The sequence below is a fragment of the Lagenorhynchus albirostris genome, chromosome 19 (assembly GCF_949774975.1).
Source record: "Lagenorhynchus albirostris chromosome 19, mLagAlb1.1, whole genome shotgun sequence".
In the NCBI taxonomy this organism is placed as follows: Eukaryota; Metazoa; Chordata; class Mammalia; order Artiodactyla; family Delphinidae; genus Lagenorhynchus; species Lagenorhynchus albirostris.
In genome coordinates, this window is record NC_083113.1 from 12,504,587 (window position 1) to 12,626,482 (window position 121,896).

The window sequence follows — 121,896 nt, forward strand, 5'->3', positions numbered from 1 at the left end:
CCGGGAAAAGATTCTAGAACTCAACAGGAGCTGGTATTGAGAGAGGGAGCTGGAGCCCAGGTAGGACCTGGACCCCAAAATGGACCACCTGCCCAGACAAAACTGAGGTCCCAAGAGAGACGGAGACAGTCAGACCCTACAGCTCAGCACGCAGCTCCAGCCCAGGGAGCCAAATCCCAAGAGGGATCTTTGGCCGAGTGGCAATTTCTGTCAAAACCAAACGAACCATCCATGCAGCAACCGGCCTCAGAACATAAGACATTTCTTGAACGGGTAGTAGATTCTGGTGCAGATTCGGATTTAGGGTTTACGTTAGAGACCAATTCGCCAGCCAAGAGGGGTGGAACAGTGGCCCAGGGAATGAAGCCGGTCTTCAAGGGGAAACCTGGTTATGAAGTGATGTCGGGATTTGGTGGGACGTCATTACCCAGTAAGAAAACCAGCAGCCAGAACCCCAGACGCTACCGGAACCCAGGTAAGTTGAGCTTGGAGGAAGGGGGCCTCCCAGGGATGGTCATTCATTTGCTCAGGAAGAACTTAGGCCTGCCAGAATGTCAGGTGAGCTCAGGTGACCCTGCAACAGTCCTGCAGACACAGATCAACAGCCCCATTTGACGGAGGAGGAAGCTGAGCCCTAGAGAAGAGAGGGATCCTGCAGGAGGCTGGGCAGTTAGGGGCTGGCCAAGCCAGGACCCCCAGCGAGCCTCTGACTCCTTCCCCTGCTCCAGGCTGCCTCCCGGCGGGGATCTGGGGGAAATCAAACAGAAACTAAAGAAGGCCCTGGGCGAGGGGCCCGTACTCATCCCTTGGGTCCCCAACCCTGAGCACCGCTCCGGGGCGGGCACCAAGTGGGCCACCGCGGCACCCTGCTGAACGTGGACCCTTACCTTCGGCGAGTGTCCACGCAGGCCAGGCCGAAAACCGGGCAGGAGCGACCCTTGAGCTCTCTGGGTTGTCCAGTGGGCAGGAGGACACTTGTCCCCAGGGAGTCCCAGTCCCGCCGGGCCCATGGCCTCGTGGGTTGTGATCTCAGGAAGGGGGCGCCTGGGAGGGGCGCTGGGGCTCCGCCCAAGTCCCAGGCAAGGTCGGCGCTGACGGGAGGGAGAGCTGGGGGAGCGGTGTGGGCGGGTCGTGGGCACAAGACTCCACTGGCGGCAGCATCCCTGCCCCTCCTCCGAAGCCGGCCATGGTGCCCCCGGGGAGCAGGCTCGGGCCCTGAGCTCCTTCTCTGCGCTCAGAAGCCCTGCCCTGCACAAGGTGGGGCGCAAGTTCTCTCCGGGGAACGTGGGAGACTCGGTGAGCTAGCCAGAGGGGGGGAAACAAGGCGGCCGCACTCCGGAAGCTGAGGGCGCTGTGAGGACGGTTAGTCCGAAGGCTGGTAATGGGGGTCTCAGCCCAGAGGCCTGTGTCCCCCGGAAGGGCTGGGCCGCCTCTCTCAGGACTGAGGAGAAGAGGGTCATCCGGGTCTCTCAGTGCCACGGCTGCTCGTGTGCTTTGGGAGGGTGGGGAGGAGGGGAGCGATGGTGCTTCTGGTGCTAAAGATAAACAGCGGTTTCCCTGGGCCTCCCGAACCCAGTCTCAAGGGACACCTTCACCACAGCGCCGCCACAGCCAAAGCCGCCTCTCTGGGACCGTCGGAAAGAGTTGATTTGTGCGCATGCGCGAGCCTCGAGCCTCCTCCGTTTCCCGCCTTTTCCGAGGCTGGCGCCACGCCCTCTCTCCCTCCAGCGAGGCGATGCGCAGCTCGGGACCAATGCGCAGTCATTGATCACTCTGAGGTCCACCATCCACTCACTTCCATTCTCGCCAGAAAGGAGAGGGCGACGGTAATGAGGAAAAGGTTTAGAAACTGTTGTCCAAAAAGGAAGTTTAGGGGTGAGTCAGGGAAAGGAAGGAGGAAGGGGTGCCCCATAGTGGGGAATGCCTGGAGGAGGGGTGCAGTACAGCTCCAAACAGCCCTGTCCCACCATCCTTCATTCAATCCGCTCATCCATTTGTTGTCAGTCCACCTGCCTCAGCCTGACTGCCCTAGGACCTAACTTCTTGACTCCTACTCCTAGGACTAAGGGGCCCTGGGTTGGCTTTGGACAGCCTAACCTTCACTTGGGAGAAGGAAGTGCTGTCACCTGGGTTCCCTAGGGGGTCACATTATTTACAAATCTTATCAGGCTGGAGAAACACTGACAGACCAACAGAGATGCTACAAGCCTCAGGCAGAGGCACACATGCAGTTCTTTCTGGATTAGGAGTATGTGTCAATCCAAGTGAGGACCTTTGGGAATTTCCTGTGCAGAAAAGAAACTGACATAGCCCCCAGGCCCAGAGACCCCCAAACTCATCATCTTCTCTGCCATAGACATCATCATTAGCCAAGGTTAGAACTGGAGTTGGCTCCAGACACACACAGGAAGGCTCAGACAGGCTCAGAGCTCAGACTGGGCCCAAGGCCATTCCCTGTCACATGGCAAGACACAGCCTCACCAACAGGACAGTGTGCCCAGAGGCAGCACACACCATGCTCAAGAACGGGCCTTGGAGGGCTTCCCTGGTGGCGCAGTGGTTGAGAGTCCGCCTGCCGATGCAGGGGACACGGGTTCGTGCCCCTGTCCGGGAAGATCCCACATGCCGCGGAGCGGCTGGGCCCACGAGCCATGGCCGCTGAACCTGCGCGTCCGGAGCCTGTGCTCTGCAACGGGAGAGGCCACAACAGTGAGAAGCCCGCATACCACAAAAAAAAAAAAAAAAGTTGAACTCATAGAAACAGAGATTCAAAAAATGGTTGCCAGGGGCTACGGTTGGGGGAAAATAGGGAAAAGTTGGTAAAAGAGTACAAACTTTCAGTTATAAGATGAATAGGGTCTGAGGATCTAATGTATAACATGTTGACTATAGTTGATAATACTGTATTATATAACTGCAATTTGCTAAGAGAATAGAACTTGTGTTCTCATCAGAAGAAAGAAAAGGGTACGTATGTGAGGTGATGAATGTGTTAGCTAACTCAGTGGTAGGAATCCTTTTACGATGTATACATATATCACATCATCATGCTGTACACTTTAACTATATTGCAATTTTGTCAATTATACCTCAGTAAAGTTGGAAAAAAAGTGGCCTTGCAACCTTGAGTCTGGCTGGCTCAGAACATGTCTCACTCACGTACCACATGCCCTTTGTATCCACGTCCATTTTCATTTAATAAATTTTTTGCACCAAAAGCAAAACACAACAAACAAAAAAACCCTAGCCAGATACTACCACAGTATCTGGCTCATACCAATGAGCCACGCTTCTAATTCATAAGGCCTTCATTTTATTTTTTTTAATGGAAACAAGTCTTCATTAAGTAACTTTTAATATCAGAAAAATAAAACTCTCATAATTCTCTTTACAGCAAATATATCATATCAGTGTCAGTGCTCTGGCCATCTTAAGTTAAAGGTGCTTTATCATAAAATATATGGTTTTAAACTTCACTCAAATTGAATTTATAATCCCTATGACTTCCCTACAAGGCCTTCATGTTAAAGGGGAGGAAATGGAAGCCCAAAAAGGGAGAAGGTTTGGCCAGGATCTCCAAGTCAATGGCTGAACCCAGGCTAGAACTCACGTCCTCAGGAGGCGGCGGCGAAGGGGAGTGTTTAGGTTTCTCCTGCTTGCTGGGCATGATTCTGTCACTTTGCCAATGATCCTCCTCCCCAAGCCCCCTGCGCACTTCACAGCGAGCACTGCCCATTACCTGCCCCTCCCCTCCGCCTCCCTGGACACGTCTGGCCCTCCTCAGACCTTTCACGCCTCCACAACCCTCATGGACCACAGGACAAGGCAGAAAGGCAACTCCGTAACTTTATTTCACTATGTGAAGGGGTAGGGGTGTTTGGTCCAGCTAGATCGTCAGTCCCTGAAGGCAAACAGAAGGCCTAAGAGGATGCCCCAAGCAGGTCTCCCACTAGAGGGCTCTGCACCAGCAAACTGGGCCTTCTCTAAGATGTTGATGGCCTCAGTCACTCTGATGCTGCCAATATGGTGAAAGTGGGATAAAATATCGGTGTTTTCACGAGCACAGCCCATGAGGAGGAAGGTGGTATTGAGATACCCTGTAAGGAAGAGAGCAAGGAGTCAGAGACACTTTCAAGACTCAAACGTCCTACCCCTCCTTCCAGACACCCCTCACAAACCAGGACCCCTGCTCTCCCACCAAACACTCAGGTACCAGGCACCTTCTCCCCTCCTCCTTGGAATTATGTGCCACAACCCCCATCCCCCAGGACCCAGACACAGGACCATGGGACCTCAGTCCCACCCACCTCCCTCAGAGACGGGAACGCAGCAGGCCTAGAGCAGGCATCTGAGAAAGAAAGTTTCTCTTCTCTCACCTGCCTGAAATTTTAAGGTGGAACTGTAACACTCAGTAGCATTGTTGGGGCAAGCCTCGGTGGTGACAAAATTTGGGAGGCAGTCCTTGGAGTGCTCGCCCACACAGGTTGGGCAACTATGGGAAGAAGATGCTAAAGTCTTAGGAGCCTTGGCCTTGAGTTTCACAAAAGGATCCATGTTGGTGAGGTTATTGCAGAGGTATGTCCGGCAGACACGGCTATAGGAGGCAATGGACAATCCGGGCGGCGAAACGAGGTAGGAGACTTGCGGGGGGTAAGATGAAGCTGGGCTGCAGCCTTTAAAACCCACAATTCCCCTTCTGGTCCCTGTGGGGCAGAAGATTGGAGAGCTCTGATCAGTGTCGCTGGCCACACCCAGTTCAAGCTCCCAGCCCACGCCCTGCTCTTCCTGCTGCCCCATCACCAACTTTGCCCCTCCCCCACTGTCCTCTCACCACTCAGATTTCCCACGTCTCATCTGCCTCTCCTCACACTTCTCCCCACAGGAGCCCGTCTGCGCCTCTCTCCCTTGTATCCCAAACTTGTCTTCTCTCCCAGAGTCCCCCTCTCCTCCTGGGATCTGTCCACCTCCATTGTGTCCTCTTATCCAGCCCACACCACAACTAGCTGGGTCCTGCCCCTCTCCTGCCGATGTCTGGATGCTGTTCCCAAACATATAATGGGGTAGATATCTGGAACTCAAGTCCAGAGTCCCTGGGTGCTAGGAATGGAGGTGGGGTCAGAAGACCAAGCAAACAAAATGTTGCAAAGTCACCCCTGTTCCGTTCACCTGTCTCGATGAACACCAGCGTCTCCTCACAGCCCTCATTCAGTTTACACACCATGCTCCTCATCAGAAGCCATTGCCAGTTATGGAGATCAACAGCTCTGAAGAGGGAAGATGTTGCTTCATAACACAAAAGAGCTCCAGCCCCTAAAGAGAGAATGTTCTTCCAGTCACCTGCCCCTCACATTGCCTTCTCAGCCCCGAACCGCCAATCAAGAGCTCAGCCTCCACAGACCCTGTCTCCCGAGGGACCCAGATATGCAGCTTTCCTTCCCCCAGTGACATGAATCCAGCCCTCCCATCCCAGCCAAGAGGGTCCCTAAGGGTCCAGCCACAAAGGACATACAAGGCAGAGTGGAAATGGCCCCTAGGAGACAGAGCAGCTGCACGGGGCTCAAATGCTGAGGTCCCATGGTCCTGTGTCTGGGTCCTGGATGCTGGGCCTCGGTCTGGAACCAATTTCAATCTAGGTCTCAAGCTCAGTTCTTGTCAGCCTCTGGGTCACTGTTTCTGGAGCAGAAAGTTGATTATCATTTTCATTAACATAGGCTCCCTGAGCCCTTCAGGGACACAGGTCTTCCCATCTCCATAGTCTCTCTTCCAACCTAACCCGAACCCACATTAGCTTCTCAAATCCTGACTCTTCACTCTCCTGCTTAGGTTCTGCCACTGGACATGGTGCTGAGCAGAGGACGCTGGCTTATTCAAAGGATCACTATCATACAGGCTATTCTCCATCCAGAGACAATGAGGTCAGAACAACAAATGTGTGTGTAGGAGTTAACCAACATATTACTAAATAACCCTTGACTCGAAAAAGAAATTAAAAAGTATTTAGAACTGAATAATAGCAAACATACTACATGTCACACACACACACGTGCATGTAAAATCTGATGAAAACTGAATAAGGCCTGTAAGTTAGTTAAGAGTAATATACCAATGTCAATTTCCTGCTCATATACTACAGTTATACAGAATGTCCCTATGGGGAACTGGAAGAAGGGTTTAAGGGACTCTAAAATTTTTGCAACTTCTTGTAAGCCAATAATCATTTCAACATCAAAAGTTTTTTAAAATACACATCAAAATTTGGGACTCTGATTTCTAAATCAATATTCAGAAGTAAATTTATAATTTAAATACATTTATCAGGAAACAAGAAGAATTACAATATGTTTATGAATTAACTCAAGAAGTTATATGAGACCACAAAGCATCCCCCAAAAAGGGATAGAAATAAAAATGATGACAGAAATCAATGGAATAGAAAACAACAAAAAAGTATTACAAAAGACTAATATTCATTCTTTGACAATATTACTAAGATAATTCTCTGGCAACTCTAATCAAGAAAAAAATGCAAATAAAATACAGAATGAAAAATAAAAATTAACAGACATCACATGTTCTAAGAATAATAAAAGTGTCATTAACAACTCTACATTTATAAATTTGAAAACCCAGATGAAGTGGATAAGTTTCTAAAATAATATGAAGTGCCAAAATTGGCATAAGAGCGCATACAAAGTCTTAAAACGAGAATGGTCAAGGATCTCAGGCAAATTGACAAGAAAAAGAGAGCAACCCCAGCAGGGGAATGGACCAAGCATATGAAGAAGTAATCTCAAAAACAAACCAGGGGGCTTCCCTGGTGGCACAGTGGTTGAGAGTCCGCCTGCCGATGCAGGGGACACGGGTTCGTGCCCCGGTCCGGGAAGATCCCACATACCGCGGAGCGGCTAGGCCCGTGAGCCATGGCTGCTGAGCCTGTGCGTCCGGAGCCTGTGCTTCGCAACAGGAGAGGCCACAACAGTGAGAGGCCTGCGTACCGCAAAACAAAACAAAACAAACAACAACAAAAAAAAACCAAAGTCTAACAAGCATATGAAGAAACACCCCAGCTCAACAATAATCAGAGAAATACAATGTATCCAAATGTGCATCTATCAGACTGGCGAGGGATCAGAAAGCTGGAAAACTATGAGCATTGGTAGGACTGTGGGGCTACAGAGACCCTTGTGCACTGCTGCTCATGGGGTAGTTGGGGCCAGGGATAGGGTCCTCTTGTGGACCCTGAGGAAGGGAGGAGTTCTGAACAGTGTCTCAGACCCAAAGCATCATTCATTGTGGGGAGGAGTCTGGCAATACTTAGTCAAATTAGGCTTACAAAGAGCCATCTCTGGTATATCCTAGGTACACATAACAGAGATTTCCACCTTCAACTACAAAGGAACACATGAGAATGTAGCATTATTATGGTGACAGTGAGCTGAACGCAATGTGGGCGTCCCTCCCTGAGACCTAGTGAACATGCGACACGCAGGGGATGCACACCATGGAATAGCATGCAGCAGTTAGAAGCAACTGGTTAGATGTACGCATCACATGCACTGGATGGATCATAAAAACAGTGCTGATTATTTTAAATAGTAAATAATGTCATTCACATAAATTGAAGCATCATGCACATAAAACACCGCACATCTTGCAAGAACACACACAAACTAAAAGATATGCATTAACCACCTGAAATGAGTGCCTATGCAACAGTTAGAGAATAAAAGTGGGGAACTGGGGATTACTGGAAATAACTAAAACACTGTAGGTTGTACAAAGTTGATAGACTTTGGACTCGAAGACAGACCAACGCTGGAATCTTTACCTCTCCATTGTCTAGCTGTGTAATCTTGTGCATCTTATTGAACTCATTTATAAAATATATTAGTAATATATCCCATAGAGTCATTGTTGAAAATTAATAAGATTATTAGTATAAAGTGCCAGGCAAGAGCTAAGCTCTCCAAAAATGTTGGTCCCCCTATCTCTCTCTCCACTACCTAAAGGTTTAATGTCAATTGCTTCAGCTGGCATTAAAGCATTCCACACATCCTCACCCTTCCTCCCCCAGACTGGCCCCCAACAACCTTTCCAACTTCGTCTAGTACTGCCCCCCTGCACAGCAGTCCAGCTAGAGGTCACTTCTGCCACACTTCTCTGTCCAGAATACCTGACACAGGATCCGTAATCCAGAAATCTGCGGCAAACTAAGAGGCCAAGACCAGCAGAAAAGATGGGACACAGGAAGGGGAAATGAAGGCTGACAAAGGATCAAACAAAGGAGTTGGACCAAGCAGAGAAGATGGCACACACCTGCCTGGGAACGCAAAACAACGGGACCCAGCAATCTGAGAACAAGCACGGACACAACCAGAAAAGAGTGGAATGAAATTCTCAAGGAAAAAGGGATGGAGTGGTGGTCAGAGGCGATGCTATCCCTACAAAAGAGAAACCACACAGACAAGGAGGAGCAAACTGTTGGAATGGAACCTTGCAGGGAGCAGAGAAAGCACAATCGGGAGCGGCAGAAAAATGAGGAGTGGGGCACAAGGACCGGGTTCTCAGGGGAGAGAGGAGACAATCTTAGAGGCTCAAAGAGAGAAAAGGAGACAGGGCAGAATGCATAGAGAAAAGGGGACACCACAGAGAATGGGGAGGGAAACCGTGAGATGGGTCTAGTAGAGATGCACAGAGAAGGCTACAATTAGAGAGTGGAGCACCGAGAATGGGGTGCAATCCGGGAGGAAGATGAACACAGACGGTGGAAAAGGCTAAAAAGACAGAAAAACCACAGAAGCGTCTCGGGAAGCGAAGAGGAGGATGGGAGGGGCAGGGGTCCAGGCTATGAGGGAATGAGGCACGTGGAGAAAGAGGTTCCGAAAATCAGCAGGATGAACAGGCAGAGAGAGAGAGGCTCTCAGAGACGGAAAATGTCAGAGTTAGGAAAATCAGCACCAGCGCGGACGATAAGAGACACAAGGAATGGGGCTCAGCGTGAGAAGGTGGGACCCAGGAAGGAAACAGGGATATCACAGCACAGGGAACATAAAAGGAGAAAGGTAGATCGGGAGTTGGGCAGCGGGAGAGAAGTGCGAAAGCACAGGCATCCACACAGCAAAGAGTAACCGCCCGCGCAGAGTCGAAGACAAACGCTCAAGAGGCGCCGTCCCTGCAGTGCTGGCCGGAGGGCGAGACTGCGCGTGCGCGGGAGGGCGGGCCGGGCAGCCGTTCCTGGGGGGGCAGGGCCAGCCTCGTCCTGGAAGCGTTACTCGACGCCCCATTGGCCACCTCCCCAAAAAGGGAAAGAACAGTCTGGGAAGGCAAATCTCACAAGGAGGGAGAAGTGTCGCGAGACTCAACTCGACGCTCTATTGGCTGGCCTGATAGTCTGGCGCGAGGAGAAGCGGGCCGGAGGTAAAGGGGCGGGCCGTCAGTGAAGGATCTTGAAGCGCACTGGTCGCTCGCCTCGGCGGCAGAAGGCGCCGCTTGAAGCTCATTGGTCCTTGTAAGAAGGGGCGGGAAAAGTGGCGCGAGCGAGGCCATTCCTCACCCGACTGCCCCACCACCTTCTTTCGCCTCATCCTGAGTCTGACTTCGCTCGAGGCTGTGGTAACCGCGGCTGACGACGCGAACGCGACCCCGCCCCTCCCGTCTCTTCCCCTCCCTGTCTTGCGCTGGACTCCGTGCCCCAGACAACGGTCGCCTCCCCACTAACGGTCCTCGCGGCCCCTTCGCCCATCCCCCACCGAGGCCCCTGGGCGCGCTCCCCGAGCCCCGAGCCCTCCCTGGGACCCTGGAGCAGGGCGAGGCCGCGGGGACAGCTGCAGAAGGGGGTGCACGCGAGGAACAGATGCATGGGGAGGTGTGGCGGGCGCGGTTCGAGGCTGCTTGTTGGGAATGGGCGAAGGCGCGTAAAGGCCGGGCGCAGCGACAGCGCGGGATTGCCTTAGTTTGGAAGGCGTGTGGGTGCAAGAGAGGAATTTGGGCCGTGGGGAGGGGGCTTTGGGCCTCGATCAGGGCCTGGCACATGGAAGGGGCTTAGTAAACCTTTGCTGAAGGAATGAAAATAATTCTTGAAAGTGAGGCAAGGGATCCATGAGAAAGATGTAGTTACTGAGGTGCAAGGGAGTGGTCTGATTAAAAGGGCTGCGGGGGAGAAATTGAATTGCAGGGCATACGTGAGGCTAAGAATTGAAAGGGGAGCATAAACGTTATGTGTGGGAATTGGATAAATGCGGGAGGGAGGGATGATAATTGTTGAAGCGAATGCCGGGGAAACTGTGGGAATGGGGTGTTGGTGGAAGAAGGCGGGTGTAAGAACTGCTGCAGAGGGCGTGAGAGTGCGCGAGTATGCCCCAAACTGGGATTTCTGCCTGGAAAGGAACATGTGAGCGGAGAATAATGTTTGGATCGAAAGATACACAAGAAAGGAAAGAGAGAGGTTCTTGGGAAAGATGATGCCTGAGGAAAGTGAAGAAGGGGAAAGCCAGGGGAGACTCAAGGGTGACAGCTGAGTCCAGGAGTGGGCGAAATGGAAAAATCCTTCAGGCGTGGCCTCCCGGAGGCAAGAGGGCTGGTCAGGAGAGGGCCCACGTGTCCACCCTGACCCCCCACTCCTGCCCCTAGATACATGGAACCCAATGAAATGCCTGCTGTCCACCACTGCCCCTCAGACTCTGCCACAGGGGGTGAGACTAGAGCCCCCCAGGGCGGGGAGCTTGTCCCCAGGAGAGTTGTCAGTCGCTCTCCAACGTGCGCCCGCTGCCGCAGTCACGGTGTCACTGCCCACCTCAAGGGCCACAAGCGCCTCTGCCTCTTTCAGGCTTGCAAGTGTCACAAATGTGTCCTCGTCTTGTGAGTATGAGATCCAGGGAAGGGAGAGGATGGGCCTCATCCGAAAGGCGGCTGACCTGCCTTCTGACTCGCCACCCCCTCTTTAGGGAGCGCCGAAGAGTCATGGCTGCCCAGGTGGCCCAGCGTAGGCAGGAGGAGGCGCAGCTGAAGCGGCACCTGGCTCGGGGGCAGATGAGGAAAGGGGCGGCTCCTCCCAAAGCTCCCAGCAGTGTCAAGAAGGGAGTCACTCAACCAAGGCTCCACCGTGAGTGTCTCTGGCCAGGGCCAGGGCAGGAATGTGGGCAGGGAAAGCCTAAGTAGGAAAAAGAGTCCCAGTCCTGCCACTGAATTGGTGCGCGACCTGGGGCAAGGTGTTTCTATTCTCTGGACCTCACCCTCCCCAACTATAAAATGTGATTAAGTGTTGGGAGGGTGCGGTGAGGTCTGTGGGTAGAAATGGGACCGAGAGAGATAATTCAGTTTGGGGTTGGAGTGGGATGGCCCTCGGGAGAAAGAGCTCACCAAAGCTCTCCCTGGTCTCTCACAGCTGCAAAGGAGAACATAGCACCCCAGCCTCAGACTCCCCATAGGGCAGTCCCACTGGCACTGACACCCCCTGAGAAGGTAAGGAAAAACTGGGCCCTGAGGGGACCCCTGTCTTAGCCCCTGCCCAGATCCCTTCCTGTATGCCTTCAGCACCTGGGTTCTAGGTCCAGCCCTGAATTGCTGTGTCATCTTGGGCAAATCACTTCTATTCCATGGACAAAATGAAGCGGTGGGATTTTATGGCCCTTCAAGCTCTAAAGTTTTGGGGTCCTACCTACATCCTGGAACATACCCATTCCTTCTCCAGCCTTGTACCTGACTCCAACCTATGCCCCCTGCAGGAGAACTCCCAGGGGCCTCTGCTGCTCAGCTGTCCCCCAGAAGCCTTGCCTTTGCCCCGGACTCCAGTGCCTCCAGGCCCTTTGGCCACTGGACACTGGCTGCCTCCAGGCCTTTCCGTACCAACCCCAGTGGTGTGCCGCTTGCTATGCCAAGAACCTGCTGTCCCTCTGCATCCTTTCCCTGGTAAGATGAATTCAACGTTAATTCAAGAGATATGTGAATGACTAGGTACCACTGTATCAGAAAGACAAGAGGAAAAAGATACAGGGTAGGAAGAGGGAAGACAAGCCATGACCTCTGCATACGCTCTGCATTCTCTTACCCTCGTTAGGCTTTGACCGTGGCACTGCCCTCTGGCTGCCCACTCATGGGCCCCTCCCAGCCTGCTCAGGATCTCGCCCAATACTGATGGCTCCTCTTTCTGGAGAATCCCAAGGGCCCTCTACTCTGCCCCACACGTGAGTAGGGAGAAAAAGATATGTGTTTATGATGTGCCTAACCCTGTGCTGGATACCATAGTAGATAAAGAAGAAGAAAAGGTCACAGACTAATGGGTGAGGCAGAGGTCTCCTAGGTCTGCCATTGCCTAGCTGTGAACCTTTGTACAAGTATCTTTACCTCTCTAAGCCTTTTTTTCTGTCAGTAAATCAGAGACACTACTACTTCTTGGTAATAATGAGAATTAGCAATAATATATGGAATACACCTAGCACAAGCCCTGGCCTTAAACAAGTAGTGGCTATTAAATCCACTTAAACAGATAAGATAGGGTTGAACTGCCTGCTGAAGTGGGGGTGGGGTGGGGGGGCGGGGGGGGGGGACGACATGCTGCTAAGAGCCTCAGAGGCCTAGAAGAGAGGCCAAAGGCCCTTAGAGAAAGCTTCCTAAAGGTGAGCCAAGCTGCTCCTCAAGTTCCATAGCGATTGGGGAACTAGGAGGGAAGGAAACCAGACTCTGGTAGGGCAGAAACAGTCACCTCAATCCCTCTAGATGTTTTGTCAGGTTTTTTTTTTTAGCGGACACCAATTATTTCCCATAATCCTCACAGTAGCCCTGGTAGGAAGAAGCTGACAGATATTTTCATTTTACAGAAAACAAAGCAGGCCATAACAGAGGAAGGGACTTGCCCAAGGCCACAAAGCCTAATGACCCAGCAGGCACTCAGATTCCCAGATCAGAACATAGCAAAATCCTGCCCCTGTTTCCATGTGTACCTGTCTTTCCATGTTTGGTCCCCCTGGCATCTTTTCTCCTTATTTCCAGATGCTCGACTCTGAAACTTCAGCCCTGTGGCACCCCAGACCCGCTTCTGCTGCAGCCACAGGTCCTGGGGAAGAATTGGGACCCAGGACCCTGGGAGGAAGTTGAGCTTGGGGAAGGGAAGAGTAGGGGATAATGAAGTAACCAGGGGCAGAGGGAGCACCTGGAGGGTGGGCAGAAGTGGGGATTCCCAGTCTGCTCCTCTCTCTTTCCTTTGCAGGCCCCCAGAGCCTCTCGCCTGGACTGGACCTCTGACCCCTCAGAGTGGCAGCTGCAGTGGGAGGCAGCCGAGGCTCTTATGGGACTGAAAGATTCGTTTCAGGCTCCCCGCCTGACCCCTTCTGGTCCTTCCAACCATGCCTGGATTTCCCTGCGCCACCCCTGTGGCCCACCAGGTAACCTGTTCCTTAAAAGGAGGGGATGGGATAGGCATGACTGAGAAATGGAGGTACTGGAGTAAGCAGGGACTAACCAAATAGATCAGGAAGTTCAAGATCCCAGGCCCAGGCCCCAAGCTTTTCAACCTAGCCCCTGGGATTACAGTTGAGAGTTATTCAGTGAATCTGTTTTATCCTTTTTGTACTCAAAAGCAAATGTCCAGTGCCCTGATGTCAAGGAAAGTGAGGCCCTGAGAGAGGCAGGGACTTGCCTGAGTGCATATAGCAAGACAGTGGCAAAGCCTGTTCTCCTGACTCCAGCCAAGGTTTTTTCTCTGGACCCAAACTGCCTGCTGAAGTCTGGAGAGGGACTGAAGAGGTAACAAGGGTCTGGCCTGGAAGGAGATTTGATAACTGCCTTCAAGGAGCTTCCATTCTATTTGGGAAACCTGGATGCCTTCAGAAAGCTCAGTGACAAACCTGGAGAGAACTAGAGGAATCTTGAGGCATGAGAAACACCTATGGGGACAGAGAGGGAAGGCTGAGATTTCTCTTGTCCAAAATGGTGGATTGGACATGCTGTGTGGGACTGGAGGGACCGCTGGAACAGAAGCAGATGAGTATGGAGGGGCTTCTGATCATGGAGGTCTGGCATGCCAGGCTTGGGCATCTAGACAAGCACCTGTACATGAAGGGGAGCAAGGGAATGTTTCTGAGTAAGGGACATATTCTGAATCCCTGAGCTTTAGAAAGACACGTATGGTGGCTGTGATGGAGGGATTGGATGAGGCAAGACTAGAAGTGGGAAAATCAGTGAGGAGGAAGTGTTTGCTATAATCCAGGTGAAGAAAGATGGGCCTGGATTAGATGGGGTAAAACGAGAGGGTTTGCTGGGAGGGGAAATAGATGTGACCTGGTCCTGCCCCCTTCCTTCCTGTCTGTAGCTCCTGCTGAAGAAGGAGGATTCCAGCCTGTTGTCCCCTCTCTCTGACCCAGTCCAGCCCCCTCCGTGGCTCTACATATTGGGCATCTGGGATCCATCTCCCTCCTGAGCTAGAAGCCCAGAGGTGGAGGCCTCACTGGGGTAGGGGGGCAACAGCCTGCAGGCATTGCATATTTGGTATTTTACTTACAGATTTATGCATGGAATTTAATGTAGCACAAGCTTCAGGCTTGTTTTAAAGCTTTCAGGTGCTTTGTTAGCTTTTGGCTCCTTTTGTAGCATGGCCATTTCCTTGGCTGAAGGGGGATATTCTTTTACCTTCCTCGGATCCTGGGACCTTTTAAAATCCCCAACAAAGAGAAAGTTGTGCAGTTTAAGTTAACCAGTATCTAAATAGATTTTTGCATGAGTTCATGTTCCAGGGTATTTATTTGACGTGTGATTCTGTATATACCTGTGCACTCATGTCTGTCTCCATGCATGTGAAAACAGGAGAGAATTTTCATTTTGTGTCTAGGTTTGTGTGAGTAAGCAAAAAATAAACCTGTATTGTTTTAAGCCACTGAGATGTGGGGATTGTTTGCTACCGCAGCCTAACCTAGTTTATTCTGACTGACAGAAAGGACTTGTTCAATTCACTTCCCAAAGTGAAAATCAGATATTCAGTAACTACCACAAATAACTACAAACTTGGATTTCTTTTTATGGCCAGATAAGAAAGAGTGGTAGGCAGACACGGTAGGTGATTCACTGACTCAATAATTAAGTGACTGCTCTGTGCCAAGCATGGACAGTTTCCAGCTGCCCAGAGGGGCACAAGTGGAAATACCTACAGGGCCAAGCAGATCATATAAATGAGTAAAGAAGGCCAGAGGAGCCCTAGAAAACTGAGAATGCATGCCCTACCTAAGAAGGTAGCTTCCTTTTGGCCCTAGTGGATTGTTGCCAGGCAGGAACGTGGGCTCCGGATTGCCATATCTTCTGATTTTTCAAGAGAAGCTGGAAAACTAGATTTCTTTTTAAAACATCTTAATTTTCAAATGTTGGCTCAGTTTTCTTCTTTAAATCCTATGTAGGTCAAACAAGACATATCTTTAGGCCAGCTTTAGTCAATGGAATGTCAACTTAATGCTAATCTAACGTAACATTTTTCAAACGGAGAGACTGAGACCAATCAGTACAGGAAGAATCAAGTTAAGTCTTTATCAAGGGTTTTTCCTGAACTAGAGAGATTCATGTATCTAAGTTCTGAAGGACCTATAAAACGTTAGTGACAGTTATTATCATTTATTGAGTACACACTCTATGCAATTCACATATATCCTCACAGCAACTCTGTAAGCTATGCACGATTACTCCAATTTTACAAACAAAGGAACACCTTAGATAAAGTGACTTGCCCAAGTATTTTAGTGAAAATTTGTAGGCAAATATTGGAGAAAGGTTCCTTCCTTGCCAGGCCCCAAATCAATAGGTAATTTTTATAATACATAGAGTGAAAAATTCAGGACTCCAGGAGACAGACACAAGTCCCGAGGGTTTTTCAAAAAGTCTTTATTTTTCTACTCAAGATAGCAGTAAGTAATAATGTCTTACTCACGTTTGTTTCTTAGTCCTCTGCTGTCAAGTCCTTCTCCTTGAACTGTTCCAAGCACGTGAAGACCTGGTGAGCTATTCCAAAGATATGAAGACTCGGAGACCCCCATCCCCATTTCTACTCTTAGAAGGGCCAAACAGAAAGTTCAAGGGATGTGCCTGATCACTGATTCTTTTTCCTAATGTTACCTACACCTCTTTTTATTCAAGATAATTGATGGTGATGGCATCCAATTACAACTTGCTCTTTTCTAGTTTGGGGCCTTGAGAAGGTGAGCTGCTTCTAATTCTAACATTACAGAGCAACAAATCTCCAACACTTCCCAGGACTCAGTGCAAGATAACCAAAGCCCAAAGTCTGCTTCACACCTTCCTTCCCTGACCTTGTTTTAACTTAGATGTGTGATTGACCCTTAATAGACCTGCCTAAACCTTGCTGTGCCATGCTCTCCCAGTGACAGAAAACCAAGCCCACATAGTCAAGGGGGGAGGGAAGCGTTGCAACATGCAACGTGGCTAAGACCCTGCTACTCAGGGCTGACCAAAGGTCCCCAGTACACCAAGCTCACACAGCTGGGAAGAGTAAAAGAGAAAGTATAATTTGAGGTTAAAGGATGACATGAGAAAAGGGAGGGGAAAAAAAGTGATGGAGACTGGAGGAAGGAGCTGGGGCAGGCCACTCTTCACAGACCATTTCTCTGCAGCCCATCTCCCCTTCTTGTCAGATCTGGCAGGGCTTTTTACACTACTGGCTAGGCCTACTTTGTCTATCAGATTGTCAGGGCTTCCCCATTGGTGCCTGAGGGAGAAGGGTGGAGGCTCTGCAGAGGTCAGCTGTGGGGAAAAGGGCACATTTACAAATTGCTCATGCTCCTCTGGCTGCAGCATCCTTCACCTGTGGTTGTGGGGAGCCAGCGGGCCCTTGGCCTCTGACCAGCCTTTGGAGATTAAAGCCAATAGACTGTGAGCACTGTTTCATGTGTCACTTCCTTTCCCATTACCCACTGCCAGGTGAGGAAAGGTGTTGCCCAGGTCCAATAGGGTACTGAGTAAATCATCCCTCTTCTAAGCTTCCTTCATGTACCATCCTGATGTTCTGCAGAAATAACCAGTGAGGTTCCAAATGTGAAGCACCATCCTGCTCCTCTCTCCAAACAAGTCTCCCCCACAGACACCCATGTTTCACATCAGGAGCTCATTTTACATTCTGCCCTTTGGGAATCCATGCTTCCTTTCATGTCAGCCCTATGTGAACCTGTTCCACTCCAGACCACACTCCTTGAGCAATGTAGAATCAACATCATACCACCCATGGCCATCCAGTTTCTCTACTCAGACCCTCATTGCCTGGGCCATGTAGACCTCATTCTGTATCCCCGTCCCATTGTGTAGCTGGCTCTGCAGCCGCCAATATAGACACATGGACAGTCCTATAACCCATGCCCTGCATAGACCCCCATCCTTTTCATCTGACAATGTCTCTGATAAGCCCCTTAGGTAGACTTCCTTACATTCCTTAGGGGCCCTTGGCCCGCAGTTTGCAGGCCTGATCACCCTGAGCTGTGCCCATCTCTGTCCAACTATGTCTTCCCTTCCAAGAATAAGTACTCTCAGAGGGCAGGGCCTGCGTGCAACTCCTCTGTGGGTTCTCAGAATAGATGACTAAGTGAACCACGCTGTCTTGATTCCTTAGGAATTTCTTTTTCCTACAGAGTTAATGTACTCTAACGTGGCCTCTCCCCTCATCACAACATAAACAACTTCCTACCCTCGAACCACTTTTTAAGAGGTGGGGTTTTTTTCTTTTGAGTAGTTTTTAAGTTCACAGCAAAATTAAGCAGAAAGTAAGAGTTCTCATAGTCCCCCGGCCCTCCCACAGCCTCCCCCACTACCAGCATCCTACACCAGAGTGGTTCATTTGTTACACCGGCTGAATCTACACTGACACAGTATGGTTTACATTAGGATTCACATTAAATGCTTGCTCCTTGGGCTTCCCTGGTGGCGCAGTGGTTGAGAGTCCGCCTGCCGATGCAGGGGATACGGGTTCTGTGCCCCAGTCCGGGAAGATCCTACATGCCGCGGAGCGGCTGGGCCCGTGAGCCATGGCCGCTGAGCTTGTGCGTCCGGAGCCTGTGCTCCACAACGGGAGAGGCCACAATAGTGAGAGGCCCGCGCACAGCAAAAAAAAAAAAAAAATGTTTTCTCCTTGCAGCAAGTTAGCAACTTTATCAAACCACAGGTGTGTTCTTTGTGTTCTTGGGTGTTGGACCTTAGAAGGATTAAACTAGATAATGCACGTAATACTACATAATGTTTACCTGTGCCTTGCACAGAGTAGGCACACAAAAAGTATTTGTTGATAGAATTAATATGTGTGCACTAACTGCGAAGAGACTCAGGCGCTAGGAGGCAGAGCTGAGCTTCTCGGAAGGTCCCGCCTCTGTCCCTTTGCCCCTGACCTTATCTGCTCCCCGCCTCCACTACCTCATTCCCACTCCGCTCTCCTGGGCTGTGGTGAAGCAATTTCCGCCCTAAGAAGGGTGCGGCTTCCGTCCCCTTCCGCTCTCGCGAGTACTGCTGGTTGAGGAAGGGTAGGTGGTGGCCACATTTCTTCGCTGCCCTTCCCCTGCTCTCCCGGTCACAGTTCCGCCCTTACTAGCCCCACTTCCGGCCAGAAAAGCCACTTCCACCCGGAAAAGTGGTCGTCCCGCTGGTGGCGCCAGGAGTAGCCAGGTCTCTTTATTTCCTGCCCACCCATAACTTCCGCCAGGAGATACAGTCTCCGCCGCTGTTTGTTCCATGCATGATCAACGCAAACGAAGCTAGATTCCCTCCAACTCAAGACGAGAGCTCCTCAAGCTGCAGGAGAAGGAAGGGCGGGGAGGAAACAAGCCTCCGCCCTCACGCCACACCCTCCCACGTTCACGGAGGGGAAGCCACATTTGCCCTGAGAGAGGCGCGGCCGCTTTTTTCCTAACCCCGTTCTCGCGAGTTCTCGGAACTCTCGCGATAACCAACGCCCGACTTGTGCGCCCGGGAAACCCCGTTGCTCCCTTTTCCCTGGCTGGCAGCTTGGAGGCCGCACGGTAAGCTGAGTGCTCCGGTCCGAACCGGGTGCGGGGTGTCGGGGCCCGATTCTCGATCCCGGAGCGTGTGCCTGGGAGCTCCGGGGTACCCGCGCGGGGCCGCCCCGCCCCCTGGAGTTGAGGCCACGTGCGAGCTGCAGGCCCGGGCATGTCTGGTTCGCGCTCTCCGGGAACCGAGGCTGGGCTTGGTGGGCAGCGGGGAGTGCGGGGGACCCCAGAATCAGGGGTTGGGGTCATACAGCGTCTTCACAAACGGGGGCAGGTAGTGTTCGTGCGACCCGGAGAGACCATGGGCGTCAGTGAGTTCTGTAGGACCCACAGGCGCAGGGGTCTTTAAAGCGGGGAATTGAAGTAGGGCCTTCGGAAGTAAGGAGAGTGCGACGGTTTAGATCGCGTTGGGACTGGCCCCCGATCCTTGTCAGTCGTTTCCATCAATCCTGTGTTCACATGCTCGATTTTTCCCGCAGATGCCTGGAGTTACTGTAAAGGACGTGAACCAGCAGGAGTTCGTCAGAGCTCTGGCAGCCTTCCTCAAAAAGTGAGTGTGGGGATTGCGGTCCGAGTGGGTGGAGGCTGTCGCCTTTGCCTGATCCCTCAGCGCCCGCAGGCTTTCAGTCTGGGGAGGCTTGTTGGAGGTCTTTGTGGGATCCATCCTTTCTACATGAGGCCTGAGTTGTGTTTGAGTTTCAGTCTCTTTGTATTTTGGGACACATTGGGCTCTTCTTGATCTACAGTTGTGTTGAGGGGAGCGAATTGGGATGGAGTTTGTGGAGACTCCTGAATTGTGCCTTTCTCGCTGTCTTGGTCCCAGGTCCGGGAAGCTGAAAGTCCCTGAATGGGTGGACACTGTCAAGCTGGCCAAGCATAAAGAGCTCGCTCCCTATGATGAGAATTGGTTCTACACACGAGCTGGTGAGGAACTGGGGCCTTTGGCTGGGGCGTGGGGGGCTGGGTGTCCCCTTTGTGAGCTCTTACTTGCCCCCAGAAATAACAAGAGAGAAATCTTTGACTTTATCACTGCATGTTTTTTGTGACATTCAATTATTTTGTACGCTGAATCTGTTTCTTCATTTGTAAGAGATTCACGTGAGGACCTGTGCTTTCCTCTGAGTCTTGTGGGGGACCCAGGGACAAATGAGTAGGGTGTTCGTATTTTGCCTGGAGGTGGTTCATTTTAGAGAGAGGCATTGTCCTTTTAATGCCTATGGGTCTGTTTTATTGTTCAGATCGTCACACTAGACTGTCTTGTTAAATGAGTTGTTCGTAACTAAGGGGCTGGAGATCTGATCAGGTCACTCGTTGCTCTAGATCTTGGCAAGCCTCAAGTGTCCTGAAGAAAACCTTATGGTCACCCTGTACTGGTCCCTTTTTTTATCTTCTTATTAATCCTTTAGTAATGACTTTGAAGGACTGATTTTTTTTTTTGCGGTACGGGGGCCTCTCACTGCCGTGGCCTCTCGTGTTGCGGAGCACGGGCTCAGGACGCGCAGGCTCAGCGGCCATGGCTCACGGGCCTAGCTGCTCCGCGGCATGTGGGATCTTTCCAGACCGGGGCACGAACCCATGTCCCCTGCATCGGCAGGCAAACTCCCAACCACTGCGCCACCAGGGAAGCCCCTGAAGGGCTGATTTTAAGTGTAGCCCCTGATTGCATAGTGCTAGTGCTAGTGTTGCCTCATCTGTCTTTAATGTTTCAAGTTTCTCCAGTCACCCCCATGGAGGCTTACCTTGGGAGTAGGGGATGGGGTTCAAGGCTGGATTGTGCCAAGGTGGCAGCCTCCGCACAGGGCCTTCACTAAAGGCTCTCGGCCTCTCTTGTCTTCAGCCATCCTGTGTGAAGTGGGGGCTCTGTCATGACCAGAGCTTGTCTGTAGGTGGGAAGCAGAGTTTGCACAAAACTCCAGAATGACCTTGAGAAGAGTTGGCGTTGGTATAAAGTGCCCAGCACCTCGGAGCATAAAGTATTTTGTAGATGGTGGGCCAATCTTTCAGGCCCTAGACTGGGCATAGGGGCCAGCATGCTCAGCTACAGTCTCTGACCCCTGAGGACTAAAAGGTCAAGTCTGTGAGATGAGTGGGATGGGTAGCATATCTGGGCAGAAAAATGGGTCTGGTGAAGGGGAGCCGACTTGACCTCCCGGGCACACAATCAATGGTGGCGGGGCCTGGACGAGACCACCACTACCTCTGTCATCCACCCATCTTGGGAAGCAAGGCATGCCTGGTCCTGACTGCTCTTTGGTGATGCCTCAAGAGCCGATAGGTCAAGCAAGGCAACTTTGGATCTAAGATGAGGAGAAAGAATCTCATAGCTTTTCCCATTTGATCAGGTGAATACCCATATTTTGTATAACCTGTACCTAACAAAAACTTCCCAAGTAGGTCTGGTGGCTGCCGATTTGCAGTTGATGTCAGGGAGGTTAACATGCTTGTGGTCTGCCAGCTGCTGATGCCACAGTCTACCCGACTCTTGTCGTGATTGGAGGTGGGGGCAGCTCTGTCCCCTTGGCAGCGTTTTGTACTTTATTTTTCTAGGTGGGGAGAGATTAAGGGGAAATGGGGAAAGGACCCTGGGTAACACAGACCGAGTTGAGCCTGCTGGCCATCTCTACAGTTGCTGTGGCCCCTTTCTGCCCACTGCGCGCCTTCCCCAACACATCACGCTGGGTGTGCGTCCTCTGCCTGCCCTGCTGCTCTCCCTTGGCATTTCCAACGCTCGCTTTTGACTTCAGTTCCCCGGCTGCCCTAGTGGCACAGTGTAAGGGTTCTAGACCAGGGTGTGTTGTGTGCGCGTTGTTGGGGCACAGCCATGCCTGTTTGTATAAAATCATGACAGGCAAGGGTTGTAGATGCCACAGGCTACATGGTCTACTCTCTGACCCTTTACAGGGAAAGTCTGCCGACCTCTGTTGGAGGCTAGAGTGCTCCCACTTAGTTTGGTCAGTGCGTACTCTGGACAAGTGGAGTCATAGGAGATAGTCATTTACCCAGGAGGAAAGTGAGATACAGACCGGTGACGGCCGTGGGAGGGTGTGGCAGGCTGACTCCAAAACCACAGTCTGCCGTATTTGCTTTTCCTCCTCTGGATCGTGGGCCCCCTCAGGGGTTTGGAGCTGAAGCACAGTGGGATAGCGACCTGTCCTGGGAGGCTGAGCTGGCAGTGAGGGCAACAGGGCAGTGGGGGTCAAATGCTGGAGACATATGAGAGCCAGCACGGTGTGGGCAGCTATTGACCTCAGGTATGGGGGATACAGAGGGCAGAGGTAGATGGCAGGGCCTTCTTGAGGGTGGTCCGCAAGAGCTGCAGAGCTATAGGGGAGAGCACTCACCAGGCAGTGGTGTAGGGGGCAGTGTGTGTGAGGGGTGAGGTGTAGAGATAGAGCGAGCCTGTTTCAGGGGAGTGGGGAGAGTGCTCTAAGGGGAGGAGCAGTGTCAAGGGGGGACCACTGCAGGGCTTTGAAAGGGAGTGGTGCAGTGTGGCCCTAGACAGGCTTCTTGATCTCAGTTCTCAGAAGGGTCTGCTTGGGGGGGAGGTAAGAATAAAAACACTGTGTGTTTCGGTAGGTGTCCAGCAGTGAGTGAGCAGCTGTTGGACTGGGGCGCCTGAGTGGTGTGTGTGTGTGCGTGTGTGTGTGTGTGTGTGTGTGTGTCGTGCTGCTCAGCTTGCAAGATCTTAGTTCCCCAACCAAGGATTGAACCCAGGCCCCTGCAGTGAAAGGGTAGAGTCCTAACCACTGGACCACCAGGGAATTCTCCTGCACCAGATAATTTTATGCGTCATTAAGAAAGACGTGAAGCTCCCCCTGGGAGAAACTAAGGTTGAGCTTTATTGGAGTTTGTTCCTTGCCAGTCACTGCTCAGGGTTGAAGTAAGTTGTTCCCCTCAGTACCATGGCGCAGACCACTTGAAGGGGGTGGATTCTGTCGCAGCTCACAGGGGGCAGTGTTGGGGTTCAGACCCCATGTACCAGACAGCCCGCCCCTTTCCATGCTGAGATTGGGCTGAGCGCTGGTCCTGGTTCAGCAAGACTCATTTCTAGTGTGCAGCCTCTCCCAGGCGTTCATGAAGTTAGGAGTGTTCATCTCAGCCCCTTCGTAAGGCTCTTACACCTTCCACAGCCCAAGTGGGAGAGCAGATCTCCACCTAGAGCCAGGGCGTGAGCAGACAGGTGCAGGGGGGTGGCCGTAGCCGTTGGGCATTTGCACTGGTCTTCAAGGCGAGTTTTCCATGAGGTCGCTTCTGGCAGAAAGATTGTGGGGGGTGGCTTGTAACAGGTGACTCTTGATCCTGGCAGTGGGTGGGCTGCCTGGTGCCTGGAAGAGGGTCAGATCCCTGATCTGGGGGGTGGGGTGAGGACAAAAAGAACCAAGGAGAGGTTCTAAAGTGAGCGAAGGACAAAGGCAGTGGTATCAGGGAGAGGCTGCACAGTGGTCCTGGAGAAGTGGCCATGATTTGTGCTGCACTGTTGGCCCCTGAAGCCTGTGGCTGCATCCGGAGACAGTCTTAGAGGGCAGGAGAGAGGCTGAGAACAAGTTGTGCGCAGGAACTGCTCTGGGAGGGGCAGCTGGAGGGAAGGAGGAGCCTACCTCACCTGGCCACTTCCCCCTCCCCCCACCTCAGGACACTGGAGGGTCATGGAGGTGGCCCAGCGCCCCGGGACTCTTGGCGCAAGTCATTATTGAAGGAATGAGTCCTCGGCTCCCCCGTTCGTTTTCAGGACTAAGGGGAACCTAACGTGCTGGTCTCTGCGGTGACCTGAATCCCTACCTTTGAGCTTTCAGCCAGGCAGGGCTGTGTGATGGCCAGCATCTGGGCCCCAGTTCTTCAAACCTCAGTGGCCCCCTGAGGTAGAAGAGCAGAACCTTCTGGAGGGGCTGTCCCTACGGAGCTTGTGGCGTGAGCCCAGGAGTACTCTGTGGAGTTTAACCTTTTCCATACAGGAAAGTAGCACCTAACGCGTTCATGGCATCTTCACAGTAGCGCTCAATGAGGTACTTTTTGTCCCGGTTCTCAGGTGAGGAGGGTAGGTGACTTGCCAAGGCCACAGTATCAGGCGGGCTGCTAAGGCCATGTTACCGCCTTATAGGAGAGAGTGAAAAGCAGATGGCATAGGGCCTGGCAGGCAAGTGTTCCAGTTGAACAGAAGAGGATTTCCAAGGAGGCTGGCCAGGGTGGGTGAGGGACTTGCCCAAGCCCGTCAAGGGACCAGAATCCCAGTCCACAGAGTGGGTGACGCACCTTCCGGGTTGGGAACATCCGCTGCATAGGATGTCAGCTCTGCTACCACTGTCACCTAAGCTCTCCAGCGCTGGGGATCAGTAGGTCTCTTCTCCAGCTCTGCTGCCCTTCAGAGCTCCCAGGCAGATGAAGGGGGACAGTCACGGCTTAAACATTTGCTAGACTCTCCCCACAGAACCTCAGGTCCACCTCGCAGCGCAGCTGGGCACTAACAGCTAAGCAAGTCCCGGGGTGGGGGGGCGGGTTGCCTGCCTGGTCACGTGGCTACGGCAGTCCCTCCACTACCTGTGCACGCCAGTCTCCTGAACTGGGGGGTGGTCAGGTATGGGGGCTTGGCGTGCATTCTCACGTTCTCAGTTTCCCTGACCATAAAACGGTGAGGTGAGAATCTGCTGCCGCACACAACTAGATTTGTGACCTTGAGCAAGGCCCTTTCCTAAGGCTGCCTCAGCTGTGGAGAAGCGTCTTCTCTGCCTGAGAAGGGTTCTCAAGTCTCCCTTGCCTCCCACCCAGCTTCCACAGCAAGGCACCTGTACCTCCGGGGCGGCGCTGGGGTTGGTTCCATGACCAAGATCTACGGGGGGCGTCAGAGGAATGGCGTCATGCCCAGCCACTTCAGCAGAGGCTCCAAGAGCGTGGCCCGGCGGGTCCTCCAGGCCCTGGAGGGGCTGAAAATGGTGGAAAAGGACCAAGATGGGTAAGTGGGGGGGGGTGCACCTGCCCCCCAGCCAGGCAGGGGGTTCTTCAGAATAGTGCACAGCGCGGGGCCTCCCCCCGACCTCTCTGGCTAACTACTCCAGGCTCCAGGAAGGTAATTTAGCGACTGTCCGCTTTCATTAGCCTGCTCGTTAGCTTTTCCCAATTGATTTTTCGGGGCTTTTGATCTAATGCTTGCACAAACGGCACCCCATCAGCTCCCAGGGGAGCTCCCACTCCAGCCTCCAGCTTGTTGGAATGCAGCCGACTAGGGACCTCAGTGGGACTTGGCTGGTGTCATGTGGTCCTGTGGCCAGGTGCCTTCTTGGAAAGCCTGGCTCGTGTCCAGGAGAGGCCTGGCAGGGATCAGGGACGCTGGTGGGAGCCTGCACTCACCTGGGGCTACATGACCCTTCTCTCCCACAGGGGCCGCAAACTAACACCTCAGGGACAGAGAGATCTGGACAGAATCGCTGGACAGGTGAGGGCTGGGTACCTCAGTCACCGCCTGGGTGTTTCTGGAGCCTGGGTTTTGTCAGGTGGGAGTTTCCTCCCCTGGAGGGCACAGCCCAGGGGAGGAGGGTGCAGGAGAAAGAACGTTTCTGACAGACTTCCTGTGGGGGCTGGTTGAAAATGCAGGTGCCTGGGTGAAGGGAGGCCCAGGGTGCGGCTCGCCGGGCTGGCTTCTGCAGGGCACGCTCCCGCACACGCGACTCCCTCTTCCTGGTCAGCCTTCTGATCCCGGCTGCAGTGTTTTCTTCCTTAGTCTTCATGCTTACTGAGTGTTGGGATGCCTGAGAACCCAGGTCTCCATCCAGATGCTGACTGACTGTAGACACCCTGGGCCAGAGTCCCTTCACCTCGAGCCAGGCTCCCCGTCTGTAGAGAGATCTGCTTTTGCCTACCTCGGAGGGAGGTGGTGCGGATTCCATGAGCTACGGCAACAGAGGCCCCCGGGGTCTGGCATGACCTCTTGACTCAGGCCTCCTGGGAGTCTTGGGCTGTTGAGTCACTTAAGTGTCAGAAGAGAATGGAGGTGTCAGCCCTCTGGGGATTGGGAGTGGCCTGGAGTGAGAAGGTGGCTCTTCAGGGCAGAGCAGGGCCTGGCACAAACAGCAGTGTGGAGTAATGGGCAGATGTTGGAAACACACGACAACGCTCTCTTTCCTTGAGAGTCCCAGTTCTATCCTTCTGTAAAATGGGGAGGTACCCAAGATTGTGAGGATCGGATGAGATGAATATATGTAAACCACGAATCAGGGTGCCTGGCATCCCATAGCTACTGGGGAGCTACTGTGACGTGCTTGAACACAGACCCCACAGCTGATCTTAACTGTTTGTCCATCTTTCCCACAGGTGGCAGCTGCCAACAAGAAGCATTAGAACAAACGATGCTGGGTTAATAAACTGCCTCGTTCGTAGTCCTGGTCTGGGTCTCTTGATTGGGGGGTGGCCGGGCAAGAGGAAGGAGCGCTGCACTGCACTTCCCTTCCCTTGAGAAAGAGGGGGGCCGGGGCCTTTCCTGGATGGCTGTGGTACTCAACAGCCTCGGAAACCTGAGGCCTGGCCTTCCAGTTTCACACGGTTCTGCCCCAAGTGGGTGAGACGGTGGTGCAAGACCCAGGGGGCCCTTGCTCCTCTCCCACACCTTGCCTTTGCGGGTCTCAGAAAAAGAAACGGAAAGTTCAAGCAGTGGCCCCACGTGGAGCCTTGGACCCTGCTGGAACAAAACAGGAGGGCCCTGGGGCTCAGGTGCTGCTCCTCTGGAAGGAAGTGGACAAGGAAAGCCGTCACTCGGGGCGGTCCTTCGTGTGCTTCCAGCCCAAGGTGACCTGCCTAGTATACACGTCCTTCTCCTGACCTACACGGGAGCCTTCACTTTGGGGATCTCTGGCCTGGGCCCTGCTGTAAGATGGAGCTAGCTGTACCTGCCCCAAGAATTGGGATGCAGTGCTGAAGCTGCAGCAGGGACCCAGCCGGCAGGGGGCTGCTACTTCCCTCCCAGAGGGAGGGGCATGGCCCCTGCATAGAGGCCAAGTTCCCAGGGCCCTCGTGGTGTCACCCCCCACCACAGTTCTGCATGGTGATTGGCTCTTTGCACTAATGGGACGGGAGCCCCACCTGTGATTGGTCTCCTGGCCCAGGTGGGAGGTGCAAAGGGCTTCCAGTAGGCAGGTGCTAAGCTTTGGAAGGGTCCCTTTACCACGCTTTGAGACCTGGCCCACCTCCCATTTGGGGAAAACTAGGATGCTGGGCCTGAGCTGGCTAGGCCAAGACCCCTGAGGTTCCCCCATCCCAAGTTACTCCTCAGATCAAACCCATTTCCTTCCAGTGCCAAGCCTGGCTTTGAACTCCCAATGACTTGGGTTCAAATTCCAACACTGCCCAAAATTCTGTGTGACCTTGAGCAAACTTACCCTCAGCCTTGTGCTCCTGCCCGTAAAGCTGCTTACTCCTACCTGAGGGATTCGGGGAGATGCCGAGTCTTGGCTCAAAGGCACACCTGATGCACTGAGATGTCCAAAATGGAAAGTATCAAACCAGAGAGTCCCCTGCACCCAGTGGGGGATGGAGGTGTCATTTCCCCCAGCCTGGAAGTTGTCAGGACTGGAAGATTTGATCTGAATAAACACTGGACTAGAGCCTGCCACGTGCAAGGTGCTTTATAAATATATCACTTAATACTCTGTGAAATAGGTACCAAAAGGCGCAGTTTGGAGATGGGGAAGATCAGTCACGGGTTGGGTAATTTGCCTGATGCCCCACAGCCAGGAGGTGGCAAAGCCAGCATTTGGACCCAGGCTCTAGTCACTACAGGGCACTGTCCCTTAGAAGTGGGGAAAATGAGGCCCAAAGGCTTACACTCCTGGGCATGGCCTTCAGCCAGTCCTTGTTTGGGGCCTAAGTTTCCTCTTTTGCTGATTGAGGATGAAGATATTTCCCAGAGTCGTCCTGGGAATGCAATGCCAAGCGTCTGGTTTGCTCACACAGTGCCAGATACCAGGGTGCTGGGTAAGCGGGAGGTGGAGGTGCCCAGACAGGCCAGCGAGCCTGAGAGGGCCTACAATGAGGCGGCTTCAGCCACTGGGAGGCAGTCGAGGGCCTGGAAACCGGCTCAGCCAGGAAGGATGCTGAAGGAGGTGAATTCCTAAGGGCTGCAGCGTCTGGATCCAGACTTCTTCCTACATGGGGGTTATAGGAAGAACTTTAGTACAGAGGGGCTAATGACCTCTGTACAGAGAGGGACCCAACAGAACACCTGGGTCCCTGGAGGGAAGGAGGGAAGGCCCGAGGGCCAGAGAAGAGGAACTGTGTCCTAGGAACTGTGCTAAGCACATTGATATTCTTAAAGCCTCACAGGTAGGGAGGTTATGCCCAGATTACAGGAAGAGAAACTGAGGCTCAGATTACCAGAGCTGAGATTCAAACCCAGGAGGTGTGAACTCTTGAGGCCCATGTTCTTCTGTGTGGGTGACAGTTGCACCTTTTTTTTAAAAAACAAAATACTTCAAGCATGCAAAACAGTATATATACATAATAGTGTAACAAAGACCCATGGGACTTCCCTGGTGGCGCAGTGGTTAAGAATCCACCTGCCAATGCAGGGGACACGGGTTCGAGCCCTGGTCCGGGAAGATCCCACGTGCCATGGAGCAACTAAGCCCATGCACCACAACTACTGAGCCTGTGCTCTAGAGCCCACGAGCCACAACTACTGAAGCCCGCGTGCCTAGAGCCCGTGCTCCGCAACAAGAGAAGCCACCGCAATGAGAAGCCCATGCGCCGCAACGAAGAGTAGCCCCTGCTCGCCGCAACTAGAGAAAGCCTGTGCGCAGCAACGAAGACCCCACGCAGCCAAAAATAAATAAATAAATAAGACCCATGAACCCACCACCCAGCTTAAAAAGTAAAGCAAGGCATAAAACTAAGACAGACAAAGCCCTCTGTGTACCCTTCCCAGTCGCAACCTCCTTGCTTCCCCCAGAGGTAACCCCTCTCAGGAGTGGGGTATCACTCCCCTGCATGCGTTTACACCTTTACTGTAGACACATGTGTCCCTAACAGCACACGCTGTTGTTTTGCCTTTTGAAAACAAGCCAGCCGGATCCTGTCATAGTACATTTCTTCTCATTTTCTTGTTGTTTCTGAGATGCAGCCATGTTGACAAGCAAAGCTCGGCCTCTTCTGCTGTGTGCTACGCCATTGACTGACTATACCTCAATTTATGCATCCCTTCTCCTGTAAATGGGCTTTTCGTCTGTTCCCAGTTTTTGCTACCAAAAATCTCCCTGCCGTGAATTTTTTCATGGTGTCTCCTTATGTGTGTGTGTGCGCGCGCGCATGTATGAGATGGTCCCCTAACTGCTCACAAACATCTAAACAACCTCATGTCATTCCCCCACCCCCCCCACCCCTCAGGCCTCATTTTCCTCCCACTTGACCTACAATAATGCTCAAAGGAAGCTGGTCACACATAAGTGACTTGGAATCCCTGCTCCACCACCAGACTGTACAAACTGGGCAAGTAACAGTGATGGTGTTCCCTCTCTGTGATGGCCTCAGCTTCCTCCACTGTAAAATGGGGGGTGGCCTACCTTGCCCACTTGTGGAGAGGCTGAAAGAACACCAAGAAAGAGCCCATCGTGGCCCTTTGGGTGTTGGGAACATCAACTTATGTCACAACATCAGGGAGATATTTTTATCCTTATCTCTTGAATTAAAAATGCCAAATCTTGGAAAGGGAAGCCACCACCTAGCCGCGGAGCTGGTGGGCCTGCCTCATGTATTCCTCATGAGCATTAACAGTAACTAACATTTACTGAGCACCTACTACGTGCCAGGTCCTGTGTTCAGTGCTGTGCATGCACAACCTCTTTAAATCCTCTTTTCCAACCCCAAGGAGGGAGGACACGGAGGCTCAGAGAGGGGACACGTTTTGCCCAAGGCCAGTGAGAGGAAAGACCAGGCTCGGAGCCACCCACGTCCCCTGACCACCTGTGCACAGCAGGCACCCTGAACTCTGGCTCCCTCGGGCTTCCTTTGCAGTGACGAGCCAGGCCTTAAACCAACCTCTTCCCCCACCCAAGCAGCCTCCTCTCGGGGGAGTTGTGGCGGCCACAGGTGCAGGGAGCAGTTCCTCCCCACTCACGGCCTGAAGCCTCCCGGCAGGGGCTGCCCCCAACCTGACAACCAAAGGACCCAGCAGCGGGGCCAGTGGAGCCCATCTCCGAAGGGCTGGGCAGGAAGTGGGGCGGGGTTTGGGGCTCGGCCGAGGTGGGATCTGGTACCCCAGGGCCGCTGCTACCCAGACAAAACAACCCACTGGGAGAAGATGCCTGGGGGTCCCCGAGCCCGCCAAACCCCGCATGCCACCATCTTTCTCCTCTTGATCTTCGCTGCTAGCATGGGTACGTGGTCAACAGGCAGGTGCTGGGGGCAGGTGGGGGGGGGAACTGGGAGACTGTTGAGAGGGCCCAGGCAGTGGGGACGGGAGAGGAGCTGGCAGGAGGGGTCTAGAAAAGACCCCGTAGAAACTGCATCTGCTTGACCGTCCCAAGCAGGCCAACGGGAGGCTGGAGGGGGGCTCAGCGAAATTGAAGGGGCATCCCCCGTGGGGGAGGCAGGGCGAGAGACACCTTCCGCACCCCCTCGTCCCCCCAGATCAAAATAAGGAAATAAGGCTGCCCTTGACTGAGCTCCAGAGCTGGGGGCAGGGAGGGGACTGTGGGTAGTGCTCAGTTTCAGGGGAGAAAATGCTTTTCTCCTTCTCTGCCTTGAATCCCGGTTACCATCCCCTAGGTAGGGAACCCCTTCTCAGTGCTGGGGGAGCCGGTGACCTTCCCCCTTCCTCTCTCACGCAAGGCCAGCTGGCAGGGCTGTGAGCACCCCGTTTGATGGAGTTTAGAGAGGTGGCCAGTCACCCCAAATTTCCACTGGGAGCTGAGTTTGGAGTCCGTGACCCTCAGGTTGCTGCCTCTGCCACCACCTCTCTCCTCCTCCCGCCACAGACAGCCATGTGGACTGGCCCGAGGGCAGCGAGGGGGCGGAGGGGGGGGATAGTGGCACAAGAACTGGGGCTTCCCCAGCCTGGGCCACCCAGCCCCCTCCCGCCAACCACCTAGCTGAGGCCCTCCCCTAACGCCCAGCCCAGCCCAAACACTGAACTCACCCCTGGCACCCAGCTTGACACACACAAAGTTACGCAAACGGAGGACAAGGGGCAGGCCCAGGGTCACAGGGCAGGACAGACTCACAAACTGGCAGGAAGCGGCCCAGGGCCAGGGGGCCTGGGTTCGAACCCCTGAGCCACTCCTGCCGCCCTGGGCCTCAGCTGTCACACTTGTAAAATGGGATAATGAGAGAACCGACGTCTAAGGGTTCTGTGACAGTTATACACAATATATAAAGCGCCAGGTGTGTGGCCAGGCTGGGGCTGGGGTGAGAAAATAATCTAGGAAGGCCTGCAGGAGGAGGTGATGCCCAAACTGATTCTAGAAGGAGCTGCCTGGGGGGCACTGCTAGCACTGGGGACCCGACTATCCAAGTGCCAGTGAGCTCAGTGGGGCCGAAGCTCGGAGCAGGTACGGAGAGGGTGGCAGGAGGTGGCTCTGGAGAGGCGAGTGGGGACCCCCCAGCAGTGTGTCACTCACACTCTTCTGCACACACCCCCGCCACTCACACATGCACACACACAGCCAGGAGCGCTGTAGAAGCAGGGGCCGGGCTGGGCCTGTGTCTCCATTCACGGTCCCTCACGCATTTGCCTCTCCGCAGGCCCCAGGTGCCAGGCCCTGTGGGTGGACTGGGGCCCACCATCGGTGACGGTGAGCATTGGGGACGAGGTCCACCTCCTGTGCAGACACAACGGCAGCAACCCCAACATCACATGGTGGCGCATCCTCCAGGGCAACTCCACGTGGCCCCCGATGATGGAGCTCTCAAGCCCGGGCCCCAAGGGCGAGCTGGTCATCCAGCAGGTGACCAAGAGCCACAGGGGCATGTACAGGTGCCAGGTCAAGGAAGGCCAGAAGGTCCAGCGCTCCTGTGGGACCTACCTCCGCGTGCGTGGTGAGTGCACAGCTCCCCACAGCTGGGGCCATACCTCCGCGTGCGTGCGCGTGTGTGGTGAGCGCACACCACTCCACCGCTAGGGCCGCTGGCTTCCTCACCTGTGACAGGGGCGGGGGGGGGGGGTGGGTGGGGGGGGTGGAGCCAGTGCCTGAGCTCCTGCATCTCGGGCATCCTCACTCCCCGGCTCACACACGGTGGCTGATTGATTTTCTCACCTGCAAGGTGGGGACTTCAGTGGTCTTGGGCCTCGATGCGAGTGTGGCCGGGAGGCGAGGGGAGGACTCGAGGCGCTGGGCTCTGAGCGGCACTCCCTCCTCACAGAGCCACTCCCCAGGCCCTTCCTGGACATGGGCGAGGGCACCAAGAACAACATTATCACAGCCGAGGGCATCATCCTACTCATCTGCGCCGTGGTGCCTGGGACGCTGCTGCTGTTCAGGGTGAGCCGCGCCGGGGACCAGGGTCCCGCCTAAAACTTGACAGAATGGCAGCCCCCCCCCATAGGGGCTGTGAGGGGGTCAGGAATTTAATATAAGGAAAGCATTTTACATGGCGCTGGGCCCGGAGGGGCGTCCTGGCTCAGTCTCCCCCCAGGGGTGTCCTCACATTCCCCGCCCCCCACAGAGACGTCCAACTCTCCCCGTCTACCCAGGAGTGCTGTCGCCTCCAGATGTAGCCAAGGCCAGGGAAGATGGGGGCTGGTGTCCTCCCAGAGTCTCTGGCCAGCACCAGTCTCTCTTTAGGGCGCGGGGCAACTACAGCCATTTACTATTATTGTTGTTGTTATTCGTGGAGAAGAACAGGCAGTGGCGACAGCCCAAAGGGCACTGGCTTGGACCCAGAGAGACCTGCCATTTACAGGACATGTGGCTCTGGGCATGTCCCTTACCCTTTCTGGTAAAGCACCTTCTGGCCTCCATGAGGGTCTGAAAACACATTCTCTCCCCCATTCACGGAGGCTCCCAATTCCCCAACAGAAACGGTGGCAGAACATGAAATTCGGGGCAGATGTCCAGGATGACTATGAAGATGAAAATCTTTATGAGGTGAGTGGAAGGTGGGGACAGGTGCGTGTCTGTGGGCGGGGCTCTTACGGGGTTCCTCCCTGAGGTTGGCCGGGGAGCAGGGACCCAGGCGTCCGGGCCCTGAGGCTCACCACCCCGTTTCCACCCCAGGGCCTGAACCTCGATGACTGCTCCATGTACGAGGACATCTCCCGGGGCCTCCAGGGCACCTACCAGGATGTGGGTAGCCTCCACATCGGAGACGTTCAGCTAGAGAAGCCGTGACCCAGCCGGGCTGCCCCCCCAGCTGGGCACCCAAACCGTGTCTCACCCCACTTCCTTGGGACCCGCTCTCTTTTCACAATCTTTCCTGGGAGTATCCTGACTCAACTTCCCCCTTGGGAGTGGCCACTCTTCTTCCCTCTAGACCGTCCTCATCCCCTCCCCACACCCTAACTCAATCCTCCCCTTACTGCCTTTCCCAGGCTCCCCCCCATCCAGCGGGTAATGAGCCCTTAGTCGCTGCTTCTAGGGGAGCTGATTGTAGCAGCCTCATTAGTGTCACCTCCCCCCTCCCTGCTCTGTCATGGCCACTTAGTGATAATAAATCCTTCCCAACTGCAGACCTTCGCAGGAGTCACGGATCTCATGGGGACCACTCCCCCTCCTCCTCTGGGACCCAGAGGTCCAGGACCTCAGCCCCCTCCTCCCCCAGCTCCTGACCACTCCCCACACCTGGGACCAGGTAGCCAGTCTTGGCTGTCCCCTGGAAGAACCAGGAAGTGTCTTGGGAAGGTCCCCAACCCAGGCCATGTGCCTGAGCAGAGGGGGACACAGAGGGGACCCAGGTAACCATAGTCATTTATGCGTATTTAAGTCCCAAAGACACAGTGGACTGTCTGGTGAGACTGGTACCAAATTCTGACCATGGCCACACCTGTTCTCTGGGAGTGGACTTGTAGAAGCGGGATTTGGACAGTCTGTGGCTCTAAACTGGGGATGGTGGGGAAATCCGGAGGCGGCTGACAGAGAGGGACAGAGATAGAGTTTCTGAGCTAGACAGGGGAGGGAAATCGAGACAAGGATAATGATGGAGAGACAGAGCAAGTGAATTGAAAGACACTGAGGAGAAAGGGCATCAGAGAGAGACAGAGAGACAGCAGGAAGAGACGGGAAGGAAAGAAGGGTCCATAGAAAAATGGACATCGAGAGGCTGACCCTTGAGACTCTAGGGAAAGCAACAGTTGGGGAAATGACTGATGGCGATGCAGAAAGATCCAGACCCAGAGATGGGGAGAGAAGGCTCTGAGGAAGAAAGTGACAAAGAGTTGAAAAGACAACGGGGAGAAGCAGGGGCCTGGGAGAGGGAGGGAAAGACCTCAACGGAAAAAGAGAGACAGACACAAAGAGAGGAACACGGACAGACACACACAGAGGCAAAAAAAAAGAGAGGAAGACCAAGAGACACACAGAGACGGAAAGCAGGGGCGGCTGCTGCGCAGACTGAGGCGGACGCAGGGCCCCCCGCCTCGCCAGGGAGGTGATGGCCGACGCCAGACATATATGAGATAGGTGAAACCCGCGCCCCGCGGACGGGCAGGCGGACTAAGCCGGCAGAGGTCGGGCGGGTCCCGGGCGGAGCGGGGAAAGGAGGGGCGGGGCTGGCGGCAAGAAGGGGAAGGAGGCGGAGGTGCCGGGCGGGCCCGGGGCGCGGGCAGGAAGCGGGGAGGGGCGGCGGGGCGGGGGCCTCCGGAAAAACGCCCCAACTTCCTGCCCCGCCAGAGCCAGGAAGCGGGAGCCGGGACACCGGGACCGGGATCGCCGAGCCCGACCTCGGGCGCCCCGCCGGTCACCTCCCCGCGCGGACACCAGGTACACCGTCCCTGGCCCCGCCCGGCCTCTCTCCCCTCGGCTGCTAGGGGAAGTGGGGAGGAGGAGGGAGGGGGCTGGGCGCTGCCGGCAGTGAAGGGGCCTCCTCCCGGCCCCGCTGAGCCAGCAGGCGCCCCTCCCTGGGCCTCAGTTTTTCCATCTGTCAAAGGGGACAAAGAGAGGAGAACTAATACTTGTTCAGTGCCCAGTAGGTGAGATGAGGGCTGCGAGCCGGGGGTCAAGGCTTCCCAACTGTCTGGCGGAGGACGGATGATCACTCCCATTGCACAGGTGGGGAAACTGAGGCCCAGGGAGTAAAACCGACTTGTCCCAGGTCACATACATCGTGAGACCGAGTGGAGTTGGGATTTGAACTCGCAGGTGCTTTCAGCTAAGCGCCGTCCTCCAACCCCGCATGCTTTAGAGCCACCCAAAAGGAAAAACGACAATAACAGGGTCATAGGCCGTTGTGAAGCTGAAAGTTGCAGAACGCGTTTGAAAGCATTTTTTGGAAAGGTCTTTTTCTGGGTCATGAGTTATACCCTGGGAGATGGGTTGCAGGGGCACAGAACTGGGGATTTTTCCCATTGTACAGATGGGAAGACTGAGGCCCAGGGAGAGTTAATTACTTTTTCCAGGTTCCACTGCACGTCAGATGGGAAGGTATGCTCAAACCCAGGATTTTTGCTTTGCGGCCCCAGCGGAAAGTGTGAGGCGGGGTGGGGGGCAGTGCGGGGAGAATTAATGTACCAGCGTTGGGAATTCAAACGGTCCCAAGTTAGGGCGGAAAGATAGGGTAGGGATCCCAGTCTAGGGGCGAAGGGCCGGGGCGACTCGGTGTTCTCGTATTGAGCACTGGTCTGGGGGCTGGAACCATCCCCACCTCTGGCCTGGGGGCGGGGGGTAGGGGGTAGGGGGCGGGGCCCAGGAGAGTGACGGGGGCAGTCGAGATACGGAAACGCCAGCCCTCCAAGGCAGGCCAGAGCGGACCTATCTGGCCAGCGTGGCTCAGTGGAGAGCTAGAGCGGCCGACAGGAGGAGTAGAGTCTCCTGGGCTGGAGCCTGGCAGGAGCGGGCTAGAGCGGCTGGCGGGAGGAGTGGAGCTGGAAGCAAAGGTGGACTCTGGGGTGGCTAGAGCGACTCGGAGGCGGGGGTGGGGGAGCCCAGAGCCGGCGCGCGGAGGCTTCGGTTCTGGCAGCAGCGGTGCTTCTCCTCCGACCCGGAGCAGGTGAGGGACGCGGCCCCCGGCGGGCGTCACACCCTGACTCCACACGTCCTCCCCAGCATCCCTGACCATGCACATTGCCACGTTCCCTGTAGGATTTGGGGCCGTGTACACCCGCCACGTCCTACATATGATTTGGGGCTCGTGTAGACCCGCCACGCTCCATGTAAATTACAAGGTCCTACAGACCCTCCAGGTTCCTGCTGCCCCCCCCCCCGCCCCATGGAGGTCCGGCTCCTTACAGAATGTGGGGTTTCCATGGATCAATAGCATCCGCTAGAATCCGGAGCCCTGTAGATCCTGGGTCTCGGGGACCACCACACTCCCCTATAGAATTCTGGTCCCCTTTTAAGTCTCCAGAGATCCCGTAAACTGGCTTCTTCCCCTTAAGGACTTATGATCCTGTGTGATCGAAGGATCCTTGTAGATCCATCATATGTCAGATAGAATCTGGGTCCGTATGCATTCCAAGGGCTCACCTTGACTACTCAGTGTTTTAGGTTCTTTAAGGCTCCTAGAGGTTCATCCACTCAATATCTTATAGGTTGGAGACCAGGCTCATCCACTCAATATCTTATAGACCCCGAGCCCTGCAGAGAACCCAGGCACCCATGTAGTCCTCACACATGCCCGCTTTGCTCTAGGACCCCCACCCTTAAGGACCTTCTGAACCTGCCCTCATCTCCACAGCCCCATGCACATAGCACCCCCTCTGCTGGACCCCAGGGCTTGTCAGTTGCCTTTAGATCCATCTGACCCATCATTCTCTAGCCTTTGTGGGACCACGCCCCATCTTCTAAGCAACCACCCCCCTCCCCAATCCTCTCTGAGCCCCAGGCCTCTGTGGGGCAGCTGAGTCCAATCTGTACTCCTGCCCAGACCACAGTGCCCACATACCCCTGACTCCCAGACACCATAGGGAAACCTGATGTGTTTCAGCTTTGGTTCAGATTTCAGTTTCCTAAGGTCGGGGTGGGGATTCCCCATGCTCCAAAGCCGCACATTCTGGGAGTTAAATGCATAAATTCTGGAGCCAGACTGCCTGGGTCGGAATCCTGGCTCTGCCTCTTATGAGCTGTGCTGCAGTTTCCTCCTCTGTAAGATGGGGATAATAATAAGAAGAAGACTGATTTCACAGGGTCACTGAAAGGACTGAGTTAATATCTGTCAAGCATTAATACTGTTCCTGGCACGTATTTAATGGCACTTAGTGTACATTAACTGTTAACTATTATTTCCTATCATTGTGATGAGAAATAAAAAGAGATAATACACATCAAATGCATGTTCTGGGGCACGTAAGCATTTGCTCAGATAACGTGTGTGTCCTCACCTTTGCCCTTTTGGAATCTTCCCTGCCTCTGTCAAACTTTTCCACCCCTGAGTGGGATGAGCAGGGACCCTCCATGTCCATGGTCATGCTTTCCAGCCCAGAAGTTGCAGCTGATGGCCTGGTGAAGGTTTTCTTTTTCTTTCTTTCTTTCTTTTTTTTAAAAATATTTATTTATTTGGCTGTGCCAGGTCTTAGTTGCAGCATGCGGGATCTAGTTCCCTGACCAGGGATCGAACCCAGGCCCCCTGCATTGGGAGCACGGAGTCTTAACTGCTGGACCACCAGGGAAGTCCCCAGTGAAGGTTTTCTATCTCGGATGGGAGTAATAATAGCATGGGGGTGCTTGCGGTTTTGAGGGTTCAGTGATTTACTCTGTGAGAAGCACTTAGGGCAGTGCCTAGCACACTGAGTGTGATGTAAGTTCAGCTCTCATAATAAATTACTATTATTTTTCTGCCTTGTTTTGCAAATTTATTTATGTGAACGTTTAACAATGCTCAGATCTTAAGTCACCCAAGCTTGGATGTTGAACAAATACACTTTATGGAAAAGAATAAAAATGAGGCCTGCTTGGGTGAACCCATAGGATGGCATTTGGACACTCCAGAAAGCATCATTGTTTAAGGATCATAATCAGAATCCCAGTGCTAGGGAGGAGGCCTGTGGAAGAGGGAGAAGGGTGGGTCTCCAGCGACTAGGGATATAAATAGCTTTGGGCTGTGGGGAGAACCCCCCCCGCACTGGTCCACCCCACCCCTGTTTCCACAGCGCCTTCCCACCTGACACGGGCTCGAGTGGCATTAGTCAGACTAATTAAGGACACAGAAGACGTCAGTGGGAAGACGCGGGGAGAAGTGGAGCTTCTAAGGGAGACAAGATGGGAGAGACAGCGAGAGATGGGAGGGAGAGAGACGAGAGACAGCAAATGAGACAGTGACGCAGACAGGTGCGGGGACAGTGGCTGCAGGAACCAGATGTGGGGAGACAGGCAGAGGCTGAGGGGAAAGACAGGTAGCAAGAGAAGCAGGGGTGGGGCCTAGCGGAGGGGAGGCAGGGACAGTGGGAAAATGAGACAGGTCTGAAGGAAAGGTGAGAGAAAATGAAGACACAGGGAGAAGAGAGTCAAAGGCATGAGGCAGATTCAGTGGAGAGGCAGCTGGGGAGAGGTGAGCCGGCAGACACACAGACAGACCGGACAGGTGGACATAGGGTGAGAGAGATGGACACCCCTTGGGATGAGCTCTCTGAGGACCATCCCTTGTTTTCTGGGATGGAAGCCGGAAAGATGCCAGGTCCCTGAGGGGAAGAAGTGGGGTCGAGGACTCTTGGTCCTGAGGGAGGAGGGTTCACAGTTTGGTTTTCTCGAGTGGAGGGAGTTGGGGGTTGGGGGATTTGCCATTGTGACTTCCTGTCACAGGAAGCAGGGCTGGTGGGTTCCGAGGCAGCACCCTGCCCCAAGCCTGTCACAGGGCAGAGCAGAGCCCCCAGGCCCCAGTTACCTCCCTCCCAGCCCCCCTTTAGCCTTTCCACCTCTGCCCGCCCGCCGGCCCTGCCTCCTCAGGACCCAGCCCCCAGCCCCGCGTCCATCGGGAACCCAAAATCGCAGGCTCTCACGGACCCAGGCTCCTGGCCTCCAGCTTCCCCCCCGCCCACAAGGCTCCCTGTCCTTGGGCTCCCTGCCCTGGCTGGCCTCTGAAGGGCTCTTTGTCGCCACACAGAGGCCCCATTGAGCTGTGGAGGCCGCGATGGGGGTGGAAGCTGTTTACTCACCTTGGCACCTGGGCCAGGAATCTGTGAGTAACCGCCCTGGGCCGCCCTCTGCCACCCCTCTAACCGCGGCCCCTCCTCTTCCCCCAGCCCTGCAGAGCCCATGGAGGCCGAAGACGTCGCCCGAGGGGCGGTGAGTGGAGAGAGCGGAGAGAGCCGGGGGGTGAGGGGACTGGGGGGCTGTGCGGTGGGGAGCACTGTGGGCTGAAGCCATCCCTCCCCTTCCGCAGGCCCCAGGGCCCCCCCGGCCTGGCCTGGTGCCCATCAGCATCATCGGGGCTGAGGACGAGGATTTTGAGAATGAGCTGAAGACGGTGAGAGGGAGGGGGGGGTGGGAAAACTTCTGTCCCAGGCTCCCTGGGGCCCCAGCCCTCAAGTCCCAACCTCAGTGTCCCCTCTCCCACCTTGGGTCCTGTTCTCTGTCTTCAGATGCTGTCACTCGGCCTCCTCTCACTGCCCATCTCTCTTTCTTTAATCTTCCTGGTACCTCCTTCCTCATCCCCTCACCCCATCCTCAATGCCCCCCCATTACAGCACAGTCTCTCACCCTGTTTAACCCCAGTTTTTATCACTGCCCCCGCCCCCTAATTACAGCACAGATCCTCATTCCATCTCTCCTGATTTCTGTCCTCTTCACCCACCATTGTAACATTAAAACTCATCCATTCTCCCCAACCCCTGACTTGCCACCATCAGCCCCCCACCTGCCAGCTTGGATCCATCGGGAAGTACCAGGGAAGAGGGAGGGTCAAGCCCCAAGCCCCTCCTCTGCTCCCCACTGTCTCACTCCCATCCCCACCCCCAGAACCCCGAGGAGCAAAACAACCAGTACCAGAGCCTGGATCAGGTGAAGCGGCGCCCGGCCCACCTCATGGCCCTCCTGCAGCACGTGGCCATGCAGTTCGAGCCAGGACCCCTGGTGAGGGCGGGGCTGGGCAGGCACGGGGCGGGGCGGGGCGGGGCGGGGACCCGCCGCAGTGCTCAGTGCGTTAGACCAGCGAGGAAGAGCCAGGCGGGATCCAGAGAGCACAGCTTGAGAGCCAAGAAGCCCACCACGGGATGCAGACAAGGTTGCAGGTGCCCCGTGTAAATTTCTGAGCAGTGGGCGCAGCCCGGGAGAGTAGGCACGGCAGAGTCTCGGAGAGCAACGGAGAATCCAGCAGCCTGGCGGAAACCATGCCCCCGGCCGCCTTCCGTGCCCACGGCAGCATCACCCATCAGTGACAGCGCCTTTTCACAGACTCTGGAAATCAAATTCTCTGCACGTGCCACCAGTCAGTCCTTCAGAGCTGGTGGTTGGGAGAAAACCGTTAGCCTCCTCGGGTCTAGGCGGCACAGTAGGCTCTGGTCCAGAAACAAGGAAACTGCTACAAGCAGCCCGCGAAGCAGAGGGAATGTAACGGATGACCCGGAAAACTTGTTATAGGGCAGAAAATACCGGGGAGGTTTGCATGCAGAGCCATGCCATCTGGGAGACACCTGCAGAGTCTAGAGAACCCAGCAGGTGGCTTGGGGAGGGAGAAGCCACAACACTGGCTGGAGGGGGCTCTGTGGACCAGGGTCCCGTCCCAAGAAGACCCCGTGCAGCCCAGCGCAGGCTGGGAGCTGGGCTTAGCCTAGGGCACTGCTCTGTACTGGAAATGCGTGGTAGATCCCTCCAGAAAACAAGGAGACTGATGGAAGTGGCAGGGAGGGAGGCCTGGGGGGTGCAGAGAGAAGAGCGTATCGACTGACACCAAAGCTTCAGAAGCTGGCAGGCCATCAGGAAATTGCCAGAAAAGTGGCTGCCCCCCCCCCCCGCCCCGGTGCATGGAGGCTCTGGCCCTCTGGCAAGGGAGTCCCCCTGCCGAGCCTGAGGGTTTCTAGAACTTGAACTCCTGGAATTTAGCCCAGGGATTGTGCTGACTGCTCTGTCCCTTTTTTTTTTAAAAAAAGAAGATGTTGGGGGTAGGAGTTTAGTAAGCTATTTATTTATTTTTGCTGTGTTGGGTCTTCGTTTCTGCACGAGGGCTTTCTCTAGTTGTGGCAAGCGGGGGCCGCTCTTCATCGCCGTGCGCGGGCCTCTCACTATAGCGGCCTCTCTTGCTGCGGAGCACAGGCTCCAGACGCGCAGGCTCAGTAGTTGTGGCTCATGGGCCTAGTTGCTCCGCGGCATGTGGGATCCTCCCAGACCTGGGCTCGAACCCGTGTCCCCTGCATGAGCAGGCAGATTCTCAACCACTGCGCCACCAGGGAAGCCCTGCCGTGTCCCTTTACAGATGTGGAAACTGAGGCCTGGCCAGGGCCAGAGGTTCGGCTCAGGTGACCCAGATGGCCTTCGGCACATTGAGATTTGTCCTCACGCTGTTTCCTCACCTGCTTGGCTGGGGGAGGGGCCGGGAGATAGTCGTGGTCCCTTGGGCTGCTTCCTGTGGGCCTCTGATGGAGTTTTGCCTTATGGGGGTGTGGGGAGGGGGTAGGCATAGATTACTGGGGCGAGTCCTTAGCACACTGAGACCATGTCCCTTACCTGATGACAGTCCCCCAGGAGCCAGGACAGGTTGGAGGCCCCACAGCATTGCCAGTGTCACCCAGCATAGGGCTGCCACGTAGGCGACCTCAAGGCGTGCTTGATGAGTGAGTGAATGAGTGAGTGCCCTTGTCCTCCTGTTTATGTGCTCAGTGCCGCTGTGTACTAGGCCCTGTCTGGGACACAGATGAATCAGAACGTCCCCCCCTGCCACAGACACACACACACACACACACACACACACACACACACACACGCCCTCAAGTAACTCACGGTATTGCTAGGCAATGGGGAGCAGTAGAGACAGGCTGCCTGAGATCCAGTCCCAACTTCGTCACTTACTAGCTGTTTTCTCATCTGTAAAATGGGATAACGGTAGTCCTCCCCGTGACTAAGCAGGTTAATGTGGCTAAAGAGTTTGCACAGCGTCAGGGACACACCGAGCCCGCTTACTGTAGCTGGGGGAGGCGTTAGCAGCAGCAGCAGCAGAGAGAAGACAGACCAAAGAACCATTTCACAGGAGAGAAAATGAACGAAAGCCGCGGTGGCCTGGGGAGGCAGGCGGGGGCCTGGGACGGGGATGGGGGACGTCAGGGAGCGCTTCGCAGAGGGTTTGTGCCCTGAGGCGTTCCGGGGGCAGTGCGGTTTGGGTGGGGTGGGAGGAGGATGCGTCATGCTTCGTCTCCCCCAGCTCTGCTGCCTGCATGCGGACATGCTGGGCTCACTGGGCCCCAAGGAGGCCAAGAAGGCCTTCGGCGACTTCTGCCACAGCTTCCTGGATAAGTGTGCGGTGAGAGACACCTTCGGGGGGCCCCATCCCCCGTCCCCTTCACCCTGGGCAGCCAGCCTGCTGAGGGCAAGGTGAAGGGCGGCCTGGTCTGGGGAGACCCTGTGCCAGCCTGACCCCCCCTCCACTGCTCCCTCCCCTCAGAGCATCGTACCCACTGGTACTTGGGCTGCCATCCCATTGATCCCAACACTGCCCCCTTCACTGCCCAGTCCTCCCCTTCACTCCGTTCTCTCCCCTGAGCAGATTCTGCGGGTGACGGTCCCTCCCACCGTGGCCTTTGAACTTGGTAAGGAGAGGAGAGGGGATCTGGGGATGAGGACGTGTTCTCTAGCAGGGACCAGGAGACCCCCGGGAGGGAGGCCGCACTCTCATGCTCCCAGGACAGGGGCTTGTCCTTCCTTCTTCATGGCCCCCACAGCCCAAGGAAGCATAGCTGTCAGAGTCGAAGGGTGGGTGGGGAGTCGCAGCCCCTGGAACTGGCCGCTGTCCCTGCAGACCGCACGCGGCCCGATCTCCTCTCCGAGGATGTCCAGCGGCATTTCGTGCAGGAGGTGGTGCAGACCCAGCAGGCAGCTGTCAGCCGGCAGCTGGAGGACTTCCGCTCCAAGAAGCTCATGGGCATGACACCCTGGGAGCAGGAGCTGATCCAGCTGGGGGCCTGGGTTGGGCGGGACCGCGCCACCTATGAGGCCCGGGAGCGGCACCTGGCTGAGCGGCAGCTGGCCCACCTGGAGGACATGCAGTGAGTGGGACCAGCCCCTCCGCAGCCCAGAGGGCGCCCCCTGCTGCCCCGTTCCTTCCGCTTCCAGGCTCCCTCTGCAGCTGCAGCGTTTATTTCCCAGCGTTTGGGTTCCTCCCCTGACTTCTGGGGCCCAGCCCTGGCATTTTAGTCCATCTGGTTTTGCATCTTCCCTTCCCAGCTTTGGGGTCCCTCCTAGTTTCCGGGTCTTGTCCACGGTCTTGCGTTCAGGCCCGGGCTTTGGGTCCTGTCCTTGCAACTCTCACGACCCCGGGTGAGAGTCTGGCCTTCAGTGATTGTCCTTCGCAGATGTGTCAGCAGCAGCCCCCCCCGCCCGTCTGCCTCTCCTCTCTCCCTGTCCCAGCTTTGGAGGGGACAGGAACCTGGACAATTGTGCTGGGTGGACAGGGACCCCAGGCTTAGCAAATTTGTTACAAACTTCTTTCTTCTTCTTGCAGACACACCATCTCGAACGATGAGGAAAAGAGGTGATGGAAGGAGAGAGGCCGGCGGGGAGTTTGGTTTTCTGGGCCCGAGGGAGGAGGGCCTGCCGCCTAGGAGCCTGGACGTTGGGCAACACCTCTGGCTCCATCCTCTAAAACCCTCTCTCTCCCCCCTTTCCTCAGATACTCAGCAGGAAGTGGTCATGGGGCTGGTGTGGGAAGCGAGCGGAGGGGGAGCTGTGAGGGTAGCAGGGTACCTGCATCCGTGGGAGTGCGCGTGGCAGTGTGTGTGTCTGTGTGCCCTCACCGTCCCCTCCCCACAGTGCTGCTGTGGTCAGTGCCATCACCCTGTACATGCGCCACCTCGGGGTGCGGACCAAGAGTGGAGACAAGAAGTCGGGGAGGAATTTCTTCCGGAAAAAGGTGCTTCCCCGAGCGCCCAAACCTGGCCCTTACCTCCCCAGAGACCCCCAGGGAGCCTGGAGACTCTGCACCGCGGGGGTCTGATCCCTCTTTGTTGGCATCGGCCCAGAAATGCCCAGCCCCCTCCTCCCCCCACCTTCCATAGGTGATGGGGAACCGGCGGTCAGAAGAGCCGACCAAGACCAAGAAGGGACTGAGCAGCTTCCTGGATGCCGCCCGCTGGAACCGGGGAGAACCCCAGGGTGAGGTGCCCAGCCTCAGCCCCGCCCCGACTTCCCCATGCTGCCCCCACCTCATGGTCCCATCTCTCGTTTCAGCCCCAGATTTTCGACACCTCAAAGTTGAGGCTGATGGTAATAGTCCTGAAGCTAGAGCATCCGTCCTGGGGAGCTGAGAGAGGAGGGCAGGGGACCTACTAGGTCTGAGGGAGGAGGGGCGAGGGGCTGGGACTCCTGGCTCTGAGGGTGGAGTAGGGGTCTCCTGGGTGATGGGGAGGATGGGGCAGACCAGCATCTTGGACCCCAGGCCTTTGTGAATTAGAGTCGCTGGACCCTCATATTCCCCTTTGTCCTTCGCTGCCTCCCCAGGTGAGAAGCCAGGCCTTACAGAACGTAAGGGAGGTCTGGGGGTGCCCTCCCGGGACCGGAATGTCGGAGCCCCTGGGCAGGACACCCCCGGAGTTTCTCTGCACCCTCTGTCTGGGGACAGCCCTGACCGGGAACCAGGTGAGAGTTTCCTGGGCCCCGCAGCAAAACAGCCCCTTGGTTCTCTGCCCTCCCTGCCCCTGGTCACCAGGGTTATTGATAATCCACCCCTTCCCTCGGTTTACCCTTTCCACGGCTTTCTTCGCAAGCTCGCACCTCTGTTCTGGTGACAGGTTTCCCCACCTCCCTGGACTACGTTTCCCATCAGCCCCCATGGCTTCATTTCCCAGAACCCTCTCTGAGTACATTACCAATCAGCCCCCCTTAGATGGTGAGCCCGGCTGCTCCATGAACTTAAGGTCTCACACTCCTTGGGTGGCTCTCAGCCCGCTGGATCTCAGACTGCTACTTGGCCAGGCCTGGGTTCAGACCCTGGCTCTGCGCTTGACTTGGGTTAGATCTTGGAAGTCACTCCCCACTCTTCGAACCTCAGTCCCCTCACCTCTAAACGGGTACATTCTCTTCCCACAAGTCCCAGTTGAGTGTTGGGAGAATGCATGGATGTGGAGGCATCCAGTCTCCTCCCCGAGTGCGAGCCTGGCACCCTAGTTTTGCAGCATCTGCACCCACTGAGCCCCACCTGCCCATGACCCTGTTCTCAGAGGTCTTTCCGTCTGTCCGTCTCCCACTGAAGTACAGAGCAGCCGCTTGGTGTCGGCCAGGCACTGGATGGCTTTAGAGGAACGGAGGCCCCCAGGGTGTGGGTCTCACCGGGGCAGGGACCTTCCAGCCAGCCTTGCTTTCCCCACCCGCATTATCCCCACAGGTGTTGACGCCCTCCCGGAGCTGGGGGACCCGCCCCCGCAGGGCCCAGCCAGCCTGGAGCCTGCAGCGCCCCTGGAGAGCACAGAGGAGGGTGCTGACACGGAGAGGTGCCCAGGGCCGGGTGCAGGGGAGGTGCCGGGCGCAGGACCGGGCTTATGCAGTGCAGGGAGGGTGTGTGTTGGGGGTCGCACTGCCACTTGCACCTGCCTGTCCCTGAGCCAAGCCGTCTCCACTCTGCCCCGCTCCTCCCTCTTTCCATCTTCTCCCTTTTTCTTCCGCTGTCTTTCCTCGTCTCCCCTTTCCTTCTCTTCTGCCTCTCCTTCCTTTTTCACTGATTTTCTCCCTCCCCCTCCCCCCTCTCTTTCTCTCCTTTCCTCCCACTTCCTCTGCTTTCCCTCCTCTCAGCTCCTCCTGGCCCCTCTCCCTCTGCCCCCACCCTCCGCCCTGCACTTTTCCATCTTTTCCCCCTTCTCTCTTTTTTTTCCCCCCTTCTCTTTTAAGCCTCCTGCCCAGCTGCCTTGCTCCTGCCTCCCAGTGCCCCTTCCCTCCATCCCCCAGCCCTCTGTGCTCTGTGCCTGGGGGCCCTGTCCCCCTCACAGTTGGGGGGCAGGCTCTGCCCCCTGCCTGTCCTTGTGCCGCTGCTTTGGGGACCCTTTGGCGGGTGGGGGAGGTGAGTTGGGTTCCATCTGGGTCCACCTCTGACCCTGTGCCCCTCTCTCCCCAGAAGGTGGAAGAGGTGGGTGCCTGGGCCCTGGGTGGGGGGAGGGCTAGCCCCTCCCCCATTTCTCCCCTTCTCCCCATGGGCCACCCCCTCCCCTTCACCCCTGTGAGGGGTGGGTGGGCACGCCACCCTCAAGCCGAAGAGCTAAGTATTGAAATCCCCCTTCCCTCCCTCAACTCCTGCCTCTGTCCCCATCCCCCTGCCTCAGGGAAGGGAGGGGTCAGTTTTGTGCTCCATACTGGGTTCCCATCCCCTCCTCCACCAATTTCAGTATCCCTTCTGGTCACCCCCCTCACTGCCCCAGCACCCCAAAGTCACACTGGTCCTTCTGACTCTCTCCTCTCTTCTGTTGCATGTTTGATCTCTGTCCTGGTCTCTCCCTGTCTCTGTCCCTGTCCTGGTCTCTCCCCATCTGTCCCTGTCCCGGTCTCTCCCCGTCTCTGTCCCCGTCTTGGTCTCTCCCCGTCTCTGTCCTGGTCTCTCCCCACCTGTCCCTATCTATCTCTGTGCTGGTCTCTCCCCGTCTCTGTCCCTGTCTTGGTCTCTCCTTATCTCTGTCCTGGCCTCTGTCTGACTCTGTCCTTGGCCTCGGGGTCCAGGCTGTCGGGGCGTCTGGGGCGCTCGGAGAGCCTGCGGGTGAGTGACCGCCGCCGGCCTTCCCGGGGCAGCCTCGGGGCTAAGGGCCGGGGTGGGGGCCGCTCCCGGAGCGACGTGGACATGGACCCCAGCTCCGCCACGGCCGTGCTTGGCCCTGCCCGACGAGCCACGTACGTCACTCCTCCCCCCCATCCACTGAGGCAGCCTGGAGAGTCAGGGAGGCCGGGGTGGGGGATCTTTGCCAGAATCACCAAGAGCTGGGTGTCAGATGCTGAGGTCACTGAGGGCCTCCAGTGGTCACAGGAGAGGGGTAAGAGGCTTCTTTCCAGATCTGGGGGCTGGTCTGCGGCCCTGGGGGATGGGGTTGGACACTATAAAGAGTTGAAGGCTCTTCTCTGGGATGCCCTGCGCTGGGGCCCTAATGAGGCCTCTGTCCCACAGCCCCGAGCCTGGAGACGAGGGGGAGCCGGGCCGATCGGGACTAGAGCTGGAACCAGAAGAGCCCCCCGGCTGGCGGGAGCTCGTCCCCCCGGGCACCCTGCACAGCCTTCCCAAGAGCCAGGTGAAGCGGCAGGAGGTCATCAGCGGTGAGTCACCTCCTCCAAGCCACTGCGGCCGAGGACACAGCCCAGCTCCAGCAAAGTCAGACAGACGCAGGGAGATGTCCATCTCGGTGTTACTTACACCGGGCAGAGCTTGAAGGCAGCCCGCTTCTGACAGAGCACCGTTTGTTAAGTAAATTGTGGAATATTCCATGGAACGGGAATGCGGCCATCGTTGAAGTGACATTTCCGAAGAATTTTTTGTAGTGCAGGACAGTGTTGATGTTAGGAGCCAGACACGGTCTATAAAATTGTATTTCTAGCGTGAGCCTTTGTTTCCTCATTTGGGAAACGTGGGCAGTGATAGTTCCTACCTCAAGAGACTGTCACAAAGATGAAGGTGAGATGATTAGTGTGAAACGCTCAGCAGTGGTGGGCCCAGGGTAAGAGCATTCGGACGCAGCTGCTGTTATGACTGGTCTGCAGCGCTCAGGGGACAAAAAGGTTCCCACCCAGAAAACTTTGGGAAGATAATCAATACGTTAGCAGTGCTTACTTCTGAGCAGACAGATGATGGGAGTATCATTTTTGTCTCAATCCTGTGCTGTGATTTCAACTCATTTGTGTGTTGAGGGGAGTTTGGCAAACGTACAGTCCTTTTGGAAGCTCATTTGGAAGTTAATTTACAGATTACTTAATAGTAAGAAGGGTTCTCATTCAGAATTTTTAGGGCAGTAGATAAATGCTTTTTGGGTCACAGATCCTTCTGAGGATCTGATCAAAACATTAGCAGTGCTCTCCGATAGAACTTTCTGGAATGATGGTAACAGGCAATGTCTGTGCTTTCCAGCATGGTAACCACCAGCCATGTAATGGCGGTTGAGTGCCTAAGTGTGGTGAGCGCAACTAAGAACTGAATTTTGCACTGCATTGCATTTTAATTAAGCAGTATTTGAAGAGCTGTGCGTGGCTCGTGGCTACCACGTCGGACAGCATAGCGGTTTCTCTCACCAGAAAAATATACATACGTAACACGCAAAATGGTACATTTAGTCTCTGGGGACTTTTGGGACCCCTGGAACTCGGGCCATCAACCTGTGCAGAGCGGGGGGTCATTGTGTCAGAAACTGAGCCTGAGAAAACTTGCTGGACGGTTAGACATAAAACACAGCTGCAGGCAGCGAGGAGGCCGACTTGTCTCGGTTTGCCTGGGACTGTCCCAGTTTTAGCACTGAAAATCCCATGTCCCGGGAAAACCATGGTGCGGGGCAAACTGGGACCATCGGTCGCCTTGCCTGGCTGCCCCAGCCAGAACAGAAAGGCAGTGGGGCTGAGGAATTTGGCTATTTCAGGGGCACGTGACTCCACCTAGAGAGAATCATCCCCGTCCCGTCCCCTCCTCATTCCCCAGCCTGCCTCTGAGAGTGCCCCCCCCTAGTTTGCACGCTCCCCAACCATGCCTCCTGCCCGGTGGCCCTGCAGAGCTGCTGGTGACAGAGGCGGCCCACGTGCGCATGCTCCGGGTGCTCTATGACCTCTTCTACCAGCCCATGGCGGATGGGGGCTTCTTCTCCCTGGAGGAGCTACAGAACATCTTCCCCAGCCTGGACGAGCTCATCGAGGTGCATTGTGAGTGCGGGGCTGTGGCCCTACGTCCCACTGCCAGCTCTCTCCTTCGTTGCCTCAACGACAAACCCTGGAGCCTGGTCTCACGGGCAGCCTCTGTTCCAGCTCTGGGGACGACCCCACCCCAGAACCTCAGAGCTCACATTCTAGGGACACATCCTCAACAAGCATGTGGTGGGGAGTGAGGGAGGGACAGGCCCACCGGCCCCATGAATCAGACACACCCACCTGCAGCCCGACCCCACCCCCACCCCCGCCACCAGCTCCCGACCAGCTCTGCATCCAGTCTCACGGGCCCTGACAGCACCCCCTTTCCTCTCTGCTCTCCGCAGCCCTGTTCCTTGATCGCCTGATGAAGCGGAGGCAGGACAGTGGCTACCTCATTGAGGAGATCGGAGATGTGCTGCTGGCCCAGGTGAGGGTGCCCCCCCTTCCCCTCACCCCGCCCCCTCCTCCTGGCTGGGGACCTGAAATGCAGGCCCCAGGAGACCAGGTCTCACGCTTTCAACCCCTTTAAGACCCAGGGGTCTGGGCCCCTAACCTGTCCTCCTGTCTAGGCTGCCATCCCCATGTGAGGCCCCGCTCCCCCCAATCCCCCCTGAGACACCCTCCCTGGCCTGAATCTTGCTGTAGTTTGATGGTACCGAGGGCTCCTGGTTCCAGAAAATCTCCTCCCGCTTCTGCAGCCGCCAGTCGTTTGCCTTAGAGCAGCTCAAAGCCAAACAGCGCAAGGAGCCTCGGTTCTGTGCCTTCGTGCAGGTGAGGCAGGGGTCTGGGCCCCAGGGTCCCCGGGGAGGGGGGCCGGCATCCCGGTCCCCAAGGCCAGCCGCAGCAGAGCCGCCTCAGCACTGCCGTCCCCGCAGGAGGCCGAGAGCCGCCCCCGGTGCCGCCGCCTGCAGCTGAAGGACATGATCCCCACGGAGATGCAGCGTCTGACCAAGTACCCGCTGCTTTTGCAGAGCATCGGGCAGAACACAGGTAGCCGCAGGCCCCGCCCCATGCTGCTGGGCCTCCGCCCTCTTGTCTCTAATCTTGGCCTAGGGACTGGGAGCTTCCAGGGTTGGGGTTCACCGGGGCTGGTCTCCCCCTTGCCTGCAGAAGAGCCTGCGGAACGGGAGAAAGTGGAGCTGGCGGCTGAGTGCTGCAGGGAAATTCTGCACCACGTCAACCAAGCCGTGCGCGACATGGAGGACCTGCTGGTGAGCCTGGGCGGGGCCCCGGGCCGGGGCAGGGGGTGCGCGTGGGCAGGACCCCCGGCTTGTCCCCGTCGGGGTCACTGTGGGCCGGCCCCAGCTCTTGGCTTGTCCCAGTGATACTCCCTTCCCTTCCCCGCCCCAGCGGCTCAAGGATTATCAGAGGCGCCTGGATTTGTCCCACCTGCGGCAGAGCAGCGACCCCATGCTGAGCGAGTTCAAGGTGGCCCCGCCCCCGCCCCACCTGCCCTCCCCTCTCCTGCCCTCCGCCCCGCCCTGGGGATTCTCTGATAACACACCCAGGAAGCAAGAGGGGCCCCTCAACCCTGACGCCCTTCTCATTCCCAGCGGGGCAGCCCCTCCTGACCCCATGGTCATCCCCACCTTCCCCTGCCCCGCCCTCACCTTTACTGACCATCACTCCTTCCTGCCTCCAGAACCTGGATATCACCAAGAAGAAGCTGGTCCATGAGGGCCCGCTGACGTGGCGGGTGACTAAGGACAAGGCTGTGGGTGAGCGCCAGGGCCGCGAGCGGGGGGCCGCGGGGCAGGGCTGTCCAGTGAGCGTGCTGAGCACGGGCCTCGCCCCCTGCAGAGGTCCACGTCCTGCTGCTGGACGACCTGCTGCTGCTGCTGCAGCGCCAGGATGAGCGGCTGCTGCTCAAATCGCACAGCCGGACGCTGACGCCCACGCCCGACGGCAAGACCATGCTGCGGCCGGTGCTGCGGCTCACCTCCGCCATGACCCGAGAGGTGGCCACCGGTGAGGCCCCAGGCACAGCTGTCCCCGAGGCAGGGGAGGAGCCCTCCAGGGAGCCCGGCACGCACGTTCTGGCCAAGGGGAGGCCTGGCAGCCCAAGGCCGAGGCTGTGCGAGGGGGGCCCTGGGCTGGGCACGGCAGGGCTGTTACTGAGTGAGATGGGGAACTGCCCCAGGTTTTTGCGCAGATGAGCAGCCAGCTCTAACTGGTATTTTGAAAAGACACCCTGGCTGCCTCTTGGGGGTTGTAGGCAGCAGGGGTGGGAGCTGGGAGCCCAGTGAGGGGCCGTGGTGGTGGGAGTGGTTCCAGGGGTCTCATAGGTAGAGCCAGACTGGGGGCTTGTTTCCTGGTTAGGTGAGGGAGGGCTCCGGAGGGAGGCACCGGGGGCGGGGCGGGGGGTGAGTTGAGTCGTGGGAGCCACCAGGTGCCACCGTGATGGGGGCCTTCCCCAGGTGCATGTTGGGATGGCCCTGGCTTTGAGCCTCACCTCTCCCTCCCGCTGCAGATCACAAAGCCTTCTATGTCATTTTTACCTGGGACCAGGAGGCCCAGATATACGAGCTGGTGGCCCAGACCGTGTCGGAGCGGAAGAAGTGAGCAGCTCTGGGTTCCAAGAGCGGGGGGAGGGGGAGGAGGCCCAGGCCCCCCGATCTCTGGGGACAGGGGGTGGGTGGGAGGTCCTGGCACAGGGTCTGGGGGCTCTGACTGCCCAGGGGCTGCCCTGTCTCCCCAGCTGGTGTGCCCTCATCACTGAGACCGCTGGATCCCTGAAGGTCCCTGCCCGCACCTCCCGACCCAAACACCGGCCCAGCCCCAGCAGGTGAGGGGGCCAGGGAGGCAAGTGGAGGGCAGGGGGCAGCTTCCCTGTGTGTCCCCAGAACCGGAGCTCCAGCCCAGTCTCCACGTGTGTGTGTGTGTGTGTGTGTGTGTGTGTGTGTGTGTGTGTGCGCGCGTGCACGCGCGTGCCTGTGAAGGTGTGTACACGCGTGCGCCAACCCCACCACGGTCCATCTGTCTCCTATCCAGGCCTCTCTGTCTTCCACCAGCCGGGCCTGTCTGTCTCCCTGTCTCCCAGCCTTGACCTCTGTCTCTGTCTCCGGACCTCCCTGCCTCCCCACCTCTAGTTCTCTGTCTCCCTGCCCCTGCTGCCCACCAGGGCCAGGGTGGCGGGGTCACCCAGCACTTGCTCCCCCCAGCACCCGTGAACCCCTGCTCAGCAGCTCTGAGAACGGCAACGGTGGCCGAGAGATGCCTCCGGCTGACGGTAAGCCTAGGTGGAGGGGTGCCCAGTGGGGGTGGGGTGTCCACAGGAAGCCCAGCAGGATCTGAGTCCCCTGCCTGCTCCCCGACCCAGGCCGGATGGAGAGAATCTTCAGCGCCCTCCTGCCCTTCTGCAGACCAGGCCCTGAGGGCCAGCTCGCCGCCAAGGCCCTTCAGAAAGGTAGCTCAGCCCCACCCCCGCAGGGCTGCTGCCAGCCGGAACAGTGCTTTCCAACCTGCCATGTGGGCAGCCGCCAGAAACAAATGAACCAAATCCACCTGCTGCACGGCCCCGACCCTGCACCACTGTCCTTGGCGGCCCCAAGTCCCTCTTCCTTTTGCAGTCCCGTCCCTTCCTTAACCTTCAGTTTAGCCTCTCCCTGGACCCATCTCTGTCCTCGGTGCCCTCCGCCCCGCCCCACCCTAGCCCCAGCCTCACCTCTGCACCCCCTTTTGCAGCCTCCAGCCCCTTCTGCAGGTCTGGCCAACCGGAAGCTCACTCCCACCCGCAGGCCCCTGGCCTCTTTCCCACCCCTCACCTCCCACCCATCCCAGCCCGAGCCCTGCCTCTGACTCTGTCCCCTTGCCCCTGTCCAGTGCTGTCCCTGAAGCAGCTCCTGCTTCCCTCGGAGGAAGACAGCGGGGTGGGGCCTCCGCTCGAAGGCGATGGAGTCCCAGGGGGCGGCCCCCCAAGCCCAGCACAGCCCCAGGAAATTCGGGAGGAGCTGCTCAGCCTGGAGGAGACCATTAAACAGCTGGAGGTGGTGGCCTTGGGGGGGGGGTGGGGAGGAAGGGGGCTGACTCAGTGGAGGGACCCTTCTCATTGAGGATCCCCAACCAGGAGGTGGAGGAGGAGTTTTGCCGCCTGAGACTCCTCCTGTCTCCGCTCGGGGAGAACACTGTCCCCCAGTCTGGCTGTACCTGAGGACCCCTGCCCCAGGCAGGTGAGTGGGGGACTGGGGGAGCCAGGCACCGCCTGGAGAGGAGGGCCCAGAGTGGCTACCTCAGGCACTCACCGCTGCACAGCCCCATCCATCTCTCTCCCTCTGTCTTTGACTTTCGCATCTCCCCACTCTGCCTCCTGCCTCCATCTGTCCGTCTCTGTCAGTTTGTTTCCCTGGCTCGTTTGTGCTCCTCCTCCTCCGCACCCTCCCTTTCTCCCTGTCTGTTTCTCTCTCCATCTCTCTCCTCTTTCTCTCCATCTCTCTTCCCATCTCCATCTCCCTTCTTCTCCTACATCTCCCCCTCCCCCCAGGCCTTTTCGCAAGAAGGAGAGGGCCACCCGCCACTGCACAGCTGCCGCAGCATCTCCAACCCCAAGGGCCTGAGGAGAGGGAGCCAGGCTGCCAGGGCCACGCCTAGGGGGGCCCAGCTGGGATCACTGCCCCCCGAACCTCCCACTGGCCTCGGCCTTCTCTCCCTCCTGCTTGGGGGACTCAGGGCTTCATTCCATGGGGGCACTATCTGGCCCCCATTCCTGGGCCATCTCAGTATTGCCCGGGGTGGGGGGGCAGCCCCCACCCCCAAGTGCCTTTGCTCTGTTTTTATACCCTGAATTGGAGGTTTATTTTTTAATATATATTATCTAAGGAGAGGTCTGTGTTTGTGAGGGCGGGCAAGGGCCCGGGCGTGGTGTCTGGAACCCTCCACAACTGTCTGGCATCACTTCCTGCGTCTGTCCTACCCCGTCGCCTCTGTGCCTTTTGCCTTTCTCCAGTTGTTCATTCATTCGTCCCTGTGCCTTGACAGTGACTCCCCAGGCCCCCCCCCAACACCCGTCCCAGCTCCCACCCCCGAGCCCACTGGTCACGCACGACAACGCTGGGTGCCCTGCATCTCACACTTCTTTCTGTTCTTTTATTTTTGTAGTAAACTCTCTGGAGGTCGCTGGTGGGGGTCATGGGGCGGGGGGGGCCCTCTGGGTGGGGGCTGGGGGCGGGGTTATTGCTCTGAGCTCCCTGTCCCCAGGGGGCCTGTGATGGAGGCGGGGGCATCAGGACTGGGGCCGGCACAGGGGGAGACACGGCCGCACGAACACTTAGGTCACAGCACAGGGGCAGGTGGGCAGGGAAGGCTGGGCGCCGTATTGCACTTTGGGAGTGGGCCAGGTGGGGACCCCCTCAAACTGGAGCCTGGGGAGGAAGCTGGAGGCCATCGTGTCCCCTCCCCTCTCTGGAGGGGGAGGTGAGACCCCCAGTCTGGGGCTGGGGAAGAAGACGGGGGCCGCCGTGGGCCTGGGCCTGGGAGGGGCCGAAGGCTGTTCCCCGGCCTCAGGCAGGACATCGAGAGCAGACCAGACAACAGAAGAGGCCGTGCGAGCGGCCACCCCGGTCCCCGCCCTGGCAGAATCCATCACCCGGGCTCAGCTGCCGACACCCCCTTTGCCCGCCTTGGCCTTGGAGGGCGCGGGGAGGCCCTCCTCTCCCTCGCTGTCAGAGCTGCAGCCGCTGACGTCGGTAATCTCCAGCTCCGAGTCGCTGTCCTTGCCCCCCAGCGCGGCCTCTGGGCCCCCAGCCCTCGGCAGTGCCAGGCGAGGGGCTGCTGCCAGGCCCGAGGGGCGCTCGGGGCCCAGGCCCTCCGCGGCGGCAGCCAGCAGGGGCGCAGCGCTGGGGCTTCCCCCTGCCCCTGCTGCGGGCAGGTGGCCCAGGGAACCGGCCAGAGGGTTGGGGTAGAAGTGGGGCGGGTAGAGAGGCGGGGGCAGCTTGGGGAAGGGGCCGGTGAGGTACGGGCTAAAGTTCCAGGGGTGCTCTGGGAAGGCGCGGCCGAAGGGACCCAGCAGGCCGGGGGGCTTGGAATAGCCGGTGGCACCTGGTGGGGTGGCGGGACGGGGGTGGCGTTCAGGCTGGGCCTCTCTGCCCCACTATCGGGGCTGGCTGCCGGGGCCTTAGTGAAGGGTGCCACCTCCCTGCCATGTTCCACCCGATTCTCCCATTGTCCTCCCACACGGGATCTCCCCACCCTCACGTGGCTTCCCCCCATCTCCACCTCCCCACCCGCCTCCCATTCATTTAGCGCCCCCAGAAAACCCTTCTCTTGGCCTGTCCCCCTTTCCAGCTTCCCTCCTCCCTGCCTCACCTCGCACCCTCCGACTTTTAAACACACGTGCACACGCACACACACATACACACACACACAGCCTCGCCTGGAGCCTCCTTCCTGCATCCTGTCTCCTCCCCCATCTTTGCCCTCACACAGCCCTCCCCGGCACGCCTGGACCCCAGGCCCTTACCAGAGCCCAGGAACGGGAAAGGGCTGTCCAGACGCAGTTTGTCTGTCTCGGGGGTGAACAGGGGTGCCCGGGCCGCCGGCTCTCCCAGGCGTGGGGCAGAGAACAGGGTCTGCAGGGTCTGGAGAGGGAGGGGAGGGAGTGGGTGCCACTCAGACTGGTTGCCCCTCCCCAGGGGGTTCATGGCACTAAGCACCTCGCTCTGGGATCCCAGGATCCTAACTCACCTCGGGGGTGAGGGGAGGAGCATCTGGCCCAGGGGCTCCCCCAAAGGGACCCGGGGTCAGCAAGAGTGGAGAGCCCGTGGTGGCTGCCGCCACGTCCAACAGTGGGTAATTGACAAGCACGACTTTGCTGAAGTTGAACTTGTAGGTGAACCGCTTCCCTTTGGTCTTGTGGAGAATCCGCTTGTTGTAGTAGTAACTGCGGGCAGAAGAAGGATGCTGATGCTGGGGGCGGGGCCCAGGGCGGTGAAGGCAGAGCCCCTAACACGTGCTCTGCGCCCAGCACAGAGCACAACAACTTGGGGAAACTGAGGCTCGCAGAAATCCTCTGGCCAAGGTCACAGGGCAAGGAAGGGGTGAGGCAGGGGCTGGGATCCTGGCCTGTGTGGCTCCAAAGCCCTGGGCTCCGGTCCTTCCTTCGTGCCTTCCTTTCACTCACAAGTAGGTACTTAACAGTAGCTACACGTGCAGAGCCCTGTGTGCTGGGATCCCACAGGATTCTGCCCCAGGAAGCTGAGGGAAAGCCCCCAGGGGGCAGGGGCCCAGAGGGGCAGTGAGGGGAGAGGGGCGAGGTGGGAGTGGGAGTCCCGGCCCCCAGCCCCTCCTCACCGCAGGGCCCGGCTCAGCTTGTCATAGTTCATGTGGGGCTTGCACTTCCGGATGCCCCAGAGCCGAGCCACCTCGTCGGGGTCCTTGATGACGAATTCCCCGTAGTCCCCCTGCCAGGCGATGACACCCTGGTACTCCTCCTTCTGCAGCAGCTCCAGGATAAAGTGCCACAGCTGGATCTGCCTCGAGCCGGGGGACGACTCCGGCTTGTACGCCCAATCCGGGAAGGCAAACCCTGGGGACAGGAGGCAGGGGTGCGGCCCCGGGTCAGGGCGCCGAGTCCGGGGCTCTGGGTCCTCCTTGGATTCAGGAGCCAGGAGGCATCCAGCTCTCCCCTGACTCCTGGTCTCTGATGAGCAGTCGCCCAGCCTCACGCATGTTTAGGGACCCGATTCCCGCTCTTCACGCCCCAGTTGGTGTCCAGTCCCCAAACTGTCCAAATAAAGGGAGAGAACTCGGCGTCCAGGGACACTGGGTTGGCAGTTCCAGCCTGGTCCCCTACCTTTGCACAACGTGGGCAGAGGGTGGGAAGGAGGGACCAGCTTCCTGCATTCTCCCCACAGCCCCCCAGGCTGGCCCTGTCCCCGGAGGGCTCTGGTCTGAGAGACCCTGATTCCTGCTGTGCCCCCGTCCCTCCGTGTCTCCTGTCCATCTCTCCCTGAGCTTCCCTCCCCCTTACAGCCCCAGCTGACCTCACCCTGGCACGTCCAGGCTGGGCCTGTGTACACGTGTGTCTCTGCACCTGTCCATGAATTTATATCTTTCACGTCCCTGTGTCCCCTCCCCGCATCCATGCTACATTGGTCTGAGAGCAGTGAGTGTCTGCGGATGCCCACAGCACACAGCCTATCTCACAGACGTCCACTCACCCTCGAGGGACCCCCAGCTGTACCATGGGACACAGGTGCACCAGAGTGCCACACTCCTGCTGGGGCATGACACACCACCCACCATGTGCTACCAAGGCAGACACGCCGGATACGGAGCATCGCACACCCATCCCAACACACGCAACAGCACATCTCAGGCCCCTCAGCGCTGGGATCCACTAACAGCAGGACCCCAAAGGCCCAAATGAAACACCGTGGTGGAGACAGTGAGTGCAGCATCGAGACACGTGTGTCAACCTGACAGGCACACCCTGGGTGGCCCCATGACAGTAGAACAGCCTCCCAACCCCCAGCCCCACAGGCACCCAACTCTTAACACCCACAGCTCAGTGCTATACGTCTCACGCGCAGGTGGGCGTCCTGCGCCCCATGTCCAGACACCCAGATGCTCTTGCCCACCCCTAAACCTCACCTCCCATCCACAAGGCCCCAGGCCCTGGGTCCTGCTTCTCCTATGCCACATCCTCTGTCCCCTTCCCCCTCCTCAGAGACCCCAGAACCAGGCATGAAAACAGGAGGCATGATTAGCCTATAAGAAGCTGACAACCATGCGGGAAAGGGAAGGAGGCTGGGGAGGGAGGGGACTCCGAGCCGGCAGACCATCTGTGTCTACTTGCTGTGTGGTCCTGGGCAGTTCCTTGCCCTCTCTGGCTTATCAGAATTTCAGGAATGGGAGGCAAGGAGGAGCAGGGTCGCATCAAGGCTGCCTGGTATCTAAAAATGGGAAATACTGCCTCCCTGCCTGAGGCTGGAGAAGGCCAGGTAGTTTCCTCCCTGAAGGGAGAATTTTTCTCTCAACTCCATCTGGGGTCTTTCTCACCTAAGAAAACAGGGACACGCGGCCTCTGGCCCATTCCACAGCCAGAACACATCCCGGGGGGAAGTGGCTGTATCACAGACGCACCCACACGACCCCAAAGGTGACAACGCACAACTGGCCACACACGTAGACACAGCACAGCCCGGAACGCTACCTGCCCAGCGCACGTCCTGGGATGTGCTGTACATGCTGACACGCACACACAACAAGAGGGAGGACCTGCAACCTCGGCACACAGACACATACACGTCAAGACACACACACACATCAAGACACACAGCCCCCAATATCCAGCTACACTCAGTGACATACAGATGCAAGAACCACCTCCACACACCCCAAACACAGACACAGCCCCCAACGCAGAGGCCTGGGGAGCACCCAGCCCCGCAGCCCGAAATGCACCAAGATTAGCTGTCCACTCGGTTCGGAGTGCCACAGACCGCGAACGCGGTCAGAGGCCCTTCAGCCACCGCGGCAGGAACACACATGGCGGCGAGATGGCAGACACCCCCAGCCCTGAGATGTAGCCACTCAAAGTCCCAAAGACACACAACACGCCCAGCCCAGAGACACTCGGGCAGCCTCGGAGGTACACAGACAAGCAGGCACACCGGCTCAACAAAGAGGCGAACGCACACTTTTCCAGGGTGACCCCTTCTTCCGGAAACACCGAAGGGTGACACAGAGACACACTCCAAGACCCCAAATAACCAGGCACCAAGTCTCGTCTCTTCCTCTCTCTCTCTCCTCTCTCTCTCTGTCTCTCTGTCTTTCTCTCTCTCTCTCTCTCTCTCTCTCTCCTCTCTCTTTCTCTCTCTCTCTCTCCCCCCTCTCTCTCTGTCTCTCTCTCTCTGTCTTTCTCTCTCTGTCTCTCTCTCCTCTCTCTCTCTCTCTCTCTCTGTCTCTGTCTCTCTCTCTCTCCTCTCTGTCTCTCTCTGTCTCTCTGTCTTTCTCTCTCTCTCTCTGTCTCTCTCTCCTCTCTCTCTGTCTCTCTGTCTCTGTCTCTCCCTCTCTCTCTCTCTCTCTGTCTGTCTGTCTCTCTCTCTGTCTCTGTCTCTCTGTCTTTCTCTCTCTCTCTCTCCTCTCTCTCTCTCCTCTCTCTCTCTCTCTGTCTCTCTCTCTCTGTCTCTCTGTCTCTCTCTCTCTCTCTCTCTCTCTCTCCTCTCTCTCTCTCTCTCTCTCTCTCTCTCTCTCTGTCTCTCTCTGTCTCTCTCATTGTGGGGCGCGCCCACATCCCCGCTCTGGTGATCCACTTCCAGGCAAGCCGTCCTCTTTCCCAGGCTCCGGCTGGTTTGGCCACGTCTCCATGTCCCCCTGCCTGGGTCATCCAGTCTGTCCACTCGTCCACCAGCGCCTAGCCTAGTGCCCCCTCTCGTCCCCGTCACTGCCCCATCCGTGCCCACCTCTCTCCAGTCTCCCTGCTTCTCTTTGACCGCAGGTCCTGGGTGGGAGCAGACTGCAGCCGGCCGAGACCCCAGGTCCTCAGGCCCCAGGTTCCTTGTCCCTCTCCAACCTCCACACCTCACCTGCCATCCAAAAGACGCTCGCGTCCCAGCAGGCAGGTGGCAGGGACATCTAGCTGTGAAGTTTTTAGCCAAGTTTTTCAGGAAGGGGTTGGATTCAGGCGACTCTGACTAAGACCCGGGGAGGTGGAAGGAAGACAGTGAGAGATGCAGAAAGGTGGGGCCGGCTTGCTGGGAAGGCCCGAGGGCTGGGGAAGGGGTGGGGGAGGTCCGGGCCAGTTACCAGGGGTCCAGAGAGCCGGCAGGGCAGGCGGGGCGAAGAGAAGGTCGGAGACGCAGCTACAGTCCATGGTGGAGCTGGCCCTGCAGAGAGGCCAGACAGACAGACGGATGAGGACGGGATGGAGCAGGCGGGAGAGACAGACGGGGGTCATGGGGGCTGGCACTGCCCCTCCACCCAGGTCCCAGCCAGCCTGGTGCCCGAGGCCCTTGCCCCCTACATCCCGCCCCGCCTGCCTCCTCCAGCGGGCACCCCTCTGCCTGCTGGTCCCCCGGGCTCCCGGTCCCTCTCCCGGCCCTGTGCCCTGTCCTTCCCTCCCAGCCAGTCCTCCCGGCAGCCTCCCCTTCCTCTGCGCCCCATCACGAACCAGGGGCTCCCAGCCTCCCTCCTCGCTCCTCACTCACTCACTCACTCACCCTCGCTGGCTCCCGCCGCCCGCCCACCCCGCACCGTCTCTGCCGTGGTCTCTCCATCCCTCGCCTCTCGCCAGACCTCTCAGGGTCCGTCTCTGCGTCTCTGGGTCTCCCTCTGTCTCTCTCTGTGGCTGCCCCAAGTCTCTCCCACTGCCAACCTCCTGGCCCCACCCCGCCCCTCCCGGCTGACCCCCGGGCCGCCGCATCCAGCTCCCACGCGGCCCGGAGCTCTCATCTGTCGGCCCAGAGCCGGCCAGCACCGGGCGGGTGGCCGTTCCGACGACAGGCTGGGAGGGGGCAGGCCCAGCCCCTGCCCGCCCTGCCCTCCGCCTCACCACCCCGCAGAGCGGGCCCCCAGCGCCCGCATAAGTGCTCCCGCAGAGGCCCCTCCTTCGACCTGCTGCTCCCCTCAGACCCCCACCACTTGGGCCTGCTTCCCTGCAGGCAGGCAGCCCTCCTCAGACACCCCTTCCCCTTAGACCTGCCTCCCCCCAACACCCCTTCCCCTTAGACCTGCCTCCCCCCCAGACAGCCCTTCCCCTTAGACCTGCCTCCCCCTTAGACCTGCCTCCCCCCAACACCCCTTCCCCTTAGACCTGCCTCCCCCCCAGACAGCCCTTCCCCTTAGACCTGCCTCCCCCCCAGACACCCCTTCCCCTTAGACCTCCCTCCCCCACCAGACACCCCTTCCCCTTAGACCTGCCCCCCCAGACACCCCTTCCCCTTAGACCTCCCTCCCCCACCAGACACCCCTTCCCCACCAGACACCCCTTCCCCTTAGACCTGCCTCCCCCCAGACACCCCTTCCCCTTAGACCTGCCTCCCTCCCAGACACCCCTCCCCCTTAGACCTCCCTCCCCCACCAGACACCTCTTCCCCTTAGACCTCCGTCCCCCCAAGACACCCCTTCCCCTTAGACCTGCCTCCCCCCCAGACAGCCCCCCTCAGACACCCCTTGTATCTGGCTCCCCCCACCACAACAGGTCCCCCCTTTCAGATCCCCACTCCCTCGGACACCCCTCTCCTCAGTTACCTAATTCTCCTGAGACACTCCATCCCCTGCCCATCCCTGTCTCTCAGACCCTTTCCCCTTTCTGTCAGCCCTCTGCCTCAGATACCCCACCACCCAGACCTCACCCTAGGTCACCCACACCCTCAGACATCTGCTCCTGTCAGAGGCCCATCCCAGACACCCCAACCCCCAGATCCTTCTGCCTCTCACCACTCCACCCCGCCAGTCCCCACCTCTCAGAGGGCGCGCTGTCCTCAGCCTCCCTCCTTTAGACGCAAGCCCCTCAGATACCCCCGCACCCCTCCCCGTCACACACTCTTATACACACCGTCCCTGTCACACGCCTGGCTGCTCAGAAGATCCCACACACACTGTCCCCCGTAAGCCCCACCCCACCCCTTGGGCACCAGAGGGGACTTAGCCCACTTGCCCTCACACTTGTCCGGTCTCCCACGGCCACCCTCACCCCAGCCCCCAGCCCCGCGTCTATGGAGGCTCCTCCCCCTCACTCCCTCCAGCACTCAGACCCTCCTGGGGGCAGCCCCTCCGCCCTCGCTCCCACACCCCCATCTCACCCCAGCTCCCCAACTTTCTCTGTTTATCTCCCTCCCTGTCTCTCTCTCCCTCTTTGTCTCTCTTGTCCCTTCTCTGTCTCCTCCCACTATCTCTTTTCCATTTTTCTGTCTCCTCCCTCCTTCCTTGTCTCCCCTCAACCTGGGGTGTCTCTCCCCACCTTTCTCCACTCAGCTCTCTCCCCCTGTCTGTCTCTGTCTCTCTCCCTCCATCACTCAGTCTTTCCCTACTTCTCCGTCCTCCACGTCTGCTCCCCCATCTCTTTCCAGGTCTGTCCCTCCCCGTCCCCCATCCCTTCTCTTGTCTCTTTCCCCCGGTCTCCCCAGGTCCTGCATCTCTCGCTCTCTCTGCACCATCTGTCTCTTTTCCCCCCTCCTCTCCCCTCTCTAACTCTCTCCGTCTCTCTGCCCCCACCTCCCTCCCCATCTCCCTCTGTCCCCCGACTCCCCGCACCTCGCCCCGTCCACCTCTCTCCCACCTCCCCAGCTCTCCCTGCCTCTCCGGGCCCCCCTCCCTCCTGCCTCCGCACCCCCCCACCCCCACCCCCTATTGGCCCCTCTCATTTCCGTGTTGGTTTTGATTTCTCTTCCCGACGCTTTCAACTCCCCGCCGCCTCCTCCGGACACGTTATAACGAGGAGCCGTGGGATCGGCGCTCCGGGGCCTGCTCCCACGCTCCCCCCTCATCTCTCTCCCGCTCGCATCTCTGCCATCTCGAGGTCTCTGCCCGCCTCTTCTCCCGTCTCTGTCCCCCTCCCGTGTCCTGTCAGGCCCACGGGGACCGGCCCCCCACCCCCTCTGGTTCGACCCCTTCCCTGCATGTCTGCCCTGACTGTCCGGGGTGCAACGCCGCATCTCTGGGTCCCCATGTCTCTCCGTCCCTGGGTCCTCACCTCTCTGCGTCTCCACACCGCCCTGTTTTTATGTCTCTGGGTCCCCACATCTCTCCTCCCAACATCCCTGTCTCCATGTCTCTCTGTCTCTGTCTCCCCGTCTCCGAATCTCTGTTTCTGTCCCAGCATCCGTCTCTTGGGGCCCCTTTGATCTCGCCCTGCCCCTGGCGCCCCTCTGGCCCCATTGATCGCAGATCGACCGATGTGGGGGAGCAGGGCCTGCGGGGCTGGGGCTGCGGCCCCGGCAGGGGCCTGGCAGGACACCGGACACAAGGACGGACACACAGCCCCAGTGACTGCAGAGGGGGAGCTGCCTGCCGCAACCCCGACCCTCCCAGTCAGTCCGTGCGGGGCGGATGGGGACTCCGGGCAAGCTTTAATTTTTAATTTTATTTTGCTTCCTCCATACCCCCCGCCCCCCATCTCCACCGCCCGCAGCCATGGCACCGAATATGTGTGTGTGCGCGTGTGCGTGTGCGTGCAGCAGTGTGGAGAGGGGCTGGGTGGGCGAGAGCGGCCCTTCCTCCTCTCCCTGCAAAGCAGCTACACAGACCCACACGCCGACCCAGGCACACGCACACACTGCCACACACAACACACAGCACAAAGACGTGTGATGCACGTGTCCACACACTCGTACACATCAAGACTGTCACAACTGACACACATCACATAGACCCACACAGCAACCCAGGCACACATACCACCATGTTTCACACAACAGACAGACATGCGTGTCAAAATAGTCACACACACACCATCCTGGTCATAGACATCAACCCAGAGACACACACACAGTTATACACAGATATGCACGAGACACACAGCCATTCAGTCCCATACAGAAGCAAAGACACAACCGTAAATGACAGACACACACTAACAGGCACACTCTCCTACACCAAGGCTCACAATCAAATACAGACACAGAGACCTACAATCACACGCTGACACAGTGCCACACAGAAACAGAGACACACCCAGGCACACACGGCAGCACAGCCAAGCCGGTCACACACAAGTGACACGAGAGCACCCGAGTCACACAGACAAGCACCAGAGACCCCGCGTGCACACGTGCTCCGTCACGCAAGGAGACGGGTGCACACACCACACAACACAGCCAGCCACCGCCAGGCCACAAACACACACACACACACAGAGCCACGCTCAGACCCACAGCCCAACTGGGTGGGCTGGGCACTCAGAGATAACCCCACCCTGGGGTCCTGATGCTCCTGCCGTCATCTGTCCAGCTGTCTGTCCATCCACCCATCCATCTGTGGATGTCCCAAGCCAGCCCCTGCCCCTGCGTGTGCACGTGCGTGAGGCGCGCGCTGGCCCAGGCCTGCCCCTGCTGCTGTCTCACTAGAGACAGATCCCAGCCTCTCTCAGGCCTGCTGGGTGTCAGTGTCTCTCCTCTCTCTGTCTCTCTCTCTCTCAGGGTCTTTGTGGCCCCATCTCTCTGTCTGCCTCTCTCTCCAAATATCTCCATCTCTGAGTGTCTCTGTTTCTTGTCTCTGTCTCTGGGTGTCTCTGTCTCTCCCTGTCTCTGTCCCTCTCTGTCTCTCCCCATCTCTCTTTGCCTCTGTCTCCTCAGGCCCCCATCACCCCGGCCCCCTGGGCTGGGGTTTAACCAGTTGTTTTGATTTCTCTAAGCTGCTCCGGCTGCCTCGGGAGCCGCCTCGGGCCTCACACCCTCACCCCAGCCCCTTCATCCCTCACCCAGCCCCCCCCACCGCCGCCTCCCCTTAACACGATCTGCACAAGTGGAATGAAAATTGATTTTTTTTTTAAATTTCATATCTTCTCTGGGGCTCTGTCTAAAGAGGAGAGCGATGCGGCCCAAGACCCTTCTCCCTTGGCCCCCTGCACGCACACGCGCACACACCCCGACAGGCACACGCATCACACCCGGACACACACACACACACACACCCCAACACTCCATCTGCACCCACCCTGGGGACACACACCTCCCTACACCACACACCCGTGTAGCACACACCTGTGCACACAGTTGAGACACACAGCAGGCCCCGGTGCACGCACACACTCTCTCTGGACACACACCACTAGACGCGCTTCACACACCACACACAGTGTCCCATCTGGGTGCGCACAGCCGGATGCCTGCCGTCACACACTATATTAGCACGTGCTCACCGCACACCTGACCCTACAGATTATGCCACGTCCATGCCACGTCCAAACCTAGGCTCAAGGACCTCCCATCACTGGCACCAATGAGACCCCATGGCTGTCCCGGGGAGGACGGGGTCAGGAGGGTGACAGGGGCTCTCCTGCCCGGACTTGCCCCACACTCCCCAGGTCACCCTCTCCTACCCGTACCCACATCCACCAAATGCTCTGGCCTGACCCTGGGCAGGGGTGTCTCTGTGTGTACACACGTACACACACACACACACACACACACACACACACACACCTCTCACTACTTCTCTCAAGGGCACACAGTGTCATCCCCACAACAGGCTGGCTCATTCAAGAGCTGCCTCATCCCCACACAAAACACAGGCACCCATGACACACACACAGCAGTACCATACACGGGCTGACGCTCACACGACATCAGGGGCTCAGCCCCACACATCGCCGGGCACTGGTTCACACCATAGTACACACATGTACCATCCGACAGTCACACGTGACTACACAACCACACACACAGCCTTCAACACCCTTCATGGCTGGTCACACACAGTATGTCACTTAATTGTCATGAACGCCTTATCCAGCTCGTTACATCCAGCCTTCCAAAACGACTACGCGCGCACACACACATGCACACGCACACACACACCCCTTACATGTCTGATCCCAGACTCAGACACAAGCCCACAGGCCCAGACACACAACAGCACCCCCTTAACAACAAGGTATTGCCCCACACGCTCACACAGCCAATCTGCGATACAGAGATTTGCGGGGATTTCTGTGACCATGTCCACAGCTAGTCCTTTGCGTGTTCCTCACACGCACACTCACCAGCCTGGCCCCTGGGGTCCCACCTGGGTGGCACTCTCGGTCCTTCCACCCCGTCTCCCTTGGGCTATTAAGCCTTCTCATCTCCTGGCCCTCAGAGATGTGGGCTGTCCTGTCCTGGTCACTCAGACACACCGTGTGGCCACCTGACTCGGAAACTCTGGACACGGCAACAGCCCTAAAGTTTTGGGGCTGTCACACACCAGACAGCTGAGCATCACACCCAAGTCACACACATGCTCACAAACATGACACGTGTGGCTTAATTCAATCCCAAGTTCTCACGCACGCACAGTCACTGTGCCCAGGAACACACACATCTCCACACGTCACATTTCCACGTGCTGCAACACAAGTCCCACAGTCCCACAAAAGGACAGCCAAGCCCCCACCACCACACTATCACACACCACAGACACACACAGTCCAGATAGCTTGCACACATGCACAATGTGCACACACACACACACACACACACACACACACACACAGAGGAACCTCTGCCCAGGCTGACTGTGCAAGACAGACAGAGGGGTAGTTTGTCAGACAGATGGGGCACCAGCTTCCAGCCTGGAAGTGTGTTTGTGGCACCGGGTATGGGGTGCTTGGAAGGCACGAAGCCAGGGAGGGATGGAGACCTCACACCCACCCTCACCCTGTCTCTCCCTCTAGCTGGCGTCTCTGTCTGGGGCGGTGTGTGTCTCTGTGGGTCTCTGTCTCTCTCCCTGAGCCCCAGCCTCTGCACGGATGTCCCTGGGGCTGTGGCCAGCGCGCGGAACGGTGTCATTGGGGGGGGCTGGCGAGGGAGCGTCCCCGGGGAGGTGGGAGCCGCAGTGCCACGCACCCCGCCTACCAAACAGCGCTGGGGGAAGGGAGAGGGAGGGAGGCGCAGCAACCGCAGACGGACCCGGAGCCCAGGCTGCTCCCCCACGCCTGCCCCTCCCCTGGGAGACCCAGAGAGATGGAGGAAGCGCAGGGGTGGGGGAGACAGAGAGGGAGAGACACCCACAGAGGGAGAGAGACAGCGTGATGGCGAGAGAGAGACAGAGGAGAGGGAAGCAGCACAGAGCAGGAAATAGATTGGCACAGAGATGGGAGAGACCCAGAGAAAAGATGGGAGGCCAGAGAGAGTCCCACAAAGACAGAGAGGGAGCGAGAAGCAAAGAGAGAGACAGAGACACCGGGACAGGGCGGGAGATGGAGTTAGGGAAACCCAGGAAAGGGGAGTGGGTCAGAGAGGCTTCACAAAGTGAATTAGAGCTGGAGGTCACGGGGAGAGAGCTGCTGGGAGGAGAGACCCGGGTCAGGGAGGAAGCAGAGGAGGGGGCAGAGATGCGGAAAATTGAGGGATTAGGGCAGAGGCAAAGGAGAGGATGAGGGAGAGCTGCGGGGAGCTGCAGGGCAGAGGCCGGAGCCTCAGGAAAGTGAATCGGTCAGCTGGCCCAGGCAGATCCCAAGTGCGGGTTCACGGCCACCTTGACACCCACCCTGGCCCTTCTGCGGTCCTGGGGGGGGGGTCAATGTCCCCACCGGGCCTGACCTAGCTCCTGGCTACCACCCCAACTCCAAAAGCCACCCCTCCCCCACCCCTCCTCACCTCCACCTGCCCCATTCCAAGCCCAGCTCCAACCCCTGCCTCGTCCTGAATCCCACCCTCTTCCCAACACCAAGCTGACCCTCAACTGCAGCTGTCTCCCCGTCCCATCCTCACACCCCAGGCCCTGCCCCACTGCCTGGGCTGGACCCTTTGGCCCCATGCCCTCTACCAGCGACAGTGACAGACGTGTAGGGGCAATGACCTCGGTTTGGCGGTGCTGGGGAGGCGGGTGGAGGGGCAGGGAACCGAAGGCAAGTGTGATCAGCCAGTCCCAGGAGCCAAGAGACCACGAGAGCCCTTCTGGACTGTACTGGCCAAGGGGCAGGGACGCTGCGTGTCCTGGTCATGGGGCTGGGCACCAAGTATGTGCTCAGGAAATACTATTAAAATGGAACTCAGGCTAAAGGGAGTGAGGCAGGGGAACAGAGACAGAGAGATGGTGAGTCAAGGGACAGAAAGGCAGAGGCCCAGGGGCTGAGATGGAGGTGGGGAGGCAAGACCTGGGGCGAGGGGGCAGAGAGGTTAGGGACGGAGGGCAGGACCCCCATGCCTGGAGCCAGGTGTGGGGCCTGGGCTGGCTGGAACTGGGTGCTCGGGCTTCAGGGATCCCACAAGGGCCAGAGAAGGGCCAGGGTCCGGCTGGGCTGGGGGAGGCTCGGGGCTCCAGGGGCACCACGCGGTGCTAATTCAGCGCCATCGATCAGATGGGATGAGAGCAATAAATTATTGTGACAAGATGCAATCCTGGCCCGCGCACTGCCGCCGAGGCGGATCGATCTCTGTCCCCAGCCCCACACCGGGTCCCATGCCCAGGCCTCAGCCGGCCAGGACGCCTCTGCCCACATCTCTCTCCATTCCCCCCACCACACACGCTTCCACGGACAGCCAGGTGGGGCTGCAGCCCTGGGAAAGAGACAAGAACAGAGAGGGACCCACGGAGGGAAGGTTGGCCCCTATCTGCCCCCAGTTCTCTCGCTTCCCTCCGCATCCCATCCTTACCACAACCTGGGAGGTAGCAACTGCCACGATGCCCATTTCACAGATGTGGAAACTGAGGCTCCGACAGGGAAAGTAACTTGGCCAAAGTCCCACAGGGGTGAGTGGTGATGCCTGGACTCAAATGCGGGACAGTATAACTTCAAGCCCCCCAAGATTTCCACCGTCAGAGGGGAGGGCAAGGGACAGAGACAGAAGAGGAGGGAGGTGACAGAGAGAGAATGAGGCAGAGAGTGCAGGACACAGAGAAACAGAGAGTCAGGGTGCTATAAAGAGATAGGGAGAGATACAGAGACGCTGAGAGAGACAGAAATGGAGAAATACAGAGAACACAGGGAGGGAGAAAAAGAGACAGGACAGAGAGAGACAGAGAGATTCAGATTCAGGGATAGGCAGATGGGGGGAGACGGGCAGACGGAGCAGGGATGGAGTAGAGAGAGGGGATAAAAGACAAGTGGGCAGATAGGAAACAGGAGCTGGGAAAGAGGTGCGAGATGAGTAGTTCTGGAGACCAAGGTGTATCTGGGGAGACAGGTGTGTGTTGGCAGGAGGCTGCTGGTTCCATGCAGCGTGGGGGGCAGGTGGGAGCCAGGATGAGGCTGACAAGCTCGGCCCAGGGGAGTCAGTGTCAGAGAGACAGGTGTGTCAGCAGGGAGGCGGGCATGTCCGAGGGCAGCAGCGGAGGGACAATGTGAGGCTGGGGTGTAGCGGGCAGGTGATTGGGAAGCAAATGATGCCGGAGCAACAAGGTGGACAGTATCTATGGAAGAAGGCAGTCACCTGATAGGCAGGTGTGGGGGGCAAGGACACCCGGATGCCTGGAGGCAAATCTCCAACATCTACCAGCTTCTGAGCCCAGAAATGACTCCATTTCTCTGGGTTCAGTTTCCTTCTCTGCAAAATGGGAATAAGGGTTAAGGGCCTGCCTCATAAGGGTCTTGCGAGGATGAAATGAGACAATGGATATGAAGAAGTGAGGACACCGCCTGCCACAGAGATGGGTTTAATAAGCAGTAGCGGGGACCTGTTAGGAGCAGGGGCTACTCGTGAGTGGTCCGTGACCCAGACGCAGCAGCGGCCGTGGCAGCATCACCTGGAGCTTGTTAGAAATGCAGAGTTTCAGGATCCTCATCAGACCTGCTGCACCAGGGTCTCTGTGGTGAGACCCAGGCCTCTGTGGTCCACAGGCGCTCCAGATCTTTCCAATGCCTGCTACAGTCTGAGAACCTCTGACTTAAGGGCTTCTGCACGCTGCAGCGGGCAGGTGTGTGGTCGGCTGGGAACAGGTATTACATGTGTTTAACAAATGCTACAGGTGTTACTTATGCTCACTGAGAAAGGTGTTCCCTGAGGAGGTAGATGGCTGGTGACAGGTTCTATGAAAAGGGACAGACAGGTCTTACTAGAGGGGAGCTGGCTGGAGACGGGTGTAGGGATCTGAAAGTTAGGCTCTAAAGGGGTGGGGGTGACAGGTTGTGTGGGCAGGTGGTTGAGAGGGGTGGGGTGGGTGCACAGCATCTGAAAAAGCTATGAAGGAATGAGGGCTACATGGATGTGGGGGGAGGAGAAGGCTAGAGGGGGACCCAGTTTTGGGTGTCAGGTGCACGTCCGTGGGGCAGGAGTGGGGAGGCCAGGGGTATGGCAGAGACCCGGATGAAGAGAGAAAGCAGAGAGAGATTAAGGAGGTGGCATGTGGAGGGCTCAGTACTTGTTTGCTGAAGAAATGACTGAACGCGGTACCGGAGCAGGTGACGCCTGAGGTAGACAGGTGAGCAACGGGCAGATGTGTGGAGATGTTGGTGTGACCTTGTGAGGCAAAGAAAAAGGAAGTGAGAAACATGGGAAATTAGGTATGTGGGAAGAGAAGAGAGGTGGATAGGTAGTACCTGAAGGACAGGTATACAGGTGAAGCAGGTACCTGTGGCCAAGGACAGATTCCCTGCCCAAACATGCATAAGTGTGAAGCCGTACATTGGGAGACACAGAGAGACAGAGACAGAGAGACAGGGAGGAGTCGGACGCAAGGCCAGCAGCAAGTGTGCAGGTGGGGTTGGTGGGGCTTTCAGAGCACAAGGGCTTGTAGGAGACATCATGGCAGGGGAGGGACCGGAGGAAGAAGGATACCCATGATACCTGGGGGCTGTTGCATGTGTGAGCCATCAGGTGCGGGGGCGGGGGGGCGGGGGTGGTTAGGAGACACGTGGGGTTGGCGCATGTGTTGCTGTCTGGGATGTTACCTGAAATGACAGGTATGGGGGAAGCCTTTGGAAGTAGGTGTACTTATGTTAAATTATGGGAGATGGAGTGTGAGGGAGTTAGGTGCAGGCAGAGAGAGTGCCACGAAGCAGGTGTGTTCTCAAGTGACAGCGCGTGGGACGCTCTTCCGGAAGGACCGGTGTGATGGTAGACAAGGCCAGCATTGCAAGGGAGAGGTATGGGTGAGAGCCAGGAGGGTGGGAGAGAGCGTTACCTGAGGACAGAGAAGGAGGACGCACGTGTGAGTGCCTACATGCAAAGGAAAGGGTGTGTGTGTGAGAGAGAGAGTGAACAGGTACTGCCTGAGGGGAGACAGAGATGAAGAAATATAGATGTGTGAGAAACAAGTGTGTTTAGAGCTTTAGGGGGGGGCAGGTCGGGTGGTGCACGTGCAGGTAGGAAGGGGATAATGGGGTATGAAATGAGACAGATGCAGGCATTCAGGGGGAAAGGGCAAATTTTGGAGAACAGGTGTTACCTGGAGGTGCAGGTAAGCTATATCACGGGCATCTTTGAAGCAGGTTTCAAGGGACGAGTATTACCTGGGTGGGGCGGGGGGGGGGGCAGGTGAAAGGAAACAGGTGATACCTATAGGGGCAGATGAAGGGAACAGGTGTGGAGGAGAGGGGGGTTACCTACAGGGCACAGGTGTAAGGAGACGAATGTTACCTAGAGGTCCAAAGGGGGAACATCGATGTGACAGGTGCGTTGATAGACAGGTGTGGGTGAAAGGTGTAACCTGAGGCCACAGGTGTGTGCAGCACGACTCTTTGGGGTGGTGTGCTGCCTCCGTTTCACTCATTACCCCCTCCACCCCTCCCCAGGGGCCAGCTGTGCTCTCCCACCCCGCCCAGGGCTCTGGCCCGCGGCAGGGCACGCGGTTAGCTCTGGGCTTGGCCTGCCGGGCAGCCGAGGCTCCTGAGGCTGCTTGGCGATGCGGAGCGCGTCTGGGCCTCAGCGGCTGGCCGGGTGGGGGGAGCGGGAGGGGGGGCCGTTTAGCCGTGATAGATCCGCGCGCTGCTTGTCTCTTAATCTCCGGAGCGACCGATCGATTCGCTATTTCCCTTTGTTGCCAGAAAATTCGATCCTGGGCCTGGAATTAGGTCCCCGGCTTAATCTGAGCGGAAACCAGTGAGGGGGAGACAGAGATAGAGACACTGGGAGAGACAGAGACAGAGAGATATTGAGAGACAGAGAGAGGCAGAGACAGAGAGACAGAGAGATGCTGAGAAAGATAGGGGAAGGCAGAGATAGGCACAGAGATTCTGAGAGACAGTCTAAGGAGTTGGACCCAAAGAGGTAGAGACAGATGCTGCGAGAGACAGAGTCACAGAGATGGAGGGATAGATTCTGGGAGAGCTGGAGGTGGACACAGAGATCCTGGAAGAGACAGGGACAGAGAGTCAGTGAGGAGAGACCCAGCCAGGAAAGAGATGTCAGAGGTGGCCCGGCGTGGTCCTGGGACAGTTGTGAAGTGACTGGGACAGAAAAGGTGTGTGGCACTAGGCCACCTGTCCCCAGAAGGACACGCCCCCCCAAAGGTCACGGCCAGGCCTGCACTCCCAGCCCAGAAGTGTGCAGACCCCAGAATTGGCCCAAATGGCCTTCCCACAGCCCCTGGGACCCCTCACCCCAAATATCTAGAGCCCAGTCTGCAGATCCTCAGCTCTGAACTCCAGCTCCAAATCCAGACCTCCCGGCCCGCCCCCCGAATCCAACCCCCCATGCTGAGCCCAGCCCCGAATATCCACAGCCCTAGTCCTGACCCCCAGCCCCAAACGGTCCGCCCTCAATCCCAAGTATCCAGTCTCTTGGCTCTAAGCCCCCAGATCCCAAATTTCAAGCCCTCAGCCCTGCTCTCTAAACCCAAGACTCTCGCCCCAAAAGTCCAGACCCACCCTTAGGTCGGCCCGCCAGCCCGCGCTCTCACCGCCGCATCTCCCGCGCTCTCGACACACTCTCCAGCGCCCTGGTCCCGGACCCCTGCCCCGAGGGCGCACCTCCAGCCCTCTCTCCCTCCCTCCTCCCGGGAGTCGGACGCAGCCCCAACCGCCTCGCCGCCTCCGGCTCGGGGAGCCGAGCTCCGGAGGTCTCTGGGAAGCGCCTCCCGCGGCCCGGCCCCCGCCCCGGGAAGGAATCCCCGCCCCCCATCCCCGCCCCTGCGCCGGCCGCGGCGCTCACTCACTTTCCGGGGCTTGCGCATCCGCACCGGTCCGGGGAGAAGTGTTTAAAGTTCGGATCCCGCAGCCATGGCCCCCGCGGCGTCCTGGAGAGTGGGCACCGGGGCGGGGGACGGGGTGGGGGGAGATGCCCGGAGCCCCGGGGGGCACGGAGCCAGAGAGGGCGCGAGCAGGGAGCGAGAGTCACTGAGAGACCAGGACACCGAGAGACGGCCAGAGACACAGAGACGGGGGCGGAGCAGAGACAGGGAGATGGAGAGACCCCGAAACAGAGACGCGCAAAGAGAGATAGAGACGCGGGAAGCTGGGGACGGAGCTCCGGGCGGGCGGCGGCGTCACGAGCGAGGCGCGGGGCAGCAGGGCCGGGGCGGGGGGCGCGGGGTCGACCGGCCTCCTGCGCCTCCTCCCGCTCTTCCGCCTCCTCCTCCCGCTGCTCCGCGGCGCGCGCCGCGCGCCTCCCGCCCTCGCGGCCGCCCGGCCCGGCTCCGCGCGCAGATATATGGAGGCTGCGGCGGCGGCGGCGGGCGGTGCGGGGGAGGGGGCGGGAGCGCGATCGATGGAATATAATTTTCCTCAAACTCGGAAAATAAAGTTCAGAGCTGATCAAATTTGAAAACAGATGTCGAATCGCGACTCTAAATAAGGTTCGATCCCGGGACTGAGGGAGTGGGGGCTGCGGGCGGGGGTGGGTGGAGAGGTGGAGACCCCCCTCCTCTCCCTTTCCCTGCCCTCCGCGTCCCGCCCCTCCCGAGGAGGACGCGCGGACAAACCGACGGGCACGAGGTGGAGGTGGCAACTACGTGACCCTGCTGGACACGCAGAACTGGATCTGGACACGACTCGCACGCACACACACAGTCTGGGTAGCAGACACACAGACACGGACATAGGGACACACGAATACACTAACACAGACAGTGCAAACACACACACAGGACACAGCCTATGGGCACATGTATACACAGCCGTAGCAGACACACACACACACACACACAAGCATATACACCAACAGATGGACACACAGCCTGCACACACAGACCTACCCTGACTCACAGCCATTCCCCGATCCGCGGACCCACAGGCTGGACACATGGACATACGCAGATCCATGGTGATACACAGCTACACTCCATCCCTGACACACAAACCCGCTTGACACACGAGCCCAGGGCATGTGGACAGACACACAGACAATCACAGACAGAACCGAGGGCAGGCACACTGACACTCCCCTTCACATGCCCACGCGGTCACAGGAGCACATACCCACAATTGTAGTGACAGGGAAGGGCCCCATCCCAGGATCCGCTCCCATTGAAATAACAAGGAAATAGCCACTGGCCTCACGACCCTGAGAGCAGCCCCCAGCCCAGAATTCAGCTCCCACTCAGATGCCCTAGCCCAGCCTGACCCAGGTCCTCACTAGACACTCTTCTTCATTTTTTTTTTTTTTTTTTTTTTTTTTGCGGTACGTGGGCCTCTCACTGCTGTGGCCTCTCCCGTTGCGGAGCACGCGCAGGCTCAGCGGCCATGGCTCACGGGCCCAGCCGCTCCGCGGCATGTGGGATCTTCCCGGACCGGGGCACGAACCCGTGTCTCCTGCATCGGCAGGCGGACTCTCAACCACTGCGCCACCAGGGAAGCCCGCCACTCTTCTGTTCCCTCTCTCACACCTACCTCACCCCTTCTCCTTCTCCCCCTTGCTGCTTCCCTCCCCCACTTTTCTCTCCCATCCCAAGGTCAGGCTCCACCCCCAAGCCTCAGTGCCACCTCCTCAGGGGATCGCCCCTGGAGTCACCTGCCTCCAGAGGGGAAAGTGTATGGGGCAAGAAATAGTGGCCAGCACAGCTCTGTGAGATCTCCCCAGCCCCACTGACCCCCAGGTGCCAATACCAAGGTGATGAGGGGATGAAGAAGGCTTCAGACAGGCCCCAGCTCCAGCCCTATTCACCACTCCTGACCTGGGCAAGTCACTAAACATCCCCCAGTCTCAGTTTTCTCATCTGCAAAATGGGGCGATAATGTCAGTTACATGCTAGGGTTAAACAGCAACATGGGAGAGCACTTGGCACCATGGCAAGCTCCAAAAGACACCCCTGCTCTGAGCATTACTACTCCAAAGTAATCATATTGAAAATACTAAACATTTGGCTGGAAAATGAGAACTCCTTCACTTGTCTCTACGTGGAGCAACACTCTTTCAGGTAGGCAGCGGGAAGCCCCTGCCCTGGGTGTCTCTATCCCGTCATTAAGAGGAACTTGAGACACCCTCAGGAAAGTCAGCATCCTCTGGGTATCTAGAACAACCCGGACTGTACACAGCATCCTTGAAGATAGCTCACCAGCTGGACCTGTACTCCTGGGGTGTCTGTGACACCCACCAGACTGTGGAGAACATCTTCCTGGGACCTTCACAGTGGGTGGCTCTGAACGTTCTGGAACACCCTCTCTGGGGTAGGATGCCTCATCTGCACGTGGCGCCCTTTGGGAGAGAGACAACAGCCTTCAGGAAAGCTAGAACTGTCAGGGCATCAAAAACACCAACTGGAATGTATTTTGTGACCATTAAATGCGCGAAAGGGCACCTGAGAAAAGAGAAAGGACACCTTCCAGGCAGAAAGAATGCAACTGACTGTATGTTCCCCCCTTCAGGAAAACAGCACACCCTCTGGGAAGATGCCATGTATTACGGTGTACCCAGCACCCATCCTCGGAATGTTAGTGGCACCCAGAAGACAGCAGAAAACATCAGCTAAGATAGCTTTCACACCCCATCTTTAAGCCCCGCCTCCAGGAGAGACTAGGCATCTCAGGGTGTCAGAAACACCCCTAGAGTGTAGGTAATAACCATGAGCGGCTTCCAGTGCCCAATCAGAGGGTATGGAGGACCCCAAGGAGAGCTCTGATGCCCTCAGTGGCCAGGACCAGATAGGCTGTACAACACCCATCTGACTGCTCAGAACCCCCTTCCAGAGAAGACGGCTTCCTGATTTCTGGGATAATCTATGCTCCCTCTCTGAGCCCCAGGTGGTTGGGAGGATTCCTGAGATGGACATCAGTGTGCCCTGCCTTGTGAGCAAACAGTAGCTGCTCAATAAAAGCCAGAGTTCTTGTTGTAAGACGTTTCTGAGGAGGGGTGTAACACCCACCAGGGCTGTGTATTCACTCGTTAGCAGTATCACCTACACCTACCTGACTTGAAGGAAGCATCTCACAGGAGGGGGACCATTAAGCTGTAGTTAACAACCCCAGGGAGCCTGCAATAGCAGATGACTGTAGTTAACACCCCGCTGAGAGAGAACGCCCTCAGGGTGTTTAATGCCCCCTGGAAATGAGAGAGAGAGAGAGAGAGAGAGAGAGGGGGGACACCCTCACCAGCCTGAAGCACCCAGTGGACTGAATTTATTACCCATGAAGGAGAGAGAACACCTCTGGGGTCTGTAACATCCATTAGACTCTTTTCAAACCCCTAGGGAGTACGAGGACCCACCCCCACCCCCACCCCGTGAGGGCTAATGCGTCCCTTTAGGTTGAGGGTAACACCCCTGAAAGGGTCTCCAGGTGCCTGAACACCACTAAAGGTGACTGAGGGTGAAACCAGGAAGGGTATACGCTGACCCGCCCCCCTCCTGCCACAAGAATCCATCCCCCTGACCCACTTCCAGGTGGGCAAGGTCCTCCCTGAACCACAGGAGCACAAGAGGCAAGGATGGCAGCTGGGGGCGGGGGGGCGGAGGGCGGAACTGGGCTGAATAGGGTCTGTACACAGTTACAATAGCCATGACAATTGTCACTTCAATGGTATTTGCTCCGAGTAGGCACTGGCCCAAACTCTATACATAGATTAACTAATTCCCTCAACAACAGCCCTACGAGATAAGTGCTGTTATTAGCGTCATTCCCATTTTACAGATGAGGAAACTGAGGCACAGAAGTCACTTGCCCCCTGTTACACAGCTAGTTAGTGTTGGAAGTGGGAGCTGAGCCAAGGCAGCTGGCCGGGTGGGGGGGTTGAGTGGGGGTGGGTTGGGGGGTGGCAGTCTATGCTTCCAAGCAGCAGGCTATTACCCTGCTGTATACACTCCCACGTTAGACGCTGATCTTCAGCTCTGACACCCCCGCAAGCAGAGTCCACCGCACCCCCCAGGCTCTCTGCACGTCCTCTGGCAGTCTGACACCCCCCCACACTCTGGCCTCACCCCCTACCCAGCCTGGCTCGAGGCTCCCCCAGGGCAGGGCCTGTGTCAGATTCATCTCTGGGTCCCCACTGAAGGCAGAGTGTGGCGCGGGGAGGGTCAGGAAGGGAGTGAGAGGAGGGAGGGGGAGGATGTTAAAGAGAGCAGGGAGGGGGGAGGCGGTAAAGAGGGGTTCAGGGAGGAGGGCGGGCAGCCCTGGGTTCCTAGGGAGGTGGCTGAAGGAGGGCCGGGGGAGCAGGGCTGCAGCGAGGCCAGGCCTGGCCGAGGGTGTGGGGAGCGCTGAGGAAATCCAGAGCCGGGGGAATCAAGTCTGCTGGGAGAGGGGGAGCAGACAGCATCCCCCCCTCCCCCACCCCTCCCCCACCCCCACCGCCTGGAAGGTGGCGAAGGATGCAGGCAGGGGATGACACGGACGACAGACAGACAGCCACACGGGCCGTTGGGAAGCCGGGGAGAGGCAGCCAGCCAGGGAAAATGCGTGTGTGGGGGTGGGGTGGGAGTCAGACAGACGGACAAAGGCGGGGTGTTGAAAAGACTGGTGGACAGATAGGGGGAGGGGTCCCAGGAAAGGGACGGACAGGCTTAGGGCTTGGGGTTGGGGCGGAGAGGACAGACAGACAGCAGGGGAGAGTGGCCCCGTGCGAGGGGAGGACAGACAGAGGACATGCAGGGAATCGGCGGACAGATGGACGCGGTGCAGGCGCGGCCCGCGAGGCCGGGGCCAGGCCGAGGGCGCGCGCGGTGGCGGCCAGAGCGGGGAGGCGGAGGCCGGGCGAGCGGCGGTGTTTGTGGAGCTGTCGGCTGCGGTGGAATTATGAAAAATAGCAGGCATCGGAGCCGGCCTTCAGCTTCGATTAGGGGAGATGGGACATGACAGGTGCGATCAATACGCAGCCGTTCTATAAAGTGTCAAGTAATGAATCAATTTCGACTAAATTTTCCATTTTTCAGAGGCCGTTCTCCGAGAGGAGAATATCCTCTTTTGTAAAGATATTATTATCGATTTCGGCGGCAATTTGACATCAGGGGTAGTTAATTCCACTCAGAATAAAATTGAAAACACTTGAGAGAGAAAAGAGAGGCGAAGAGTGAGACAGAGAGGGAGAGAGGGGGAGGGAGGGAGGGGCTGGGAGAAGAGAGAGATGGATGGACAGAGAGACAGAGAGGGAGACAGACAGTGAGAGAGAAGCCCAGAGAGATGGGCGGGGGGAGACAGAGATATGCAGAGACACGGAGACACAGAGAGAGAAACAGAGATGGCAAAGCCTGAAGTTATAGAGAGGGAGACAGAAACCGAGAGAGACTCAGAGATAGAGAGACGGGGGGGGGCACTAAGAAATCGAGACAGTTTGAGAGACAAACAGAGAGTCTCAGAGAGAAACCCAGGTGTTAGAGACTTGCCACAGGGGTGCAAAGAAATGGACAAAGACAGATTCAGAGAAAAAGATGGAGAAAGAGGCAGGAGAAACAGACAGACAGAGAGATGGAAGAGACACTAAAAGTGAGAGATGAGGAGAAACTTAAGGACCTGGGGAGAGAGACTGAGGGAGTGTTGAGCCCAGAGAGGAGAGAAAACGGAAAGGAGAGAGAAGGGATGGGGGGCAGAGGGGAGGAGAGGGGAGAGAGGCTGCTGAGAGGGAAGGGGAGGGGCGGGCAAGGTCACCCAGGAGGGGGCAGAGGCTGAGGGGTCCTGGGGGCTGAGGGTGCACACAGAGATGGGAGTCTGGGGAGAGCCTCCTGCCCTGCCTGTGTTGTACCCCAAAGTCACTCTGAATGGAGGGGAGAGTGTGTGTGTGTGTGTGTGTGTGTGTGTGTGTGTTCGCATGGCACAGTCCAAACTGCAGGGCCGGTTGAGGCAGTGTGAGTGTGTGTGTTGTGTGTCTGTGAGCTTCTCTGGGGGGCGAGGGGTCTGATCCAGGGCTCCCGGGTGTGACTGGGGTAGGGGGTCTGTGTGTGCCCTTGCATGTTATGACGGAATCCTATTACTTGTGTGTTTCCTGGAATCATCTGCGTGTGTCCCTGTTCCCGAGCCTGCACATGCTGTGGGGCCCTGGCCTTGCAGCCCCATGGGTTTCAGCAGCAGGCAGTGGTGACAACATTTCTGCTTAGTGCCTGTCAGTCCCCCAGCTGAAATCTCCGTTTAGCCCTGAGCAGGTCACAGCCTGCCTGGAAGGGAGGAAAGAGGGGGTGGGAGGAAGGACCCCTGGGTTCTGAGACAGAAGGTGACTGGGGACCCTAATGCTTGGGTCTGAGGGAGGAGGAGGCTGGGGGGCTGGGGTCCTAGGTCTGAGGGAGGAGGGCGTGGAGACCCAGACTTCTGGGTCTGAGGGAGGAGGGGGCCGGTTGGCCTGGACACTCCGGAACTGGGATGGTCTGCAGACAGGCAGTGGGACAGCTGGGAAGCTCCTCAGCCATTGGGTCAGCCTCCCCACCAGAAAAGCCTGTACCTGCTGCCCCCTAGTGGACATGGGGATTAGGCCAGCCGAGGGACAGGGAGCTGACAGGTCAAGGAACCCCAGGAAGGGAAGGCAGAGGGACAGACCCAAATGGGAGCAGAGACAGAGGGACAGAAACTGAGAGATGGGGACAAAGAAACAGGTGGACACGGGAACAGAGGTGAAGACAGGACAGAGAAGTAGGCAGATAAAGGGGCAAGGGTCAGGCAGATAGGATTGAGATCCTGGTCGAAAGAGAGAGAGGAGAGAGAGGACATGGCACAGGGGCCAAATTAGAGAGGGATAGGGGAAGATGGGGGACAGAGGGGGGTCTGCCCATAGACAGTGGGCACTGAGTAAGGGAGACAGAAAACTGCTGTTGGACAGAGAGAGGCTGGGCTAGTGGGAAGACTCTGGTTACAGATAGCACGAGAGACAGAGACAGAAGCCATGTGGACAGAAGGACAGTGTGACAGAGGGATGGCGGGTCGATCTAAAGAAGGAAGAAGAAGGGAGATGTAAAGAAGAAGAGAAAACCCAGTAAGGAGGCAGAGAGAAATCAGATGGACAGAGAGAGATGAAGGAAGTACAGGCTGACATAGAGAAAAGGAAAGAGAAAGAGATGAGCAGACACTCACAGACAGACAAATTGACAGAAACTGGCAGGCACACCCAGAAAGACAAGAGGTGGACAGAGAAAGAGAGGTGGACAGGGGGTTATGGAGAAGCCAGGGCCCCCAAAGCCAAGTGGACACCCCAGGATGGAGCAGAAAGTGGTACGAAGGGGTGAGGCTGGATCCAGGACTGGGGGAGAATTTGGCCTCGCAGGGGATCCAGGCTGAGGGGCTTCCCGAGGCACAGCTTTGGAGCGGAGCTGGGGACGGGGCTCCCCTGGTCGGGGTCTCTGCCCACCACCCCCTCCTAATCCCCACCCCCCCACCCGGCGGGCTGCCCGGCGGAGGCGACAGATTGAGCGATGAGGCACATTACGCACTTAATCCGCCTGATTGAATGTTTTGCTTTCGCCCAAATTGAAACATTAAACAACACGGGACGAGAAGAGGCGGCCGCAAATCACTCATGAAAGATTCATCTTCTCCCCGGCAGCCGCCACCGCCGGCCTCCACCGCCGCCCGCCCCAGCCGGGAAGCCAGGGGCTGGTTGGGGGGGGGGGCCGGGGCGGCGCCCCTGCCCACTCTGTGGGGTCCCCCCCCACAGCCATCATGGCCCAGGGAAGTTCTTCTCACTGTCTGGCCTCCATCCCACAGGTGGTCTCAGAGACCGAGACCCCGGATCCCTGGATCAGCAGGGTCAACATGACCTTGGCCCTGCCCCTGTGGGAGGAGAAGCCCTTTTGCCCCTCTGGAGTCCACTTCTCTAGCTCCCTTCCCGGCGCAGCCCAGGACCCTGGGGCATGGAAGGTGCTGCTCAGTTGGTCTGGAGCAGGGGGATGAGGTCTGAGAGCCTGGATGCAGCACTGGGGGGTGGCACCTGGGGGTGAGTCGGGCGGGGGGGGGTTATGTCAGAATGAGTGGAGATGGGAGGACAGGGAATGTGTGTGTGCTTCCTGTCATTCTGGAGTTCAGTCTGTCCGTCTGCCTTGCAGGGATGACAATACTTTGTCTCCCTGTCTCACTCTGCCTATGTTGTTGTAACTTGCCGTGTGACTGTGCCTGTCTTTGTGTGTCACTACCCCCATGCCTATGTGATCCTGTGTGTGTAGTTGTAACTCTGTGGGCCTGTGCATGTCTATCGGCCTGTGGGCGTCTGAGTGTAACTTTCTCCATCTGCATCTTGTGTGTAGTATCTTTGTGTGTCTGTGTCTGTGTGACTTTCAGGGTGTGACTATATGTGACTTCCTGTGTGTTCCTCTGTGGGTGCCTGTGTGTCTGTCTGTCTTCCTGGGTTTGTGTCTATGCGCTGCTTGCTCTGGGTCTGTCTGAGGGTCTGCATTTAACTATTTCGTGTCTGGGTCTGTTCTGTGCATCCCTGTGTCTCTGTGACCGTGTGTCTCTCAATCTCTCTCAGTCTCTGGGTGTTCCTTTCTCTGTCTCTGGCTGACAGAGCACCTGCTGGGGCCAGAGACAAGTCACCAGAACAAGTGGGGCCAGGGTGGGGAGAAGCAGGGGAGAGAGGAGGAAAGAAAGAGAGAGACAGGACAGCGGTGACGGTGACGTCTGAGAGCAGGGGAGCAGGGAGCAAGCGCGAGGGAGCTGGGGGGGCCGTAGTGGGCGCCACGGCTGGAGCGGGTGATCAATATTCGATTTAGGTTTTAATTCCGGGGCTTTCGGAGCCTGTCAGCCCTGATGTATGAGCTCACACCGGGGCTGCCCAGCCAGCCACCCAATGGATGCCCATGGCCTGGTGGCCTGTCCTGGCCCCAGCTCCCTTGCCCGGCTGGCTGCCTGCTGTGGATGAGGGGGAAGGGGAGAATGGGGCTGGGGAGGAGGCGGCCCCGTCCAGGGTCCAGGGGCAGAGGGAGGGGCTGCACACCCATGTGTGCACAAGTTCACCTGAGTTCACGGTTGAGTTCACGCCTGGTCACTCACTTACCCGGCGGACCTGCAGACCTGCTCCGGCCTGCCTGTGCCAGAGGGAGACAGGAAGGGGACCCTGGCTGTGTCCCTAGGGACTCCCAGAGGCCCCAGGGACACCATGCCAGAGTCCCACAGCCCTCCTGTCAGCACTGGCCACGCACATCTGGACACACACATGCACACACACACGCTGCTGCGCTCACGCATACCTGTGTGCATACAAGCCCTGACACACGTGTCCGCACACAAACCCCGACAGTCAGGTGTCCACACACTTGCCCCTGGACTCAAACACACATTCGCACACACTAACTCTGACACACACGTATCCTCTGACATACACACATGTCCACATACACATTCTGACACACGTATGTGTCTGCACACATAACCCCAAGACTCACACAGACACATGGATAAAGGCTCCCCGTTAATGGGAAGTGGGAGCAATGTGGGGAGACAGCCTTCCAGTAAGAGATCATAAAGAGACAGAGAGACGCAGAAAGTCAGACACAGAGACTGACATGGTGACAGGGATGGAAGGGACGCAGGCAGGTAAAAGAAGTGACAGAGAAAACCAGGGGAGGCTGTGAGAAGAGCTAGGGAAGCAGCGGACAGGGATGTGGGATCAGTGTGGGAGGGGGATGGGGAACTCTCCCTTCCTCTCTGGATGCGGCCCCCCCAACCCTGTCTCTCTCTCAGGAAGATGGATCCTCCGCCCTCCCTGATGACAATGCTGTCTGCGCAAACTTTAATTAACACTTTGAGTTAATTAGTTCGAGATCATTTAGGAGTAAAATGTTTTTATTAGGGAGGCTGCGAGCCTGTTGATGGATGGGGCGCGATTCGCTCTTCCGCCCGCCGGGGACAGCCGGTAAACAGAAATCAATCAGGGGCCTCCCAACCCAGCGCCCCCCCCTCCCCCACTGCCAAGCTCCCAGCCCAGGGCCCAGGAGTCCGGGCTCCCGGCGCCCTCGGCCTCCCAGGTTCCCCGAGTTAGGGTCTCGAGTCCACCACTCTCCCAGATCCAGGTTTCCCGAACCCTAGCTTTATCTTCCCCCTCGGGCCCCTGAAGGCCTTGACTCCTCCAGCCTCGGTTGGACCCTCCCCACCCCCACGCCCACTCTCTTCCCGGGCTCTTGGGCAGAGAATTAAGGACCGATTCGCTGTTGCGGAGCTTCCTGGGCTGCCGATCAGACCCTTCCCTCAACTCCCTCCCACGGTCCCTGACTCCCGCGTCCCCGGAACTTTCTCTTCGTCGTCTGGGCGGCTCTGTCTGGCTGTCTTGTTTGGTCTCTGCGAGGGCCGTCTCGGTCGGGCTCCCGCAGCCCCTCCCGCCCCGCGGACGGCTTCATCAGGTGGCCGGGCGGCGGGGGCGGGGGACGCCGGGCCGGGCGAAGGGGGAGGCCCGGGGCGGAGGGGGCGGGGGTTCCGGGGCCGATAAATCTTCATCAGGCGGCGGCGGGGGGGCCATTAGGCGCTAATGGGAAGATGGAGGGGCCTGTCGGCCGCGCGGGCCGGGCCTCATTTGTCCTGCTTCCCGCTCCATTGGCCGCCGCCCCCGCCCCGCCCCTCCCCCGCCGCCGCCGCGCGCCCCATTTCCGCTTCGAACCTTTGGAAGAGATGGGGGCGCAGAGAATCTGGGGGGTGGGATTGAAGAAGGAGGGAGTTGGATTGCGGGAACAGACTTAGAAAAGAAGGAGGGGGCGTCGGAGGCGGAGGGGAAGGCAGTTAGGCAGTAGAGGCAGAGTTTAGAACGTGGGCGACTCAGATAGAAAGCAGGCGGGGGGAGGGGAAGATAACTGTGCGGGGGGGCGAGAACGTGGACGTAGTAAATAGAACTCCCTGGAGGAAGGAAGAGCTCGGCAGGGTCACGTAGAACGCGAGAGGGGACCTGGACCGCGGGAGGGCTGGGACGGGAACTCGGCGGGGAGCGGGAGGAGCGCGGGGTTGGAATTAGGGGAGGGGTAGGATCACCGGCCCCGGCGTCCAGGGCGGGGGCCCCGGGAAGGCGCGCGGGCGGCGTCCCCCGAGGCAGAGGCGCGGCCGCCGCCGCCCGCTCCCGGACTCGCGCCCCGCGCGCGTCCACTCTCATTTCTCGGCCCATTTTTCTTCCTCTCCTGTCACTCCGGCTCTCGCCCTCCCGCCGCCGGCTGCCCCGCCGCGCTCTGCTTCCCGCGGGAACCCCCGCCGCAGCCAGCCCCGGGGACCGCAGCCCGGCTCTGCGCCTCCGGGCTCCCACTCCCGCCCCGCCCGGGCCCCCTCAGTGCCCTCCAGAACTACGTAGGCCAGGCGTGTGACCCCCAAATCGGTCACCCCCGAAATGGATCACCCCTCCCAAAAGATCCACAGGAGGGGCCAGACCTTGGGGGCAGCAGTGGAGCTGGGGTCCCCAGACCTGGGGATGGGGTCTTTAGCACTTCTGGGCCCCAGCCTCAGACTCCCCCAAAGAAGGCGGCTAGAAACCCAAGAACCAGGCACGTGAGTCCCCACCGGCTCTCAGAAACCCCCAGGCAGACTGGAGACCCCTAGGATCAGATCCATACCTTGAGCTGAGTCACCCCAGGCCATATAAAGTTACCCAGACTCAGAAACGTATTCTACGCACAGCCCAGCCCTAGACACCCCCAAACGAGGGTTCTGGGCCCCAGCCCCATTCACCCCAAACCCCCAGCCCAAGACACTGACAGGATAAGGGAGATGGGCCTTAGATCAGTCACCGCAAAATAAGTAACTCCACAAGTCACCCCTAAAGTAGACATATATTCCCTCAGACTCAGTCATCCCAGAGTTAAGCATCAGAGGCCCTAAAGTTGGCACACCTAAACTAGACTTCCCTCACTGAACCCTAAACACACATCAGGAGTTTGAGATAAGTCACCCATGAGCTAGACAAATGGGCCCCCAGCTGCTGTCACCCCACTCAGGGCATGAATGCTGTTCTCAACACAAACTGGGAAATGGGACTGAAATTCAGTCGCCCGTAAACTGAGTAACTCCAGTCTTGACAACTGGAGCCCCAGACTCAATCAATCCAAACTTGGGATCTGGGTCCCACCCAGCTGAAGACTCCCCCAAACTAGACAGTTGGCTCCAGACTCAGTTTCCATTGAGACAAGGTCAGGAACCCCCCAGCAAATCACCTTGACACTAGTCATCTAGGTCTCTACCATCACCCCCAAAACGTGCATCTGGACCCAATCGTTGGTAACCTTAACCCAGGCATTTGCACAAGCCGCTTTACTAGCTCTCCAACTTGCCATCTGGAACCCCGTCATCAGTTGCCCTTAAGATGCACATCTGAGCTCCCTCCGCATCACCTCCCCTAAGAGTTAGGAACTTAATAAGTTAACCCACAAACTAGGCAGCTAGCCTCCCAACCTCAGACATCTCCAAAGACAGGACTCCGACACTGAAGCTTAGTGATCCCCAGACTATACCTCTGGCTCCAACCTTCAGTTACCCCTACGCTAACCATTAGTATCGCATAGGCTGTTACCCTAAAAGTAGGCAAATGAAGCCAAGCACCCCCTAGTCAGGCATTTGGAGCTGACCCTCAAGGTCAGTCCCCCTAAAATAAACTCTGGGAACCCCATAATCAGAAAGATTCAAACTCAGAATTTAGGGTGCCTGCCTCAAACGCCCCTGTAGTGGGTTGTGATGGCCCCGCAAAAGATGTCCATGTCCTAACCTGCTCATGTGGCATTATTTGGTAAAGAGTCTTTGAAGATGTCATTAAGTGACAGATCTCCAGATGAGGCCACCCTGCATTACCTGGGGTGGCCCTAAATCCAGGGACGACGGTGATGTCCTTATAAGAGACCGAGACTGAAGAGAAGCCTCAGAGGAAAAGGCCATGTGAAGATGGAGCCAGGGAGAGGCAAGGAAGGATCCTCCCCTAGAGCCTTTGCAGGGATGGCGGCCCTGCTGACACCTTCATTTTGGACTTCTGGCCTCCAGAACTGCGAGGGAATAAATTTCTCCTGTTTTAAGCCACTTGGTTTGTTACCAGCCACAGGAGACTAATTCAACCCCCCCAAAGCCAAGCCTCTGTATCCCTCCACTCAGTGACCCCCCCAAACTAGGGATGTGAACCCCACAGTCAGGTGCCCCAAACTAGCCTCTATTCCCCAGATCAAACTTCTGGATCTCAGCCCAATTACCCACCATCGCGACACCAGGGACCCACAGTCACCCCCAAATTTGTTAACTAGGCCCCGAGGCTCATTCAGCCCAAAAACGTGTACATGGATTCATAGCCACTGTCACCATTAAAATAAGTAGCAGGAAACTCCATGGGCAGGAACCTCCGACCTCTCCACCGCCACAGTCTCACAGACACCTGACTTTGAGACACCTCAAAAATAGGCAGCTGGGCCCCTGGTCTCAGCACCTCCCAAATGAAGTAAGCATTAGAGCCCCTCTAGTTGGCAAACCCTAAACACAGCATCTGGGCCCTGAGGTTAGTTCACCCCGAACTAGGTATTGAGACCCACCCCCATTAAGCCACCCCTAAACCAGGCATCTAGGCCCTCCAAGCTCTAAGCCGCCGTGTCAGTCAACCCTTAACTAGGTACCCGGGTGATTAGCCTCAGACACCCCCATACTAGGCAACTCCAAACTCCATCACCCCTAAACCAGGTACAAGGAAGCCCAGTGACAGTCGCCTCAAACCTTGGCAACTAGGCCTTGAGGCTCAGTGAACCCCAAATTGCATGTAAGTATTAGGAACTCTTAATAACCCCCAACGAGGCAGCTGGTCCCCCCTCTTAAATGCCCCCCAAAACTAGGCTTCCTTTTTGTTTTTTTGGACCACGCCGAGCGGCATGCAGAATCCTAGTTCCCACCAGAAATCAAACCCACACCCCCTGCGGCGGAAGTGCAGAGCCTTAACCACTAGACCGCCAGGGAAGTCCAAGGATGACAGCCACCCCCAGCCCCCAGGGAGGCATCTGAAGACACAGTCAACTGCAGGTGACTGAGGGGGTCACTGCCAAACTTGACACCTGGGCTCCAGCCGTCATCCCAAACTGGCATTAGGACTCCCCGTTGGTCATCTCAACCTCAGCATCTGGGCAGCCCATATGAGGCCCCCCCTAAACTAGACATCTGAGTAGCTTGCCTCAGCTATCCCCAGACTAGGGCTCTGGGTCCCCCAGCCCCAGAACCTCCTATCTGGACACCAGGGTAAGTCACCTCGAATTTAGCATTTAGGGCCCCAGCCTTAATCCTCAAATTAGAATGCAGACCACAGTCTCCCCCCTAAGTTTACCTTCAAGGCCCCGCAGTCGGTAAAGCCACAGCGAGTCTCTCTCAGAAGAGCATCTGAACCCCACGGCTAGTCACCCACAAGCTCGGCATCTAGCCTCCCAGTGTCAGATACCCCCAAACCACGGTGTGGGACACCCAGGCTCAGCGAGCCCCAAACTGCAGTCCGCTCTAAGGTCATCAACAGGACCCCAAAATGAGCATGTGGGCTGCCAAGTGTGGTCACCACTAAACCCCAGACCAGTCGCTCTCAACTGCGCAGCTGAGTCTCCGGACTCAAACAGGCTTGACACGGGAAGCACCCCAGGAGGCCCCTCCTGTGTCACCAGCTGGGCCCCCGCTGTCAGCACTGATGCAGGCCTCCGTGGCCCCCTCCAGCCCCCATGTAAGTCTGCGCTGTCGCAGATCTAGAGCCTGGCTTTAGGCACCCAAATCAGGAATGTGGGCTCACGAGCACCAGAACTCGGCAGGAGGGACGCCGGTCACCCCAAATTCAGTATCCCCCCCAAGTAGGGACCTGGGTCCCCAGTTTTCATCACCTGCGACAATGCACTTGGCCACCATAACCATGTGCCCCAATTTAGACTTTGATCCTCAGGGCCCTGTTGTGTTTGACTAAGACTAAGGCAGCTGAACCCCCCCCGAGCCAGAAAGGCCCACAGCCCACTGTGCCCCAGCCTCAGAGACCCCACCCCCCCGCCTCAGACCTGCATTCGGGCCCTGTCCTCCCCACGCTGGGTGTCTCTGTCCCAGTGTCCATCACCTCCACGCCGTGTTGAGATATCCCAGCCTTGAAAGCCCTTGGCCCTTTGTGACACAGATGTCCCCAAACCCAATCAAGCACCCCTCAAGTGGATCCTGGGCCCTGGGGTCCTGACCTCTCAGGTTCCAGAAGCCCAGACTCCCAGCTTCTGTAACCCCCAAACGGGGCTCCACACCAAGGCCACGCTTACTCAGAAATCCACACTGGTCCGGGGACCCCACGCCTGGGCACAGGAGACCCCTGACTCAGTCACCCCAGGAACGCTCAGGTACCAGCACACTGAGGCTCAGCACTTGGAAGGCACAGTGGCCCCAGGCTCTGCACCCCAGACTAGAGGACTGGAATGACAAACTGGTGATCTTCCGTCTTACCAAAGGTCACAACCACAACCCCAGTCTCTGTGCCCGAGGCTACACAGCTGGCCCCCGTGTTGCCACCCTCTACACAGATTCCTGGCCTAATGCCCCAGACTAGGCCCTGGACCCTAATCTCTGACATGGGAAACCAGGTCCCCACACCCCTGGTCACACCACCCCAAACAGAGCACCAGACCCTTAGTATGAAAATATAACCAATCTCCACGATGCCGTGTGTCATCTCAAATTGGGCCACTGGATCCCCAGTTTGTGTCTCCGCAGACTAGACAACTGAGTCCCCCTCTGTCATCCCAAAGTAGACTAGCAGAACTCTAGTCTCTGACACCTCAACAAGGTACCCTTGGTCTCTGTCATCCAAAGGAGGCAAGCTAGTTCCCCATCTCAATTCCTTCCAATAGGGGGACTTCCCTGGTGGCCCAGAGGTTAAGACTTCGCCTTCCAATGCAGTGGGTGCGGGTTCAATCCCTGGTCGGGGAGCTAAGATCCCACATGCCTCAGGGCCAAAAAACTAAAACAGAAGCAACATTGTAACAAACTCAGTAAAGACTTAAAAAAAATTCTTTCCAACTATTCACCAACACCCCCAATCTCGGTTACCCCATCCCATCACCCCCAAATAGATTGTGAAACCCCAACTCTATCATCCCAAAGTAGATGACTGGCCTCACACAGTTTCTGTCACCCTAAACTGAACCATTGTTCACATGAATTGGCTCCAGACCCAGGGACAGGTAGTCTCTGTCACCTGGAACTGAGAGATGGTATCCCCCCAGCCATGTCACCTTGGACACCTGGTCTTATCACCTCAAACTAGACAACTGATCCCAGTACCTGTCTCCCCCAAATGGACAACTGAACCCCAATTAATGTCAACCGAAACTGGACAAAAGACTCCAGTCCTTATCACCCCAAATTAGAAAACAAGACCAACAGTTTCTGTCACCCCATCTGGGTAACTAGACCTATAGTCTCTGTCACCCCAAACATGACAATGGATCAACAAAGTCTGCAACATCAGGGACTTGCCTGGTGGTCCAGTGGTTAAGACTCTGCGCTCCCAGTGCAGGGGGCACGGGTTCGATCCCCGGTCGGGGGGCTAAGATCCCACATGCCACAGCTAAACCCGTGCACTGCAACTACTGGGCCCACGCGCTCTAGAGCCCACGCACCGCAACGAAGAGCCCTCGTGCTGCAACGAAGACCCGGTACAGCCAAAACAATTTAATTAATTTTTTAAAAAAAGTTTGCAACATCAAACTAGACAACCAGCACTCAAACTCTCTCCACCAGTTAACAAGCTGAGCACCCAATCCCCCACCCGGACCACACCACTAACCTCTGGTCTTAACCAGCCTGTCACCCCCAAAACATCCTGGGATGTCAGTCTCTCAGTCCTACAAAATAGATGACCACGTAGCCGGCTCTGTCATCCCAAATGCTCCCTGGGACCTCAGTCTCTCTCACACGAAATTAGAACCAGACCCCAAGCTCTGTCACCCCAGGCATGCTCTGGGACCTGCATCCTTGTTCCACAAAACCAGACAGACTTCAATCTCTGCCACCCCAAATCCTCTCTGAGATCCCAGTCAATATCCGAGCAAACCTGACAACCAGACCCCGGTCTCTGTCTCCCCAAACATACTCTGGGACCTCAGTCTCTGATCTCCAGAACTAGACCACCAGACCCCCATTCTGTCACCCCCAATACACCCTGGGACCATGGCATCGTCCTCTGAAAACCAGACAACCATGTCCCTCGTCTGTCACTCCAAATACACCCAGAACCCTAGTCTCTGTCCCACAAAACTAGGCAACCAGACCTCCAGAGTGTGTCAACTGAATGTCCCTGGGACCCAGTGTTTTCCCCACAAAAGGATACAACCAAACCCGCAGTCTCTGACACCCCAAGTATGCCCCGGGACCCAGTTTTTGCCCCTCCCCCCCAAAACAAGACAACGGTACCTCTAGGCTCTGTCACTCCACTTTGGGCACCTGGGTACATAAATGTCACTTCAAACTAGAGACCTGACCCCACAGCCTGTGTAGCCTTCACCTTGTCAATCAAACTCCGGTCTGTCATCCTAAACTGGACCACCAGACCCCTGGTCCCGCTCATGCCAGACTAGACGAGCAAACTCCCATTCTACGTCACCCTAAATGAGACCCCAGAGCTCTAGTCGTTTCATCCCAAACTGGACAACCGATCCCTAATCTCTGTCAGCACAAACTGGACAACTAACCTCCTAGTCTCTGTCACCCCAAGCCGGGTCCTGAATCCCAGAACCTCTGGTCTCTGCCACTTCAATCTAGACACATGAACCCTCACTTCTGATGTCCCAGACTAGACACCTGGACCCCCAGGCTCTGGCCCTGCACACTAAACAAAGACACCCCACGGTCCTCTGAAATCTCATGACAGCGGCATCCCTGGTCTCTGCTTCCCAGGCCAAACAGGAGCCCAGTCGGTCTGTCACCCGAACTAGGCAACCAGACCTGTACTGTCTGCTTCTTCAAACTCGCCAAATGGTCACCCCAATGTCTTTCAGCCCAGACCAGCACCCCAACCCCAGTGTCATCACCCTAAACTAGATAACCGGTCCCTTGGTCTCTATAACCCCAAGCTAGACAATCGGCCTTGTGTTCCTGGCACCCCAAAGGGAATAACCAGACCACAGGTCTCACACACCCCAGTGGAGTTCACCAGACCCCCGATTTCTGTTGCTCCAAACCAGAAACTGAAACTTCAATCTGATATCCCAAACCTCAGGATTTTGATATCTCAACCTAACAACTAGACTATCATTCTGTCACCCCCAAAAGGATTAGACGCCAAATCTGATACCCCTAAGGAAACTCCAGGGCCCAGTCTTGGTCACCGAAAACCAGACAATAAGACCCCCAGTCTGTCACCTCAGACTAGACTAGTCACCATCACCCCAACCTTGACAAGAACCCCAGCATCTGACACCTCCAACTCCGGTCTCTGTCACTCCCAACCAGACAAAAGAGTCCTAAATCTGTCACTTAAAAATCTGAGAACTAGACCCAGTGTTTTCAGCCTCAAACAGGACAAGCAGACATTCTCCAAACTAAAAAAAAAATGATCTCCTAGGGAGTTCCCTGGCGGTCTAGCGGTTAGGACTTGGTGCTATCACTGCCTTGGCCCAGGGGTTCAATCCCTGGCTGGGGAACTGAGATCCCACAAGCCACGTGGCACAGCCAAAAAAGAAAAGCAAATGTTGTCCAAAAAAAAAAATCTCCTAGTTGCTGTCACTTCACACGGGGCAGAGAACCCCCCAATCTCTGGTGTCCCAAATTACACAACCGGGTGCCCAGGCTCTGTCACCACCAACCAGACAGTGTTGCCTGTCTCTGCCACCTCAAGAAACAATCAGACCCCGATCAGGTTGCTTCCAGCCCAGGGGACACCCTACTTTGTCGTCCCAAACTAGGGCCCTGGACTCCCAGTGTCCTCAGGAATCCCAGCCTGTCACCCCAAGCTAGATAAATGACCTCAAAGTTGATAAAAGATCCCCAATTTCTATTACCCCAAACCAGAGACTGGACTCCAAGCTGTCACCCCAAACAAGACAATCAGATGGCCAGTCTGACACCCCAAATGAGGTGCAGGCAGTCCCTGACTCTGTTACTCTATACTGGACAAGTAGATCCCTTGTCCCTGTCACCCCAAACCTGGGCCCACGGACTCTTTAATCATGAAGTTGACAACCAGAGCCCCAATCTGTCACTCCAACCAGCTAACTGGACCCCCAGCCTCTATCACCAAAATAGACAGCCAGACTTTTGGTCCCCTGATGAGACACCAAGCCCCCAGTTTCTCTTTCCCAAAACCAAAACACTCCACCCCAAGGTCATTCAGGAAGGGATTGAGGGGGAAGTGGCCCCCCCCCCGTTCTGCCCACCCCCATGGAAGCTTCTGGTCTCAACATCAGTTAGGGACCTGGAGTTAGTCACCTCCAGATTAGGCCTCTGGCCTGAGTCTCAGCCTCCCACCACCAACCCCCAGACCCAGGCTGCTGACCCCTTGCCCCAGGGATCTCAGTCCCAGGTCCTTGGGCCCCCGGCCTCTGTCACCTCCAAACAAGTCAGCCTGACCACATTGACTCCAGGCCCTGCAGTGGAAACTGGATGGAGTGACCACCCACCCCAAAGGGCAGTCTCCCCTGGGAATACTGGCAGCTGGATTAACAAACTAAATGCCCTCTGCCACCCCCAAGTTGGGATTGGGACCCTGGCCTCTGAGTAGACTCTCCTCCTCAGGCACCCCAGGTGTCCTCGGCCAGGACAAGTCCATCCCTGGCTCCCTCCCTGGAGAAGGTCTGGAGGAAGCCCTTTTCTGCCCTCTGGTGGCAGCCACTGGAAGTGCGCCCCTGGTGACTGGGAACAGAGTGGTCCCAGACACCCAAGGCCCCTAATGTTCCCATTTTGCCAGAAGTGCGGGGGTCACCCTTGCCTGCTCTCTCCCACTCAGCTCCGACACAGGTCAGTCGCCAAGCACCCATCCTCATCTTCCTGAATCTACCTTCCCGTCCGTCCTTTCCGTTCCACGTCCCTGCCTCATCTTCCCCAACCTGGTTCATCCTCCCTGGTCTCACTCCTTCCAGCCCATCCCCCACACGACACCGAACGGATTTTCTTTTTCTTCTTCTTCTTTTTTTTTAGCCCGTGCTGCACGGCTTGCAGGATCTTAGTTCCCCCATGAGGAAATGAACCTGTGCCTCCTGCCGTGGAAGTGTGGAGTCCCAATCACTGGACCGCCAGGGAAGTCCCTCAGAGAGATACTTCCAACGTTCACACCTGACCCTGTCCCTCCCCTGCTCAAAAGCCAGCCTTCCACAGTTCCACATTACCTTAAGCTAAAATCCAAAGCCCTCCCGTGGCTTGCAGGTCCTGCCTCATCTGGTCTTCGACATCCTCCCCACTGTCATCTCCTATGTCACTCCCTTCACCCCAGCCACAGTGTTGCCTTGTCACTGGGCAGGTCCTACCTCAGGGCCTTTGCACTTGCAGTTCCCTCTGGCTGGAATACTCTTCCCCCAGACCTCTGAGGGGCAATCTCCTGCTCATTGCTCAGCAAGGCCCTGCCCCTCCACTCTAAGCGAGTCCCTCCTTCCCCTCCACGCTAAGCGAGTCCCTCCTTTCCCAGCTACCCTCCAGCCTCATCTGTTTCATTGGCTTTGCTGAGAGCTTCCTGCTGGTTGTTGCTTGGCTCATGAATGTGGGCCTACGTCTGTTTGTGGCACTGCTGGTTCCCCAGCATCTAAGCCAGTGTGTCCAGTAGAAACAGGATATAAGCTACAGATGTAATGTTGTATTTTCTTTCTTTTTTTTTTTTTTCTGGCCGGGCCGCGTGGCATGCGGGATCTTAGTTCCCTGACCAGGGATCAAACCTGCGGCCGCTGCCGTGGAAGCGCAGAGTCCTAACCACTGGACTGCCAGGGAAGTCCCCTGTGTTTTCTACCGAATTACATTTTAAAAAGTAAAAGAAAAAGGTGAACATAATAATTTACCCTGGCACATCCAACAGATTATCCTTCCAACACATAACCAATGTACACAATTATTAACGAGATATTTTACACCCTTTTCCTACTAAGTCTTTGAAATCTGGTGGGTATCTTACCCTCACAGCACGTCTCAATCTGGATCAGCCATGTTTCAAGTACTCAGTAGCGACATGTGGCTGGTGGCCACCGTACGTGACAGGATTCCAGAACAATGTTGAGCACTCAGTGGGCCCCCGATAAACACTTGCTGAATGAACGATAAACCGGTGAGTTTTGGTGATGGAGACACGAAGTTGGGGAGGCCAGGGGAAGGCACTGCCAGGCCTGGGCACTGGCTGTACCTCTGCTTAGGCCACTCGGCCCACAGCTCTTCCTGTGGCTGGCTCCGCCTCCCTCAGAGCTCACTGAAATGCCACCTCCTTGGAGAGCGCTCCCAGACCAGCCCCATCTGAAGTAGCTTTTCAGACCCTATCTGTCACCTCACTTTGCTGTCACACCTGCCAAGTGCTTTCCCTACCACGTGCATTTCTCTTTGGTCAGTGGTCCCACACAGCAGCCTTCAGGTTACAATGAAAAGCAAATCATGTCACTCTCACCTCACTCAGGAAAACCAAAGCCCCCCCCCCCCCATCTGCTCCAGCCATACCGGCCTCCTCGCTGTTCCTCAAACCTCCGGGCACAGTGCTGTCTCTGGGCCTTTGCACCAGAACATTCTTCCTCCAAAAGATCTGCGGCGGCTCCCTCACTCAATTTAAGTCTTCATTCAACGTCATCTCAGGGAGGTCTTCTTTAAACTATAACTCATCTCCAGAACTTTCTCTGTGAGGAAGAGTTAACAGAGTAGGCCCAAGACTGCTGTCCTTAGAGAGGCCTGCTTGCGTAGTGGCCCTTGGCTGGTATCTGGGAACCTGGGTTTCAGCACGGTTCTCACCACTCCCTGAAAGAGTGGCTCTCGTGTCTAAACTGTCTGTGCAAACGATGTTGTTTATTCTGAACAACTGCTTTCCTTCTGGGTAATAAGTCTCTGATGAGCTTCCCCAAAGACAACATTTCACTGCTGGGGGTATTACACTCAATCCAGGTGACTCCACTGGGAGAGGACTCTGGGCGGCTTGTGCCCGGTTTCCTCTGGATTTCGCCCCATGTGCCTTTTTCCTTTGCTGATTTTGCTTCATAGTCTTTCATGATAATAAATCACATCTGGGGACTTCCCTGGTGGCGCAGTGGTTAAGAATCTGTCTGCCAATGCAGGGAACAGGGGTTCGATCCCCGGTCCGAGAAGATCCCACATGCTGCAGAGCAACTAAGCCCATGAGCCACAACTACTGAGCCCGCGTGCCACAACTACTGAAGCCCACGTGCCTAGAGCCCGTGCTCTACAACAAGAGAAGCCACCGCAATAAGCCCGCGCACCGCAACGAAGAGTAGCCCCTGCTCGCCGCAACTAGAGAAAGCCCGCGCGCAGCAACGAAGACTCAACGTGGCCAAAAATAAATTAAAAATAAAATAAAATAAAGCCCCAGTAAGTGGCAATTCATTAGCTTAAAAAAAAAATCACATCTGTGAGTACAACTTAGATACTCAGTCCTGAGTCCTCCTAGCAAATCACCGAATATGGGGGTCGTCTCGGGGGCCCCTGCATACTCTTCTCCTCCTTAGAACTTGACATCACTGGCCGTCCTATCATATCTGTTATCCATCTTGTTTATTGTCCACCACCCTCCTCCCATCATGCCCGTGGCCCACTCGCTCCCCACCTTCTTGGCCTCTGCAGGATCCCAGCATCACCCGGCACAGACCCCCAGAAGACCCTGGGAGAATATTAGCTGAACAACCGTTAACAGTTTTATTTCCAAAGTTGGAGTCCCTCCCTGGGCTTGTAATGGGAAGGGGGCCTTTGGCCAGACCTGCAGAGCCGAGCAGGACGGGGGTGAACGGGGACAGGGCAGCTGGCCCGGGAGGCTGGCAGGTCCTTGAAGCCGCCTCACACAGGTTCCATCTGCAGCTCCACGCCGTCCAGGGCCTCCACCTGATGGAAGGCGGCGTGGGAGCCGATGACCACGAGGGTGGCTCCTGCAGGAAGACGGGCAGTTCAGGGCCTGGCTGCCTCACCTGGCCCCCGCGGCCCACAGCGCCACCCAGACCCTGTACTCACCCAGCACCCAGAAGACGGCGGAGCCTGCGCCGGCCAGCCAGAAGAAGGGAAAGGAGACGGTCCCAGCCAGAGCATACTGATGGGCTGGGCTCACCTCTCGGCCTGGGGGCAGACGGCATTGCGGCAGCTGTTCTGATGCTCGTGCCCTCTCCCAGAGTAACCCCTGATATCCGCCCCCCCCCCACCAATCTGGTGTCACAAGACACCAGGTTGTCCGGGAGCCTCAGGATCTAAACTCCTAGTGCCAAGGCCCTCCGAGTCCACGGGCCCCACCCATGTCTCCAATGTCCCCACCCACTGTCCGTGGGAATACAAGGGGCCTTCCTCAGCCCCCTCGCCACCCTCCAACCCCACTCCTACTAGGAAGCTCCCAGCCTCCCTTTCCCGAGACTACAGCTCTCCTGCTCCAACCTGCACTCCCGTAGACCTAGAGTCTCCAACTGGTGGCCCAAGGGCCAAGTCTGACCCGTGGATGTATTTTTTTTTTTTTTTTGTGGTACGCGGGCCTCTCACTGTTGTGGCCTCTCCCGTTGCGGAGCACAGGCTCCGGATGCACAGGCTCAGCGGCCATGGCTCACGGGCCCAGCCGCTCCGCGGCATGTGGGATCTTCCCGGACCGGGGCACGAACCCGTGTCCCCTGCGTCGGCAGGCGGACTCTCAACCTCTGCGCCACCAGGGAAGCCCCGGCCATGGATGTATCTTTTGAGTCTGCATATTATTCCACAAGAATTTGATTTGATTTGTGGCTGACCGAGAAACTGGATGATTTTTCTTTCTTTTGTTTTTTTTTGTGGGGGGCCGTGTTGTGTGGCATGCGGGATCTTAGTTCCCTGACGAGGGATGGAACCTGGGCCCCCTGCATTGGAAGCTTGGAGTCTTAACTACTGGACCGCCAGGGAAGTCCCTGGATGATTTCACAGAACAATACAGTCAGTCCTCTGTATCCTCGGATGGAAACCCGTGGATCATTGTTCTTCGTCATTTTTTACAAGGGATGGCAGCAGTGGCTGAAGCCACGTCATGTCTATGCCCCAGGCGCTCCCTCCATGCCCTGGGCTTGCCCGACATGCCCCTCCACCCAGCCCACCTTTGTCATGTACAAAACTGGCAGGCTTCTGAAGGATTCTGTCTTAGCTCTACCTGTTTGTCTGATCCCAATTCCCCCTTATACCCCCTCCAAACCTTGAGCTTCCCCTACTTGGGAACTCAGGCCCCTCTTTCTTCTCAGTGGTGCTTGGTGCCAGTCTGGGACCACATGAGCCACAGGCCTCAGCTTCCCTCTCTGAGAAGTCCCAAGATTTTTCCACTTCCACCCCAGGAAGCAGGAAAGGGGAGCCCAGCTCTAGGCCAGTGTAAGGTCGCCACCTGGTGTCCAATGTGGGTACCTGCAGCTGATGCCTTTGGCAGGAGGTAAGGGAGGAGGGAGAGGAAAGGAGGAGGTTTAAGGGACAGGAGCAGGTGGAGGTGGGTTCTGGGATATCTTCTGGGCTTGGGGAATAGCAACTTGGGGGGCTGAGAGTGGGTGGAAGCATCCGGTGTGTCTGAGACTTTAAGGGATTGAGTTTGGGGGATCTAGTGTAGATCTACGCTTGGGCAGACTTGGGTTCACAAAGACTTAGGTTTGGAGTCAAAGGCTTGCATTCCAAGAGACCAGGATTTGAGGAGAGCAGGGGATTTCTCACCCATCAGCACAAACTTGGACTGCAACGTGCGCAGATAGAGGATGTAACAGGCGCCAAAGAAGACAGCCAGAGCCACCAGCAGCATGGGGGATGTCGCCCTGGAAGAGGGCAGGGAGGCATGCGTCAGGCAGCTGGGACTGGGCCCGACACGGAGGCCCTGACCTTCTACACTGGCGGATGACAGGCTACGTCCTTGGGGCCGGGGAAGTCTAGGTCACATTTGGTCACACTGAATCCTGGCCAGGCTCATGCGGGAGTAGGGACCTGGCCCTTCGGTCAAAAGGTCCGGCAGAACTTCCCCATGGGGACGGGGCCTGGTCAGTGAGAGGAGGGGCCGAATGCTGAGGGCGGGGCCGGCCAGTGCGGGCCGGGCAGCATGGTGGGCGCGGGGCTGGGCCGGAGAGGCACTCACACACAGTACAGGATGAGGCCCAGGAACACGAACACATAGTTGCTCTGGTAGTACTCCACGTTGCGTACGAGGCGCTGGCACAGCTCGCCCACGTTGCGGGGCCGCGAGAAGCGCCGCTGGTCCACGAAGGAGCCCCAGGGCCGGATGGTAGCACGGCGCCGCTCCAGCCACTCACGGCCCGCGCCGGACGGAATCAGTTTCGGCAGCAGGGTCCTGGTGGGTGCGGGGCCAGGTCAGCGATAGACCGGGATGGAACCCGGACCCTCGAGCAAGAAGAGGACCGAGGGGGGCCGGACTCCGCGGTTCTGGGGAAGATATGGTCACAGACTCCTGGATCCCCGGGGAGAAAGGGGCTGAGGACCCAGACTCCAGAGTCCTCGAAGAGGACACCAGGGGCCCAGACTCATGTGTCTGGAGGCCGGGATTCCTAGGACCCCAGGGAGGAAGGGGCGGGGGACCAGGACTCCCGGGTCTCGGTCAGGGGGGTTAGATCCAGCTTGCTCACGTGGCGCTCAGCCCTTCCACCTCGGCATCCTTCTGCTGGTCCTTCTCGGCCGCCATGTCTGTGCTATGAGGGAAAGAACCGCTATAACGAACCCAGGGCCCTGCACACTCCGCGGGACCCGCCCGAGCCTGGCCTCACCCAGCGGAGCGGGAGCGGACGTGGCGCCGGTCTCGGAGCGGTAGTTTTGCCGCCGAGCATTGTGGGAGTTGTAGTCCCGATGATGTCGGAGAGAGTGGGCGCCATGATGGTGGTATGGCTCGCGAAACACCTTGGGAGATGTAGTCGCGTAAAGTGACGCCTCTGGGCATTGTGGGAGTTGTAGTTTCAGAAGCAGGACGCGTGGAGTCGGAAAAGGTGGGTCGTCAGGAGTCAGGGCGGTATGCGAGCTCTAAAGTCAGAAGCCGGAGCTCTAAAGGCAGAAAACGTTGTGTACTCCCCCGTGCAGGGTACGATGGAGGCCGTGTAGAGCTGTCATTCTGACTCTAGAAGGTATAAAAGAAAACACTTGCTAAAACACGCAGATGTTCTGACTCAGCAGATCTAGGGTGAGACCGTTCATTTGCATTTCTAACAAGTTTCTAGGTGATGTTGATGCTTCTGGTCCATGGCCCACATTTTGAATAGCGAGACTGTAGAGAATTTGTGGGAATCTATTTCTTCCTTCTTCAAGAGGCTAGTGATGGGGCCATGGTTGCTGGAGGGGGGTGCATCTAAGGTAGGGGGCAAAGCTCCCCCCCACAACCCTTGGGCTCCCAAGGATGAATGGGTTAGGGTTAGGGACCTAGGGATGCCCCTGCTTTGGATAGGACGGAGGGAAGTGGGGGAAAGGAAAGGGTTGAGTTTTTTTTCATTTTATCATTTTATTTTCTTCTAGTTTTATTGAAGGGGTGAGAATTTTTAAAAGACGGAGTTGCTATAACGAAAAGAGCTGGGATTCTGGGGTCAGAGGTCAAAATTCAGGCTGTGTTGACCTCATCACCTCCCTGAACCTCGGTGTCCTCAAAGGGACAGTGAAGATCCTGGTGGTACTGTTACCAAGTCCAAGCTATCTCTGCTCGCCGCAGGACAGGCCAATAAATCAGGAGATGAGGTGTTGAGGCAAGGAATAGCGACTTTATTTGGAAAGCCTGCAGACTGAGAAGATGGCGGACTAGTGTCTCTGACTGGGGTCTGGATGCCAGTTTCTTTTATAGAACAGAGAAGGGGAGGAGGTGAGGAAGTGAAGTAAAAAGGCCTTAAGTCTTGCAGATATCTCCTGGAATGGACAGCCTCAGGAAGGGGATGTGTTAATTTCTTCTTTCTTGCAGCCATTCACAGGTGGACAGGGTCAGGATGTTTCCCTGAACAAAGGCACTTTGGTTTAACATTCAAGCAGAGGGGCAGGGTTCCCTATAGACAGTATCCTTTTAGTGAACAAAAGCAAATGAGAAGCAAAGGTTAAAGTAAAAGAAACAGATCCAACCTGTAGTCCGATTTTGTTCATCCCTGTAATTGTACCACACTCATGGGGCTGAGATGGGGTTGAATGGTCCATGTAAAGTGCTTGAAAGAGTCTTGATATTTTATAACTGCTCAATAAATGGTAGTCCATGTTATTGCCACTACATTATCATGACTGTTATGATTATTTCTAGAGTTCAGTCTTCTCAAACTTAGCAGTAACTTACTAGGGGCTGCTGGCCCCTTGGATGTCCCAAAGAGTGGCTGGCATCTGAGACATGGACCTTTCTTTCCCCTAGCTCTCACAGCCATAGTTCTCTCAGTCTTTGCCCCTGCCCCTGAGTGAGTTGTGGGAAAGAAGGGAGCACCAGCATGCCTCAAGAAATGTGTGTGGAAGTATTGGGAAGCCTGGGCTCCCTTACACAGACTGAGGACCTCATTTTCCAAGGTTGGGTGGAGCTGAAGGAGAATACTCACCTGGGAGATCCAGGTGACTCTTAACTCCAACTCTTGTCTTCCAAGGATCACATTCCTTTTGGGTTTGGGCTTTGAGGCCTGCTGGAGGGCATCCCCACAAGGTGGGGAAGATGACCCTCTCGAAGGGGCTGGTGCAGCAATAGGAGGGAGGCCACCTGTGTGCGCATGGCAGGGGGGTCCCAAGCTGAAACCGAATGAGCCATACTTTGAAGATCAGGTTGGCTAGTTACCGTTCACTTCCTCTTTGTCAGCCCCAGGCTTTTAGTAGAAGCTTGTTCAGGCTTCCCACTTGGGTCGAGCTGGGCTTCAGGAAATCAAGGTGGGGGGGAGGCTGTGAGTCCACAGTTAGCCCAGAGCATTAATGAGGTAGCAGCGCCTGAGTTCAAAGTGATGGGAGCAGCAGGGGTAACCAGAAGAGCCCCCAAGAGGAAGATGAATCTTGGGGAGCAGAGAGTTGGAAGCAGAGGTCCAGCTGCCTTCTTCCAGGGCCGACCTGGGGAAATTGGGGTTTGACTTTTGTTATGAGGGCTTTGGAGGTTCCTCATAGGAACACAAATAAAAGTGATTTCACTCATAACCCGCCAGTACGTGCTCTGAGCAGAAGACATAACAGGCAAAGTCCTGGAGGTGTCAAAAGGCATGGGCCATGGGTGGTGCAGTCCAGAGGCAAGGACACTGTTGGAGAGGAACCCTCTGAGTGGGGCCGGACGGGAACTTTGAATCAGGGGATTCTGAGGGGCCTTGGCGTAGGGGCAATGTGGGGGAGGAGCCCCTTGAAACAGAGATTGTGGGAGAAGGGGCCCTAAGATGGAGATACTGTGAGAGATGGGAAGATCCGTGAGACAGGGGGATGAGGGGAGACTGGGGGAGAAGGGACCTATGGCAAGTGGGCCCTGAATTAGGGGGATGGTGGGAGATAAGGGGGTGCCTGAAAAGATTATGAGAGATGGGCCCTGGCCCTGTGGTCCCTCCACCTGAGGCCTCCTTCCTGCCTCTTGGACCCCTGGAGGAAGTGGAGCTGGGAGGGTAGGAGGACATTAGCACAGACAATCAGAAACCTGGTTTAGTTTTCTGCTGTGTGACCTCAAGGAAGTCCCTGCCCTCTCTGGGCCTCAGATTGCCCACCTGTCTATGGGAGTGTTTTTACCCTGTACCTGATGAATAGTTTCTCTGGCCTCCCCAGGAGAGGTCCAGGCTCACGTAACCCTTACCGGACTGGGCTCTGCCCTGGGCATCACAGGCGTTTCTGGCACGCATGGCCGCTGCCTTCGGACTGCCTTGCCCCTCAGATTCAGGCACTCCTCCTCAGCATTGTCCTGTGCAGTGGGCACGTGCACACACTCACACTCATGTGGACTCTCAGCATCTCGACCACCCAGCCACCTGTGCTGGGAGGCAGGCAGGCCGGGACCAGCCCCAGGCCTTCCTCTCACTCCAGTCTCTGGGCTGTGTTAGCAAGGCTGCCTTGAGGGAAGTGGTAGAGCTGCCCAACCAGAAGGGCTCAAATTCAAAAGACTGACAAGCAAGTGTTGACGTGGATGTGGAGCAACTGTAACTTTGATACACTGTTGGAATGCAGATGACGCAAGAGCTTTGTGGTTATTTCTATTAAAGATAAACACTGTCTATCCCCCAATCAGCAATTCCATTCCTAGGCATGTACCCAACAGAGACGCACACATGTGTCATCAGAGGATATTACTATTACTAGAACGTTCCTCTTCCTAGAGGCTTCCAAAGTGTAAATAGCAAATGCCCATCAACAAGAAAATGGATCAACAAATCGTGTAATAGTCACACAGTGGAAAACTCCGCAGCAACGAAAAAGAGCAGCTACTGACACACGGAACACTGTGGATGACTCTCATAGACATGGTGTGGAGGACAGGAAGCCAGACACATGAGACAGCATGCGGTAAGACTGCATTTCTACAAAGTCCAAGAATTGGTGCAACTAAACAATGGTGACAGAAAGCAGTTCAGCAGTTACCTCTGGAGGGGGGCTGACTGGAAAAGGGGCACGAGAGAACTTTATGGCTAGTGGCTACATGGAAGTAATTTTTTAAATCATTGAGCTGTGCCCTTGAGACTTGTGCACGTCACTGTATGAAAGTTTATCTCAACAAAAAGAGAGAGAAGAGCATAGTGACTTAGAGCTTGGACAGCCTAGGTTCAAATCCCAGATTTGTCACCTCTCAGCTGTGTGACCTTGGGCAGGTCACTTTCCCTCTCTGTGCCTTGTGAGGATTGAGTGAGCTACTACACGTAGAGTGCTTAGGAGAGGACAGCACAGGGTGGGAGTTCAATGAACCATTAGCATCATCGCCTCCGCTGGTACCTCTCCAATATGAGAGGATCCAGAGTCTGATTCCCTTCCTCTCCCCTGTTCTGATCCCATGATCCCATCTCCTGGCGAATTCAAGGTGCCCTCACTCTAACCCTTGTGGGGCTACAACTCCATGATTTGATGACTTTGAGATTCCATGACTCCCAAGCTCATGCCAGGCTAAATTCCTGGGGTTCTGTGAATCACCCAGCCACGGGTGCCAGCACAGGGAACACCGTCCTGCCCACACCCCGGGTCCACAAAGCAAGCAAGACACACACACGCGGCTTCTCTGTCCCCACGGATATATTTGATAATTGTCCAGAACCAGAGACGGCGTCAGCCAGGGGGTGAGGGGGAGTAAAAAAGAGCCCAGGGAGGGGGCTGGGTGGCAGGGAGGAGGAGAGGGAGAGGAACAGACACACAAAAGAGAGAGAGGAGAGAGGCAGGGGGCGGGGCGGGGCGGGGCGGGGACGGGGAGAGAAGCCAGCCAGAGGGGGACGAGGGGGAGGGAGGCGGGAGATAACTTGAGGGGGCGGGGCCAATGGGAGAGAGGGCCCCTCCCCCCAGAATACAAAATGAGGGGGACTGGAGTGGGCTGTCCTGGGCTTGAGGGGCAGGATAGAGACGGGTGATGTGGTGGGGTTGAGGTCAGTAGTAGGTTTCCTTCTCCACCCAACCTGGAGAGACAAAGGAGGAAAGAAACAGAGATGAGAGGGAGACGGGCACGGAGAGAAGCACAAGCAGAGACAGACAGACAGACAGCGGCACAGAAAGAAACCAAAAGGGGCAGAGACACAGGGAAAGACACAGAAAGGAGGAGGCCCAGAGAGCCAGGAAGAGAGAAGAGTTGCAAAGAGGGTGGAAAGACGACGCAGGAGGGAGGGGTTGGGGGGAAACAGAGAGTGGGGTTAGTATCAGTCACACAGCGCTCTCTCGCCTCCCCTTCCAGCTGCCCCGTCCCGTCCCCCCAGCCTCCCCCCTGTACCCAGTTAGCCCCTCACCCCCGGGGTTCCTGCGCAGGATGAGTTTGCGGATTTCGTCATAGACGAAGATGAGAAAACTGTAGGGGAAGGCACAGAACCACCAGCTGGGCCTGCGGAGACGAAAGAGCAGGACGGCGTCAGTGTGGGGCGGAGACGGGGCGGGGGGCGGGGCGGACACACACAGGCAGGGTCCCAGAGGACAGGCGGGGCCGCACTGGGAAGATGCTCCCCTGGTCCTTCGTGCCCAAGGTGAGGGGTGCCCGGGCCATGGCTGTGGGCTGGGGTCTGCACAGCGCCCCCCTGTGAGGGCGTCCCGCGGGGAAGGCTACCCGGAGGATGCCGGAGCAGGTGGTACAGGGCAGGGGAGGGGGCACTCACTTGAGAGGGTACATGCGAAGGGCCACGTCCATGCCGGGGCAGTAGGACAGGAAGGCAGCCAGGGCTGTCTCCTCAAACAACCCGAAGATCAGGATCTTGTTCCTGGAGGCACAGGCAGGGCTGGACCCAGAGAACTCGAGCAGGCACCCCCATCCCACCGAGACAGAGGCTCTACCAAGGGCAGATGCACAGAGACAGACACGGAGACGCACAGAGATGGAGACCGAAAGAGGCAGAGAGGCACAGATGGGTCCAGGGAGATGGTGACACTGAAGTATAATGACAGAGACAGTGACACACAGGCAGGGGTATGAAAAAATACAGCAGGGAATTCCCTGGCGGTCCAGTGGTTAGCACTCTGCGCTTCCACTGCAGGGTTCCATCTCTGGTGGGGGAACTAAGATCCCACATGCCGTGCGGCCAAAGAAAAAGATAAAGCAGATCTGGAGAGGGACCAGAGACACCCCAGCAGTGTGCACACACACATATGGAGAGAGAGAGAGACAGAGACAGAGAATCCAAGATAGATGTGACCACTGGAGAGAAAATCAACTCAGAGGCAAAACTGAAACAGACAGACAGACAGACACGGGGCGGGACGGAGAGCAAGCCCGGCGCCCGCGGCCCTCACTTCATGCCCTGCTGGAAGACGGAGTTCCTCCTGGTCTTGCAGATGATCAGGTCAGCCCACTGCACGACCACTATGCTCACAAAGAAGGCCGTGTGGCACGTGAACTCCACCACTTTCCTCTGCTCGTAGGTCTGCAAGGGCGATGACGCGGGTGCCGGTCGGCGGTCAGTGTGGCCGCAGCCCCAGGCCCCACCCTGGGCCCACGTACTCCTTGTCTGCGCCCCTGCGTAGGGCCCCAGGGCAAAGCGGGGACTCTGTCCAGATGGGATCCCTAAGGGGCGTGCCTTCCCTCTGTAGTTCAGAGCCCCACGGGAAGAGTCAGGAAATGTACAAGGAATTAGAGAGGGTAATGGTGACCTCGGTTGTGGACCAGAGGTCCACAGGGGGCCTCCTGAGGGGACTCCAGCTGGACTTTGAAGGCACAGACAGAGATGGGGAATCGGGCAGCAAAGGCGTCTCGCCTGGTGGGGCGAAGAGCATGGCCGGCGGCCAGGACCGCGATGGGCTGGGCCAAGAGCGCCAGGAGGCCCCTTGTGTCCAGCGAGGATCTTGATGCCGCCCCTGGGGCAGAGGGACCATCATAGGAAGCTGCCCCTGCATGGTTGGGACGGCTCGCCCCAGCCCAGGATGCTGTGGGCAGGGACCCCGCCTGGGAGGTCCCAGGCCATGCTGTGGGACCCAGCCCTACGCACCCACTGCTGCCCGTAACTGTCCTCCAGGTCGTTGACGGTGCGGTCATCCCAGTTCAGCCGGATGCCCACCAGGTTGCCAGGCAAGAAGCCATTTTCTGCCAGGATCACAAAGTAGGAGAAAAAGCCACCAAGAGCCTGGATCATTCCTGGGGGAGGAGAGAAGGGAGATGAGAAGAGGCTCAGGTGGGGCAGGCAGCCAGCCCAGGGCACCTCTGAGGCCCCTTGAGACCCACACTGCGAGGATGGTGAGGTACCCGGTCCTCTTGCCTGACATCCTCCGGGGCTGAGCTCCCAGAGGGCCATCTGAGGGTGCCACCTGGTGGTGAGCCCTTGAGATGGGCCCCTTGGAGCAGGAACCTTGGAGACGGGGCTCTCCTGAGGGGAGAACCTGGAGGCTCCCTCCCACCTGTGCCAGGCCACCTGGACATCAGGAAACCCCTGAGGACCCCCTAGGCAGGAATGACCTCCCTAGGCCTCTGACCACCGCCACCAAGCCTCTGCCCTCAGAGAGCTCACAGGCTGACTGGTCCTTCCCATCATGGTGGCGGGTGGAGCAGGGGAGTGGCCATCCTGGGGCCAGCCCTGATCTGCCACTCAGTCAGTATCCCACGTGCTCCCCGGGTGCAGCCTTTCCTCCACCTGTGCCAGCCCCACCTTGGTGACCACCGCCCATCTGTAAGTCACTCCTTCCAAACCTCCAGCACCAGGTCCTACTTTTCACTCCACTCATTCGGCACAAGGTTTCTGAGCGCCCACGGCGGGCCAGGCACCGGGCACCCAGCCATAAGCGAGGCAGGGCCCCCAGGTCCTCACCGATCTGTCCGTAGGCCATGCTGATGAGCCTCTCATTGACCAACTTGTCAGTGCGTGGGTTCCTGGGCTGTCTCTTCATGATGTCACTCTCAGCGGCCTCGTACGCCAGCGAGATGGCAGGGACCTGGGCAGGAGAGGCCGGTAAGTCGGGGATCGGGGGGACCCTACCCTCCCGGAGCCTGGGGGTGGCCGGGGCCTCACCATGTCAGTGCCCAGGTCGATGCAGAGGATGGTGATGGTGCCCAGAGGCAGTGGGATGTTGGCCATGATGAACAGCAGGAAGGGCGTGATCTCGGGGATGTTGCTGGTCAGGGTGTAGGCGATGGACTTCTTCAGGTTGTCAAAGATCAGGCGGCCTGTTGGCAGGGGCAGGCTCAGACCTCGGCACCCACACCAGGGCACCCTAGTCCCTCTGCCCCTTCCCTGCCCAGTCCATGCATCCTTTCTAATCCATCCCCCCCACCGCCTGCCTTTCCATACAGATGCCCAACCATGTTGCCCCTGTTCAAACATTCTCAAAATACAACCACTTCGGAAGACTGCTTGGTAGTTTCTTTTCTTTTTTTGGCCGCACAGTGTGGCTAGCGGAATCTTAGTTCCCCAACCGGGGATCAAACCAGCGCCCTTGGCAGCGAAAGCATGGAGTCCTAACCACTGGACCACCAGGGAATTCCCAGCAGTTTCTGTTAAAAGTTAAACATCACTGCCTTATTGACCCAGCAATCCTCACCTTAGGTTTATACGCAAGAGAAATGAGTGTTTATGTCCACCAAAAAGCAAGTACACGAATGTTCACCATATGGCATTAGTTATAATAGCCCCAAACCAGAACTGACCCGCTGGCCATCAGTAGGTGAGTGGATAAGTAAACTGTGGTCTGTCCATACAAAGGAATACCACCCAGCGAGAAAAAGGAACGAGTTACTGACACCCCCAACTCCATGGATGAATCTCACTGATGTTATGTTGAGTGAAAAAAAGCCAGACACAGAAGCATTCTTATCACATGATTCCATTTGGAAGAGGTTGGAAACGAATCCATGGTGCTGAAAGTCAGGATAGTGGTTATTTCTGGGAGGGGGGATATAGGCCGGAGGGGACCTGATAGAACCCTAACGGGAGGCTGGAAACGTTCTCTATCTTATCTTGATGGGGGTCTGGTGGTTGTGTGGGTGCGTGCGTGCATAAAAAGTCACGGAGCTGCCTGACTTTGTGTGAAAGCCATATCCCAATAAAGATTCAATCAGTACAGTGTGAATAAAGTAAAAAGAAACTAAAGATAAACCCAGCCAGCCCCTCCCTCCACCTTCCCCCGTGTGCTGATGAGCAACAAGGTGTGTCATTAAGAAGGCACAGAAGGGCTTCCCTGGTGGCGCGGTGTTTGAGAGTCCGCCTGCCAATGCAGGGGACACGGGTTCATGCACCGGTCCGGGAAGATCCCACATGCGGCGGAGCAGCTGGGCCCGTGAGCCATGGCCGCTGAGCCTGCACGTCCAGAGCCTGTGCTCCGCAACGGGAGAGGCCACAACAGTGAGAGGCCCGCATACCGCAAAAAAAAAAAAAAAAAAAAAAAAAAAAAAACAAGGCACAGAGGACTTCCCTGGAGGTCCAGTGGTTAAGAGTCCACACTTCCACTGCAGGGGGCGCGGGTTCGATCCCTAGTCAGGGAACTCAGATCCCGCAAACTGCGTGGGGCGGCCAAAAAATAAATAAATAGGTAGGACCCCATCTATCCTAGCACCCTGCTGGTTTTCTTCTTAGCACTTGTCACAATATGTAATTATGTTTGTTATGTTACAATTTGTTCGTTAACTTGCAGAAGGCTGTCTCTCCCAGCTCCTTGAGGGCAAGGACCCATGTCTGCTCTGCTCACAGCTGTATCTCCAGCCCCCGACACCATACACAAGGTAAGGAGGCCAATAAACGTCTGGGCGGCGTGAACGCCTCCGTGAGTGTGTGCTCTGCAGGTGCGTGGAGGATGTCTTGGGGATGAGAAAGGGTTAACCATGTGTCCTCTGGGCCACAGGAGACAAGGGATAAGGGCGTTGAACCTGACACTGTAGGCTCAGCTGTTACCGTCTGAATTCTCTCTTATCAGGAGTTATTTTTTACACTGGGGACATTTCAAGTAGGACAGAGAGACTGGAAGAAAATGCATGAACAGTGATTATTTCTGGATGGTAAGATTATGGGTGATTCCAATTTGCTTCTTAATGCTTTTCTACATTTTCTATAATGATCATGAATTACTCTGATAATTAGAATAAAACGGAATGGGAACAAGCCCCATCTGTGGCCGCATCCAGGCCCGTGAGGAGGTGATGCCCGGCGGCCCCACCTGAGACCTCGAGGCCTTGCCTCTGTCTGCAACTCCCTTCGCTGACACTTCTCTACGTGAAGATTCCCACATGGCCCTAGAGACTTGGCACAGGCGATCCCTGTCCCCTTGGGGAGGCTTCCTTGGCCCCTGACTCCAGGCTGGGTGAGGGGCCTCTTCAGGGCTCCCTCAGGACCCTCTGCTTCCCTGAGGTTGTCCTTATGAGTATTTTTTTTTAAAGACTTTTTTGATGTGGACCATTTTTCAAGTCTTTATTGAATTTGTTACAATATTGCTTCTGTTTTCTGTTTTGGTTTTTTGGCCCTGAGGCATGTGGGGGTCCCAGCCCCCCAACCAGGGATCGAACCCGCACCCCCTGCATTGGAAGGCGAAGTCTTAACCACTGGACTGCCAGGGAAATCCCTATGAGTATTGTTTTTTAATGCTTCCGAATGTGCCTTGCCCACCAGACTGGGCCTGTGCTGGGCGACACCGCGACCCAGAAGTGCGTTGGCTGAGTCCTGCCCCCAGGGAGCCCCCAACTCCTCAGGGGGAGAAAACCGAAAAGGACAAGCGCAGGCTCTGCCGGGGGCCTGGTGGGATTCTGTGGTCTCCTGCCGTGCATCTGCTGCAGCCCTGGCCTGTTCCCCTCCCCCTTCTCGGGCTTCACGCAGCGACCCCAGTCTCCAGGGCCACCTGGGCCAACTCACTCACCCTCCTCCACACCCGTGACGATGGAGGCAAAGTTGTCATCCAGCAGAATCATGTCTGCTGCCTGTTTGGAGACGTCAGAGCCGGCAATGCCCATGGCCACCCCGATGTCAGCCTTCTTCAGGGCGGGGGAGTCGTTCACGCCGTCCCCAGTCACAGCCACGATGGCTCCCTGGAGGGAGAGAGGGTGAGGATGACGCCCAGAGGCCTGGCCCCAAACCCTCTTCTCATCAAGGACCCCGGAGTCCAGACCCCCGGCCCCCTCCTCCGAGGGACCCCAGCCCGAGCCCACCTGTCTCTGACAGCCCTCCACAATGATGAGCTTCTGCTGGGGGGAAGTGCGGGCGAAGACGATCTCAGTGTGGTTCTGCAGGATCTCGTCGATTTGCTCAGAGGTGAAGTCCTTGAGGTCGGTGCCATGGATCACACAGGCCTTGGCATCCCTGGGAAGAGCAGAGAGTGTTCAGGACTTGTGGGGCAGTGACACCTGTTGGACAGACTCACAGACAGGAGAGACAGAGGACCAGGCTCCGATAGAGGGACAAGGGCTCTGGGGGTCAGAGATGAAGGGAAACAGGGGAGGAGGGGGCTGCAGTAGGAAGGATAGAGGGCAGACCTCAGGAAGAACCTTGGGACACTGGACTTAGAGGAACAGAGATATGCAGGCAACTAGGAAATAGAGACAGACGCAGAGAGACATGAGCGTGGGAAAGCTAAGTACGTCAGAACAGAGATGAGAGACACAGAGAGAGACAAAGACATGAAAGAGAGATGGGAAGAGAGAATGCCAGACACAGAAATAAGGGGTCTCACAGAATCCTCTCAGATGTGAATTACTAGCAGCCCATTTTAGAGAGGAGGAAACTGAGGCACAGAGAGGCTAAGTGACTTGCCCAAGGTCACACAGCTCATGTGTGGCAAAGCTGGGATGCGAACCTACCCCTTGCTAACCCCATGCAGCTGTAACACCAGGCTGCCCATCCTCACGATGGTAGAGGAACAGGACCCAGATGCTGAGTCAACAGAGGAGGCCCAGGAGGAGGGGGACCCGCAGTCCCAGAGGGACCTGAGCTGGGCAGGGCGGGGCTCACCGGGGGTTGACCTGGCTGACGGGAATGTTGAGCCGGGCGGCGATGTCCTCCACAGTCTCGTTGCCCTCGGAGATGATGCCCACACCCTTGGCAATGGCCTTTGCCGTGATGGGGTGATCGCCGGTGACCATGATGACCTGTGGGCATCATATGCAAACGGTCCAGCCTCACCGCTGGCCGCTGGGGCCCTGGCCCTGCCTCCCCTGCTGCCCCGGGCCATACCTTGATGCCCGCGCTGCGGCACTTGCCCACCGCGTCAGGGACGGCTGCCCGGGGAGGGTCGATCATGGACATGAGGCCCACGAAGCAGAGGTTGTCGGTGGTGAAGTTCACATCGTCACAGTCGAAGGCAAAGCCCTTAGGGAACTGCTCCTCGGGCAGGTAGTAATGGCAGAAACCTGGCGCAGGGAGAGGGGCACAGGGGCTCCAGCCTCGGTCCTCCCTGCCTCCTGCCCGCAGCTCCCGGTGCCAGCAGTCAGGCTCCCCAGTTGGCCAGACAGTCAGTCAACACCCATTTCTGACAGACGCCTTCCTGTCTCATTCATTCATTCATTCATGGTGCATTCTGGGAGGCCCTATTCTGAGCCAGGCTCTGGGCAGCCTCACATCCCTCCTTACCCTCAAGGGGCCCCCAGAGCTGGCCCAGCCCCTGCCCCAACTTGGCTCCACCCTTGGTACGCACCAAGCACGCGCTCGCCCAGGCCCCCGAGCTCGAGGTAGGCGTTCTGGAAAGCCTCCTTCATCTCCTCGTCCAGCGGCTGCTCCTTGCCCTGCAGCAGGATGGTGGCGCACCGGTCCAGGATGCGTTCAGGGGCGCCCTTCATCACCAGCAGGTACCGGTTGTCATTGGGGTCCTCGGTCTCGTGGATGGAGAGCTGTGGACAGAGCAGAAGGCGGCCGTGCCTGAGCCTCACAGGGAGGGACCCGGAGGCTGCCCTGCACCCAGCTGGGGAAGAGGACCCCCCCTGCCGCCCTATCCAGAGCCATGGATGCCAGGACAGACCACCGCCAGGCTCCCCCAGAGGGCACTGCCCAAATCTCTCTACCCGAGAGATGTTCATCTGTTTCTCAGGCTCTCTCACAGAGACCTCTGCTCATCCCTGCCCGTTTCTGTCTCTCGGTCTTGCAGATATTTCTTCCCCTCTGTGTCTCTCTCACAGAAATCTCAGGGGTCCTTAGGATACGTGCTTCTCTCTCTGGCTTGCCCGACAACCTCTCATCCCGCATCTGACCCATCACCGAATCTGGTCAGCTCACCTCTGAAGTACCCGGATTCTGACCTCTTCTCACCTCCCCTGCCCTCCCATCCAGCCACCACCGTCTCTCATGAAATATCACAGCAGCCTCCACACTGAGTCCCTGTTTCTGCCCTCCCCTCCCCATAATATTTCCTCCCCATGGCAGCCAGAAGAAGCCTTTAAAATATGAGAGTCACAGGACTTCACTGGTGGCCCGGCGGCTAAGACTCCGCGCTCCCAATGCAGGGGGCCTGGGTTCGATCCCTGGTCAGGGAACTAGATCCCACATGCTGCAACTAAGAGTTCGCATGCCGCAACTAAAGATCCCTCACGAGGCAACGAAGATCCCGCACGCCGCAACTAAGACCCGGCACAGCCAAAATAAATGAATAAGTAAATATTTTTTAAAAACCTGACTGGGCAGATGACAGCACGTATCGGTGAATATACTAAAACTACTGAATTATGCACATTAAGTGGGTGAGCTATGGTGTGTGAACTGTATCTCTCAATAAAGCAGTTTTTAAAAATGTGAGCCAGGTCCCATCTTGCCTCTGCTCGGTGGCTCATGTCCCCCTGAGGGTCACACCCAAGTCATGTCCACAAGGCCCTACGGGACCTGACCCAGCACCCACTGCCCTCCCCTCCCACCACGTTTCCTGGCTCAACATTCCCTGGCTATTCAGTACATCAACACACTCCTTCGTCAAGACCTTTGCGCACACTGTGCCCGCTGCCCCCAGCCGCCTGCAGGGCTCCCTCGCTCAGCATGGTGACTGGCGGACGTATTCCAAATTTCCTAATGTCCTCATGCCTTTGTCATTGTCTGTCTCCTGGCACTAGAGCATAAGTTCCGTGAGAGGAGGGACTTCACTGCCATCTGTGTCCGCAGCACCTAACACAAGTGCCTCTGACACGTAGTTGCTGCTCAAAAACATATTTGTTGAATGGATGAATGAGATCTCTGGCTGGTTCCCACTCTGCTGCAGGAAGATCTTTACTCCCCTGCTGCCCACTCCAACAGAGACATTGCTCTCACTCCCGGGTCTGTGTTCCTCTCCCCACTGGGTGGATACTCTTGGACTTATTTTACAGATGGGGAAACCAAGACTCTGGGAAAGTTAATAACTTGCCCAAAGCAGGAGGGCAGCGGGGCAGAGCTGAGTGCTTTTCGGGCGTCATAGAGAAAGTGAGATCCAGGCCAACTCTCCTGGAGAGCCTAGGGTACCTGGTATTTGTTGGTGGAGTTGAAGGGGATCTCAGCCACTTTCTTATTACGTTCGCGCATCAGCTTCACGGAGCCGGAGGACAACTCGATGCACTTGAGCAGGGCAGATTCGGAGGCATCCCCGGCCACATCCCTCTGTGGGGAGAGAGGGCTGTCAGAGCAGAGTAGCGCGGGGTGGGCAGGGGCCAAGCTGAGGCGAGCGGGAGGCCAGATCCACCTTGAGCACAGGGATGTTGTCCTGACCCCCCTTGAAGACGGCACGGTTGCAGAGTCCAGCGATGTGAGACAGGGCCACCCAGGTGTGCGAGCTCTTGTCAAATGAAGTCCCTGAAAAAGGTACGAGTCAGGGCTGGGGGGCGTCCGGGAGCCAGGCCCCCTCGGTCTTGCCTGGGCCCCACCCTCACCTGACTGGTCCTCAGTGGTGTCGGCCTCGTGGATCTGGTTGTCGAACCACATGTGGGCGACCGTCATGCGGTTCTGGGTGAGGGTCCCTGTCTTGTCCGAGCAGATGGTGGATGTGGAGCCCAGGGTCTCTACAGCCTCTAGGTTTTTCACAAGGCAGTTCTTCCGAGCCATGCGCTTGGCGGTCAGGGTCAGACACACCTGGAGTGTATGCAAGGGCAGGGGAGTTACAGGGTAGAGTCAGGCGGTGCAGTTGGGCCAGCAACACAACTGCCAACAACCCAACTGCCCAGCCCAGAGAGAATCCTGGGCAAAGAATGGGGTGTCGCCCAGCCACTCCACCCAAGGTATAGACCCACAAAAATGGGCTCAGATGCACCCCAAAGAAATATACTAGAATGTTCATAGCAGCAACATAATAGTCCCAAACTGAAAACAACCCAAATGTCCACTAACAGCAGTAGGGACAAATAAATTGGGGAATAAAAGGTGGGAATACTATACAGCGGTGAAAAAGAACAAGCAACCACTGCCTACAACTGCATGGGTGAAATTCAAAAACATAGTGTTCAGCGAAAAATGAGCCAGAAACAAGAGTTCCTGCTGAATGATTCCACTGATGTGAAGTACAAAAGCTACACGGTTTGAAGCCAGACTATCCTAGGGGTAACCCTGGGGTTGGAGGGGAGGGGCTGAACAGGTCTTGAGGGGGCTTCTGGGGAACTAGATCTGGGTGCAGCTGACCTGGGGTGTGTTCAGTTGCCTCCAGCTCATCAGGCAGTACCTTCATATGTGCAACTCTTGTTTGTATAGTGTAGGTCAATGAAAGGCCTTTGACTTAGAGTAGCTTGGAATATGCTAATATGGAAGACTTTGCAGGATCTATTAAGTAAAAGCATCAAGGAACAGAATAGTATTCCTAGGATGGTCCCTTCTGTGTACCCTGAAAACAATGACTACATACGTGGCAATACGCCCACCGTTGCCGGGAACAGGGCAGAGAGCCTGCTTCTGGAGGGGGGTTGACGGCTGGGCAGTGGGTCGGGACTGTTATTTTATTTTTTAACTATTTTAATGTATGCTTTAGACTTTTTACCGTGAGGTTGTGCTTCTTAATTTTGTAAGTTAACTTCAAAAATGATAGGGCTGTTAGCCCTTTCTGACTGGCAGTGTTTCTCAAGATTCTTTCTTAGTTGTTTTTTTTTTTCGGGGGGGGGCCATGCTTCTCAGCTTGTGGGATCTTAGTTCTCCACCAGGTATTGAACACGGGGGCCCTCAGCAGTGAAAGCGCGGAGTCCTAACCACTGGACCGCCAGGGGATTCCCTGTTGGTTTGTTTTGTCAATGAGGCCCTCTGAGCCCCAGGACCCTCCTCATTCCACATCTGGCAGGCTTGGCCCTTGATGTCCAAGTTGCAATGAAGATTGTTGCCATCGGGCCCCAGCCCCCTCCTCCCTCAGACCCAAGGGTCCGGGCCTTACAGTAACAGTGGCCAGCAGGCCCTCTGGGACATTGGCCACGATGATGCCGATGAGGAAGATGACAGCCTCGAGCCAGGTGTATCCGAGAATGAGGGAGAGGATGAAGAAGGAGACGCCCAGGAAGACAGCCACGCCAGTGATGAGCTGGATAAAGTGCTCGATCTCAATGGCGATGGGCGTCTTGCCCACCTCCAGCCCGGAAGCCAGAGTGGCGATGCGGCCCATGACAGTGCGGTCACCCGTGGCCACAACCACGCCCCGAGCTGTGCCTGTGGGGTCAGAGGGGACTGGGCTGAGATTCAGCGAGTTTCAGAGGGACCCCGAGCTCCTGAGGCACGTCCATCTATCTGGACGAGCCCGGCCCCACCTGGGTGCCCGAACCGCCCCTCCCCGCTGCCTCACCTTCCACACAGTTGGTGGAAAAGAAGGTGATGTTCCGAGTCTCCAAGGGGTTGTCGTGAGTGCAGTCGGGGGAGCGGGTCTGGGGCTCTGATTCACCCGTGAGGGAAGAGTTATCCACCTGGGAACACAGGAGACAGGTGTCAACCCCGGGCCTGGGGTCAAGGGGCATTTGTCCAGAGGAGATTTCAAGATTTTTGTTTGTTCGTTTGTTTTGTTAACGAGGCTGAAGGCTGTGTCCCTGGAAGTCACAGCTAGAAGTCTGGGTGCCTGTGTCTGGGAGGACAGAGGTTGGGCTCTTGAAGCTGGGGAGGGTACACGGCTTCTTGCCAAGGCCAAAGGTACCTGGAGGTCAGAGGTACTGGATCTGAGGGAGGAGGGGGCCTGGACTGCAGGGTCCTGGGGGAGGAGGGGCCGGGGGCCTGGACTCCCGGGTCCTGGGGGAGGAAGGGCTGGGGGCCTGGACTCCTGGGCCACTCCAGGAAGGGCAGAGCTGGGCCCCAGGCCCCTGGCCCACCTTGCAGCCGTGGGCTGAGATGATGCGCAGGTCGGCTGGGACTCGGTCTCCGCCCTTGATCTCCACCAGATCCCCGACCACCACCTCCTCAGCATTTACCTGCATCTTCTCACCTTCCCGGATCACCAGGGCTTGCTGGGGGGAAAAATGGAGAAGAGTCACCTCCCTGACTCCCTCTACCTGGGGTCACTGGGCATAGCCTTGCCCGCCTGTTCACCTCCATCTGGCCCCTTCCTGGGTACCCCTCACCTGGGGAACCATGTTCTTGAAGGATTCCATGATCTTGGAGCTCTTGGCTTCCTGGTAGTAGGAGAAGCAGCCGGTGATGATGACCACGGCCGCCAGCACGATGCCCAGGTACAGCTGTGGGGAGACGCAGGGTCACAGCCCGCCCTGGAGCAACTCCCCACCACCCCCATCCCGAGGTTTGTGGAACCTGGGAAGAGAGCTTTGAGTCATTGGGGGTCTGTATTTGTATGTCTGACCTCAGGTTGTGTCCATTTGAGGGTCTGTGTCTCTGTCTGCCTGTCCACGTTTGAGTCCCTCTTTCTTTCTTTCTTTTTTTTTAAATGTTTGTTGTTTATATATTTATTTATCTATCTATCTATTTGTTTATTTATTGGCTGTTCCCCGGCCAGGGATCGAACCCAGGCCCTCGGCAGTGAAAGCACGGAGTCCTAACCACTGGACCACCAGGGAAGTCCCATACTTCACCTTTCTGAGTCCCAGTTTTCCTCATAGCTTCTCTGGTTCTCTCACTGGGTGACTGTGAGAGTTAGATGAGAAAAAGTTGGAGGCTGGGCTTTGAAAAGTCTAAAGGGAGAAGTGGGGTGTGCATACGTGTCCCTACATGTATGAGCCCTTGGGCACAGGAGGGTGGAGGGCACTCACGTTGTCGCCAGAAGGATCATCCTCGGTGCCTGCCTGGATGCCGTAGGCCAGGAAGCAGAGGATGGCCCCGATCCACAGCAGGATTGAGAAGCCCCCAAATAGCTGGCGGCAGAACTTGACCCACTCTGGGGTGGTGGGCGGCGGCGTGAGCGCGTTAGGCCCATCGCGGGCCAGGATCTCCTGGGCTTTGCTGTGGGTCAGACCCTAGGGGACACAAGACTCACACAGAACCCTCCCGGAGCAACCCTGGCACCCCCAACACTTCCCGAGTGCCCCCAGGCACCCAAGGGTCACGGCTTCCCATCCCCTCCCCCCTCGGACCCTTCTCCCTCCGGTCTGGCCCCACCTGGACACAGTCGGTGTTGTATTTCCGGCAGACCTCTTCCACTGACATCTTGTGCTCTGTCTGAGGAACAGGAGTTTGGGGGGATCGGGTGAGTGAGGAGGCCGGGCAGTGGCGGGTGGGGCCTGCTCTGGGTGGGTGCAGAGGGTGGGACTTACCATAGCCACCTCCTTTTTGAGGTCATCCAGGTCCCGGCGGTCTTTGGTGCCCTTGCTCTTCTTGGGCGAGCCCTTGTCATCTTTCTTGTCCTGCGAGGTGGCGACACGATAGCTGTCAGAGCCACCAGACTGCGGGCGAGAAGGGGTTACAAGGGGACACCAGACCTGCGTCTGTGCAGCTGCGTCTCTGGGCAGGGGCTGGCTCTGGGGGCTCAGTCTGTCTCTGCCCTGCGGCTCTGGGTATCTCTCAGAACCCCTGAGTCTCATCTCTTCCTACTGGCCTCTCCGTCTCTGGCTCCATGTACCTCTGGGTCTCTGTCCCTGAGAGTCTCCATCTGGGTCTGTCTGTGCCTCTCTCTCTCTCTCTGTAGGTCTCTCCCCTTCAGTCTCCATGTGTCTTTTTATCTCTCTGTGTCTTCTCCCTCTCCCTGGGCACTTAGTCTGTCTCTTGCTAGGTCTGTCTGTCTCTCGTTACGTCTGTCTCTCTCTCTTGATCTATCTCTCCAGGTCTCTGTTTGCGCCTCTCTGTCTTATTCTGTTTTCTCTCTGTCTCCTTGTACCTCTTTATCTATCCTTCTCTTCATGTGTGTGTATCTCTGTCTCTCTGTGGCTGCTTCTCTGATCTCTCTCTCCCTCATCACTTCATATTGTCCGTCTCTCTCTCTGTCTCTGAGTCTCTGTGTGTGTCTCTCTCTGATCTCTGGCTCTTTATGTTTTCCATCTCATACAATATCTGTTTCTATCTCTTGAACTCTCTCTCCCTGAGTCTGGCTGAGTTTGTCTCTCTGGGTTCTCTCTGGATTCCTATCTCTTTCCCAGTTGGTGTGCAGGGATCTCAGACTGTCTCTGAGTGTCCGTATTTTCTGTCTGTATCTTTCTCCATCCTTATCTCTGCTTCTCTCTGATTTCATCTCTCAAGGTACCTCCTTTTCTGTAATGCTTGGTGTGTCTCTCCGTAACTGTCTCTACTGTTTCAACCACCTTGTCTATCTCTCACGATCTCGCTCTGCCATCTTCCTCTCTATCCCTGCATCTCTCCTTCTCCGAGTCCATCTCGGCATCTCTGTCCTTCCAGTTGAAGGTCTCCCCATATATCACTCTCCCTGTCTTTTCTGCCTGACTCTTTTTCTGGGCCTCTCTCCCCAACCCCATGGATGTCTCTGTCTCTCAAAGGACCCAGCAAATCTTGGGAGACCCCACAGGCCTGGCAGGAAGGGGGAGGAAAGGGCACTCCAGGTGTTAGTCACAGCTGGGACCAACGCCTGGGAGGCAGCCTACTGTGCACAGGGATGGTGGCCTGGCTGGACATGCAGCCAGTCCTGAGGGCCTTGACTGACAAGCTGTGGGCCTAGACTCTTTCCTGGGGGCTGGTGGGAGCCATGGATAGGTTTCGACAAGGGGTTGGCATGGTTAGGCCTCTGGAGGACAGACTAGGAGCTGGCTGGGATTTGGGGTGCAGAACAGCAAGAGGCAAAAGCCTCCGGGCTTGACTTGAACTGGATGTAGCGTGAGGGGGAGTGACTGAAGTTCCAGTTTGGGGACCTGGGCTGATGGGGAAGGAAGTGTCCTTGGAGGCTGGCAGGAGGGGTGGGGTGAGGCCAGGTGCTGGTAGAGGAGCGCTGACAGATCCTAAGGGTCCAGGGCCAAGCTGGGATCCCAGGCTCAGTGCAGCTCAGCGCTAATCCCCTCGTGACCTTGTAGAGAGTTGAGCTGCCTGCTGTCTGCCCCCAGACTGGGAGGCTGAGCCTGGGAGGCTACTGCAGCCTGGAGGCCTGGGAGCCTGGGTTTCAGGGGTGGGAAAGAGGCTTGGCCCTGGGCCAGCCCTGCAGCAGCACTGCGTCTGACATGGAACATGGAGGCTTGGGGGACAGGGAGGACACTCCTCCACCCCCAGCTTCAGGAGGGGTCTCAGACTCCACAGAGGGGTAGACCCAAGGATGGAGAGAGTGGAGATATGAGGTCATGGGCACAAGTTAGAGAAATAAGAGGAAGGCAGGAGAGGAGAGAGATGGCGGCCTGGAAGGCAGGAGAGGAGAAGTTGGGAAGAAAACCAGCTGCCCACCCCTGAAACCTCAGGGAAGGCTGGGGAGCTGATGCTTGGCCCCTATGAGGCCTAGGGGTGGCTTCCTGGACTCCTGGGTCTGAGGGAGGAGGGGCCAGGGGCCGGGATCCTAGGTCTGAGGGAGGAGGGGCCGGGGGCCTGGATCCTGGGGCTGAGGGGGGAGGGACTGGGATACCCCAGTCCCTGGCAGACAAGCCTTGGCTCCTCCTTGCCCTTGCCATGACCAGACTCCCTTGGGGGCGGGCTTCCATCTGTTAGAGGGGGAGCCGAGGCTTTCCCAGTCAAGGCAGGAGGCCCAGATGGGCGCACTGCAGGGCGGGAGCACCTCTGAGGGTGGGGGACCCGCCTGCCTCGCTGCAGCCCGCCTCTGCGGCTCCTCGCCATTTTCCATGCTGTCCGCCTCCCCTGACACCTGCCCAGCTCACGCAGCCTCTGCCCCTCAGCCTGCCTCTCCCTCCCCCTTTCAAGGTGTCTGAGGCCTCATCTCTGCGTCTCTCCCTCGACCTCCCCTTCTGCCCTCTGTCCCCTCTTCCTATCATTCAGGCTGCCTCTGGTTGTCTCTGGATAGGAAATGTCTGTCCTTGGGTCTCCTCATCTCAGCCTCAGTTTCTCTCTTTGTGTCTCCTTGTCTATGTCCCACTCATGTCTCTCTTCGTCTTTCCATGTCTCTCTGCCTGTGTCCGTCTCTTTGTCTCTATGTCTCTTTTTCTCTGTCTCTTTCAGAGCCTCTCTCTCAGTCTCTGCCCATTTCTCTCTGCTTTCCATGTCTCTGCCCCCATGTCTAAAGAGCCTCACTTCTCCTGTTCTCACGTCTTTTCCTAAGACCCTCCCGCTCCTTTTTTCTCTAAGGCACTTAGCCCCAGTCCTCTCCTCCAATCTGCCCTCGGCTTCCCCTCCATTTCCACTTACCTGGAAGCCATCACTGACTCCCACCTCCCCCTTCTCTCTCCCAGTCTCCTCCCCACCCAGTTCTTCTCTCCTTCTCCCCTCGCCCACCCCAAGCCACAGATCTGCAGCCCCATTCCCCAGCTCCATCCCTGGGCCCATCAGCTTTCATCCGCCATCTTTCTCTTCATCCTTCATACTCCCTCTCCATTAGCCTCTCCCATCCCGACCCTCTCTCTCTCTCCATCCCATCCATCCCAGCCCACCCGCCTCCTAGCCCCCCATGGCCCCGCCTGACACGCAGGGAGAAATCCAGGGCTGCAGCGGGGGTCAGGTGGTCAGCCAGGGGAGGAGGCAGCATCTGCTGGAGAGACTCACAGACAAGGACACATGGACACGGAGGAAAGGGCATAGCCAGGCATGCACAACCCCTCCCCCCATACACACACGTACGCATTTGCATACATACACCCTCAGCCAGGCTCTCAGCCTCCCCGCCATGACTCTCCTGCTCCCCCCCATGACTCTCCTGCTCCCCCCAGCCCCTGTGTCTGCTCCCCCAGATTAGGAGCTAGACACACACTGCAGCCCCAGGCCACTGCATTGCGGAGCACCCCCATCCAGGCCTGGAAGGAGAAAGAGAGGTCATCTGGTGTTCATCCCATAGTCTGGACCTGTCCCCGCCTGGCCAGGGAAGCAGACGGGCTTCAACGCCCCCAGACACAAACACCAGCTTTCAGACACACCCAGACACGGTTACAGACATTCAGACACAAACCCGGGCCACACAATCGCAGGCAGACGGTGCTGCAGGGCCTGACAGAGCCAGGAGCACACACACGCACACATGCACACGCACACATACGGTTGAGCAGGCAACCGCACCAGGTCAGGCAGAGGTGCTGAGGGCGGGTCCGTGCCCCGCGGGCCCCGCACACAAAGGACACACCAACATGCGCCACAGACCCCAGCCAAGCCAGGCGGCCCCGCGCACACACTCAACCAGAGACACAACCACACGGACGGGCTGAGTCAGCCGGCTCACAGGTTCCTGAACCCAGGTCCCGGAGAGCAGGGGTCCCAGAGTCCCCGGCCGCCGCAGACACCCAATCTCACAGGACCCACAATGTCACACACACACACGCATCGCCCGGCCGGCCCGAGCACCTACCCCCATCTTGGCGGCTCCGGGGGACAGGGGCAGGCGGGCGGGGCAGGGGCCGGGGCAGCGGCCTCAGGGTGGGCTCAGGCGCGGGCTCGCGCTGGGGGCCTCTGCAGCGCCCGCGCCTCGGTCCGCGCGTCCGTCCGGCGGTCAGCCCCACTGCACACAGTCTGCGGCGACCGCCGCCTCCGCCTCCTCATATGCCCGCGCCCGCCGGGGGGCCGGCGCTGGCCAATCAGGGGCGCCGCCGTTCTGATGGACGGCCCGCGGCCCCGCCCCCGGTACTGCAGCTGTCCTCCCCGCCCCCCACCCACTGCAAAGCGGCGGCGAGGCGGCGAAGGGGGAGCGCTGCGGGAGGCGGAGACCCCCGAAATGAGGGACCTGGAAACCCCCGCAGTGTGGGGTGTCGGCTCCGAGGAAGGGGCGCCGTGGGTGGGAGAGCCCCAGAATCCCCCTCATTGTGTGCCACCAGAGGGAGGAGTGCGCTGTGGAAGGTGGACACCCACCACTGGGTGGGGGGAAAGCCCCGTAAATCACCGCAATAAGGCAGGAGGGCCAGAGCACCTTCTTCTGCAGTGAGGCAGGGGGGAACCCTGGGGACTGTGGGGTGCTGTTCAGGAGGGGGAGATGGAGGGGGCACAAGGGGCAAGGAAGACCCCACAGTGAGTGGGGAAGCTGCAGAGGGGGTAGGAGCCCTGAGGCTCCC

The 121,896-nt window shown here is 57.2% G+C and overlaps 8 protein-coding genes across 15 annotated transcripts; 4 read left to right on the forward strand and 4 right to left on the reverse strand.

Moving 5' to 3' along the window:
- Positions 1–3,894: 3,894 nt before the first annotated feature.
- LYPD4 (LY6/PLAUR domain containing 4) lies at positions 3,895–5,576 on the reverse strand. Its single transcript, XM_060132062.1, has 4 exons — positions 5,510–5,576; positions 5,167–5,310; positions 4,377–4,703; positions 3,895–4,097 (listed from the first exon to the last, which is right to left on the reverse strand). Exons 1-4 carry the CDS (start codon positions 5,574–5,576, stop codon positions 3,895–3,897), a joined length of 741 nt encoding a protein of 246 aa, XP_059988045.1.
- A 5,057-nt stretch (positions 5,577–10,633) lies between these two features.
- On the forward strand, positions 10,634–14,352 carry DMRTC2 (DMRT like family C2). Its single transcript, XM_060131519.1, has 8 exons — positions 10,634–10,857; positions 10,944–11,101; positions 11,384–11,460; positions 11,727–11,907; positions 12,056–12,182; positions 12,988–13,048; positions 13,205–13,379; positions 14,306–14,352. Exons 1-8 carry the CDS (start codon positions 10,634–10,636, stop codon positions 14,350–14,352), a joined length of 1,050 nt encoding a protein of 349 aa, XP_059987502.1.
- Positions 14,353–18,904: 4,552 nt separating this feature from the next.
- RPS19 (ribosomal protein S19) lies at positions 18,905–26,344 on the forward strand. Its single transcript, XM_060130958.1, has 6 exons — positions 18,905–18,989; positions 19,457–19,527; positions 19,801–19,901; positions 24,741–24,924; positions 25,350–25,404; positions 26,280–26,344. Exons 2-6 carry the CDS (start codon positions 19,457–19,459, stop codon positions 26,304–26,306), a joined length of 438 nt encoding a protein of 145 aa, XP_059986941.1. The 5' UTR covers positions 18,905–18,989; the 3' UTR covers positions 26,307–26,344.
- A 3,901-nt stretch (positions 26,345–30,245) lies between these two features.
- CD79A (CD79a molecule) lies at positions 30,246–33,565 on the forward strand. Of its 2 annotated transcripts, none has more exons than XM_060131218.1 (5): positions 30,246–30,331; positions 31,698–31,991; positions 32,217–32,434; positions 32,972–33,040; positions 33,170–33,565. In XM_060131218.1, the coding sequence occupies exons 1-5, from the start codon at positions 30,256–30,258 to the stop codon at positions 33,281–33,283; spliced, it is 771 nt and encodes a 256-aa protein (XP_059987201.1). In that variant the 5' UTR covers positions 30,246–30,255; the 3' UTR covers positions 33,284–33,565. The 2 variants fall into 2 exon arrangements, with proteins under 2 accessions (XP_059987201.1, XP_059987200.1); XM_060131217.1 differs by having other exon boundaries at positions 32,316–32,434.
- A 1,194-nt stretch (positions 33,566–34,759) lies between these two features.
- Positions 34,760–53,856, forward strand: ARHGEF1 (Rho guanine nucleotide exchange factor 1). Of its 6 annotated transcripts, XM_060132194.1 has the most exons (30): positions 34,760–34,870; positions 39,283–39,325; positions 39,423–39,506; positions 39,998–40,111; positions 42,393–42,491; positions 42,735–42,777; positions 42,987–43,233; positions 43,689–43,718; positions 43,997–44,096; positions 44,242–44,338; positions 44,414–44,449; positions 44,684–44,821; positions 45,567–45,672; positions 46,886–47,053; positions 47,325–47,470; positions 48,908–49,054; positions 49,384–49,466; positions 49,685–49,810; positions 49,915–50,029; positions 50,150–50,250; positions 50,390–50,467; positions 50,682–50,757; positions 50,840–51,007; positions 51,510–51,597; positions 51,738–51,824; positions 52,201–52,268; positions 52,359–52,445; positions 52,862–53,025; positions 53,106–53,208; positions 53,520–53,856. In XM_060132194.1, exons 2-29 carry the CDS (start codon positions 39,296–39,298, stop codon positions 53,187–53,189), a joined length of 2,910 nt encoding a protein of 969 aa, XP_059988177.1. In that variant the 5' UTR covers positions 34,760–34,870; positions 39,283–39,295; the 3' UTR covers positions 53,190–53,208; positions 53,520–53,856. The 6 variants fall into 6 exon arrangements, with proteins under 6 accessions (XP_059988177.1, XP_059988174.1, XP_059988179.1 ...); XM_060132191.1 differs by having other exon boundaries at positions 44,242–44,449; XM_060132196.1 differs by lacking the exon at positions 46,886–47,053.
- Positions 53,857–54,207: 351 nt separating this feature from the next.
- ERFL (ETS repressor factor like) lies at positions 54,208–95,533 on the reverse strand. Its single transcript, XM_060132198.1, has 7 exons — positions 94,455–95,533; positions 59,783–59,862; positions 59,563–59,670; positions 56,324–56,558; positions 55,718–55,913; positions 55,494–55,611; positions 54,208–55,072 (listed from the first exon to the last, which is right to left on the reverse strand). Exons 3-7 carry the CDS (start codon positions 59,609–59,611, stop codon positions 54,627–54,629), a joined length of 1,044 nt encoding a protein of 347 aa, XP_059988181.1. The 5' UTR covers positions 59,612–59,670; positions 59,783–59,862; positions 94,455–95,533; the 3' UTR covers positions 54,208–54,626.
- A 107-nt stretch (positions 95,534–95,640) lies between these two features.
- Positions 95,641–98,736, reverse strand: RABAC1 (Rab acceptor 1). Its single transcript, XM_060132199.1, has 5 exons — positions 98,564–98,736; positions 98,059–98,271; positions 97,647–97,744; positions 95,964–96,065; positions 95,641–95,881 (listed from the first exon to the last, which is right to left on the reverse strand). Exons 1-5 carry the CDS (start codon positions 98,617–98,619, stop codon positions 95,793–95,795), a joined length of 558 nt encoding a protein of 185 aa, XP_059988182.1. The 5' UTR covers positions 98,620–98,736; the 3' UTR covers positions 95,641–95,792.
- Positions 98,737–103,457: 4,721 nt separating this feature from the next.
- ATP1A3 (ATPase Na+/K+ transporting subunit alpha 3) lies at positions 103,458–121,211 on the reverse strand. 2 transcript variants are annotated; one of them, XM_060129700.1, is made up of 23 exons: positions 121,200–121,211; positions 117,082–117,171; positions 116,927–116,986; positions 116,581–116,784; positions 115,939–116,052; positions 115,690–115,824; positions 115,176–115,293; positions 114,774–115,042; positions 113,296–113,494; positions 113,109–113,218; positions 112,892–113,026; positions 111,108–111,300; positions 110,648–110,823; positions 110,426–110,562; positions 109,627–109,777; positions 109,338–109,506; positions 106,508–106,662; positions 106,307–106,430; positions 105,494–105,639; positions 104,802–104,932; positions 104,171–104,272; positions 103,811–103,902; positions 103,458–103,486 (listed from the first exon to the last, which is right to left on the reverse strand). In XM_060129700.1, exons 1-23 carry the CDS (start codon positions 121,203–121,205, stop codon positions 103,458–103,460), a joined length of 3,045 nt encoding a protein of 1,014 aa, XP_059985683.1. In that variant the 5' UTR covers positions 121,206–121,211. The 2 variants fall into 2 exon arrangements, with proteins under 2 accessions (XP_059985683.1, XP_059985684.1); XM_060129701.1 differs by lacking the exons at positions 115,939–116,052; positions 121,200–121,211 and having other exon boundaries at positions 116,767–116,784; positions 117,082–117,099.
- Between the last annotated feature and the right edge of the window lie 685 nt (positions 121,212–121,896).

Excerpts from the sequence above, each read along its gene's own strand:
- ATP1A3 (XM_060129700.1), bottom strand. Across the intron at positions 109,507-109,626 it reads TGGAGGGCTGTCAGAGACAG|GGAGCCATCGTGGCTGTGAC; the intron begins GTGGGCTCGGGC and ends CTCTCCCTCCAG. Across the intron at positions 103,903-104,170 it reads CTTCGCATGTACCCTCTCAA|GCCCAGCTGGTGGTTCTGTG; the intron begins GTGAGTGCCCCC and ends TCGTCTCCGCAG.
- CD79A (XM_060131218.1), top strand. The coding sequence starts at position 30,256 with ATGCCTGGGGGTCCCCGAGCCCGCCAAACCCCGCATGCCACCATCTTT. Across the intron at positions 30,332-31,697 it reads GATCTTCGCTGCTAGCATGG|GCCCCAGGTGCCAGGCCCTG; the intron begins GTACGTGGTCAA and ends GCCTCTCCGCAG. Across the intron at positions 31,992-32,216 it reads GACCTACCTCCGCGTGCGTG|GTGGGGACTTCAGTGGTCTT; the intron begins GTGAGTGCACAG and ends CTCACCTGCAAG.
- RABAC1 (XM_060132199.1), bottom strand. The coding sequence starts at position 98,619 with ATGGCGGCCGAGAAGGACCAGCAGAAGGATGCCGAGGTGGAAGGGCTG. Across the intron at positions 97,745-98,058 it reads GGCCTCATCCTGTACTGTGT|GGCGACATCCCCCATGCTGC; the intron begins GTGAGTGCCTCT and ends GCCCTCTTCCAG. Across the intron at positions 96,066-97,646 it reads GTCCAAGTTTGTGCTGATGG|GCCGAGAGGTGAGCCCAGCC; the intron begins GTGAGAAATCCC and ends GTCTGCCCCCAG.
- DMRTC2 (XM_060131519.1), top strand. The coding sequence starts at position 10,634 with ATGGAACCCAATGAAATGCCTGCTGTCCACCACTGCCCCTCAGACTCT. Across the intron at positions 11,908-12,055 it reads CCCTCTGCATCCTTTCCCTG|GCTTTGACCGTGGCACTGCC; the intron begins GTAAGATGAATT and ends TACCCTCGTTAG. Across the intron at positions 12,183-12,987 it reads CCCTCTACTCTGCCCCACAC|ATGCTCGACTCTGAAACTTC; the intron begins GTGAGTAGGGAG and ends CCTTATTTCCAG.
- RPS19 (XM_060130958.1), top strand. The coding sequence starts at position 19,457 with ATGCCTGGAGTTACTGTAAAGGACGTGAACCAGCAGGAGTTCGTCAGA. Across the intron at positions 19,528-19,800 it reads CTGGCAGCCTTCCTCAAAAA|GTCCGGGAAGCTGAAAGTCC; the intron begins GTGAGTGTGGGG and ends TCTTGGTCCCAG. Across the intron at positions 24,925-25,349 it reads GTGGAAAAGGACCAAGATGG|GGGCCGCAAACTAACACCTC; the intron begins GTAAGTGGGGGG and ends TCTCTCCCACAG.
- ARHGEF1 (XM_060132191.1), top strand. The coding sequence starts at position 39,296 with ATGGAGGCCGAAGACGTCGCCCGAGGGGCG. Across the intron at positions 39,507-39,997 it reads TTGAGAATGAGCTGAAGACG|AACCCCGAGGAGCAAAACAA; the intron begins GTGAGAGGGAGG and ends CCCCACCCCCAG. Across the intron at positions 49,055-49,383 it reads CGAGCTCATCGAGGTGCATT|CCCTGTTCCTTGATCGCCTG; the intron begins GTGAGTGCGGGG and ends TGCTCTCCGCAG.
- LYPD4 (XM_060132062.1), bottom strand. The coding sequence starts at position 5,576 with ATGGGACCTCAGCATTTGAGCCCCGTGCAGCTGCTCTGTCTCCTAGGG. Across the intron at positions 4,704-5,166 it reads GCTGGTGTTCATCGAGACAG|GGACCAGAAGGGGAATTGTG; the intron begins GTGAACGGAACA and ends TCTGCCCCACAG. Across the intron at positions 4,098-4,376 it reads CACCTTAAAATTTCAGGCAG|GGTATCTCAATACCACCTTC; the intron begins GTGAGAGAAGAG and ends TCTTCCTTACAG.
- ERFL (XM_060132198.1), bottom strand. The coding sequence starts at position 59,611 with ATGTCCCTGCCACCTGCCTGCTGGGACGCGAGCGTCTTTTGGATGGCA. Across the intron at positions 56,559-59,562 it reads GAGCGTCTTTTGGATGGCAG|GGTTTGCCTTCCCGGATTGG; the intron begins GTGAGGTGTGGA and ends TCCTGTCCCCAG. Across the intron at positions 55,612-55,717 it reads CTCCTCCCCTCACCCCCGAG|ACCCTGCAGACCCTGTTCTC; the intron begins GTGAGTTAGGAT and ends CTCCCTCTCCAG.